General features: G+C 41.3%; 1 protein-coding gene across 2 annotated transcripts; it reads left to right on the top strand.

Annotated features, from left to right (window-relative positions):
• Positions 1 to 39,454: 39,454 nt before the first annotated feature.
• elovl5 (ELOVL fatty acid elongase 5) lies at positions 39,455 to 138,114 on the top strand. Of its 2 annotated transcripts, none has more exons than XM_043679614.2 (8): positions 39,455 to 39,609; positions 79,981 to 80,047; positions 106,232 to 106,419; positions 112,796 to 112,873; positions 119,239 to 119,410; positions 121,021 to 121,145; positions 129,884 to 130,018; positions 136,149 to 138,114. In XM_043679614.2, the coding sequence occupies exons 2-8, from the start codon at positions 79,990 to 79,992 to the stop codon at positions 136,272 to 136,274; spliced, it is 882 nt and encodes a 293-aa protein (XP_043535549.2). In that variant the 5' UTR covers positions 39,455 to 39,609; positions 79,981 to 79,989; the 3' UTR covers positions 136,275 to 138,114. The 2 variants fall into 2 exon arrangements, with proteins under 2 accessions (XP_043535549.2, XP_087834539.1); XM_087978413.1 differs by lacking the exon at positions 39,455 to 39,609 and adding an exon at positions 53,933 to 53,953.
• Positions 138,115 to 144,179: the final 6,065 nt, after the last annotated feature.

Raw genomic sequence — 144,179 nt, 5'->3', positions numbered from 1 at the left:
GTAACTGTGTTGTATTGTTTTTTGTTCTTTGTTCATTTTACTCTCTCCTGTACTTAGACTGACAGAAAGCACTTAACTAGATGCCATATCAAGTGTTAGTACATAAAATAAAAGGTCATGTTGTATGCCATACCATACTAGCATGGATAGAGGATTGATTAACAGGAAACAGAAGGCTTAACTAGATATTTTCAGGTTAGCAAGATGTAACCAGCAGACTGCCACAGGGATCAGTGCTGGAGAATAGAATGGAAATTTTTTGTGACATGTATTGTTACACAAAGAAACAAGGAAACGTTTTATCAGTCACCATAAGGTTTGCTTTTTAACTTCATAGGTTGTTCTGCTATAACAGCGTTTCATTAACACGAATTTGCTGCAACACGATCGATGAAGTGTTTCTAAAATGCAATCTTTTAAAACATGTGTTTGCCATAATGCGATTACATCACCAACACTTTAAGTGCTGTTTCTAAAATGTGACTTTTCTATAATGTGGGTTGCACAAGAATGCAACCATCACGATAGCAAAGAACTACCTGTATTTCTTTTAGTTTTCTACTTTTATACTAAGAATATTGTAGTGCTGAATAGTTTGACTTATTTCTTTATTTTTTGACTTCTCTAACTTTGGTTTTGTAGCTGGGTACTTGGTACCTAAGATGGCACCATGTGTGGCATTCTACATTTTTCACTGTAGTCCTGTGCTCTGTACTTCTAAAAATATAAATATCACATGCCTAAATTAATGACAGAAGTCATAAATTAAAAAAAAGTAAAAGTTCATCACAGTTCAATTAATGGCTCCTGGGTTCAGAGTATACTGGAATACTGGGCTGCGACTGCAGGGGTTGTTGGAAGACTCAGAAACCACTTCCGAACCACCTCCATGCCAAGGCAAAGCCTCCACACCAGGACTCGACCTTCAGGGCTGCTGGAATACATGGAGGCTGCCGAAGAACACATCCAGGATGGAATGAGACCTCAATACCAGGGCAAGAACACCACTGCAGGTCAGGACTGCCCAACCTGGACAAGATCGCCATACCAGGAGACCGCACAACATCCCCCCCCCCCCCACCCCCACCCCACCCCACCCAGTCACCAGGTTTATGCCACCATTCCAAGCTGTTGGAAGCCACCTTGTTGCTGGACCTGGGCCAGGAGAAGACGCCTTCTGCCGAAATCGTTAAAGGAAAGTACATGACTATAAAAAATGGAAACATTAAAAAAAGCATAGAAAGCAAAAAAAAAGTAAAGTGGACGGAATAGATGAGCTCTGGACTCTTGGGCTGAGGACGCTGAATGTTGTGCTGCTACTCCACTGCCATCTTGAAAAGAAAGTTGTGAAGAGAATGTCAGAAGTCTGCACAGTTTAGGTGAGTGAACCATAATGTGACGGATGGGAAATAATGTGGTAAAACGTGAACTTGACCATTTTGGCCAAAGAAACAAGAAAGCAGTGTCTTATTCAAATGGAGACTGCAGAACTCTGTGTAATGAAGAGATCTGGATGTCATGGTGCATGAATCACAGAAAGTTAGTATTCAGTTAGTAAGTTTGTTAGAATGTTAGTACAGTAAATGATTAGAAAAGGAAATGGAATGTTGCTGTTTATTGCTTGTGTAATATTGTAGAAAAAATAAGGGTGTCTTGCTACAGCTATACAGAGCATTGGTGAGACTATGTCTAGAATACTGTGTACAGTTTAAATGACCTGATATAAAAAAAAGATTACATGAGAATAGTTCAGAGAATGTTCAATTGACTGATTCTTGAGATGGAAGTGTTATCTTATGAGGAAGAGTTGGATCGCTGTCCTTGTATCTATTGGAATTTAGAAGAATGAGAGGCAATGTATAGAACTGTACTGCACAGGAACAGGCCCTTCAGCCCACAGTGAAACATAGAGGATCCTGAAGAGACATGACAGGATAGCTGTCAAGATGATAATTCCCTTTGTGGGCGAGACTAAAACTAAGGACACATTTTAAAACAGAGGACCTTCTAATTAAGACTGAGAGGAGGCAAAAGCTTTTCTTCAGATGTTTATGAACTTGTGGAACTTTTTTTACCAGAGAGTGGTATAGGCAATACCCTTGACTATTTTTATTGCAGAGTTAGAAGGATTCTTGATTAACAAGTGAATGAAAAAGTATTGGAGGAATCAATGAAAGTGGGATTGAGGCCACAAACAGATCAGTCTTGATCTTAAAGAACAGCAGAACTGCTTGAGAGTTCAGATGTCCTGCTTTTAAATTGCATGTTCGTATGCTTACAGGATGCAATGTCATTTTGGACTCTCTAGTTGTAGCTGCAAATGTTGTCTACCCACTAATTACAGAATCCCCCAAAGAAGCAGATGTCTTTTCATAAATTATGTCATTACTTTCATCAGAAGTAACTCCTAGTTCCATAGTGCAATCCTGTTGCTTATGTTGACTCTTCACTGTGCCTCCCCCCTTACTTCCCTCCAAGGCCCCAAGGGATCCTTCCATATCCGCCACAAATTCACCTGCACCTCCACACACATCATTTATTGCATCCGCTACACCTGATGTGGCCTCCCCTATATTGGGGAGACGGGCAGCCTATTTGCGGAACGTTTCAGAGAACACCTCTGGGACACCGGGACCAACCAACCTAACCACCCAGTGGCTCAACACTTCAACTCCTCCTCCCACTCCACCAAGGACATGCAGGTCCTTGGACTCCTCCATCACCAGACCATAGCAACACGACGGTTGGAGGAAGAGCACCTCATCTTCTGCCTCAGAACCCTCCAACCACAAGGGATGAACTCAGATTTCTCCAGTTTCCTCATTTCCCCTCCCCCCACCTTGTCTCAGTCAAATCTCTCGAACTCAGCACCACCTTCCTAACCTACAATCATCTTCCTGACCTCTCCGCCCCCACCCCCACTCCGGCCTATCACCCTCACCTTGACCTCCTTCCACCTATCGCATTTCCAACGCCCCTCCCCCAAGTCCCTCCTCCCTACCTTTTATCTTAGCCTGCTTGGCACACTTTCCTCATTCCTGAAGAAGGGCTCATGCCCGAAACATCGATTCTCCTGCTCCTTGGATGCTGCCTGACCTGCTGCGCTTTTCCAGCAACACATTTTCAGCTCTTCACTGTGCTTCCATTCTTCTACTGTAGATGCTGGGTACCATGCACATAGGTTTAGACCCTCAAATTGTCTGCCTTCGCTTTTACTGTGGATACATTCCCTTGTTCATTTCCCATAATTCACTGTTTCTATTTGTTATATGACCATTTCCCAAAATGTATCTTCCACAAATCTTTCCTCCTTATTCTTGCCAGAGTGCAGCCTACTGATGGTCAAGCTCAGAGTTCTTCAGCTTGACCTATACACTTCATCATCATATGTTTTACCTGGACAGTTTGCAAATAGATGCACACTGTACACAGCCTTGGTCTTTCAATTTCTTCACTTCCAAACACTGTGCTTGTAACACATTAACTCTAGAACAAATCTTTTCAGTTATCTAGTATCCTTGAGTATCATAACCTGAACAGCTGATAGTCAGGTACTGTTCCAGAGGAAGCTGCAATGACAAGAGATATTGCACAAGAACATTTCATTCCACAATCTTGTGCTAGCCAAGTCAAGATGTATTTGTGAGATAGTGTGTAGAAGGACAGCAAGATGCTCGTCTGTGAACTTCTCCAATGAAGACTGTAATCGTTGGTATGAAGCCATTATAATCTTGAAAATAGCTAACCATCAGTCAGAGTACTTGTCAGATGTGGGATTCTGTATCAGTACATTGCAGGGCACAGTACCGAACATGTTTTTTTTTGGATTGGATGTTGCTCTCTTACAATAATGTTTGCTTAATTCAAAGGTCCTGCAATTGCTGGAAAAATTATGGTAAGTACATAGCACCCAACATATTAATACTCTTAAAATAAAACACATGCCAATCTATGGTTAAGAGGTGATAAGTCATGAATTTACCACAAGTTGTTGGAAATTTTGCATCATTCTGTGGTTAGACATGTCAACGGATTCAATAAAATTGTAGATTAGCACTCTTGTAACTAGCTTAAAATTTTTAAACAGTTTAGTCTTTTTTTTACTGATTCTGTTCCTTGTTCTTTCTTAATCCACTCTCTTCAACCTTTTTTCTCTAAATTAGCATTAATTCAGCCTATTCCTTCAATTTTTTTTCCTGATCTTTCTTGTTCACATGCATGCTTCATATAAATATTAGTCCTCAAATGGACAAAGTTCCTACTATTTCAATTTCCCGCTCACTTAAAACTGTGACCTTGCATTTAAATGTCAGTGAGCGTGTTACTCAATCTTTTATTGTAAATCACATCAGTTTTTTCAAGCATTAACTGCCCATTGCACCTAGTAGGTATGAGTTATAGTTTCCAGAAGTGGCAAAGAATATTATTGAAGTGATTAATTGACCAGCTGCCATCAAGGCTAAGAAGATATGTCCATACTCAATGACCTTTACTTTCTTTCTTACAAATTCAGGTCTGCTGCGCAAACCATCTCCATCACACACTGTTAGTCACTCCTACGGGGTCAGTTTGAATATTTTACCTTTTAAGGGTGATGCACACTGTCCAATAATTACTCATAATTAGTGATTGAAAATGCTTATTTGATCCTTTGTAAATGTACATCTTCAGCATTTGCAAATGTAGACTTGGAAAACATTCAGTGAGACATTCCGATGAACAATTGACCTGCATCAGGGAAAGCACTGAGCAGCAATAATGATTATATTCATTCATTTCACTATAAGTTTGGATACAGCCACAAAATAATCAATCTTGTACACACTGCATGTCTTCTGGTGTTTGATCTTTAAATTGAGGCCAAATAACACCAACCCTTCTGCAATTTCAGGTCTCCTCTCCAATCTATTACCATCACCCCCCCACCTGCATCGACCTATCACCACTCTCAGCTACTTCCCCACAACCCCAGCCCCCTCCCATTTATCTCTCAGCCCCCTTGGACCACAAGCCTCATTCCTGCTGAAGGGCTTATGTTCAAAATGTTGACTCTCCTGCGCCTCGAATGCTGCCTGATTGGCTGTGCTTTGCCAGCACCACATTCTTTGACTCCAATTTCCAGCATCTGCACTCCTCTCTTTCTTTGCATTTGTACATAGACTGCTTCAGTACCCGAGGAGTTGTGAATAGTGCTGAACATTGTTCAATCATCAGCGAACATCTCCACTTCCACCCTTATGATGGAGGGAAGGTCATTGATGAAGCAGTTGAAGATAGTTGGGCCGAGAACATTATCATGTGGAAATCCTGCAGAGATGTCCTGAGGCTGAGGTGACTGACCTCCAACAACTACAACGATCTTCCTATGTACTGTTCATGACTGCAACCAGCAGAGGATTTGCCTCTTGATTCCCATTGGTTCCAGTTTTGCTAGGGCTCTCTGATGTCACACTTGTCAAATGTGACCTTGATGTCAGAGGCTGTCACTCTCATCCCAACTCTAAAATTCAGCTCATTTGTCCATGTTTGACCCAAGGCTGTATTGAGCTCAGGGGCTGGGTGTAACTGAGCAGGTTACACCTGAACAGGTATTACTTAATAGCACTATTGATCACACCCTGTATGACTTTAAAGATGATCTAGAGTAGGCTGACGGGGCAGTAATTGGCTGGGTTGATTTGATCCTACTTTTTGTTTATAAGACACTGCAATTTTCCACATTTTCGGGTTGATGCCTGTGTTGTAACTATACTGGAACAGTTTGGCTAGGAGTATGACAGGTTTTGGAGCTCATCTTCACTTCAATAGACTTCAATAGTTCAGAAAAGTGGTTCATAAACACTTTCTCAAAGCTGATTAGTGACAGGAAATAAATACTGACTTTGATGGCAATATACACATCTATAAATCAGAATTAGTAGAAAATGGTGGTATAATTTAGTGTTTTCCTATATGTTAGTTCAGACACCCTTTCTTAATTTCAATCTATATTGCCCAGCTGTATTGGCATTTGAATTTAACCTTTAAGTTTAGCCCAGTTGTTAAATTTTCAATATAAGCTACATACACAATGATCTCCCCATAGCAAGACAATCAAGAATCCTGCAAAATGTCATTCAGCTTGAGCAGACATTTGGAATGTTATGGAAAGGCAGTCCAAGGTGTGCTTTATAATTTTAGTATTACCCAGATCTTTGAAGAAAAACATTTCATGTTATAACTTTTACCTTGTGGTTTCTCTTGTATTCATTACTTTTCCATTTTATATCTTATTTGCAGTTTTGCTTGGCTTCCTGCTTCATGTACTGCACCTGTTATTGCATAGTACTTAATATCTTAAGAATAAAAGTTGAAATAAGCGTAACTCTACTAGAATTTCCAAGGACTGATTTGATTCTGTACTCTTAACTTCTCATGAAATAGAAAGTTAGCAGTGGTTTTGAGAAGTAAAAGTTCGTAATTCATAACTGCAAATGACAGAGGCCAAAATCCATTGGTTAATTCCAAAATGACGATCTTGTAGTTAATTCTGCCATCGTAAGCAAGTTAACGTTATAAGTGACCTTGATTTTGCGCAGCAAATTTGCTGCCTGACTTGTTTTTAAAAGCGACCTTTCCATAACCATACATCTTGAAATAGGGTGAAAGCTCTTTCTGCCATTGTCTGAATGTCTTAACGTAAACCATTACAGACATTTTACCATTCAATGATCTCCACTTCCTAGCTTTAATAATGAGTGAATCAGCAAAGCTTTGCTAAAGGCTTATTTAAATCATTGGAATAGCAGCAGAAGTATAAGTGCCTAGATGTTCTGACATTCAAAAGGTACCAGCAGATAGACCATTGGGTTGAGCATATTGAATACAGTGAAAAAAACAAAGTGTACTGCGGATGCTGGAGACCTGAAATGGAAACAGAAAGTAGTAGAGAAACTGAACGGGTCGGGCAGTATTTGTGGAGAGAAAAGCAGAGTTAATATGATGAGTCCAGTATTGACTCTTTGTTGGAACTGAAGGGGGTTGGAAAAGCGATTACTTTCATGCTGTTAATAAAGAGGGAAGAGGAAAAGCAAATGGAACAGATGATAAGGGTGCCCCGAACAAAAGGCAAAGGGAGTTCTAGTCGTGGTTGAGGAACTCTGTGGACAATGTGTAGGTGTTAAAAGCAGAAAATAGATTAGTCTGCTGAGAAAAAAAGCTAAAAGTCACACATCACCAGGTTATAGTCCAACAGGTTTAATTGGAAGCACACTAGCTTTCGGAGCGACGCTCCTTCATCAGATGATCAGGAGCGTCGCTCCGAAAGCTAGTGTGCTTCCAATTAAACCTGTTGGACTATAACCTGGTGTTGTGTGATTTTTAACTTTGTACACCCCAGTCCAACACCGGCAACTCCAAATCGAGAAAAAAAGCTCATGCAAACAAGATATGGGATAGTGGGAGTGGGGCTGGGGAACAAGTAGGAGTGGGGGTTGTGATCAAAAGGAAGGACAGAGTTCATGCTCTGAAGTTATTGAAATCAATGCTGAGTCTTGAAGGCTGTAAAATGCCTAAAATTAAAATGAGATGCTGTTCCTCCAGCTTGTGTTACAGGAAGTCATAATGTTCAAAATGTACCCGATCAAAATAAAGTTACCAAGAATGTAATGCTGATTCCAGATTTCAAAAGGACTAACTTAGAAAAAATTGGCTAAAAACCTGAATTGGGTATTACAGTATTTGGAAACATCAACAACAAAATGGAAAACCAGAATAACTTTATATCATCATAACATGAGAGGACTCCGTGTATACCTCTAGAGTAAAATGAAAGGTACATAGTAGAACAAATAAATAGTATCTAACTGATTTGTGCAAGGATAGATAAGATTTCTGTAAAGGCATTGTACATGCTAATAGAAAATAACTTTCAAGAGAAGACAGATGATAATAACAACAAATTGCATTTGTAGAGTGCCTTAAGCAGTAAAACATCTCAAGGTATTTCACAGGAGCTTAATCAAACAATATTTGACAATGGTGTTTCTCCAACACTATCTGTTTTCATTTCAGCTCTCTGCCCATCCAAAATACATCCTCCTCCCACTTCGAGTGTTGTCGTTGCTCCAGTGCCTTTGACTGTGTTTTCCATTCTATAATACAGTCTGATTCAGCTTCACTGTAAGAACTAATGTGTTTAACAGTCCATCTGTTACCCACATAGTTATTCTTATTCTTTCTCACCCACACCGTCATCCCTCTCAGCTACAAAACTTCCCTATTTCCACAAAGGCCATCAATATATACATTCACTGCCCCACTTTACCCACTGAGTCAAAACTATCCAGATCCCAATGCTCCTCCCTCTAATTCTCTTCCCCTGTTGAGGTCACCTGCACTCTCACTTTTGATGAACCTCCATCTACAAGATCATAGAATCCCCACCAATGACCCTGCAATTTCCACCCTACTCCAATTACGTTGGTCACCATTCCCCTACTGAATAGCAACAACATAGGTACCAGCTAGACAAAACTTTCTGCTAACAGGGACTAAAACTGGACACACAGATCCCTGAAACTCTTCCTTTCCAGCCGCCATTTCAAAAAGTAGAATAGGACTGAACCATGCAGCAATAGCTACTCTTCCAATGTGCCCAGACAATATACAGCTTTCCCCAGACAGTGTGCAATCTTCCCAGGCAGTGGCCAATCTTCCCTGACAGTGCCCTAGCCTGACATAGCTGATGGCCTAGCTTTACGAGATGGAGCACTTTCCTTTCCCAGATAGTGACCCAGCTTTCCCAGACAGTGCCCTAGCTTTCCCAGATGGTGCCCTTGCCTTCCCTAGATGGTGCCCTTGCATTTCCTAGATGGTGTCCTAGCATTCCCCAGACAGTACCCCAGCCTTTCCCAGACAGTACCCCAACCTTTCCCAAACAATACCCCAGCCTTTCCCAGACAGTACCCCAGCATTCCCCAGGCAGTACCCCAGCATCCCCCAGGCAGTACTCCAGCCTTTCCCAGACAGTACCCCAGCCTTTCCCAGACAGTGCCCCAGTCTTTCCCAGACAGTACCCCAGCATCCCCCAGACAGTACTCCAGCCTTTCTTAGACAGTACCACAGCCTTTCCCAGACAGTACCCCAGCATTCCTCAGACAATACTCCAGCCTTTCTCAGACAGTACTCCAGCCTTTCTCAAACAGTACACCAGCATTCCCCAGATAGTACCCCAGCGTTCCCCAGACAGTACCCTAGCATCCCCAAGACAGTACCCCAACCTTTCCCAGACAGTACTCCAGCCTTTCCCAGACATTACGCCAGCCTTTCCCAGACAGTACCCCAGCATTCCCCAGACAGTACCCCAGTATCCACCAGACAGTATCCTAGCCTTTCTCAGACAGTGCCCCAGCCTTTCCCAGACAGTACCCCAGCCTTTCCCAGACAATACCCCAGTATCCCCCAGACAGTAACCCAGCATTCCCCAGACAGTACCCCAGCCTTTCCCAGACAGTCCCCAGCCTTTCCCAGACAGTACCCCAGCCTTTCTCAGACAGTATCCCAGCCTTTCCCAGACAGTACCCCAGCATCCCCCAGACAGTACCCCAACATCCCCCAGACAGTACCCCAGCCTTTCCCAGACAGTCCCCAGCCTTTCCCAGACAGTATCCCAGCCTTTCCCAGACACAGTACCCCAACATCCCCCAGACAGTGCCCCAGCCTTTCCCAGACAGTACCCCAGCCTTTCTCAGACAGTGCCACAGCCTTTCCCAGACAGTACCCCAGCCTTTCCCAGACAGTACCCCAGCCTTTCCCAGACAGTACGGCAGCCTTTCCGAGACAGTGCCCCAGCATCCCCCATTCACTACCCTAGCCTTTCCTAGACAGTACCCCAGCATCCCATAGACAGTACCCCAGCCTTTTCCAGACAGTGCCCCAGCCTTTCCCAGACAGTATCCCAGTCTTTCCCAGACAGTCCACCAGCATTCCCCAGACAGTACCCCAGCCTTTCCCAGACAGTATCCCAGTCTTTCCCAGATAGTACCCCAGCGTTTCCCAGACATTACCCCAGCATCCCCCAGACAGTCCACCAGCATTCCCCAGACAATACCCCAGCCTTTCCCAGACAGTACCCCAGCATCCCCCAGACAGTACCCCAGCCTTTTCCAGACAGTGCCCCAGCCTTTCCCAGACAGTATCCCAGTCTTTCCCAGACAGTCCACCAGCATTCCCCAGACAGTACCCCAGCCTTTCCCAGACAGTGCCCCAGCATTCCACAGACAGCACCCCAGCCTTTCCCAGACAGTACCCCAGCCTTTCCCAGACACAGTACCCCAGTATCCCCCAGACAGTCCACCAACATTCCCCAGACAATACCCCAGCCTTTCCCAGACAGTACCCCAGCATTCCCCAGACAATACCCCAGCCTTTCCCAGACAGTACCCCAGTATTCCACAGACAGCACCCGAGCCTTTCCCAGACAGTTCCCCAGCATCCCCCAGATAGTACCCCAACATTCCACAGACAGTACCCCAGCCTTTCCCAGACAGTTCCCCAGCATCCCCCAGATAGTACCCCAGCCTTTCCGAGACAGTACGCCAGCCCTTCCCAGACAGTGCCCCATCCTTTCCCAGACAGTACGCCAGCCTTTCCCAGACTGTACCCCAGCATTCCCCAGACTGTACCCCAGTCATTCCCAGACAGTACCGCAGCCTTTCACAGACAGTGCCCCAGCCTTTCCCAGACAGTACCCCAGCCTTTCTCAGACAGTGCCACAGCCTTTCCCAGACAGTGCCCCAGCCTTTCCCAGGCAGTACCCCAGCCTTTTTCAGACAGTCCCCAGCCTTTCCCAGACAGTACCCCAGCCTTTCTCAGACAGTGCCACAGCCTTTCCCAGACAGTGGCCCAGCCTTTCTCAGACAATACCCCAGCATCCCCCAGACAGTACCACAGCCTTTCCCAGACAGTACCCCAGCCTTTCCCAGACAGTACGGCAGCCTTTCCGAGACAGTGCCCCAGCATCCCCCAGACAGTATGCCAGCATTCCCCATTCACTACCCTAGCCTTTCCCAGACAGTACCCCAGCATCCCACAGACAGTACCCCAGCCTTTCCCAGTCAGTATCCCAGTCTTTCCCAGACAGTACCCCAGCGTTTCCCAGACATTACCCCAGCATCCCCCAGACAGTCCACCAGCATTCCACAGACAATACCCCAGCCTTTCCCAGACAGTACCCCAGCATTCCCCAGACAGTACCCCAGCCTTTCCCAGACAGTTCCCCAGCATCCCCCAGATAGTACCCCTGCCTTTCCGAGACAGTACGCCAGCCTTTCCCAGACAGTGCCCCATCCTTTCCCAGACAGTACGCCAGCCTTTCCCAGACTGTACCCCAGTCATTCCCAGACAGTACCCCTGCCTTTCACAGACAGTCCCCAGCCTTTCCCAGACAGTGCCCCAGCCTTTCCCAGACAGTACCCCAGCCTTTCTCAGACAGTGCCAGAGCCTTTCCCAGACAGTACCCCAGCCTTTCCCAGGCAGTACCCCAGCCTTTTTCAGACAGTCCCCAGCCTTTCCCAGACAGTACCCCAGCCTTTCTCAGACAGTGCCACAGCCTTTCCCAGACAGTGGTCCAGCCTTTCTCAGACAATACCCCAGCATCCCCCAGACAGTACCCCAGCCTTTCCCAGACAGTACCCCAGCCTTTCCCAGACAGTACGGCAGCCTTTCCGAGACAGTGCCCCAGCATCCCCCAGACAGTACGCCAGCATCCCACAGACAGTGCCCCAGCCTTTCCCAGACAGTATCCCAGTCTTTCCCAGACAGTACCCCAGCGTTTCCCAGACATTACCCCAGCATCCCCCAGTCAGTCCACCAGCATTCCCCAGACAATACCCCAGCCTTTCCCAGACAGTACCCCAGCATCCCCCAGACAGTACCCCAGCCTTTTCCAGACAGTGCCCCCGCCTTTCCCAGACAGTATCTCAGTCTTTCCCAGACAGTATGCCAGCCTTTCTCAGACAGTACCCCAGCATTCCCCAGACAGTATCCCAGCCTTTCTCAGACAGTACCTCAGCATTCCCCAGACAGTATCCCAGCATTCCCCAGACAGTACCCTAGCCTTTCCCAGACAGTACCCCAGCCTTTTCCAGACAGTGCCCCAGCCTTTCCCAGACAATATCCCAGTCTTTCCCAGACAGTACACCAGCCTTTCTCAGACAGTACCCCAGCATTCCCCAGACAGTATCCCAGCCTTTCCCAGACAGTACCTCAGCATTCCCCAGACAGTACCCCAGCATTCCCCAGACAGTATCCCAGCCTTTCCCAGACAGTACCCCAGCATTCCCCAGATAGTACCCCAGCCTTTCCCAGACAGTACCCCAGCATCCCCCAGACAGTACCCCAGCCTTTCCCAGACAGTATCCCTGCCTTTCCCAGACAGTACTCCAGCCTTTCCCAGACAGTACCCCAGCCTTTCCCAGACAGTACCCCAGCCTTTCCCAGACAGTGCCCCAGCCTTTCCCAGACAGTACCCCAGCCTTTCCCAGACAGTGCCCCAGCCTTTCCCTGACTACCCCAGCATTCCAGAGACAATAACCCAGCCTTTCCCAAACAATAACCCAGCCTTTCCCCGATGGTGCCCCAGCATTCCCCAGACAATAACCCAGCCTTTCCCAGACTCTACCCCGGCCTTTCCCAGTCAGTATCACAGCAACCCCCAGATACTGGTTCAGCCTTTCCCAGACGGCGCACAGCCTTCCCATGACAGTGACCAGCCTTCCCAGACAGTATCCCAGTCTTTCCCAGACATTGCCCCAGCCTTTCTCAAACAGTACCCCAGCAGTCCCCAGACGTTGCCCCAGCCTTTCTCAGACAGTACCCCAGCATTCCCCAGACATTGCCCCAGCCTTTCTCAGACAATACCCCAGCCTTTCCCAGACAGTACCCCAGCTTTCTCTAGACATTGCCCCAGCCTTTCCCAGACAGTACCCCAGCCTTTCTCAGACAGTACCCCACCATTCCCCAGACAGTACCCCAGCCTTTCCCAGACAATACCCTAGTCTTTCCCAGAGAGTACCCCAGCCTTTCCCAGACACAGTACCCCAGCCTTTCCCAGACAGTACCCAGCCATTCCCAGACTGTATCCCAGCTTTTTCCTGTAATACCCTAGCCTTTCCCAGACAGTACCCCAGCCATTCCCAGACAGTACCCCAGCATTCCCCAGACAGTACCCCAGCCTTTCCCGGTAGTACCGTAGCCTTTCCCAGACAGTACCCCAGCCTTTCCCAGACAGTACCTCAGCATTCCCCAGACAGTCCCCAGCCTTTCCCAGTAGTACCCTAGCCTTTCCCAGACAGTACCCCAGCCATTCCCAGACAGTACCCCAGCCATTCCCAGACAGTACCCCAGCCTTTCTCGGACAGTACCCCAGCATCCCCCAGACATTGCCCCAGCATTCCCCAGACAATACCCCACACGTTCCCAGACATTGCCCCAGCATTTCCTAGACAGTACCCCAGCCTTTCCCAGACAGTGCCCTACCCTCCCCCAGGCATTGCCCTACCCCTCCCCAGACAGTACCCCAGGATTCCCTAGACAGTGTCGCAGCATTTCTGATGGTGCACTAGCCTTCCCAGATGGTACCTCATATTTCCCCAGGCAGTGGCCCAGCCTTCCCCAGACAGTGGCTCAGCCTTCCCCAGACGTGGCCCAGCCTTCCTCTGACAGTGCCCCAGCCTTCCCCAGATGTTGGCCCAGCTTTCCACAGACCAGCCTTGCCTCACTAGCCTTCTCTTTTCTCCATTTTCACTCCACCTTGGCTTGTAGATGCAGCCACCCTCCTTCCCATGTTGCTTTCACTCCACCTGGGAGACCTTACCATGCTATTCAAACTAACCTCATTTGATAGTTTTACACTTACAAGGACAGAGCAATAAGTACTTCCTCCATTGCCTGGAGAAAATCAAGCTCACCACATACTTCGATGCAGTTGGGAATCTGAATGTTTGTTTTCCTTAGCTGGGTAAACTGCATTGGGAGGCAGCACTTAATGGCAGCAAATTGTATTTTTAATGAGATGCATGCGGATAGGTTTCCTGATGGGAAGGTCAACCTGCCTTTTAAGGTCAGAGAACTTAATTTCAGAAGTTGATCATGCTGTTGACGTTCTGACTGCTGGACTGTCTCTCAATTAAGCTCCCTGACTGACATTCTTTCGATCTCCTCTAGGATCAAAGATCCCACGCACAGTCCTATCTTCAAACTTGCCGAATCGAAGCCAGATTTTCATATGTGACCATATAAGTTGAAGCTCTGTGAAGTTTGATAACCATTAAACAAGAGCCAACTAGTAAAAATGAGTGCGGAGCACTGCAAAAACCTTGTTTGACACTTTGACAGTCTTTAAATAGAACAAGTTTCCTTGGGACAATTATTTGAAATCTCCAGGTTTAAATCTTTCATACAGGGAAAAAAAGTAATCTAATTATAGCATACTTATCTTGGCAATAAAAGAACTCCTGCTCTATTTGATGTGTCCTGTCCATGTGTTTTTTTTTTGTCATGTGCTGGAGCAGTGGTGTATAATTCAGCTGTGGTGAGCTTTAATGAGCTGGACTGATACTGTTGCCAGTTGGAACTGACTTGCTATGAAGGGACATTTCACAGCTAACTCTGATGCAATGCAATATTCACTTGCTGGGCTCTTACGTCTAATTTCTTTATCATCTAGAGGATTGATATTATGGCTTAGAAATCTTGTTGTACCTGAATGCAGGCTCTCACCGTGAAGTACACACTAAATAGTTTGTGAATGGGATTTTGCGTGACATGGGGAGCCCATGCTGTGTATGTGGGCAGCATGGGGTTTGAATGGGGTGCTGAGGGGTAAGGGCTCTAGGCCCTAACATCTTCAAACAGGATGATGTCCTCAAGTATCCAGGTTGGTTTTCTAACCAATTGCACACCTCCCAGTGCTCTGCTTCTGGGCCTGTCAAGCCTAACTCTATCTCCAACTCAAGCACAAAACTTTCCCACCTGCCTCAGTAGTGAAAATCCAGACTGCAGTTACTACAGCAATACGCTAATGCTGACATTATTTTGTTTTTGGAATTTTCCTGTAATAATGGTTCATGATTCAATTCTATTGGTAGGGGGAAAGGGTGAGAATATTTCAGAAAAGTAAGTGCTTCCATCACAGTAAACATGAACTTCATAAAAGATATTCCAAAGCAATAACTTGATCATTTAAATTTGTGATTAATAGAATTTACCATTAGGAAGTGCCAACTCACAAAAACCCAGAAGCCAATTTTTGTTACTGTGATTAAGGAGCAGAGTTAGAGGGTGATAAAGAAACTCAGCCCTAGTTCATGATCACCAGTGAAGGAGGTGGTAACTAGGGATAAGCTAAGGAGTTAGGTTTAACTTACGCTGACCTGAGATCATCTCTGGTTAGGGCACACTCTGAATGGGAATTCACATCAAGGTGGGAGTTGGAAGTGAGTTGACTTTCAGCGTGGCACTTTTTCCTCTCACAACTTGTTCTCCCTCTCTCCTTTCCATCACCTACACTCTTATTCCTTCCCCTCTTTCTCTGTCAAACCTTCCTCTCTCTTTCTTACTCCTTTCCTGCTCTCCATACCCATCTCCTCCTTCTCTTATCCCTCTCCCTCTGTCAGTCTTACTCTGTTTCCTTTAACTTCAAGGAAGTAGTCCATGGTGCTTTACACTCTAAATATTTCCATTGTGCTATTACCTCACTGGCAAACGTTTCATGCTGAAATAAAAGAGGTCATGTTTATTTTCACTAAATGTAATTGGTAAAAGGCTATTTCTTTTATAAAATTGAACACTATAATGAGATTTATAGTGATTGGGACGAGGGTGACCAGCTGGATCTCAGTATGTGTTCCTTGACTGTGATTGTTAACCTGGGCCTGTCAGGGAGTCCTGTCTGACAGGTATAAACAGGACTCTCAGGGATTCCCCTCACTCCTAGGTAGCTGGTCAGAACCCATGCACTATGCATATGCAAAGGATAACTTGGTGATGGGATACCGGCCTCTGTCTAGTTATTTCAAGAGTGATTCAGCAGTCTGATAATCAATCCTCTCCTCACTGTCACTGTCACAGCTCAATTTGCTGCTTCCTACTGCCATCTTACTCTCATGACCTTCACCCTGTGGTAAAACTCTCATCCCCCTCCCCTTCCTCATCCAGCCTACTATTCCTGGACCCAGCTGCAGATTTATTGCTGTTCTGAGCCTCAGGCTCCTTGCAGCTCCAGGCCTCAGGCTGTTTCAGAGCTTAGGCTGCCCATGGCTCCAGGCTTTGGGCAGTTTCTGGCTCCAGACCTCGGGCAGCATGTGGATCCATGTTTCAGGTTGCTCTAGACCTTGAGCTGCTCCAGGTCTTGGGCTGCTTGTGGCTTCAGGCCTCAGTCTGCTCCAGGCCTCGGTCTGCTCCAAGCATCAGGCTGCTTGTAGCTCCTGGCCTCAGGCTGCTTCAGGCGTTGGGCTGCTCCAAGCGTCCGACTGCTCCAGGCCTCACGCTGCTCTTGGCTCCGGGCCTTGGGTTGCTCTCAGAGCCTCCAATCACAGACTGGTTCACTCCTCATTTGCTGCTGATATGTTCAGCAGTAAACCTGCAGCCTGACACATGAGAGTAAAAAAAAGGCCTATGATTGAAGAAGCTGGTATGGCTGGACCCTGTAAACCAAAAGACAACTGTGAACGTCTTCAAAGTCAACAGAATGTGCCAACCAGCAGGCTTCCTCCGCTCAGCTCCTGATACTGTGTCTGTACCAAGATATCATGGGAGCAAGAGGGCAAAAGCCTTCTAAGAGCGCGTAGATGATGCTGGCATTTACTCAATGTGTATGTGTGAGGTAAATCTCAATGCTCTAACATCTGTTATAGTCTTATTATACTGATAGGACCTGAGAAGGTTATCAGAAGGCAAAGCTGTGAAAAGTGGATGCTGTCTTACACCATCAAAATGATGTGCTTTGTTTTAATCTCTGTAATTTGAAACCTCACTCATGACCAACAAAGTGGATGGTTACAGAGTGCCTCATCTGTCAGGGAACTCCCCACCCACCAGCTGGGAATTGTAGTGAAGGTGCTCCAGGTTACTCCTGGAAACACGTGTGTCAATGATAAGGTTTAGAAGGGGAACCAGAGCCCAGGCTATTCAATTGCTCCACCCTGCACACACACCTCATTGGAGCAATGGCAGAATCTACTGTGTATTTACAGGTTGCTGGAGGGTAAGGACTATCCCCTCTCCCAAGCAACATTGTGTCTTTCAGCTACACCCTTTCACATTAATGTTTCACTGTGCTCTGCAGTGACAGGCTGCTGGTTGACCTTCTGCACTAAGCTGCCACCTTCAGACACAAGCTGCTACTTTGCCAGCCTCTATTCTGTGATGGCCGAGGGACACATTCTCCTTTGGTCCCCTGGATACTTATAATATTTCATGAGAGGCAGAAAAGGCCTTTAACTGCAGGTTGAAGACCAAATCACCAGGGACATGCTTGCTGTACATAGTTAAGTCTCAGAGTCGTCAAAGTAATTGGATTGGACAGAGGTTAAGGGGAAAGGCAAAGTTAATTCCAGCAAGTTGTGGCTGTGCAATTGATCAGATACAAATGAATGCATTTTAGGTTCTTGCCTCCTGATGTCAAGAAGGCTTACTTACTCATCTTCTGAGGGAGGACTTTGTTGCTATACAACTCCTGATGACTGTTTCTCCATTTTGTTTTTGCAAGTCGCTATCAAATCTGCCTCGATTATCCTTTCAATAATTGCATTCCAGCTCACATTAAATTTGTGAAAATAATTTCCTTATCTGCCTCTAAGTCCTTTGTTTATCATATTTAATTTATGTACTTTGTTTTCTGACTCTTCTGTCTCTGGGAATAGTTTCCCTGTCTTCACTCAAACAAAACAGTTCATGATATTGATTACATACCATCTTTTTTTATTGTCTTCTCAAAGGGGAACAAGCTGGGCCATTCCACAGCCTTCCTAAATTGAGGTGCACAAAATTGAACATAACACTAAAGGTGTCACATAATTTCCTTACACTTGTTTTCTGTGCCTCTGTTCATAAATCCAGGGATTAGATATTCTTTTTCTATCAGCCTTTTTAACTTTTCCTGCCAGTTTAAACATTTGCACACATATTCCTTAGGTTTTCCTGTTCCTGCATTATTTCATTCTTGCCACCAAAATAAACAACTTAACATTTCTCTGCATTAAACTTTTCCTGCCTTGCATCTGTCTACTTGACCAAGCCATATTGGGTAAAATCTTCTCCACGGCATGAATGGAGTTGTATAATGTATTGACTGTAAAGAACAAAGAATTATTTAGCCAGGAACCCGATTGCATTCAGAAGCCCACATTCAAGGCTGCACGAGACAGTCAGGTTATGATTATAATAGGACACTGGCCTAGTCAGACACCATTAATTTTGATTAAAGACGAAGTGCTTGCAACAATCTTCTTTGATCATTTCAAACATTTGGGAACTAAAACAGAAGATATAACAAGTGATTATCCTATTTGCATTTCCTAGCTTTTATTTGAGTAGGAAAATGCCAAGCTTGAGCTTATTTGAAATTGTGATGCCTATGTCCTAACTCACACCTAGTCCTGTTAATCCATCACATTGACTCAGAGTCTGGTGACATCTCATTTTTAGAATTCTCAGATTTATTTTCAAATCTTCTCTGGGTCTGTCCTCTATAACGTCCTGCAAGTTTCCTCGGCACTCCTTCAGTTTGCGTCTCTTGGTCTCATGCCCATGCCCTATTTTCACTGCCATTCCTTTGGAGGCTGTGTCTGTCGTTGTCTAGCCCCAGATCTCTGGAACTGCCAGCCTAAACCTCTCATCTCTCCATCTCTCTCTCCCTCTGGCCACTTTCAGCCTTTCTTGAAAACCTAGCCCTCTGAGTAATTTTCTCATTAGCCGTTCAAATATTTCTTTATGAAGCTTAATGCCAACTGCTGTTTTATCTCCTAAGAAGTGACTTTGTTTTCCTAAGTTAAAGGTGCTTTAACAATGTTGGTGCATGTGATTAGATACTGCAGCAGGCTTCAACAACATACTGCAGCCCAAATCCTAGTTGGTTTTTGTACCTTATGGCTGCTGCGCTAAACAGCGGCTGTGTTGTTTTAAGTCCTGCAGCCCCAAATGCTGAGCTACATCAGTCAAACATACCAGGGTCCAGTTCTGAAGAGATAGATAACCATCTCTTCTGCTGCTACATTTGGAATACTGCTAGAAATCTGGTCATCCTGCTATCGGAAGGATGCTATTAAACTGAAAAGGGTGCAGAAAAGACTTACAAGGTTGTTGTCGACACGGGAAGGTTTGAGTTATAAGGAGAGGCTGAGGCTTTTTCACCGCGAGCATAGGAGGCTGAGAGGTGACCCGATAGAGGTTTATAAAATCACGAAGGGCATGGCTAAGGTGAATAGCCAAGGTCTTTTCCCCAGGGAAGGGGAGTCCAAAACTAGAGGGCATAGGTTTAAGGTGAAGAGGGGAAAGATTTAAAAGGGACCTGAGGGGCAACATTTTCACACAGAGGTGGTGCATCTATGGAATGAGCTGCCAGAGGAAGTGGACGAGGCAGGTACAATTACAACATTTAAAAGGCATTTTAACAAGTACATGGACTCGAGCCAAATGTGGGCAAACGAGTTCAGTTTTGAAAACCTGATTGGCATGGATGAGTTGAGCTGAAGGACCTGTTTCTGTGCTGTATGATTCTAAGACTATCACACACTGAAAACACTGGCTGTAAACATTAATACCCACATTCTCTGGCAATCCTCTTTTTGTGCATCTACCAAGTTTTAACCCAGAAAAGAGGCAGAGGAAACATTTACATACAATTTTGATTGTGATTAAACTGCTGGCTTTCTGCCCATGCTAAAGGATATCCCAGAAAACATGCTACCAAGCAGGAAGGACTTGACTACTGGCACTAGGTATAATCTCCAGTAATAGTCTAACAATTATATTAATTTCTGAGGAATTAGAATCACATGGGATTCAAAATTATTTTCTCTGCAACCTGTTTTATGTCACAATGCTGTTAACTTATCATCCTATTGTCCCTGATTGGGCAATTTATTGTTTTAAACTAATTAAATTCCACCCTTTTTCATTCAAATGGACCCTGTCAGTTTATTTTTATATTACACCTTAACATGCAAATATCATACTTTCACAGATGAACACTGTTAGTCAAGGCAATCGCTTTAAGGCATGAAGCTTCTGGTTTTGATTGGGCCTCACCTAAGCCAGCTCTCAAATTAATTGAGGCCTAGTAATTCATTGGTTCAAGCAACAACCAGGCAATATTACTCCGTTTCTTCTCTTCTTTCCATTCTGATAGTAGAGATTCCTGTTACAGTGAATATCCATAGCTCTCCAACACCAATTGCCCACATTCTAAATGTGTAAGCCTAGAGTATCAGCAAGTCATTCAACCATGGAAGTCATCACAGTTAGACATTATTTCGTCTTCATCTGGTACTTCACTGGTCCCCTCTCCTGCCAAAACAATTGGACTTCTTTTTCCCACTGGTTTAAATACTTTAATATTTTCGAACTACTGGTAGATTCCTTTTTGAGTTATGTAATTAAGTTGATGAGCAGCAGCTGAAATAGTACCATAAGTTTATCATAAACTGTAGTCTGTCACTCAAACAATCACCATTAATAGTTCTGATAGGTCTACAAATGTTAACTACTCTTCAACACTACAGATTATGTCATCACACGCCCATCAAACCATTGTAATATAATACTGAGCAACAGCAGCATTTGGATCCATGGAATTCCCTAGCTACCAGACACAACGAAAAACAGCTTTGCAGACATTGCTGTGAAGACGAAAGATTTTTTACTATTATTTATGGAATGTGGGTACCACTTGGTATGCCAGCATTTACTCCCAATTCCTATATACCGTTGAAAAAGTGGAACTGAGTCATCTACCTAATTGCTGACGTCTATTGTATAGCTACACTCACAGTACTGTAAAGGATAGAGTTCCAAGCTTTTGACCCAATGACAGAGGAGGAATAGTACTATAGTTCCAAATCAGTATGGTATGTGACTTGATAGGGATCTTCCAGGTGACAATATTGTCATGGGTCTCCCTTTTTTGCTCTTCTACATGGTATAGGTTTGACGTTTGGAAGGTGCTGATGGGATGTCATTCAAGCAGGCTTCTTTTGCCAGGATGATGTTGGAATTATTGCATGTTGTTGGAATTGTGCTCATCCAGGTAAGTAGAGTGTATTCCATCTCACTCCTGACTTGCGACCTGTAGGATATGGGCCGGTTTTGGGGAAACAGGAAATGAGTTACTCAGCACAGTATTGCTCTTGTAGCCACAGCATTTACATGGTTGGGCCAGTTCAATTTCTGGTTAATGGTAACCCCCTGGAAGCTGATGGTGTGAGATTCTGAAATGGCAATGCAAATGTAAAATTATTGAGTTCTATCTAGCTGGATATGGTCTTGCCTGAAATACATGTGATGCAAATGTTTAGTTTAGTTGTTGTCCACATCTTGTTGCTTATTGGACATGGACTGTTTCAACATCCAAGAAGTTGAGAATAATGTTGATCATTTTGTAATCATCAACAAACATCCTCACCTTTGACATTATGTGGAAAGAAGATAATTCTTAAAGTAGCTGGAGATGTTTTTTTTCGAAGGATGCTCACTGATAAACTCTTGCAGAGATATCCTTGGACTGAAGTGAATGACCTCAAACACCCAAAACAATCTTTCTTTGTGCTAGTTATGATACTGACCAGCAGCAAGTTTTGAGAGCTTTTCTTTGATTTCTATTGATTTCAGTTTAATTGGGGTATCACAATTTGTCAAATATTGCCTTGATGGTATAGACAGTCACCCACACCTCATCTCTACAATCCAACTCTTTTACCTGAAGAGATTGCCAGTTCCTTCATTAAGCTATACAGAAAGCAAACATTTACTTAATTGTAAATAAAGAAAATTCTTCATTATGAGTTAAGAAAACTGTTAATTGTAAATGGCCATTTATCTTCTCTGCAACTACATTTTCGAGGGATTTATATTTGCTGAGAACTACATACAAATGTTGATGTCTGTTACTTGTAAACTGGTTAAAGTAAAACAGTAACAGCTGCATCTAGTTTTAAGAACAATGAGCAACTTACAGCATATTTGTTTAATCTTCCTTCAGGTTTATAAATTAAAATTACTTATTACCTAAATATTTTAGCAAATGCCATAACTGACAGTTAGTAGAGTATCAAAAAACTGTTCATGACACACAGTTGCGCAAAATTACATTTAATTCATCTATACATCTTCTTGGCAAACTCATTAAATTTTCAGTTGTTCTACACAGATCAGCAACCTGGAGAATTTGAAAACTGGTTTACACTGGATCAGCATTAACCAGGGAGCCAGTATGGGGCAGGCATACAGTTGACCTTGCAAGTTAGAAAGGGGTTAATCAGTCAGGCTTCCAACTCTGAATTACTGTCTAACAACCACTGATAGAAGTGTGCGCAGAGAGACTTTGGCAGATAAGTTATGATACTCCCATGGTCAAAAGTCCTGCCAACAATTTTTGGTAAATCTTATGTCTAAAGTAATTAGATATTTGTCAATTTGTTTGCAAAAGAACAATTGAGAGGTAAAGCATTGCCAAAATTACAATAAAGGGAAAAATGATATTGGACTATAATAAATATTTATGTTAATAAGTACACTTATGCCTGGAGAATAGATGTTCTTCCTCTGAGTGACACTTCATTATCTTTTCCCTTTCTAAATGGGCCTTCCAATTATGTTCAACATTTTTAGCATTTTTTTTTCTTTGTGTTGTGCTTTTACATTAATATTGTTGCTATCCTGGAAATAAAGCCAAGCTACAGCCTAGATATTATTTTAATTTAAGTTTGCCAATTGATTTAGAATAATATTTAAAATTTATTTAAATTTGTTACTTGGTAAATTCAAATGGAAATACCTTCAAGACTTCACACTTGTTTTATCTTAATGACAAATGCTTGTTTATCACCTGATACGTGCAGCTGGTACTTTCAGATCCATCCATTTGGATGTTTATTGTTTTCAGAAAAAACTAAAACATCATGGAAATTCTCAACTTTAATGACACACACCCAATTCTGTTGGGAGTCACACTGTCAGAGTCATTAAGGCAGAACAACAGCTCGACCAATATTTTTTGTGCTGACGTAAGTAATGAGGTATGACGGCTTTACTACATATCATTCTTTGCAAGTCTTAACGAATAAAAAAATTGGATCTGCATGTGGCTAAGATTTGACAGCATACGCAGCAGCAACAAAGATGAGCAATTGAAAGCTTCTGGCTTCAATAATTACTGTACAATCAATGCTCCAGTGATCTCAGGTATGCATCATTTGTTACTTTCTCTGATGGCAAATCATGCAGGATCAGTACATCATCGATGCCCTTCAGTAATTGCTGCTATTTATTCTAAGTGTCGGTAGAAACTGGAATAACCATTTCCTTTGCATCTGTTTTAAAGCATATATGATTCTGTTAGTTTGGTGGGTGCAGTCTGTTGTAGTGTCAGCACTTTGTATGATGAAGCTCCCCACAGTACCTTGTGTCTCATGTTTCCAGTGCAGGATAGAAGTGAGGGACAAATAACAGAGACAGGGACAAGTTAAGCAAGAAAATGCTGTGACATTATTACTATTATGGTTTGGCATCGGAAAAAGTCTGGCAGCAGTCATTTTTATCATCTTGCTACCTGAACTGGTGAAATGCGAAGAGACACAAAACAATGGGTGGAATCAGTTGCAAATATTTCTGCAGTGTGCTGCATGAGAATACTTAGAACAAAAATGAAAGAAGAAAGCTGGATTGCTGTCATTTTGGAATGTTTTGTAGTTCCAGTTGGAGCAGTTCTCCTCAAATGTTTTCCTTCTGTGACCTCACTTTGGGTTTTAAAAATTGTTGTGACTTCTATTAGTGCAAAGTGTTAGGGTAGGAGAATAGCTATACAGTTGTTATAAATTGCTCAGAGCACATCTCATTTTGAAATAGGACAATGAACAGCCAGTGATCCTGATACATGTTGGCACCAACAACATAGGGGGAATAAAGGGATGAGTCCTAAAAACAGAATGTAGTGAGTTAGGAAGTAAGTTGAAAAGTAGGATCTTAAGTGCCATGTGCAAGCTGGATTAGCATTAGGAAGATTTTAAAACAAATACATGGTTGGAGAGCTGGTGTGAGGAGGGTTTCAGATTCCTGAAGCAATGGGACTGGATCTCTCTGCAAGCTGGAAGAGTTACACTTGGAAGAATTGTACTTGTTCTAAGAGGAATATTTATGAGTGCAGTTGGGAAGGTTTAAGGTTAAACGATTTGGGGATAAGAAGCAGGGATGCAGGGCAAAACAAAAAGATATAATGGGAAATATGAGAAGTGACAGGCAGAGAAACCATGGGGCAAGAATCAAATAGGGCCACAAATAAGGCAAACAAGATTCAGAATATTAAAAAGACAAGCTTTGAGGCCTTTGTGTCTTAACATATGGAGCATTCACAATAAGGTGGATGAATTAATCTCGCAAATAGATGAAACAGGTATGATATGGTTGGGATTATGGAGATGTGGCTGCAGAGTGACCAGGGAAAGGACCAGTTTTATCAAGTATTTAGGAAAGACCAACAAAAAGGAAAAGGAGGTGGGGTGGCATTGTTAATTAAAGAGTGTTTCACACAAGAGTGAATAGAGCTTTTGGCTCTGGTGAAGTGGAATCTATATGAGTAGCAGTTAGACACATCAAAGACAGAAAACACCAGGGCTTGTATATAGACCCTCAAACTGCAGTGGTAATATTAGAGAAGGGATCAAGCAGGAATTTAAAGATGCTATCAATAAGGGTACAGCTGTAATTATGACCAACTTTACCTTGCATATAGATTGGGCAAATCTGCAACAATACAGAATAAGAATTCCTGGAGTGTGAACGGGATGGTTTTTCTGAATAAAAACATTGATGAACCATAGGCCATCCAATTCTCGATATTGTGTAGTGAGGAATGAATAATTGGCAAGCTAGTTGGGAAAGACCAAGCACAGTATGATTGAATTCTTCATGAAGAAAAAGACTGACATCGTTTATTCTGAAACTAGGGTCCTGAATCTAAATAAAGGAAGCTATGACAGTATGAGACACAAGTTGGCTGTGATAAATGGGGAATATTTCTTAAAGAGATAACAGTGAATAAGTAATGGAAAACATTTAAAGAGCACATGGTGGGAAATACAACAATTGTTCATTCCTGCCTGGCACAAAAATAAAATGAGAAAGATGTCCCAAATAATGCCAACCATGAAAATTAAGAATAGCATTAGATGCAAGGAAGGGGCATATAAATTGGCCAAAAAGAAGCAGCTGATGTGAGGATTGGGTACAGTTCAGATTTCAACAAACATGGACAAAAGGATTGATTCAGAGGGGAAGTGTAAAATATGAGAGGTATCTTGCGGGAAGGACAAACTATTGTAAAGCTTTTATAGGCATGAGAAGGGGGAAAGCAACCTGAAGACAAATGTTGATTCCTTTCAGTCAGAAACAGAGCAAGTTATAAAGGGAACAAAGATGGGGATCAATTAAATTCATATTTTGATACTGTATTAGTATTAGAAGAGAAATGGTGTTAATGAAATTAAAGAGATCAAAGGCCAACAGATTCCTAGGGTCTGATGATCTCCAATAAAACAAGGAATTGTGAATGCTGGTGATCTACCACAAAGACACAAAGTATGAGAGAAAGTCAGCAAGTCTGACAGCACCTAAGGAGAGAAAACAGAGTCAGAAGCTCCGATGAAAGATCACTGGACTTTAATTTCTCTCAACAGATGCTGCCAGACCTATAGAATTTTCTATATTTGTTCCCAATAATCTATATTCCACAGTACTTAAGAAAGTGTCCTTTGAAATAATAGATGCATTGGTGTTCATTCTTTCAAGATTCTATGGATTCTGGAACTTCCTCTGGATTAAAGGTTTGCTAATGTAACCTTAATGTTTAAAAAAAGATATAGAGCAAACAGAGAATTATAGATTGGTTAGCCTAACATCAATAGTGGGAAAATACTATTAGCCAATATGAAAGTTTTAATAGCAGAACTTTCAGAAAACAGTGACAGGACAGATTCAGCATGGATTTATGAAAGGGATATCATGCTTGACAAATCTACGGAAATTTGGCAAGGATGTAATTTGTAGATAAGGAAAACCAACACATGTGGTTTACTTATATTTTCAGAAGGGTATTGATGAGATCCAACATAAAAGAGATTAGCATATAAAATTAAAATGCATGGTATTGGGGTACTGACAAAGAACTAGTTGGTAGACAGGAAGCAAACGTAGGAGTTAATGGGTCTTTTTCTGACTAGCGGGGTGCGACAAGGATCAATTCTTGGACCTCGGATATTAATAATGTGTTAATGATTTAGGTACAGGAACTAAATGTAACATCTCCAAGCTTGCAGATCACACAATGCTGGGTGGGAGGGGGAACTGTGAGGAGGATACAAAGATGTTACACAGATGTTACATTTCACAAGTTGACTGAGTGGGCAAATGAGTGGCAGATGACGAATAATATGAATAAACGTGAGGTTATCCACTTTGGTAGCAAAAACAGTAAGGTAGATTATTATCCGAATGGCAATAGATTAAGAAAGAGGAAGGTACAAGCAGACCCAGATGCCCTTGCACACTGCTCACTGGAAGTAAGCGTACAGGTGTAACAGGTGGTGAAGAAGGCATAGCAAGAGGATTTGAGTACAGAGCAGGGATGTCTTGCTGCAGTTGTATAGTGCCTTAGTGAGACAAAACATAGAGTATTGTGTGCAGTTTTGGTCTCATTATCTGAGGAAGGATGTTCTGACGATGGAGGGAGTTTACAGTGCACAGGCGTATGCTAGGCGGGATCAACATCAGCAATATCAGTATTATTTAGACCAGAGAGTCCATTCATCAGTCTAGTAATAACTGGGATGAACTTGTTCTTGAACTTGCTGGTGTGTGTGTTCAAGCTTCTATCTGATGGAAGAGGTTATAGGAGATCTAAACAATCTAAACTAAACAATGATGTGTTCATTTTATCTGTACAGAAGTGGATCTGAATCTAATTTTGTTCCAACAAAAATGTTACTTCAGCCACTAAAATTTAATCATACCTCTCTGCCAATTTTAAGTGTGCAAATGTGACATTGGGCAGTCTTAATAATTTGTGGGTATTGTTTTGTATGGCACTGGGGAACAAATAAGGAAAAGTAGCAGCTGTTATTTGCAGTTTAATATTGCATGAACCTGTACATCTTACTGTAATGTTAGAGAGATGCAGAATGGACAGTTATACTTACCTTGTGATGGTGCTAATATTTCTAATTTTTGTTGGTGCTAATATTTGTTGAACAGTCTCTTTATGATGCCTTTTTCTCTACATACCACTCATAATCTTATATCCTATTATTGTCCTGCCATACGGTTTACCCCTGCTTGTTTAGAATCAAGGCCATCTGCTTCACAACTAGCCTGATCGGTCATCGTCAAATTTGTCTTGATCACTTTAGATGTTGGTACATTTATCTCTCAATACTCAAGTTTTCCTCTGACTCCAGTACCAGCCTTAGTGTTAAAGGTGTGTTTTCACAATTTCCTTTTCATAACTTCTTCCTCTGGCCCTCATCATCACATATATCAAGTGTTCCTCATTATGTTCTTCAGCTCCTTCTCCATCAAAGAGAAATTCTGTATCATTCCTCATCTTTTCATACTTTTGCCAACTCACTTCCTCTCCAGAGATCTAATTTTTCTTCTTCAAAAATTCTCCCTAACCAACTTAATTACTCTTTCCTTCTGCAGTCAAAACTGAGATCGCAAACAATTTGTCTGAACGGGCACTCTTTCCCCCTTCTTCAAATGTATTACCATGAATCCTTTCAAGTAAAATAGATCCCTCAATCTCTGTTCACTCTATAACTGTTGCATTGTATCTAATTGCTGTTTTCCTTCTAAATTCAATAGACAATAGACAATAGACAATAGGTGCAGGAGTAGGCCATTCAGCCCTTCGAGCCTGCACCGCCATTCAATATAATCATGGCTGATCATTCCTAATCAGTATCCTGTTCCTGCCTTATCTCCATAACCCTTGATTCCACTATCTTTGAGAGCTCTATCCAACTCCTTCTTAAATGAATCCAGAGAGTGGGCCTCCACTGCCCCCTGTGGCAGAGCATTCCACACAGCCACCACTCTCTGGGTGAAGAAGTTTCTCCTGAGCTCTGTCCTAAATGGTCTACCCCGTATTTTTAAGCTGTGTCCTCTGGTTCGGCACTCACCCATCAGTGGAAATATGTTTCCTACTGCCAGAGTGTTCAATCCTTTCATAATCTTATACGTCTCAATCAGATCCCCTCTCAGTCTTCTAAACTTAAGGGTATACAAGCCCAGTCACTTCAGTCTTTCAGTGTAAGGTAATCCTGCCATTCCAGGAATTGACCTTGTGAACCTACGCTGCACTCCCTCAATAGCCAGAATGTCTTTTCTCAAATTTGGAGACCAGAACTGCACACAGTACTCCAGGTGTGGTCTCACCAGGGCCTGTACAGCTGCAGTAGCACCTCTTTGCTTCTACACTCAATTCCTCTTGTTATGAAGGCCAGCATGCTATTAGCCTTCTTCACTACCTGCTGTATCTGCATGCTTGCCTTCATTGACTGGTGTACAAGAACACCCAGATCTCTCTGTACTGCCCCTTTACATAAATTGATTCCATTGAGGTAGTAGTCTGCCTTCCTGTTCTTGCTACCAAAGTGGATAACCATACATTTATCCACATTAAACTGCATCTGCCATGCATCTGCCCACTCACCTAACTTGTCCAGGTCACCCTGTAATCTCCTAACATCCTCATCACTTTTCACCCTGCCACCCAGCTTTGTATCATCAGCAAATTTGCTAATGTTATTGCTGATACCATCTTCTATATCATTAACACATATTGTAAAAAGCTGTGGTCCCAGCACGGATCCCTGCGGTACCCCACTGGTCACTGCCTGCCATTCCAAAATGGAGCCGTTTATCACTACCCTTTGTTTCCTATTAGCCAACCAATTTTCAATCCAATCTAGTACTTTGCCCCCAATACCATGCACCCTAATTTTACTCACTAACCTCCTGTGTGGGACTTTATCAAAAGCTTTCTGAAAGTCCAGGTACACTATATCTACTGGATTTCCCTCGTCCAACTTCATAGTTACATCCTCAAAAAATTCAAGAAGATTAGTCAAGCATGATTTCCCCTTCATAAATCCATGCTGACTCTGTCCTATCCTGTTACTACTATCCAAATGTGCAGTAATTTCATCCTTTATAATAGACTCCAGCATCTTTCCCACCACTGAGGTCAGACTAACTGGTCTATAATTACCTGCTTTCTCTCGCCCACCTTTCTTAAAAAGTGGTATAACATTTGCCACCCTCCAATCCTCAGGAACCGACCCCGAATCTATTGAACTCTGGAAAATAATCACCAACGCATCCACGATTTCCCGAGCCACCTCCTTCAGTACCCTGGGATGTAGACCATCAGGCCCCGGAGACTTATCAACCTTCAGACCCAACAGCTTCTCCAACACCAAATCCTGGCAAATATAAATTCCCTTAAGTTCAGGACCTTCAGCCACTGTTACCTCAGGGAGATTGCTTGTGTCTTCCCAAGTGAACACAGATCTGAAGTACCCATTTAATTCCTCTGCCATTTCTTTGTTCCTAGTAATATATTCCCCTGTTTCTGTCTTCAAGGGCCCAATTTTTGTCCTAACCATTTTTTTGCCTTGCACATACCTAAAAAAGCTTTTACTATCCTCCTTAATATTCTTGGCCAGTTGACCTTCGTACCTCATTTTTCCTCTGCGTATTTCTTTCTTAGTAATCCTCTGTTGCTCTTTAAAAGCTTCCCAGTCCTCAGTTTTCCAACTTATCTTAGCTATGTTATACTTTTTCTCTTTTAACTTTCTATGTTTCTTTACTTCCCTCGTCAGCCACGGCCACCCATGCCTCCTCCTGGGATCTTTCTTCCTTTTAGGAATGAACTGATCCTGCAACTTCTGCATTATACACAGAAATATCCGCCATTGTTCCTCCACGGTCATCCCTGCTAAGGTATTGCACCATTGAACTTTGGCCAGCTCCTCCCTCATAGCTCCATAATTTCCTTTATTCAACAGAAGTACTGTCACTTCCGACTGTACCCTCTCCCTCTCAAATTCCTCAAGTGTTTCAGTACCATTGAACTCTGCAATAACCAACCAAAGTCCATTTTCAAACTTTTCATATTGGCATGTTTTACAAACATTGAACCAAGACTGTCCCAGTTATATCCACTGTGCATTTTCTCTCCTGCCCCTCCATTCAATTCGACTCTTCAACCTTACACTGCTGCCTTTCTTCACTGGTGCATTTCCTTGAGACTGCCAACTCATAGCCAGTCTTATCCATCTCTGCATTACCAATCCATTCCCAGCAGCAGTTTCTCCTCTTGGTTTAATGCATTGAACCCTGCCGATTAAGAACAACCAGAGGAAAATGTTTGTTTTGATCAGTCAATCATTGGGATATAATGAGCACATACCTGGCATAGGCACTGGCATTGAGATTCATAGACAATGTTATGGATTTTGTAGAGGGCAGAATGTCTTTTTAGGCTAACAGAACATTGTTTTTGTCTTCTTTGCATTGTTGTGTAGTGAAATGGCTTTCTTCGTCTGTTGTTCAAATTGTTGAGATACTTTGCCCTTCCAAAATATGTTGAAGTCGACAGGTCTGAAATTTACAGCCTTTGGTTCATTTGCAAGATGTGCGGTGAACAATAATCTGCTCTGGATAGCCACTGTCCTGCAAAATTATTGTGATGTGTTTTTTTCTACATGGAATTTGCAAGGTGAACAAATGGTTAAAAAGACTAACTGTTGTCCAATGGAAATATCAAGCACTTTATAAGCCACAGGGTAGAGTTTCATTTTGGATGCAGTCAGGAATTGACAAACAGATTGCTTCCAAAATTGTCCTACTCTTGATGAAACCATTTTTCTGTCTTGAGTTTCCACTTAATTACACATCACAGGACACAATGGGACTGTAGGGTAGTATGGTGGCTCAGTGGTTAGCACTGCTGCCTCACAGCACCAGGGACCCAGGTTTGATTTCAGTCTCAGGTGACTGTCTGTGTGGAGTTTGCACATTCTCCCTGTGTCTTTGTGGGTTTCCTCCGGGTGCTCCGGTTTCTTTCTGCAGTCCAAAGATGTGCAGGTTTGGTGAATTGGCCATGCTAAATTGCCCTTTGTGTACAGGGATGTGTAGGCTAGGTGGGTTAAGGCTAGGGTAGGAAGGATGGGTCTGAATGGGATGCTCTTCAAAGGGTCAGTGTGAAGTCAATGGGCTGAATGGCTTGCTTCCACATTGTAGGGATTCAATGATTCTATTATATCAAGCAGGACAAAGAACAAGCAGGCAGGTTGACATGACCTGATTTGTGCCACCAATTAAATTTGTTTGAAGCCACAACACTTCAGAAATTTTCTGCTGTTAAATCTTAAAATATGTGGCTACAAATGACAAACAATATGCATGACACTTCCTTGTAAAGTTCATCTGCTTGTGACTTGACAGAGGTTAAAAAACACTAAGTAATCTGCTTGGCACTGACAACTCAATTGATCAAATTATTTAATGACTGCTAATGACCAATGGTGGACAATTAAAAATTATGGGTTTGCACATACGTTAACCTCATCCTGCAGAAGCACCAACTTGTGCAAACATTTTATAACTTATCCAGCATCAAATTTATTTAGCCCTTTATTTTCATACTTGCGGATAGTAATTGTAAATTTAATGTGTCAGCTGAAATGAGAAGAGAACTTGCCTTGTTGAAAGGTCGATAAGTGGGGTGGTGGACCTAATCATTAGAAGGTCACCGAGAGTTTTCTCTGTTTTCTGAAGGAACATGCATTCATATAAAGTGCTGTACCTCAGCAGGAGATGGACTAATTTGTCAAACAAAATGTTGTTGACCACAGCATTATACTCCATAAATATCATGCTTTGGAGGTGCCGGTGTTGGACTGGGGTAGACAAAGTTAAAAATCACATAATATCACAGGTTATGGTCCAGCAGGTTTATTTGGAAGCACTAGCTTTGGAGGCATTGCCTCTTCATCAGGTGACTGTGGAACAGAACCATAAGACACAGAATTTATACCGAAAGGGTTAGAGTGTCATGGAATTGTATGAAATATTAAACAACTTTAGTTAAAAATCACACAATACCAGGTTATAGTTCTTAAGGAAATTCAGATTAGGTCTTTCATGTTTGGATATGCTGGTTTAGGTTCTTTAATATGTAAATCCCAGAATTACATTCTCAAGTTGGCATCAGTTTATCTAATAATAGGTGTCATCTCAGCTCAGACAATGCATTAAGTGTGTGAATGCAAATATCATGTGGTTGATTAGACCATGTAAAGGCTGTAAAGAACTAGTGTATATGAATAGCCTAGTAGACTAGCCTGAGGTCTTTTTTTATAACCAAGAGACTAGCCTCCTTCCAGGGAAAACAGGGAAGATGTCCTCATGAGTGAAAGATCAACTGTGACATTCCTGTGATGTTTGCCAGTGGCCAACTGATCAATGGTGGAAGACTGGACAGTGTCAAGGATTGATCATGTAGGCTGTTTGAATCAAAAGGCACATAAGAGACTGTGCTTCAGACCATAGTTAGCCAGCTCAGGAACAGGATCAATCTTCTGATCAATGACTGGAGGTTATAGCAGAGCAGAATGATCACCCGTTTCAGTCTGATCCTTGCAGTATTTTATAGTGTACCTGGTTTCAATAAAAAATCAATTGGGTATAGCCTGTTCTTGGGACAGCCTTGGGTTATTGATATCCAAAGTAAATCCAGATCAGGGAAGGTAGGAATTAAAGCCTAAACCTTCCACAAACACCGCTGCCTCTGCACTCTTCCATGCACTGATTAGACTTGTCACCTTTGTTTGTGAATCTCCTCAAGGCCTGGATCCACCTCACTTGTGCAACCTCCTCCAGTATATCCCAGACATGTTCTTCTCCTTACCAGCATGGTCTTATGTATTTATCCACCGGCATAATCCCTTCTCTTTGCTGTATGCAAGTTGCTGTTGTATTTGCTTATAAAACAACAATGACAAAACTTCAAAAGAAATTATTTGATTTCAACATGTTTTGGGATGTTCAAAGGATGCCAAAATCCTGGATAAATACAAGGTATTTTATTCGAAGATGCTAGTACAGGTACTTGAATGGCTGAGAGATGTCCATCCTCCCTGCTGCCTTGCCAACCAGATAAAAACATCATTTGCTACTTTGAATCATGGGTATTTTATTCTCTTCCACTTTGCTGCAGTAACTGAAAGCAAGAGAATGTTATTTGAAGGTAAAGCAATCCTTTACTCTCTCTTGTCATTTTAAGAAAAAAGTTAAAAAGTTTAATTGATTCAGAAGACAAGGCAGAACTAAGAAAGAACAAAATACGATACAATACAAGAACAAGCTCTTCGGCTCTCTGAGCTGACAGATTTTGCCCTTTCTTATTAAAACTGTTGTCATTCACAGGGCGGCACGGTGGCCCTATGGTTAGCACTGCAGCCTCACAGTACCAGGGACTTGGTTCGATTCCAGCCTCGGGTGAGTGTGTGGAGTTTGCACATTCTCCCTGTATCTACGTGGATTTCCTCCGGGTGCTCTGGTTTCCTCCCACAGTCCAAAGATGTGCAGGTTAGGTGGATTGGCCATGCTAAATTGCTTGCAGTATTAGGTGCATTAGTCAGAGGTAAATGGGTCTGGGTGGGTTACTCTTTGGAGGGTCGGTGTGGACTTGTTGGGCCGAAGGGCCTGTTTCCGCACTGTAGGTAATCTAATCACAGGATCTGTATCCCTCTATTCCCTTCCTAATAATGTATTCATCCAGGTGCTATTTGAATGCTGCTGTTGTGTCTGCTTCTACCACCTCCTCTGGAAATGTGGCCCAGGCACTCAACACTCTTAGAGTGAAAGACTTGCCTTGCACATCACTTTTAATCTGCCCCTCCCCACACCTTGAACCTGTGTCACCTAGTAATTGACCCTCCACCCTGGGAAAAAAACCTCACACTTGCCACGCTATCCTGCCATTCACAATTTTATAAACTTCTATTAGGTCACCTCTCAACCTCCTGCGTTCCAGTGGAAACAAACCTAGTCATTCCAACATGTCTTCATAACTAAAATCCCCCATACTGGGCAGCATCCTGGTAAACTTTTTTCTGTACCTTCTCCAAAGCATCCACCTCCTTTGGTAGTGTGGTGACCAGAAGTGTACACAATATTCTGAGTATGGCCTGACTAAAGTTCTATAAAGCTGCAGCATAATTTGTCTATCCTTATACTCAATTTTTTTCAAAGTAATGTCTCTTCCAGTGAAGGCAAGCATGTCATAGGCCTTTTTTACTACCTTATCTGCTTGTGCTGTCACCTTCAGTGATCTGTGGACCTGCAACCCAGACCCCTCTGCATATCAATATTCCTAAGGGTTCTGCCATTCACTGTAATACCTTTTAGTCATCTTCTGTTGCTTACCTTTATTGGAGCTCAAATAGAATAATAAAAGAACCCCAGGTCTCAATCTTAATTATTCATACATGTGGGAAGAAGGTGAAAGGGGAGTTACATAAGGCCAGTGCTGTGTTAACCTACTGCCTTCTGACCTATCCTAATCTTGTTCAGCTGTTGTAAATCAGCAAATGGGAAACCTATGGAGGAGACAGGATCTGTTTCAAATATATATTTCAGGTCTGAAAATATCATTGGGGCCTAAACGGAAATGTCAAACACAAATATTAATGATATTGGGTGGGGTTGTGTGGAACCAATGCCTTTCACCCATTAAAGCTGTTAGAAGTCAGACCTTTTGCTCGAAAAGGTACAGGAGGTACATTTTGAAGTTTTAGCTTGGATTTCCCTATATGCCAGGAGGGCACCTCTGGGCTTCTCATGGAAGCTTTGGACCTAACTGTAAGGATCTTTAGCACAGGACTTTCTGAGTCAATCAACATCTCTTTGTGTTTGACAAGAGAGCAAGATTATCTCAGTTTATAAAGCATTGGCTTGTCCAGGCCTGACTCTCAGTCAGGAATGAATATGGCATTAGATGGTAAAAAGAGGAAGAAAACAATTTTATGACTATGGAGTAAGGGGAAAGTTCTGATCTGTGTAATTGGAAGTGGCACTATAAAGAGGTATGTCAAGGAGTTACAGTTACAACCTTCAGCACTAATTACTTTGCCCAGTAAGAAAGCATGAACTGATGATGTGCGATTGAGGAAAGCCAGGCACCTGGGACTCAACTGAATGAACAGGCCAACTAACAGGGTATCTTCTTGACCCATTGTGAAGTAAGGGTTAGAAAATACATAGTACAGGATGAAGGAAGACAGTGGAGAGGGCAAATTCAATGTCAATTCGATGCAGAATGAGAAATAATGATAAAGAAAGGTTAGATTAAAAGAAACAAAATGAAAATATTAAGACAGAAAGAAAATGCAGGAAAAGTATTGACTTAGATTTTTAAAAAATGACCTTAGAATCTACAAAAATAATTTGGAGCCTGAAGGTTTTCAGGGAAGGATTTTTAGACTAATCACTAGAATGAGGCTATTGTTCTATAAAGAAATGTTGGGCAGCCTAGACTTGTACTTTCTGTTGTTTAGAAGATTAAGAGGTGACATGATTGAAACATAAAAGATCCTGAGGGGTCTTGACGGAGTAAATATGGAGTATATAACTAAAGGCCACTGTTGAAAAATAAGAGGTCCTCATCTAAAACAGAGATTAGGTGAGGGATTTTCTCTCAGGAGTTGTGGGTCTTTGGAACTCTTTTCTGGTGGAAGCAGAGTCCATGAATGTTTTTAAGGCAAAGGTAGATTCTTATTAAGCCGGGGGTTGGGAGTGTGTTAGGGGTAAGTCAGAAATGCAGATTTGAGATTACAACCAGATCAGCTATGATCTTAACAGGCAGAGAAGGCTTGAAGGGGCAAATGGCCTAATTCTGCCTCAAATTAATTTATTCAGATATAACTTCAGAGTTAATACTTTAGTTAATTTTCATTCTCAGTTAGGGTGATTGGCAATCATTAAATTTATCACATAATTTGAAATGGTACTTGTAATTACTCACTCTAAATACCTGCAGTGAGTTCATATTTCATCAACTCTACAACATTCGGAGCATGCCAATGGTGTAGCTGTCAACAAGATGCTGTTTTTGCACAGACTGCAGCAGAGGGACACAACATGGACAGCACTTTCTTGATATTTGTATTGAACTGTGCGATATCCCCCTCATTTGAAGTTACTGTAATGTCCATACATAAGTAATGGCGAATATTGTCACTATTGGGCTGTTATTTTGTCTCCAGAAACTGGCCCAATCCCAATAGGCTGATTCCTGGGATGAAGGAAATGGATTATCAAGAATGTCTAAACAGGTTAAGCTCTTATTAAGCCACCTCAGGCGGCTGACTGTGTGGAGTTTGCACGTTCTCCCCGTGTCTGCGTGGGTTTCCTCCGGGTGCTCCGGTTTCCTCCCACAGTCACAAAGATGTGCGGGTCAGGTGAATTGGCCATGCTAAATTGCCCGTAGTGTTAGGTGAAGGGGTAAATGTAGGAGAATGGGTCTGGGTGGGTTACGCTTCGGCGGGTCGGTGTGGACTTGTTGGGCCGAAGGGCTGTTTCCACACTGTAAGTAATCTAATCTGTAAAAAGGTTAAGCTCTTATTTATTAGGAGTTTATTAAAAACTGAGGGGTGATCCATTGATCCTGAGGGAGTTTGACAGGGTACGTGTTGAGATGTTTCCACTAGTTGGGGGTCATAGCTACAGAATAAGGGGACTCTCATTTGAAACTGAGGTGTAAAGGGATTTCTTCTCCCAGTAGGCAGTAGATATCTGGAATTCTCCATGCTAGAAAGTTGTGGATGCTAGATCGCTGAAAGCATTTAAAAAGGAGGTAGATTTTTGAAGTATCAGGGATCAAAGTCTATGAGGAACTGGCACAAAAGATGAGTTGAGGCCTGGAGCAGATTGGCCATGATCTGATGGTACAGCACAATAGGCTGTAGGGGCTGAATGGCCTACTCTTGTTTCTACTTCTTATATTCTTATGTTTATAAAGTGGCCCTAATAGGAGTATCAAAATATCATGTATATTTATTGCCATATGATAGCAGAAGAGCAATTTCCTTAAAAGTTTTTGTCATACAAGTAGAGTGCCCAATTACCAGTTGAAAAGCTGAATTGGGGTTCTGATAATACCATATATAAGCCAGTGAAATCTCTTAGTTAGGGCCATGGTGTTTTGGTACAGGAACAGTAAATAACCACACAGGGACCTGGATCAAATAAAATGCACCAGATTAAGTTATGAGGAGAGGTTATACAAATTCTCTCGAATGTAGAAGTTTAAGAAGTGATCTGATTGAAGTTTGCAAGCTATTAACCGGAAAAGACATGGCAGCGATAAACAATTCCCATTGGTTAGGGCTTCTAGAATTAGGGGCATAGTCTGAGAATTAGGGCCAGACATTCAGGAGAAATGTTAAGAAGCACTTCTACATACAAAGGGTGGTAAATGTTTGAGCTATCATCCACAAATGGCAGTGATCAATTGTCAATTTTAAATTTGAGATAGATCATGTTTTGTTAAGCAAAGGTATTAAGGAATATGGGCCGAAGGCAGGTATAGGGAATTAGGCTATAATCAGCTATGGCCTTATTGAATGGTGCAACAGGCATAAGAGACTGAATGGTCTACTCCTGTTCCTATCTGATGTAAACAGTAGAGAGTTTTTTAAAAATAACTTTAACCCTGCAAAGTGCCTTGAGACCAGAGCAGAGCTTCCTCCCCAGCTGGTCCCTGTGCTGTAGCGATGCTGCTGTTCCCTCCCCTCTCTCGGTGCAGTTTCACCGAGAGCTGATTGGAGCCAGGAGCCGCCAGATGAGTGGCGTGAGCAGGGCTGAACTCCGGAGAGGAAGAGAGGGGAGGAGAGAGAGAGAGAGCGGAGCATCATATTGACAGCGACTTGCTAGGAGAGCTCAGTGTGCAACCGCTTGCCTGTTCGGAACATTGAGAGAATGCACACATGCATTAAAAAAAATAGATTAGAAGCATTAAGCGTTGGAAGCAGAACAAATAAAACACTGCATTTCGCAACCAGTCCGTGCATTTAGAGCTGAATTATATTGAAGTTGGATTTTTTTTTGTGTAACAATACAAACTCGGGGAATGACTGAAGATGCATTTGCAAATGGTCGGATGAAACGAGCTGTGCTCGGGTGCTAGTTGGGGAGGTTTTCCATGCACATTTATTCTGTGGGAAAGATGGAATTGCATCAGGTTTCTCTGAACTATTGAGAGTTCGGGTGCTCTTTCCTCCGCCCGCTTTTAGGGACCCCCTGTGTCCCTTCACCCCGGGAAAGAGAAGGGGAACAGCAAGGGGAGAGAGAAATGGAGAGTAAGGATTAGAAAGAGTAAGGGAGAAGTTGAGGAACATTCAGAGGTAGGAGAGCAATTGCGAGAGGAGAAAGGGAGAGGGCAATGGAGAGGGAGTCAAAACAGGGTAGGGGGAAATTAACTGCTGGGGAGTGAGGGTGAATGAGAGAAGGGATGAATGAGAGAAGGGATGAGCCAGGGAGTAATGTGGGGAAGGAGGGGGAAAGGAGTGAGGGAGGACCAGGGGGTTTGGGGGAGTGAGGGAGGAGGTGAGTTAGGGGTTGGGGGTGACTGGGGGAGGAGTGAGGGAAAGGGGGCGAAGAGGGGTGTGTGATAGGGAAGGCAGTGAGGGAGAAGTAATGAGAGGGTGAGTGGAGGGAAGGGATATGAGAGGGTGAGTGGAGGGAAGGGATATGAGAGGGTGAGTGGAGGGAAGGGATATAAGGGGGTGAAATAGGAAGGGAGGGTGTGAAGAAGAGAAGGGGAAATTTGAGGGGGTGGGGAGGGGATGTAAAGGGAAGGATGTGAGGGGAAGGAGGGTAGGGGAAAGGGAGTGTGGGGAGGGAGGTGAGTGAGGGGGTGGGGGATGTGTGGGGAGGGAGGTGAGTGAGGGGGTGGGGGAGTGTGGGGAGGGAGGTGAGTGAGGGGGTGGGGGAGTGTGGGGAGGGAGGTGAGTGAGGGGGTGGGGGGAGATGTGAGTGCCTCTTCTGCTGGTTATCTGTTGTGTGTGTGTGAGTGACGTTGCCTGGAATATAAAGGTTTCTTTCCCCGCGTCTGGTCCAGTCTCTCCCTCTCCCTCTCCCTGTCGCTTTGTCTTTTTGTCTGTGTAGCTTTAGCCTGCCTGCAGTGGATTGTCAGACTGTGAGAGGGAGCTAACTCCACTCTGAGAGCAGCAGCAGGAGGAGGAGCCTTTGCTTTTTCTCCACTTCGACTGTCAGGATCTTTATTTTCACGAGGTGAGTGAGGAGGCATTGCTGCATTAACCGTTCTGTGAGTTCAGCCGCTGAATACCATATATCTGTTAGAAATGTGCGTGAAATGTTATGTGCTGTTCTACAAAAAGTGGGAGCAGTGCAAATTGCAGTTTGGCAATGACTGTCTGGGCGAAGTGTGTGTGTAATGATCCCGGGTAGCCTGCAATCTCCGGCAGGGCACAAATGCTTCATGTATTTTGCATTTCAATCGTAGAAGCAAGACGATGTGGTTTTAGACCTGCACTTTGTTTTGCGCCGAGAGCAAGCGGAGGCTTTCTCTTAAGCCTTGCTTGCACTGATCGAGCACAAAGCAGTACTTCTGTAATATATATCTTTTTCTTTGTTACTCTGCTGGAGAGGAGCACTTTGCATCTTTCCTCTCTCAGGGCGTGCTCTCCCACTTCAGTCACAGTCCTTTTGATGACTGCTGTTGGTTTTGTGATTGAATATTGAGGTAACACCTAAACCTTAGCTTGGCACCAATTAATGTTTCTGAGGTTGCTACATGCTACGCGGGGGGAGGGGAGCAGCTGCACAAAATAGTAAATTAAAGGCAAGGAAACGGCATATGAAGAGTTTGAAAATGAAATGCAACAGTGTGTGAGTGCTGTGCAGAGATTTTGTTCTCACATGATGCGAAGAGTAGCAAACGTTCAACTCTTTTCGCAAGGACACCCCAGAGCATTGGCACTCCTCCCACTGAAACTAGACATTCCCCATCCAAATACATGGTCAAGATGTCTCTCAGAATGTAGGTGAAACTTTCTGTGCCAAGGTTGGTCTCTTTCTGGGATGAAACTTTGTTTTGGCACAGGCATGGTGTATTTTAAAAATCATTACAGTACTGGCATTAATCATTGAAGCAAGTCTGGTTTGATCTAAGGTATTAAGGAAATTCTGGGATTGTCAGGGACTGTTAAATACTGATTATTGTTATTTACAATACAACACAAGTGTCAAAAAGTTTTAGTTCTGGCAACCAGTTGAATACAAATAACAAGCAACTAGTCCTGAGCTCAGCTACGAATGAGAAACAATTTTTCTTTGTAGTTTTCTGAATATTTGTGTAGCTCTCAAAAATGACTTTTTATTAAGTTTCCGTGTTCATTTTCTGCTACTGTTCTCGTTCAACTTTCAGTCTGTTTCTTTGCATTAGTATCCTGGAACACAGTTGAAATTGTAAATATTGCCAGATGAACATTTAATGTAGTCAAAGCTTTCTCAGCTGGTTCTTAGAGTCAGTTAAATGCTATTTATTGCAGGACCTGATCAAAAAAGTTATCAGATGATAGAACAAATGGAAATATTGATTTTTCCAATATGTACTTGTAATCCAAAGACTAATTATAGATCATAGAATCCTGACAGTGCAGAAAGAGGCCACTCAGCCCATCGAGTGTGCACTGATTCTCCAAAGAGCATCTGACCCCCAACCAACTCTTCTCACCCCCAACCCATACCCGTAACTCTACATGGGATTTTTACCCATGGCTAATCTACCTAATTTGCACATTCCTGTTCCCTACTGGCAATTTGGCATGTCCAGTCCACCGAACTTGCGTGTCTTTGGAGGAAACTGGAGCACCTGGCAGAAATCCATGCACACTTTCAATTCTTCTAAGAGCTTGTTGAGTTTGCAATGTGTTTTTTAGCATAGATTTTATCATGTAGAGAACAGTCTTGGGTACCAAAACTCAGAAAATATATTTTTCATTAAGAAATCTTTATGCATGTACACAGTTACTGAAGCAGTTCAGTTCTGTACAGTCTTTGCTTATTGAGAGCAAACATGCATTGGGGTTTGACTTTATGTATAGGCATTTCTTAATTATGCAAGGTACTGCTAATATGTGCGTGAGGCACCTGGAGGGCCCGATAACTGAATGGACCTTCATTAACTTCGGCAAGAAGACCTCAGATAGTGGTCTTTTCCCACTGTGCCTTGGCAGCAGTTACCTCAAGCTTTAGTGTGTCCTTCAGTAGATAGTCTTGGACCTTGGAATGTGACAGTTGGCAACACTCAGTCGAGGTCAACTCCTTGCTCTGGAAGACCAACAAGTTTTGGGCACACCAAAGAACGTCCTTCACCGAGTTGATGGCCCTCCAGGCACAGTCAATGGTTGTCTCAGTGTGCGTCCCAGGCAACAGCCTATAGAACACAAAGTCCTGCTTCACGGGGCTGCTTGGGATGAACCTTGACTAATACCACTGTGTCTCTCTCCAGACTTCTTTGGCAAAGGCACATTCCAGAAGGAGATGTGTGACAGTCTCAACCCCTCCCACAGCTGCTTCAAGGGCAGTGTAGGTAGTGCAGAGAGTCCAGGTGTACATTAAGGTTCTGACAGGTAGTGCCCTTCTCACCACTAACAAACTGACGCCTTGAATGCTTGTTAGAAAGGTCTGGTGATGAAGCATTTTGCCAAATATATTGATGAAGGAAATGGTGCAGTGCAGATATGTTAGCCCTCTCAGTTTAACACCAGCCTTGGTGAAGTTACTGGAATGCTGCCGTCATGATGACTGATGACTGAGTACAGGATGACTGAGTACATAGATGACGATGAGATAGCCAAAAACGGTTAGTGAAGAGTAGATCGTGTAGCACTAATCCTGGATCTTTTGAAGAGGTCATCATTTTGGTGGATGGGGTAACACCTATGAATATAATCTGTGCTAGAATTTATCAGGCATGTTTTTCACTGGAGATTGATGCTGGAACTAGAAGCAAGGAACTAGAGGAATGAGAGGTACCTCTTTGGCAGGAGTTAGTAGTTTGTCAGGATGGCCAGGAGCAAGCTAGTATTATTCCCCAGTGACCTGTACTGAAGCATCAGATAATAATGAGGTGGGTGAAGAAGTAGAATTGAAATTTAGCATTAGATTTTATTGTCATGTGTGCTCAAGTATAGGAATACAAGAATTCGGTGAAAACTGTGCAAAGTCAAAATAGTTGCATATCCAAGCTTTCTGAGTTAGGAGACCCATTAAATTGTGTTGACAGGAGCAGAAAGTTGCAAAGGAACATAGCTATGATAATTTGTTCGGAAAAGACTGTGCTGGTGAAGTTCAATGTGGGGAATGTAAGATTTAATCCATACTTTGGATCCAGTAAACACAAGTCAGAATATTTCCTAGAGGGAAGTAGACTAGGAGATGTGGAGGAGGAAAGGGATTTGGTAACTAACTCTGTGAATCACAGTAGACTATTGGATTAGTCTAAAAATACTGGACAGTAGTGGGCACAAATATTGGACAGGTTCGCAAATATTGGACCCAAGTTCGCAAATATTGGACAAGTTCGCAAATATAGTCCTGGTTCACAAATATGAGACAGGTTCACAAATACTGGTCAGGTACACAGAATCATCAAAAAAGGTTGAACATTGCTCTTTATCTTAATGGGTTACAATGGTTTGGAAGCTATGTTGCAATTAAATTGACCTTGGAGATTTCACTTGGTGTACTGTATTCGTAATTGGTTGCTGTACCTCAGGAGGGATATTTAAGCCTTAAGAGTGCATGCACCATAGACTCAGCAGAATGTTACTAAACTGAAGGGGTTAGTAACATTTCAGTATTGTAGAATTCAGTACTGTAAATCCTGAGAAGGGGCAATTCAAAACAAGGGGCACAAATTAAAATGTAGATCCAGCTCATATTGGAGTGAAATTGAGGAAGCATTTGTCATGCACAGTAGAGAAGGAAGTGACAACTCTCTCCCCAGAAGAAACAAACTTCTGGGTTAATTTAACATTTCAATTATAAATTTTAAAATTTATAAGGGATAAATTCAAGGGATAAGTAGCAAAAATTAAAAAGCTGGAGTTGAAGTACAGATTAACTATGTTTTTTTTAAAAAAAGGCTTGAAGTGGCTTTTTCCTGCTGCTATCTTTCTCCATCCACAACGACAAATCATGTCCTGAACCCTACTTTGCCAACATGAAGTTGGTATGGGAGTATGTAAAACAATGAGAGCTTATTCACTATTGACCATCATTTGTATAGATTCATTTTCTAACTATGAATTGATTAACAAAATATTTCAGTAGGCTGCAGCAATGGAGATTTCTGTATTGGACTTTCATTTCCATTCCTTACCTTCTATACTTCAAGATATATAATGTACCAAAATTCATAGAGCACTACTCCCAAGTAAGGGGCAATGATCTCTTGATTCTGGTTGAAATTGCTATAGCTTTGATGGTTATTTTAACTGTTTTGTTTATTTTGGCATCAGGCTTTTGTTCAATACTGAATGTACCAAATCACCAACAGAATGGGACATTTTTACTGAGGTTTAATAAGTAAATAAATACATAAGGACACTGTGATCTAGTGATTTTTGCACCTCATTTACCACTCTCTTACACTTGGCATAAAGTTAAAGAAAGAAAGTTCTCATAACAGCATCAGTGATATCTGACTTCGTTGTCTCTAATACTGAAAATTCATCCTTATTAAGTCATTTACAAATTTACTAATCGTTGCTTATGGGTACTACTTGGCTAAAACAAATTACAGACATTGTTAATTGATTCATCCACTCACCCATGTAATTTATGTTATGTATCTGTGGTAATTGTATTTCACTGACATGAAAACTAAATATTTGATGTTCAGTACATTGTAAAATGTGGGACTGGACATATTGCACATAAAACGTTTTAAACATGCAACAATATAGAGAAAACCTTTGTACTATTGGAAAACAAAGCTTAAGAGATCTTTGTTATTTGGTACCAATTGTGAGATTAATTCTTGTCTTGTGATCCAGCTGCCTATTTGCTAAATAATGTTCAATTGTGCTGAAGTCAAGGTTATCCCTTGTTGGGGAAGGCTGCTTGTTTCTGCTTAAGCATCACTTTATTGCGTGAAACTTTTGCTATCTCGGAACTTGGAATCATTAATGTTTGTAAGGCGAGAGGTAATGAATCTCTGTGGTATTTGTTACTGTTGACTACTCCATCTTGCTTCAATACAGAATTGATAGGCTGAAATATGTGTAATATGACTCTATGATTTATTGCATCTAATTCACCTTTGTGATGCCGCTCCTGCATGGTTTGATCCCTATCTGTCAATTGTATAGAACTCATCTTTTAAAGTGATTTCTTCTCCCATCTAATGTGGCCACTTTAAGAGCACCTCATAGGCTATATTTATCCTTTCCAGGCTTTATCTACAGTTGATATTCATTAATGTGGGTTTGGTTGCTACCTGTGTGCTGATGACACTCATCCTTACATCTCCATGAGCTTATACAAATCCATACCATCAATTTATGGTCATATTCCTCATCTAACATAAATGGTAGATGAATTAGACCTATGCAACACCATATTGCCAATACAAAACTATCCTACTTGATCCTGTCAATAATCCTAGCCTCCAATTCAAACTCCTTATTGAGCAGTTCATTTTTGCTAAACTCAGGTCCTTATCTGGCTGAGCTGGGGGGTCCTTTTTTTTTTATCCAAACAGATCAATTTCCAGTTCTGCCATATTGCAAATCATAGTCCCTCCACTGATGAAATTCATATATCTTACTATATTCTTACTGATTTTCCAAGCATGCTGTATTTAAATCCAGTCTCAACCAAAACTGTCTTGACTAGGATAAATAGGCAAAGTCTTTTCCCTGAGGTTGGGGAGTCCAGAACTAGAGGGCATAGGTTTAGGGTGAGAGGGGAAAGATATAAAAGAGACCTAAGGGGCAACTTTTTCTTGCAGAGGGTGGTACGTGTATGGAATGAGCTGCCAGAGGATGTAGTGGAGGCTGGTACAATTGCAACATTTAAGAGACATTTGGATAGGTATATGAATAGGAAGGGTTTGGAGGGATATGGGCTGGGTGCTGGCAGATGGGACTAGATTGGGTTGGGATATCTGGTCGGCATGGACGGGTTGGACCGAAGGGTCTGTTTCCATGCTGTACATGTCTATGACTGTTGGCTGCTCAAGAGTTCAGTGATTCCACCTGTCTTCTCACATTCAGCAACCCCTGCACCTTAGACAAAGGGAAGCCAAGAAGGAAAGAAACATCTTGAGAGGCAGGGACAAAAAAAACCAGAAACAAAGAAATAAGGAAATGTCATGAGACCCCAGGGGCTATACAAAACAGCAGATTACTGTTCAACTGAGTGTCTAGGAAATAATATATTTGCCACTTTACTGTATTTTCTTCTGTTTGTTTGCTGACTAATGCAGCATTTCTGTAGCTGTAGACTAACAAAGATCTTCTGTAATAAGATGGTTAGCACTGCTGCCTCACAGCGCCAGAGACCTGGGTTCAATTCCCGCCTCAGGTGACTGTCTGTGTGGAGTTTGCACGTTCTCCCCGTGTCTGCATGGGTTTCCTCCGGGTGCTCCGGTTTCCTCCCACAGTCCAAAGATGTGCAGGTCAGGTGAATTGGCCATACTAAAATTGCCTGTAGTGTTAGGTAAAGGGTAAATGTAAATGTAGGAGTAGGGGTATGAATGGGTTGCACTTCAGTGGGTCGGTGTGGACTTGTTGGGCCGAAGGGCCTGTTTCCACACTGTAATGTAATCTAATCTAAAAGCAAAAACAGGAAAACAAAAGAAAATATCATTTAAAAAAAAAGTGGGCGGCACGGTGGCACAGTGGTTAGCACTGCTGCCTCACAGCGCCGGAGACCCGGGTTCAATTCCCGCCTCAGGCGACTGACTGTGTGGAGTTTGCACGTTCTCCCCATGTCTGTGTGGGTTTCCTCCGGGTGCTCCGGTTTCCTCCCACAGTCCAAAGATGTGCAGGTCAGGTGAATTGGCCATGCTAAATTGCCCATAATGTTAGGTAAGTGGTAAATGTAGGGGTATGGGTGGGTTGCGCTTCGGTGGGTCGGTGTGGACTTGTTGGGCCGAAGGGCCTGTTTCCACACTGTAATGTAATCTAATCTAAATCTAAAATCTAATCTAAAAGAGCACTGTTTTCTTTTGGGTATCTAATGCTTTCTTTCAGCTGTTTGGACGGGGCGGGGGGAGGGGGGGGGAATGGTGCCTGGAAACTGCATTGCACTCAGATTCAGGAGCTATGCTAGCAGTGACAAAACCACACCACAAATACAGTTCAGAAGGAATGTATACAATTGGTGACATTTTCCACCTGCTCTTGAGAGAATCTAGTGGAGGGGGCAGTTGCTGGGAATGGGCAGCCACCCGGAATTTCAGTGCTCAGCTAGGAAGAGCACTCCTGCTGTTCAGATTCCGGCAAGTAAAATATTTTTGGTGGCACTTTCCTGTTGGCCCATTAAGGACCTCTGCTTTGCTTTTAGATCTTAAGTATAGTGCTCTAATGAGTTTGTAATGGGCATTAAGAGAAGCCTTGGGCCTACACTATATTCGGACAATTGCCCTCATCAGCCATTGTTGGAATCAACCTATTTGGCATGTGATGGGCTACCACTAAGGTTTGAGTGTGTGCACACCACGATCTATTCAGGTCTTCACTGTCCATTTTAAAGGCTGGGCATTTTTATATCTTCACAGAGAAAAATAGAAAATCGTTGGCCTATTTTTGTGCGCACGTATCTTTATGTTCTCTCTCTTCCTTTGGTTTTCTTTTTGTTCCATCATTTTTCTTCATTCCTGTTTTTCTCTCTCTCTCTCACACACAGTTTTCCTTTTTGTTAATTCACATCCCTATTCATGACAATCCTAATCTTTTTCCACTTGTTCTCTCTTTCAGTCCTTATCTCCTGTTTTGTCTTCATTTTCTGTTATTATCTCACACTGTTCAGTTTTCACCTTCCTCTTGGCCTTTGTTTAAACTCTGCTTTTTGATCTCTTTCTCAACGTTTCCGACTCTCGTTTGTCACTGGTATTTCTTGCCTTTTTTCTCTTTGTCATGCTTTTTCCTGTATCCATTCGCAGTTCTTTTTCAATCCTTTTTCTTCCAACTCCTACTTCATGTACCTTTTGCTCCACCTCAGTGTTTGTTTAAATTTCTGTCTGCTTTTCTCTCTTTTGTGTTTTTCATCTCTGCATTCTCTCTGTTCTCTTTGATTCCTTTTTACCATATACTTTCTTTCTCTCAACCTCCATATTTCTCTTTCTTTCCTCCTTGTTTTCTACGCTCTAACGTAAACTATCGTTCTATATTTCTCTGATCCTAATTTGGTGTTTTTGTTTTGGTTTCCCAGCTTTTCTGAGACATTTGGGCTGGATTTGCTCTTCGCTGTAACTGATGCAAATCAAAAACCAATTTAGTACTCGAGTTGCTTGTCCCTTGTGGAAAGATTTTACGCTCATATTGAGCTGGATTACTGGAGCACGATTCAGGCTACAGTTATGCATTGCATTGTCAGCCTCCAGTACAAGTGCTTTGTGGAATGTTTTGCTCTCGCTGTTGGCAGTGGTCAGATTTGTGAGACATCAATCTTTGTAACAGTGCATTTGGACTTGTCAGTGACTCCAATGGTAATTATGTAATCCTTTTAACTGGGTAAATCACCCCAAAGTGATCCATAGAAACATCAAACAACAGAAAAAAAGCATGGAGCCACAAAAGGAGACATTGAGGTTGGTGTCTAATAGCTTGGTTAAAGAGGTAGATTTTAAGGAGCAGCTTGAAGGAAGGAAATGGAGGCAGTGAGGTTTAGGGAGGGTATTCTAGAGCTGAATGTCTAGCCATTTCATTGTATTGTTCCCAGTGGTGGAGTAATTATATTCAGCGATGCTCAAGGGGCCAAAGTTAGATGAGTACAGACATCTTGAAGAATCGGGATCCTGTCAGGGATTCAAAAGACAGGGAATAGGTGAAAGGTTTGAAATCAGAGTAATTTGTTCCAGTCAGAGTCATAGAGTCAAACAGCACTGAACCAGACTCTTCAGTCCAACCAGTCCATGCCAACCATGTTCCCAAACTGAACAAGCCCCACCAGCCTGCGCCGGTTCCATGTCCCTCCAAATCTTTCCTATTCATGTACTTCTAAATGTAAGTCTACCTCCATCCACCACTTCATCTGGAAGTTCATTCCACACACAAACCACTTTGTGTAAAAGAAGTTGCCTTTATGCCCTTTTTAAATCTTTCTCCTCTCACCTTAAAAATACACCATCTAGTCTTGAAATCCTCCATCCTAGGGAGAAGTCACCTGCCTTTCACCTTATCTGTACTCATAATGGCTTTATAAATCTCAATAAGGTCACCTCTCAACGTGTGATGATCCAGTGAAAAAGGTCCCAGCCTATCCAACCTCCTCATGAATAATACAGTGAAGTAGGCACAATTGAGTATATTTTGAATATGTTGCAATTGGTGGGCTCAATACAGAAAATTGAGCCTGACAGTGATCTAATGACCCTAATGTTTGTTGTAGGGTCATAAAGACTACAAGTCATACCTCTCCCTGGGCCCTGAATTCAAGTAAGCATCTTTAAATCTGTGTTACAGAATTGTCTGAGTTCAAAACTGAATTATGGGCTCATCTCCATCTACTAGTTTAATCATTAATTTTACAGACGTTTTTGGGTAAAGCAAATGTTACCTTTTCCCCTCAGATTGTGACACAAGATCGAGTGTCTGGTTTAGGTATGTAAGGTTATAAAGCACCTAGAGTGCTGGGAACGCATCCAAAATTCTCTGACAAAACAGCAGACCGACTGGTGATTTATAGCATTTCTGCAGATACTGGAGCAGTCTGGAATTGCATTTGCCGGGTGGCATGATGGCACAGTGGTTAGCACTGCTGCCTCACAAGTGCCAGAGACCCGGGTTCAATTCCCGCCTCAGGCAACTGTCTGTGTTGAGTTTGTACATTCTCCCCGTGTCTGCATGGGTTTCCTCCGGGTGCTCCGGTTTCTCCCCACAGTCCAAAAATGTGCAGGTTAGGTGAATTGGCTGTGCTAAATTGCCCGTAGTGTTAGGTGTAGGGGTAAATGTAGGGGAAAGGGTCTGATGGGTTCCTCTTCAGAGGGTCGGTGTGGACTTGTTGGGCCGAAGGGCCTGTTTCCACACTGTAAGTAATCTAATCTAATCAGAAATATTATCTCAAGGCTTTTCACAAAAAGGATGAGGCATGAACCCAGAAGTAAAAGTTTCTTTTTAAATATAGTCATTCTATGACTCTATATGGGCATCTCTGTCACATCAATGCCAAGATCACTGGCAAGCCCAGCTTTTGTTGTCCATTCTTAATTGTCCTTGCAGAGGTCATGGTGAGTCGCCATTTTGAATCGCTGCAGTCTTTCTAGTCTTGATTCATCCTACAGAAAAGAGCGGCACTGAAAGAACAGCAGTGTAGTTCCACATCTGGATGGTGTGTGACTTGGGGGGAAATCGCATGTGATGATTTGTTCCGTGCTGCTTTTGTCCTTCGATGTGGTGGAGGTCATGGGTTTGGGAAGTACTGTCGCAGGAGGAGCCTTGGTGTTTACTGCAGTGCAATTATTAGATGTTTCATACTGCTCATCAGAAGTGGTAGGGTGAACGGAATGCATAAGGTAGTGGATGTGGTGCTGATTGAGCAGCTGCCTTGTTCTGGATTGTGTCAAATTTTTTGAGTATTGTTGGAGCTGCTGTCATCCTGCCAAGTAGGGAGTATTTCATTAAAATTCCTGATTTTAGCTTTTTAGATGGAAGATATAGGAACGTGGGAGTAGGGGAAGTCCACTCTCTCTCTGATTGAACAATCCTTTTTGTCCCCATCATCTTCATAACCCTGTACACCACAGGCAAATGGAAATATATCAATGTTAAACATACTCAAAAACTGAGACTCCACAGCCTCCTGTAGTGGAGAATTCCAAAGATTCAAAACCCTCTGAATAAAATTTCTTCTCAACATGAACTTGTGTAGCATCTCATTTGTTTTTAAAGTTGTGTTCCTGGCTCTGGACTCCCCAACCAGGGGAAGCATTACCTGAATCTATCCTGTCTCTCCCTTTTGTAGGTTTCCCTTAAGCATTTTGTGGGTTTCAGTTAGATGACCTCTCATTCTTCAAAACTGTCGACAATACAGGCCTAGTTTGTTCAATCTCTCTTTTTAAGGGACAATGTCAGTATCCCAGGAACCAGTCTGATGAGCCATCACTGAACCAGCTTTGGGTTGTCATCACATGAGAGGTTCATTGCTCACGTATCCACAATATTATTATGGTTGATCCAGTTCAGTTCCTGGTCAATGCGAACCCCAAGGATGTTGGTGGTTTGAGACTGAGCGACAGCTGTGGAGATTACAGGATGATTTGACAGAGTTGTTCAAAATGAAGAAGGGAGTGGACACAAAAGAGAGAAGGGACATAAATATAAAATTAGAGATTTTGGACGTAGCAGAAATGTTTTGAGATCGGGTCTATAAGGCTGTGGAATAACTGTTGGATTAAGAAGATGAACAGATGCATGTTTGTACTTAAGAATGGGTGGCTAAGTGTTTGAAAGAAGATGAAGGGATATAGGAAAGGTTTGGAAATTTTGGATTCAGGCTTTCATTTGTGTGGAGAGTAGGCATGAGCAACATTCACTCAAATTTACTTTTAGTGTTTGTGGTAGATTTATTTAAGTGCATGGTTCCTTCAAAGTTTTGTGTGGTTACACATCTGAAAGGACCAACTTTCCTGTGGGTGAGGAATATAAGAATCACTGGAGCACCATCATAAACTCCAAACGATTTAATTCCATGGAGTAACTTTCACATAATTCCATATGATCCTGGCAGAAAGATAATACAGTATTTCTGAAATTGTTGCATTCCGTCAGTACTGCATTGAAATATAAAGCAGATCATATGCTTAAACTCTGGAGTGGTACTTAGAATTTATGTAAATTAGGACCCAATATCACTGAGCCTCACTTATAGTGTGAGAATTCAAATAGAAATGATTTACATTTCTGTAGCACTTTTAGTACTGTTAAATATCCACAAGGTGCTTAAAAGAAATGTATTCAAAGAAAATTCAACATTGAGCCACTCAGGATATATTCGGGACAGGTGGCCAAAAATGCAGTCAAAGGAGTAGGTTTTAAGGAGGATCTTAAAGCAGGAGAGAGGGAGAGATTCATCAGAATTGTCCTGGAGTGACAAATATCAGTTACAAATTGGAGAGGTTCAGGCTGTCTTCTTTGGAGAAGAGCAGCTTGAGAGGAGACTTGATAGATAAATTGCAACGAGTCAAATTTAAGTAACTCAAAACTCTAATTTTGACAAAGTTGTCAGTTGCTCCCAGTCTGATGCCTGTGATAAGGAAAAGATACCTCTGGTACCTATGAATTAGCTGACCTTGTTGACAACCAACTGGATTGGAGTTACGCTGTGCTAGAGAGTGAAATCACGGTCAAGGTTGTACCATTTGGCTCCAAATAACGTTATTAATCCATATGAAACCGGACTTGTTCATGCCGTTTTACTAGATTGCTCTTTAATATTTGTAGATGAAAGCATACAATGGTGTACAGTGAAGGTAGGACTGTATCATTGCTGTGTTCTGCACCGACCTGGATGGCACTTAAAAGTTGCTGAAGAGATGCTCCTGGATTTTGTACTGCAGCACAAAAACACAAGAAACATGGATGACACAGCGACTTGTCTGAAGACAGCATGCAAAGCAGAATAAGATTCTGTTTTCCTGCTAACTCCTAACCTTTTTTAATGCCTTTTACTAGACAAGGTCAGGTGATGTTAAGGCGTAGTTCATATACCCACAGCATCAATGTATCTTTTGGTTTTCTTTTTGACATAGAGCACACTTGAAGGCTATTCAAGCCATGCAGGGGCTTTCCTGTGATCTCAAAGTTCCGTTCCTCATGGAATTTTGGGAAGTTAGGGAGGAAGTTCCTGGATTTTGATCCCGTAACATTGAAGGGACAGTAATATATTTCCAAGTCAGGACAGTGAGTGGGTTGGAAGAGAACTTGTGAGTGGGCGATGTCCCCATGTATCTGCTACCTTTGCCCTTGTGATTGTTAGAGGTCATGGGTTTGGAAGGTGCTACCTGAGGACTCTTAGGTGAATTTCTGCAGAAACACATACATTGTACACACCCCTGCTACTGTGTGTTGGTAGTGAAGAGAATGAATGTTGAAGGTGCTAGATGGGGTGCCCATTAAGTGGACTGCTTTGTTCTGGATAGTGTTAAGCTTTATGAGTGTTCTTGGAGCTGCACCCAACCAGACAAGTGGGTAACATTTCATCACACTCCTTACTTGTACCTTGTTGATGGGGGACAGACTTAGGGGAGTCAGGAAGTGAGATACCCGCTGCAGTATTGCTAGCCTCTGACCTTCTGTTGTGGGTATATGATTGGTTCAGTTCAGTTTCTGGGTAATGGTAACCCACAGGATGTTGGTAGTATGGGATTCAGCAATGGTATTACGACACAGTGGTGAACCCTTCTGTTAATTAAACCAAATATCGCCTTGTAATCTGTTAAAATATGAATGACAGAGAACTCCCAAATTCCTCTATTTAAAGAAAATAATACCAATTTATTCTTTAACTCTAAAAGTGAACATTAAATAACAATTATTCACAACTCTAAGGGCCCCCTTTCTCTTAACTGTTTATTATCTGCCTCCAACACTATGACAGTATACAGTTCCAATAAAACACTAACTAAAATTACATCAACTTAATTTCAAAACCATACAGCGTCTGTTGTCTTTGGTGTCTTTCTTCTTTCGGCTAAAGATCTCCCTGGGTCGTCGTCTTTCTTTTACCGCGAATATGTTTCGTATGAAAAGGTACCTTTGATAGAGAGTGTTTCAATATCTTGGGTCTTTCTCAATCTCAGTTACTCTGTCTGATTTTTAAAATGCCTGTCTTTTTTTATACCCCCAACATCGGATCGTCTCATTGGTTTGAGGTTGACAAAACAATAAATTCAAACTTGGTTGGGTTTTAGTGTCCTGAGGCATAATTTAAACTGGTTAAATTCGAATTGTTGTCAAAACAGAAACCAACTCAGGTATCCATTTCACAGCCAAATGTTACACATTTTCAATTTTCCAATACAATCTGAGTCTGCTAGCTACTCATATACACAGGTGCTTGTAATCTCTCAGTGCAGAACAGCATTCACCATCTCTTAAGAGGTACAGTACATGCCTTCAAATTTATAACAAATGGTAATGCCATTGACTGTCAAGGGGCGATGGTTGAATTCTCTCTTGAAGGTGGTTATTGATTGGCACTTTCATGGTGTGAATATTATTTGTCACTTGCCAGCACAATCCAAGATGGAGTATACATCTTGCTGCATTTGGATGTGGACTGCTAATTGTGCAATCATCAGCAAACATTTCCACTTCTGACCTTATGATGGAGGAGCAATCATTGAAGCAAACTATTGATGTTTTGAGATCTCGGAACAGAGGTAGGCCATTCGTTCACCCCGAGTTTTCTTTCCCTTTATATTGTAAATGATCTACATATTTATCCACCTATGAGCCATGTCCCTTAATATTCCTGATCAATAAAAACTTATTGATTTAAATTTTGATAATTTAGTTGACCCACAGCATTCACAACGTTCTGTCTGATTGAGTTTCAGATTTGAGCCACACCTTGTGTAAATATGTACTTCTTGATTTCACTATTGAATTACTTAACTCATGTTACAACTCCAGGAGTCTACAATTTAGGAACACTCATAACGTGTCAACATGATCCCATCCAGGGATGTGATTTTAAATATCCGACATTTGAACATTTCCTGTATTAATGAATAACTACTTTATGTTGCATTGTGTTCCGACTTAGGTGCAAATAGACTTGCGGATGAACTCCAGAATGAAACCCATTTGTAACCTGTGGACCTATGTATTTTGATCTCTTGCGCTCATGGAAGTGGTTTCTCAGTCTCTACCCTGTTGAATCGATTTATTATTTTGAAGTTTCCTAATCGAAGGGCTCATGCTCGAAACGTCGATTCTCCTGCTCCTTGGATGCTGCCTGACCTGCTGCGCTTTTCCAGCAACACATTTTCAGCTCTAATCTAAGAACATGACTACCATAAATATTTTTTTCTCTTTTCTGGGTGTTATTGCAATCCAGTTACAAACACCACTTTTTAAAAATTTACTTTGTGTTTTCTCCTACTCCTGGGTAATTGGCTTTCCCTGGTGACCTGGTACCTTCCAACATTGCTGGGAATTACAAGGTATATTGTTACTTACTGTTTTTTTTGATGGTTGCAGTCTTTCATGCTGTTACAACTGTCATAGGTCTTTGGTGAATATTCTCAAGGGCGTTACGCCACCAGTCACTCCTTTAATTTGACCTTGCATTTTGTGAAATTGTTTGTGTAATGTGATCTTGCAACTCCTGAATTTGCTTGAGTTTTGCAACCATGCTTCCCTTTCAGCAGTCAGTCCTGTAATGTGACATTACAATCCCTATAATTAGTACTATAATGTGACCTTGTAACCCCAGCAGTCAGTCTTGTAATATGACCTTGTACTCCCCTACAATCATTGCTGTAGTGTAGCATTGCATCCCTGGAGTCAGGCCTTCATGTAATCACACACTCCTGCTGTCAGTCTGTAATGTGACCTTGCACCCTTGTAGTCAGAGTCATAAAGACGTACAGCACGGAAACAAACCTTTTGGTCTGACTCGTCCATGCCAACCAGATATCCTAAATTTATCTAGTCCCATTTGCCAGCACTTGGCCCATGTCCCTTCCTATTCATATATCCATCCAGATATCTTTTAAATGTTGTAATTGTAGCAGCCTCCACAATTTATCTGGCAGCTCATTCCAGACATGCACCACCCTGTGCGTGAAACGGTTGCCCCTTAGGTGCCTTTTATATCTTCCCCCTCTCACCTTAAACCTATGCCCTCTAGTTCTGGACTCCCTCACCCCAGGGAACAGATCTTGTCTATTTCCCCTATCCAGACACCTCATGATTTTATAAACCTCTATAAAGATCACCCCAACGCTCCAGGAAAACAGCTCTAGCCTGTTCAGCCTCTCCCCATAGCTCAAACCTTCCAACCCTAGCAACATCCTTGTAAATCTTTTCTGAACCCTTTCTAGTTTCATAATGTCCTTTCTATAACCAGGGGACCAGAGTTGCACAAAATATTCCAAAAGTCAGTTCTGTAGTACAGCATTGCAACCCTTGCAGTCAGTCTTGTGACATTTTAACCCTGGTAGTCTGTCCTGTAATGTGATTTCACATTCGTGCAGTCAGTCTTGTAATGTAACATTGAGACCCCAAAACAGGACCTAATAGGCAATCTGTCCTTTGAGTCAACTAGTTCCTGCTTGGGGAAGGAAGATAGAAGATAGTTGGCATTTCTATCTGGATTTCTATGTTAGAAAGTTAGCTCATGGAGATGAGCTTTGGGAAGGGAGAAGATGGTAGAAAACCATTTTAGTATTAGTTTACATGGTTCCCAAGGTAACCCTGAAATTCTAGACAAAGATCAGGTGCAGCCCTGTGAGAGGCAGAGAGCAGGAGATAGAGGCAGCCAGTCCTAGCCCTGAAGCAGAGAGAGAATGTTGGTTTTATTGTTCGTTGTGCAGACTGTGGCTGTGAGCTAATGCTCAGGTGGAAGGGACAGAATCTGTGAGGATTCTGGAATTAGAAGTTAACCAACTGGCAAAGGAAAAAGGAAGTAGGCCATTGGGGATAGAGAATTAATTTGGACAGGATCTGGGAAAATAAAATGTAAAGTTAAGGGATGGTGTAAAATATAATGGTGGCGTGTGATTGTTAGTCATTTTAAAGGTCCTATAGGGAATCTTTCCTCCGTTTAAAGTATAAAATTCCTATTAACGAGTGTTACTTTTGATTTGTTTGTTGTAGTAAAAGTCTTAAAACTTGAACTCTTGTTCTGTGATCCTTTAAGTCATTGGAAATTCAAATATATTGTTGTGGTTCTGTTCGCCGAGCTGGGAATTTGTGTTGCAGATGTTTCATCCCCTGTCTAGGTGACATTCTCGGTGCTTGGGAGCCTCCTGTGAAGCGCTTCTGTGATCTTTCCTCAGGCATTTATAGTGATTACTATAGTGATCACTATAAATGCCGGAGGAAACATCACAGAAGCGCTTCACAGGAGGCTCCCAAGCACTGAGAATGTCACCTAGACAGGGGACGAAACGTCTGCAACACAAATTCCCAGCTCGGCGAACAGAACCACAACAACGAGCACCCGAGCTACAAATCTTCTCACAAACTTTGAATTCAAATATATTTTTTAAAGTTATTGGTATTTCAGGGATCGTACAATGATCAATGAATGTTGAACACAATAACAAAAAAAAACATTTTAACATGTATTTCATTTACAATGACTTCTAACATCAGTTTTTGAATAATTCCAGAATAAATCTGAAGCCTGATTCACTATCAGCAGCTTTGGGCACTGCATTTATAATTTATTTAGGCCAACAATGTAAAGCTGCTCACTTTCTGTTAACAGTTCACTTTGAACATGGCAATGCATGTTGTCTGTACATTTGCTGGATCTGTGAACAGGGCTGAGGAATGTGTAAGGATCAGAGAGGAATGGCATTTTGGGTTGATTCCTTTATGATGATGATTGCCGGCAGTTTCTATGGTAACGGAGGTTGGTTGCATTCTCTTGCTCCTGAGATGATGCACGGTTTTAAAAGTTAAGATATGCCTCACAGCTTTTGTCCTGTCCTCTTGGAAATAAAATCCCAAATGAAGCAGTTTAGTCTCATGGGTGATTTCTTTCACCTTTTTTTTTGTTGTGTGTCCCTTTCCGATTACTTTGGGAACAACAGATTAGAGATGATTTAGAATAGATGTGCACTACTGGGGAGGTGGACCGACTCTGTCTCTGAGCTGCAGCTTCAGACCTCCACCCTCAGACTCCATGGCTGGGTTCATAACGCAGTCAAACAAGGGTGACTATCGACCTGTAAAAGTCCTTCTAGTACATATCAATGGCAGATAAGAACAGAGCAGAGTATTTCCTGGTCAGCAGTATGTTGGAAACAAACTTGGAGCCTCTGTCATCACTATCCATAGCTCCAGACTACTACATGCATGTAAAAGAATATGTTGCCAAGCAACCACAGACTCCCTGAAGTGAACTGCAACACACCACCACAGCTCAGAGGGTGGGTGGCCACTTAACTGTTTATATATTTACGTCCAGCTGCCAATAGGGAGTATGGTTAGACATTTTCTTACGTAACCACTTCAGACTCCCTTCCTTAGAGCCCGGCTCCACTCCATTCCCTGGTTGCACTACTTTATTCGTCTTCTTGCCTGTTGTATTTGAATTTCATGATGACCATCTGACCAGAAGACTGCATCACTTAGGCTGTCTATTTCCACCTCGATGAGGTTGGTTGCAGTACCCTGCCACAGCTCATCTGCTGTTGCACCCCCCCATCCCCACCTTTATGACCACAGATTGACTATTCTGACTGCACCCTTAGCTGCATGTCTTCCACATCCTATCCTCTTTAAGGTAAACCTGAGGTCACCTGTGCCGCCCGTGTACTGAATCATTCCCAAACCCATTCATCCCTTTGCTTTCTGACCAAATTTGCTTCCAGTTAAGCAATGCCCTGATTTTAGAATTATAGAATTCCTACGTGCCACAAGAAGTCATTTGCCCATCGAGGCTACACCCACCATCCATATAGCATCCATACCAACCCCTCTGTAACCTGGCATTTACCATGACTAATCCACCTAACTTGTATATCCTTGGACACTACAGGACAATTTAGTCTGGCCAGTTCACCTAACCTGCACATCTTTGGCCTGTGGGTGGAAAGTGGAGCAGACACAGGGTGATTTTGCAGACTCCCACAGACAGTCTCCTGAGGTTGGAATCGAACCCGAGTGCCTGATGCTGTGAGGTAGTTATGCTAACTCTGCCACCGTGCTGGCCGTAAAAAAAAAAACAACCTGCTTAGACATGTTGTAGCATACATCTGGAGGAGGTGGAACTTGAACCCAGACCTCTTAGTCAAGAGGTACCAACATTACCACTGCACTATTAGATCTTATTTTCCAACTTGTCAACCTTGTTTTCAAATCCCTCAATGGCATCATCCTTCCCTCCCTCTGTAACCACTGCAGCCCTAGAGTCATCTAACATATCCACACTCCTCTAATTCTGGACTCTTATCATTGCTTATGTTGGCCAACCATTGCAACGGACGTCCAAACCAGTGTTACCAATTTGATTGCATTATAGTTCACGTGATGTGTCAGAAGGCACAGTTCATGCTGTGCTCAAATGGATAATTATGCAGATGTTACTTTGTGTTGTACATACAGTGCTTTCAATTAAGTAACTTGCTATGCTTGTCTTTGTTGCATTGTACAAGACAGTAGTTATCAACAGTTTTTTATTCTGTTCAAAATTTGTGCCATTTTGTCTCTTAGATACATTTAAAATGTAACTTTATAATACATAAATTTTGTGTGGTGTCCAAAAGGCATCTAATACCTCTTGATTTGCTAAAGTAATTTGCAATGAACTCCTGTAAACCTAGAGCCCTCCTGTAAACCTAGAGCCTTCAAAGATTTGATAAAATCTTCTAAAGAAGAGTCTTGATGGACTTGAAATGTTAACTCTGTTTCCCTCCGTCCACACACACTGCCAGAGCTGCTGAGTTTCTCCAGCACTTTTTGGTTTTAGTTTATATCTCCAGCATCTGCAATATTTTGCTTTTACATCATTGGATTAGGGTTTGGTAACTCTATAAAGCATGCCACAATTTTAAAAAAAACTTTTCATGGGGAGCGTTGTGGGCAAGGCCAGGATTTATACATAAACTCCAATTGTCCATGACCCAGTGGTATAAGTTTGAACTCCAAATGATGTAGGTACTCTCACAGTCCTGACAGGGACAAGGATCCTGACAAAGATAGACAGCTGAGAATGGAAATGGAACTTGAGTGTGGCTTAGTGTCTAGGGTTATACATGACTGTTTGGGGGTAAGAGGGTGTGCTGAAGTGTACCTGACGGGGAGTCTCAGTTTTCAAGCAGGTAGGCAAGAGAGGAATTTGGTGGATAATGAAGGAAGGAATTAATATCCAGAAAAGTATAAGCCCTAATTGTCATCAGAATTTTGGCTGCTGTGCAGCTGTAATTCTGCTGTGTTGGAATACACAGATTATGGACCAGTAGAAAATATAACTATAAAGCACTAATGGAATAATGGTCTTTATGTCTAGATTATAAATAAAAGTGAGTAGAAGGCATGATTCAGCTGCACAACGCCTTGCTTATAAACCTTACTGGGCGTACTATGAATTGTTCTCGGTATCAGATCTTAACCAAGAATATATTGACCTTGGGAGAGAGTGTGGTGGTGGTTTGTCACAGTGCCAACTAGATCCCAAGAATTATGCTATTGGGTGCAAATAAATAAATTTAGTCTGTGTTGCCAACCTGTTTTTTTTTCTGATCCACCTGTTCAGAAATATTACACACTGCTGGAGCAGGTGGGACATGAACCTGGGCCTCCAGGTCTAGGGGTAGGTACATTACCAATGCACCCAAAGAGGGCTCATGGTCACTGTACCATTGAGAGCTAATGATATTATCACTGTATCAGAGCAAACGATTTGATGGTTTAAAAGATCTCCAACTCCATCTTAACTAGTATCACTTGAGGCATGAAAGCTTCTATAAAGCCTAAGAGCTTAATTTTGGCCCAGACATTAATATGTCTGTTATTGAAATATTTGAACATAATAATCATCTGTAATAAATGTCTGACTGATTCTTCAATACCACAATATCATGTCTAGTTTATTATTTTACAAGAGATAACGGAAGTGTTGTCACATCGTGTAAAATATCTTCTGGGGGCAAAATCTCAAATCAAGCTGTACTCCCCAGGATTTGATACTGAAGATATTAAGGGAAGAGACAGGATGGATTGGAAAAAGTTATATTGGCTAGTTGTAGAATCTAGGACTGGGGGCAATGCCTGATAATTAGAGCCAAACCCTTCAGCAATGAGCAAGCTAACACTGTCTAATTCAAAGGGCTCTAGCGATTTGGAACTAACTCAGTTCTGCAAACTGCAGTTGGCTCAAATTCAGTTGTTAATTTTAAAACTCAGGTAATCAGATTTTCGTCAACCAAAGATACGAGTGACAGAAGTAGTTATATGGAATTAGGTTGCACATTGTTCAGGATTTCATTGAATGGCCGAATAGTCTTGAGGAGCTAAATGGCTTACCTTTGTTCCTATACTTTATCGTGAATTTCAATTTTACTCACTCTTTTGATATGCACTTGCTGTTTGAGCAAAGTTCTGAAAGGAAGTTCTCCTGTGAAAGAAAAGAACTCCTATTGTATTGGTAACCAAAAGATGAAGGCAAAAATCACTTTCCAACTAGATTTTACTCCCTGTGTCGTAAAGGTGAAATCTAGCAGGACCTTAGTTTAGATCACAGAGTAAACTTCTACCAGACTACATAAGCACATTAGAAAATAAATGCAGAGATAGGTCTCTTGAGTCTGCTCCGCCATTCAATAAGATCGTGGCTGGTGTTAAGTGCACCACTTTCCTATGTGCTACCCATAACCTTTGACTGCCTTGATGATTAAAAAATATCTAACTCCTCTGTGAATATATTCAATGTCGCATCCTCCATTGCTCTGTGTGAAAGACCATTCCAATGATTAATGACCATCTGAGAGGAATCTCCCCATTATTCACATCTTAAAGAGGAGAGCCTATATTTTGAAGTTGTGGCTTCCTACTTCTAGATTCCTCCATATGAAGAAATATTCTCTCAGCATCCACCCTGTCAAGCTCCATGGTGTTTTGATCAGATCATCTCAATAAGATCATCTCTTATACTCCTCTCTTAGGATGGCACGGTGGCTCAGTGGTTAGCACTGCTGCCTCACAGCCCCAGGGTCCCAGGTTCAATTCCAGCCTTGGGGCGAATGTCTGTGCAGAGTTTGCACTACGTCAGCGTGGGTTTGCTTCAGTTTCCTCCCGCAGGCCAGGTGAATTGGCCATGCTAAATTGGCCATAATGCTAGGTGCATTAGAGGGAAATGGGTTACTCTTCAGAGGGGTGGTGTGGACTGGTTGGGCCGAAGGACCTGTTTCCACACTGTAGGGAATCCAGTCTAAACTGCAACTAGTATAGCTCCAACCTGCTCAACCTGTCTTTGACAGACAATTCTTTCATCGCAGGAATCTCACTAGTGCTTCCAATACAAGTACATCCATGTTAAATAAGATGACCAAAGCTGCACACAGTACTGTACTCCAGGACCTGTACCATTATAAGAAGACCTCCTGATCTTCCTTCACCAAATAAGGATTTGACTGTTAGAATCTGAGTCGAAGAGTGTGTCGCTGGAAAAGCACAGCAGGTCAGGCAGCATCTGAGGAGCAGGAGAGTCGACATTTCGGGCATATCAGAAATCTGAGCTTGATTGTTATTAAATACTTTGAAAACTTTAAAATTCAAAATAGCTATGTTCGATGAACTCACTCTGCTGTTCAGGATTGGCATACTCCATGTTGCATGCTAGTTTATCTTTGGACCAGCTTTCATCTGTGTTGACATGAATTACCCTTCAAATGCACTCATCGTCAGGATAATTATTAAGAACGACAATATAAACCACTTTACCGGTTTCCCAATTCTTAACAATAATGTTAATTCGAGAACCCTTACTGTTGCTTCTTCTAATATTTTCTAACTTGGCTCAGACCAGGAATCAGTCTTTAAGTCTGGGTGTCTGAATCATCCATTATGTTTATTGTTTCATGCTGTGTCTCATTATTTATTTTGTTGTTTTGGAATTCATAAGTTTCATTGAGTTTTTGTGAAAGTAAAATCTATGCAAAGGCCTTAACAGTACGCACTTTACAGGTACTGACATTAATACCTACAGACGAAAGTGGGTACTGCAAATGCTGGAGGTTAGAGTCAAGATTAGAGTAGTGCTGGAAAAGCACAGCAGGGCAGGCAGTATACGAGGAGCAGGAGAATCAACGTTTCGGGCAAAAGCCCTTCGTCAGGAATGAGGAATTAATACCTGCAAACAACTCTTCCAGCAAGAAAGTGTGCATTTAAGTTTATAGCCCATTTAGCTGATCCTCTCTTTTTACAACATTCAGTTTAGGTCTATGAACAGCTTTGCATGATCGTTTTAGTTTAGAATCAGACAAGCCAATCCTAAAATCTGATCCCTAAATTTGTGAGATCCTGTTTTTGACAATGTGTGAGAAGTCTCGCTTTAGAACAGCCTGCTTTTAATTTGTAGGTGATGGTCATTCCACTTTGACTGCCAAGCATTGTTACAATTTGGGCTTCCTCACTGCACTTTGTTGATGCTTGCAACAGAATGGCAAAGGGACCCATATCTCCTGTGAACTGAAACTTACTGTGTTTCATATTGTGCACTTCACTAGGATTGACAGTTCTGATAGATAGAAAAGCAGCATGCTGTCAAATTATATATTTCAAGCCAAGCTGTAAATATTGTTGACTGTATGGGATAGGTTTAGACAGAAGTAGTACAAAGTAATGAAGTTTCTAAGAGAAGTCTTTGCTGGCCTCTGCAATGAATACCAAATCACTTTGTATCTTCCAGTGAGAACTGGCTCAGCTTCTGGTTGGGAAGGAGATCAGTTTGTCCAGGAATAGATTCTGTGTCTTAAATATCTGAGATAGTGCAGCTTTCTGGGATTACATTGAGTCACAAAAGGGAAATTTTCCAAATTTTGCTCCCTAATCACATGACTGTGGGTGGGTAGATAGCATTATGATTGTAAATGACAGCTTTTTCCTGTTCAACACTTACATAATGATACTTGTTGTTCAGATTCATTAGACTGAACCTCCATACAGCACTCCTTACTACATCAGTGTAACATTTCGTACATGGCCTACATCAGTCAGCTTGAGTTTGTATAAGATTGTCATTTATGGTTGAATTAAACTAGTGTTGTGCAGTAGATCCGTGGCCACTCAAACAAAGTAAAATTGTCAAGCTAATTTTTGAAGCTATTGCCTGAATTTATTTAACTCCTTTGGCATAGATAACATCTGGGTACTTCACAGAAGCATAATGAATAATAGGTAAGTTATGTTAGGAGAGCTTAGTCAAAGGTGTGCACAAGAGACTGGAATTAGAGAAACAGACTTCAAGGGACGCTTGTATAGTTTGAGAGATAAGGAGAAGAATATAGAATGATTTGACACGAAGGAAGAGGATTTTAGGATTTAAGTGGCTTCCAATACCCCCAACAGTGCAGGTCACCAAGTTGTTTAGATGGACTTCAGTAAAGCCTTTGAGAAGGTTCCGCATGGTTGACTAATTAGTAAAGTTAGATCGCATGGGATTTCGGGGAGATTGTCAACTGGATACAACATTGGCTTGATGGTAGGAGACAGAAGGTGGTGGGTGGAGTTTTGTTTTTCGGACTGGAGTCCTGTGATCAGTGGTATTCCACCAGAATGGGTACTGGATCCACTCTTGTTTATCATTTATGTAAACGACTTGGATGAGAATATGGGAGATATGGTTAGTACATTTGCAGATGACACCAAAAGATAGCGAAGAAGGTTATTTAAGTTTGCAAAGAGATCTTGATCACTTGGGTCAATGGGCTAAGGAGTGGCAGAAGAAGTTTAATTTGGGTAATATGAGGTATTGCATTTTGGTAATACAAACAAGGACAGGAGTTATTCAATTGATGGTAGAGCCCAGGGTAGTGCTGTAGAACAGAGACATCTAGGGGTTCAGGTACATAATTCTTCGAAATTTATTACACAGGTAGACAGGATGGTTAAGAAAGTGTTTGGCACGCTTACCTACATTGCTCAGATCTTTGAGTATAAGGGTTAGGATGTCATGTTGAGGTTATACAGGACATTGGTGAGGCCTGTCCTGGAATACTGTGTGCAGTCTGGTCACCCTGCTATAGGAAGGATATTGTTAAACTGGTGAGTGTTTGGGAAAGACCAGAATGTACCTGGGAATGTAGGGTTTGAGTTATAAACATAAGCTGGGAATTTTTTACTGAAGGAGGTTGAAAGCGGCATAGATAAAGTGAATAGCAAGGGTTTTTTTCTCTAGGTTGGGGGAGTTTAAAATTAGGTGAAAAGCAAAAGTTTTGAAAAGGACATGAGGAGCAACTTTTTTACACAGAGTTCATGTGTGGAATGAACTGCCAAGGAAGTGGTGGATGCGAGTACAGTTACAACATTTAAAAGACATTTGGATAAGTGCGTGAATAGGAACAATTTGGAGGGATATGGTCCAAATGCATATAAGTGGGACTGGTTTAGTTTGGGAACATGTTTGGCATGGACTAGTTAGACTGAAGGGTCTGTTTCCATGCTTTACGACTCTATAAGTGAATTTTAACTCACCTTTTCTCGCTATGCTAACATTTAATGTTTCTCTCACACCCAAAACTATTGTCATGTTCATTTGCTCTGAATGTCAATAATAGAGCCATACAGGTCTACAACACAGGAAAAGGCCCTTTGGCCCATCCAACCTGCATTATCATAAACAAGTACTTGTCTGACTATTAATATTTTCATGATTATTTCACCTCTGGCCGTTCATTTTCTTATTCCTTAATGTCAGTTATGTCATTCTGAGCACTAATTTCCTCACGTTTCTATTATTAGTCATACAGATGTCATAGAGATCATTCTGAAGATTAAAAAGCCATTTATGACCTCTCCTAATTTCTTCAACCTCTATGGGCTGTAGACATCTACACTGTGGATATTTCAAAAAAAGCCAGTAATCAATCTTTCCCTCTGGACTTTCAGCATTTCTGTAATTGTTTCAATTATCTAGTCTTCTCTCACATAGAAGGCTCCAACATGTCCCATATGAGAAGCATTATAAAGTGTAAGATGCTGTTGTCAAGCTGTGAAGAGAAATTCAGAATATTAGCCAAGTGCTGAGTGGATGGTACAATGCTGCACTATTAACTTTTAATAAATAGGATCATATGTTCTTGGGGAAGCACTTTCTACTGTCTCAGAGGTCCGACTTGCATCCAAGTTCAAGAGCTGACTTTCTGCTCATATACAGGCAATTGACAAGTGAGTATTAAAAAGGATATAAATCTGCTTTTACATAATAGAACAAATTTGCTGTAAATTACTGGAAGAACAGAGTGAAACCTTTCTCTAGCATTTCTTTATTACAATGAAAAGATTATTTTCACCTTATCCAATTTCAAAGGTCACTCCATTTTCTGGGCTGTTACCCACTGTAGGCAGAAATCTGTGACCAGCTATAGCTTTAATGATGATTAAACAAAATCTTCTCGGCACTCTGACCTGTTTCAATCAAATCATTTGTTCTAAACTCCAGTGGATATAAGTCGAGTGTTTTCCAATCCAGGTATTAGTCTGGTAAACCTCTGAAATGCCTTCAGCACATTACATTTGCCCTTAAATAAGGTGACCAATATTATAAATAGTATCCTAGAACACAGAAATGCATCAATTGAATTGGTGGAATAGTCTACTTTGTAATTCACTCATTACAGAAAAAGGTTTCTTCCTTGCGTCACCATTTTATTTTGCTATTCACTTTCAGTCTGTACCCTCTGGTTATCAACTCTTCAGATTACAAACAGTTCCTTCTCATTTACTCTATCTAAACCTCATTACTTTAGACATCTCTGTCAAATATCCTCTTAGCCTTTCTTTCTGTTAGGAGAACAATCCCATCATCTCCACTCTTATCTGCACTACAGCAATCCCTCATCCCAGGAGCCTCCCCGAAACCTAAAGTGTCATGCCCAGAATTGGACACAGTACTCTAACTAGTTTTAATTAGCATAACGTCCTGGCTTTTGTAATTTGTACTGTTTATTTATGAAGGTGGGAATCCCTATATCTGTTTTGCTAACCTGTCCTAACCTCTTGAGAGATTTTTACACAAGCACTCCAGATTTCCGTTTTTGCAACTCCTTTACAATTGTAGCATTTAGGGTGCATGGTCTCTCTCTCTGTTCTTCCCACCCTAAGGACTCACCTCATACTTCTCTGCCATTGCTCTGTTCCACTAGCCTGTCTGTATCCATTTGGATGAGGCAAGATTAGAGTGGTGCTGGAAAAGCACAGCCAGTCAGGCAGCATCTGAGGAGCAGGAAAATCAATGTTTTGGGCAAAAGCCCTTCATTTGGAGTCTGTTAAGATCAGATAGGATGATTTAGCCTGGGTCCTTTTTAAAACTTGATGCCAGCTGCAAGTTAAAAATTCCATGCAAGCAAAGAGACCACTAAACATTTTTTTGTATAAGTATACGAAATCTGTGCACAATTAATTGAAAATGACATTTTGAATGTCCACATGCCCATGGGGAAAAGATATATGGGCACTGTCACGGGAAAAATTATACACATAAGGCAGGCATCTTTATATGTTCAGGTAATTTTGTTTTGGCTGGTCAAAATAAGCAACCTGTTAGATTAATGTTCTGTTGACATGAGGGCAAAGATTAAAGTTGGAGTAAATTGTTTTTAGGGAACTATCATTGAAAATATTCCAGTCATGGCTGTCATACAAATTCAGTTTGTATGCAACTTGTTTTATGCTTTGTCAAAATAATGTACTGAAGGTGGAGTCACAGGTAAGCAGGATAGTCAAAAAGGCATTTGTTACGCTTGCCTTTATAGACCAGTGCATTGTGTATAGGACTTGGAAGGTCATGTTGCAGCTGTACAGGACATTGGTTATGCCACTTTCGAAATTCTGGTCTCCCAGCTATAAGAAGGATGTTATTAAATTTGGAAGGGTGCAGTAAAGATTTACAAGAGTATTGCTGGGATTGGAGGGTTTGGCTATAGGGAGAGAATGAATAGGCTGCAGCTGTTTTCCCTGGAGCTTCGGAGTTTGAGGGATGGCCTTATAGAGGTTTATAATGTCATGAGGGGCATGGATAGGATAAATAGCCAAGGTGCTTTTCCCAGCGTAAGGGGGTCCAAAGCTAGAGGGCATATATTTAAGGTGAGAGGGGGAAGATCTAACAGGGACCTAAGGGGGCAACCTTTTCACTCAGAGTATGGTGCATGTATGCAGTGAGCTGCCTGAGGAAGTGGTGGAGGCTGGTACAATAACAACATTTAAAAGGCATCTGGATGGTTACATGAATAGGAAGGATTTAGAGGGATATGGGCCAAAATGCTGGCAAATGGGACTAGATTAATTTTGGATATCTGGTTAGCATGGACGAGCTAGACCAAAGGATCTATTTCGATGCCATACAGCTCTATGGCACAGCTTTTATCAGTAATGCAGTGTTGCTGATGAATATCACAAAAGAATGCTGCCTCTGTAATCTGTATCAAGCCTGATGCAGCTGTTTATACCAGAGATTCTGGTCTCAGCCTGGAATCTATATAATGTGATGGTTATGCTGCTATGGAGGATCAGGCTGAGATAAGCGATAAAGTCATACACACTTAGATGTGTGAACAGAATTCTCTTGTAACAAAGCATCACAGAATGTTACACAACAGAATCGTAACTGCCTGACTGGACTGTGCCTCATCTGAAAATTACCTGATTATTGCATGACACAGAGTTATGGACTGCCCTAGATATCTTTTGGACTCAATGCTAACACTCTCTCCTGTATCTAGAGGATCCCTTTATTACCAAGTAATTATATATCCTGATATTGGATAGTGGGCTCCAGAACCATAACAATGAAGCTCATTGTAAAGTGCACTGGACATATTTCCTAGATTTCTTGTCCTAGCTGAGAATCAGTATTATGACATGAGGCCAATTATTCAACAACACGCTGATTGCTTTTAACATTACACTTCATGTTTGAAAGGATCACACTTTCCAGTGATATTAAATCTTCTTCCTGTCACGCATGTAACACCAGAAAAAAAACCTCATTTGCACAAGCTTGGTCCATTGTAACCTTTAGACTGCAGTACCAACCGCTCAGATAGTTTCACCAAGCAGTTGCTATTAGCTGAGATTAAGGAATTTATTTGTGCAATATTATAGTCACTGCATTTAGTTCCATCCTCAGAGATGAGCTGGGAAGCCAGAGGCTGGGCCTGTTTAATTTGCTGGGAGCAATGGGGTGCAGATCCTATCACCTTTTCTGCAGGATATCTATGAAAGCATCTATGCTTTTGTGTCCAAAACTTATAATGGCATCTAAGTTGAGGTTTTTCCTTCTTGTGGCTGCTGCATATGTGGAGCAACAGCTATGACTTTACATTCTGTGGTTAAAACTGATCATTTTATCTGAAATAAAAAAAATCATTGAACGGTTGACACTAGGCCCATCATACCCATACTGACCCTCTATAAATCAACTCGCCCCACTCCCCCCACCTTTTCCCCAGAGCCCTGCAAATCTTTCCTTTTCATATAATGATCCTTTTGAAAGCCATGATTGAATCTTCCTCAACCACATTCTCAGGCAGCACATTTCCAGATCCTGGACCAGTCGCTGCATAAAAAGGTTTTCCACGCTTTCCCTGTGGTTCTTTTGCCATTCAGCATAAACCAGTGTTCTCTGCTTTTTGACCCTCCCTCCAGTGGGAACGTTTTCTTCCCTACCTCTTCTGTCCAGACACCCTGTTCCTGAGTAGTGGAATCCATCGCTGTGATACCACATTCTTACTTGTGAATCGGCCATTGAGTTGTTGTATGTTTTGTTGATGTTCTGGGTGACTTCTGTTTTGTTGTTTGTGCATCAGATATTTGTATCCACCGTGGTTTGTGCAAATGCAGCGAAAAGTTTTCAGGAGCTGCATGTAAGTTTGAAGCCTGGGATGCTCTAAGTTCTAACTTTTACATAGTGTTTGTGAGTCTTTGTGAACGTTCAAGCTCCATTGACAATTAGGGTGTACTGTCAAAGTTTAAGCGTGTGGCTCTGAAGGGGTTGCATGATTCCCAGTTAGTATTTGGACACATTTGTTGAGGCCATAATGAATGGGGAGGCCGCACTGACTTGTTTCTATACAACAGTTTGTAGCCTTGCAAGGTGTTAGACTCCCTGCTCGATTGCTGGACCCATTGCGTTTCTGAGGACGTTGAAACCAATCTTAATCAATGGACATCAGCATCCATAGGAAGGTGCCTGAGAAATGTTGATACCATCTGAGCTTTTCCCACTAGTGCTATACAGCAGAATGAAGAATGGAAGCAGATCCTGTTGCATGAACATGCCCTAGTGCTTATTAGGATTCAGCACTTTATCCGGACAACATTGCATAGTGCAGCAAGGAAAGTTATTTGCTGTTTTTATGAAAGATCCTCATCAGTGCCCACAAGAGGCCAGAAGTGTGGTTCAACTGGACCTGTATTCACTTAGCACTGTAGCAACTCACCCAGGCTCTGATAACAGCACCTTCCAAACCCCTGACCACTACCATCAGAAGAACAAGCACAGCAGATAGATGAGAGCACCACCACCTGCAAATTCCCCTGCAAGTCACCCTGGCTTGGAAATATCTCACAGTTCCTTCACTGTTACTGGAACTGCCTTCCTACCAGCACTGTGAAGTTATATAAACCACAAGGTTTAAGATGGTGCTCACCACTACCTTGCCACAGACAGCTGTGGGAGCAGAGTTTTTGTCTATATTTTTTATCAGTAGGGGAATCGAGGGTTATGGGGAAAGCGCAGGAAAGTGGACACGATGAATGTTGGATCAGCTATGATTCTATTGACTGGCAGACCAGGCTCACTTAGCCGAACAGCCTTATCCTGTTTCTATACCATCTGTTCTTCTCAAGAACAATTTAGGACAGAGGCAATAAATGCACTTACAAATCATGAAAGAATGCGAAATGAACTTGCTTATGCCCACTGAAGTGTTTGTGTTTGAATTGACGAATGCTTCAAATGACTTAATTATCCTGGGATTGTACCTTTTCTGAAGGACATGATGGTACAAGGTCAGCACATTGGTGTTGGCTGTAATGTTATTAGCATACAGTACTTTCTCAGTGGTTCAAATAAACAAATAGCCATAGTGAGCAGTTGTGGTTATAATCATGCATCCAGGAACGTTGTGGACACTGCAATGGTTAGCACCTCGTGCTGTTTATGACCTCCTTATCTGTAACATCCATAAGTGCCCATGTGAAGTGCATTGGAGGTTTATTTGTTACTATCATAACCCATCTCACCAGGGTGAAGTCTCTGTTCATGCTGGTGAGACAGGTTATGATAGTAACAAATAAATTACTATCGGAGAATAGTACGCTTTGCTTCAGATGTATTTTTTCCATGAGAAACAAATTCTAAACAGTAAAATATATTACCAGATCCAGTAAATCTGACCCAGGTAAGCATGGAAGGGACAACTTGAACATAGTTCTGTTTCTTCCTCAGAATAGCCTGTGAGTAATCCTTCTCATCTGTAGATATAACCAGAGTAAATTAACCTGCCATAATAGCTGAGGGAGATCTTCATTCTCTTCCTCTCGCTGCCATTTCAGCAAAGTGCTGGCTAAATTCAGGCTAGCTGTTATCTTCCTATGTTTTCAGTGAACCGACATTAGCTGACTCCCATTAATTCTCTCTGATAGCAACTTCAACTAATGTGAGGCAGCTGACACAAACACTCATGTATAAATATAAGGTCATAAGGTCATTTATAGCTGTACCCGTGTAATACAGCGTCAGAGAACTGATAGTTGTTTTTGCTTCACTGGGCTCTTTTATTTGAAATTGGACACCTTCTTCCTCCTGTCGCTCCAAATAAGGCAGTTTGTGGAGACTGTGCTGATCTCCCATGTGGTTACCTCCTCCGCAGCAGAACTCTGTGTATGTGTGAGTGTGTATACTTATTGGTGTGAGTGTGTATACGTATTGGTGTGTGTGCTTGTATATGTGGTGGATATACCTTTCCCCTCAGTGAAGGGCCTTTCTCTGTTTTCTCCTGCTGTCTGTAGTAGCTTCGAGGGCCAGTACCGGCAGTCAAACAGCCATTCTCGTGCTCCAGATGGCATGTTCTGCACCTTGGTTCATGCATGCACTGAGAATTATTTCTATAATGTGTGTTAATTAAAAGACTTAACAGGTGATTTCAGCACCATTATTGCAGGTTTCTTTTTTTTCAAATTAGTTGCTTAGCGACTCGTTGCTTATAACACTCCCTAGCTCCACGAACATATTCCCTCGTGGTGCAAGCCTAGAACCCATTTTAAAACCTTTTCTTGTCCCTCACGATAAGTTATACTCACTCTGACCTGAACCGATTTCTGCCTTAGTTAGGTTTCTCTTGGCTATTCTTCATCGTTATTGAAACGGTAGCTGTTGTCCTGTTTTGTGTTGTTTATGCTGAATCTTGTCTCAGGTGTGTTGGCTGTTATGATCTTGTACATAAATTTGTTATTGTTGGAATATTGCTTTCCAGCTGTATGTAGTATGATGATCTCTTTCTTGCTTTATCTTTTTCCTGAGATGTTTCTCATGCCTGTTATAGCCACTGCTATTGTTAAGGCACAATGCCAAAAGCATGTTTAAAATAGCAAATTATAAATACTGTAAGGAGGGAGAACACTTGAAACATTTTGACCCAAATAGAGTCATAGAGTTGTACAGCATGGAAACAGACCCTTCGGTCCAACCTGTCCATACTGACCAGATATCCCAACCCAATCTAGTCCCACCTGCCAGCACCCAGCCCATATCCCTCCAAACCCTTCCTATTCATATACCCATCCAAATGCCTCTTAAATGTTACAATTGTACCAGCCTCCACCACATCCTCTGGCAGCTCATTCCGTACACGTACTACCCTCTGCGTGAAAACGTTGCCCCTTAGGTCTCTTTTATATCTTTCCCCTCTCACCCTAAACCTATGCCCTCTAGTTCTGGACTCCCCGACTATTTATCCTATCCATGCCCCTCATAATTTTGTAAACGTTTATAAGGTCACCCCTCAGCCTCCGACGCTCCAGGGAAAACAGCCTCAGCCTGTTCAGCTTCTCCCTGTAGCTCAAATCCTCCAACCCTGGCAACATCCTTGTAAATCTTTTCTGAACTCCTTTCAAGTTTCACAACATCTTTCCGATAGGAAGGAGACCTTCTTCACTATCCTATCTACCTGTGACTCCACTTTCAAGGAGCTATGAACCTGCACTCCAAGGTCTCTTTGTTCAGCAACACTCCCTAGGACCTTACCATTAAGTGTATAAGTCCTGCTAAGATTTATTTTCCCAAAATGCAGCACCTCGCCTTTTTCTGAATTAAACTCCATCTGCCACTCCTCGGCACATTGGCCCATCTGGTCAAGGTCCTGCTGTAATCTGAGGTAACCCTCTTCGCTGTCCACTACACCTCCAATTTTGGTGTCATCTGCAAACTTATTAACTGTACCTCTTATGCTCGCATCCAAATCATTTATGTAAATGACAAAACGTAGAGGACCCAGCACCGATCCTTGTGGCACTCCACTGGTCACAGGCCTCCAGTCTGAAAAACAACCCTCTACCACCACCCTCTGGCTTCTACCTTTGAGCCAGTTCTGTATCCAAATGGCTAGTTCCCCCTGCAACCTTGCTAATCAGTCTCCCATGGGGAACCTTGTCGAAACGCCTTACTGAAGTCCATATAGATCACATCTACTGCTCTGCCCTCATCAATCTTCTTTGTTACTTCTTCCCAAATCTCAATCAAGTTTGTGAGACATGATTTCCCACGCACAAAGCCATGTTGACTATCCCTAATCAGTCCTTGCCTTTCCAAATACATGTACATCCTGTCCCTCAGGATTCCCTCCAACAACTTGCCCACCACTGACATCAGGCTCACTGGCCTATAGTTCCCTGGCTTGTCTTTACCGCCCTTCTTAAACAGTGGCACCACGTTTGCCAACCTCCAGTCTTCCGGCACCTCACCTGTGACTATCGATGATACAAATATCTCAGCTAGAGGCCCAGCAATCACTTTTGTAGTTTCCCACAGAGTTCTCGGGTACACCCGATCAGGTCCTGGGGATTTATCCACATTTAACCGTTTCAAGACATCCAGCACTTCCTCCTCTGTAATCTGGACATTTTGCAAGATATCACCATCTACTTCCCTACAGTCTATGTCTTCCATATCCTTTTCCACAGTAAATACTGATGCAAAATATTCATCTAGTATCTCCTTCATTTTCTGTGGCTCCACACAAAGGCCGCCTTGCTGATCTTTGAGGGGCCCTATTTTCTCCCTAGTTACCCTTTTGTCCTTAATACATTTGTAAACACCCTTTGGATTCTCCTTAATTCTATTTGCCAAAGCTATCTCATGTCCCCGTTTTGCCCTCCTGATTTCCCTCTTAAGTATAGTCCTACTTTCTTTGTACTCTTCTAAGGATTCACTCGATCTATCCTTTCTGTACCTGACATATGCTTCCTTCTTTTTCTTAACCAAAACCTCAATTTCGATAGTCATCCAGCATTCCCTACACCTACCAGCCTTCCCTTTCACCCTGACAGGAATATACTTTCTCTGGATTCTTGTTATCTCATTTCTGAAGGCTTCCCATTTTCCAGCTGTCACTTTACCTGAGAACATCTGCCTCCAATCAGCTTTCAAAAGTTCTTGCCTAATAACGTCAAAATTGGCCTTTCTCCAATTTAGAACTTCAACTTTTAGATCTGGTCTATCCTTTTCCAACATGATTTTAAAACGAATAGAATTATGGTCACTGGCCTCAAAGTGCTCCCCCACTGACACCTCAGTCACCTGCCCTGCCTTATTTCCCAAGAGTAGGTCAAGTTTTGCACCTTCTCTAATATACTGAATCCGAAAATTGTCTTGTACACACTTAAGAAATTCCTCTCATCTAAACCTTTATCACTATGGCATTCCCAGTCGTTGTTTGGAAAGTTAAAATCTCCTACCATAACTACCCTATTATTCTTACAGATAGCTGAGATCTCCTTACAAGCTTGGTTCTCAATTTCCCTCTGACTATTGGGGGGTCTATAATACAATCCCAATAAGATGATCATCCCTTTCTTATTTCTCAGTTCCACCCAAATAACTTCCCTGGATATATTTCTGGGAATACCCTCCCTCAGCACAGCTGTAATGCTATCCCTTATCAAAAATGCCACTCCCCCTCCTCACTTGCCTCCCTTTCTATCCTTCCTGCAGCATTTGTATCCTGGAACATTAAGCTGCTAGTCCTGCCCATCCCTGAGCCATGTTTCTGTAATTGCTATGATATCCCAGTCCCATGTTCCTAACCATGCCCTGAGTTCATCTGCCTTCCCTGTTAGGCCCCTTGCATTGAAATAAATGCAGTTTAATTTATTAATCCTACCTTGTCCCTGCCTGCCCTGACTGTTTGACTCACTTCTGTTCTCAGCTGTACCCGTCTCAGATTGATCTCTTTCCTCACTATCTCCCTGGGTCCCACCCACCCCCACCTTACTAGTTTAAGTTCTCCCAAGCAGTTCTAGCAAATCTCCCTGCCAGTATATTAGTTCCCTTCCAATTTAGGTGCAATCCGTCCTTCTTGTACAGGTCACTTCTACCCCAAAAGAGATTCCAATGATCCAAAAATGTGAATCTTTCTTCCATACACCAGTTCCTCAGCTATGCATTCATCTGCTCTATCCCCCTATTCCTGCCCTCACTAGCTCGTAGCACTGGGAGTAATCCAGATATTACTACCCTTGAGGACCTTTTTAAATTTCTGCCTAACTCTCTGTAATCTCCCTTCAGAATCTCAACCTTTTCCCTTCTTATGTCGTTGGTTCCAATGTGGACAATGACCTCTTGCTGACTCCTCTTCCCCGTGAGAACATTCTGCACCCTCTCTGAGACATCCTTGATCCTGGCACCAGGGAAATAACACACCATCCTGCTTTTTCTCTGCTGGCCACAGAAACGTCTGTCTGTACCTCGGACTACAGAATCCCCTAACACAATTGATCTCTTGGAAGCCGACGTACCCCTTGTTGCATTAGAGCATGTTTTAGATTAGACTAGATAAAGTGTGAAAACAGGCTCTTCTGCCCAACAAATTCACACCGACCCACCGAAGCGCAACCCACCCAGACCCCATTCTCCTACATTTACCCCTTCACCTAACACGATGCGCAATTTAGCTCGGCTAATTCATCTAACCTGCACATTTTTGGATTGTGGGAGGAAACCAGAGCACCCGGAGGAAACCCACGCAGACACGGGGAGAATGTGCAAACTCCACACAGTCAGTCGCCTGAGGCAGGAACTGAACCCGGGTCTCTGGCACTGTGAGGCAGCAGTGCTAACCACTGTGCCACCGTGCTGCCCTTGTGACTCTATTGAACAGATAATGCCATAGCTGGCTTGTAAATCAAAGCAATCCAGCAGAGTTTTGTTTTAGCAATCACTAATAGTTGTGGCTAATACACTGTAATTCTTCAGTTTAGAGAGGAGCAGATTTGGACATCTTAAGATCATTACAGTTATTTGCCCTTTGGGAACTTTTGTGACTATTCTATTGGTTTGTGAGACCCATACTGCAAGTTAAATTTCTTGGGATAGCCAGGATGGGGTCAGTTTGACCTCAGCAGTAAGTTCTAGGGGCCCCTCTTGCATGATTCTCACACCCATACCCTGCTGACAGAATTGGGGTCTTTCAGAAATAGCAGGTGGGTCTATGAAGTAGGCTTGACTCCATGAAAATCCAACCAATGGTTTCCAACAAATCCAGTCTGAAATTTCGGAACAACATTTCTTATTTGGATCAATTAGAATGTGATATTTGGAGTAGTTGAGACACCTAACAAAGATGAGATGAATCTTTACCTTAGATACCGATCCATGAAATATCCACATCTCTTGTTTATAAGTTCAAAATGGGGAAAGAAATAGTAGGTAAAAAATAGGAATGTTTTGATGTAGAGTGGGAAGTGGCTCCCATGCGCTGTGATTACTGACATGGAGTCGTTTTCCGAATGCTTGTTGCTGTCCTGTAAAATTCCTTGATGTGTTTTGAGAAGAGAAGGAATTCAAGTTTAAGAAGTTTCATCCTTGAAAAGAAACGTTTTCCCAAAAGATCTCTTTTAGCTGTTTTTCTTTACATCAGTTACTTGATTGCGATTGTCTTATTAAAAAAGGTAAAAGTGTCCGTGGTCTTACTAGACAATAGGGTTGATATCTCAGAGAGAGAGAGATAACTTGTGGTGGTTTAATCTGAGGGTCAGCACACATCAAGTGATGGAAAAAGTTGAGAAGGAGAGTCCTTCATGGTAACCTTAGCCTGTGTGAGAATTAAACCCTCGTGTTAGCGTTACTCTGCGTCACAAATCAGCCATTCTATCAACTGCAGTCAAAAATTAAATGCATTTCAATTATCATTTGTTTATAGTCAAATTTGTTAAAGGGTTCCAGTTCCAAATGGTTGCTCCCAATGTGGAGTTACCAGGTGAGATCTTTGCAGAGTTAGGTTGGCTTTGAGTTTTGTTTCCAGATTTATGTGGCTTCTGAGGTGTGTCCACCGTAGTTATGGGTTAAATGGCTGTGGGATTTGCGGATGGGTACGAGGGGAGATGGCAGAGGTCTAGAGTGCCTAACAGTCTGTTATAAAACCGAGCTGAAGTCTCAGAGAACTGGGGAAGACCTTTTAACGGCCAACTTTGGCACTCACTGGCCTCTGGGGCCACTCTAAACCTTGCGGTGGCGACAGACACTTTGCCTCAGAGCGAAAATTTTGTGCAAAGAGATCATTTCCATGTAGGTGGATCCTTACTCGAACCTCCCACCTTGTGGGGTATATTAGGAAGCATTTATTTGGTAAGTGGAGAATGATAGAGACCCCGTGCTATACCTATCCTGGGAGAGTTTGATGGAGACAGCATCGAGAGCAATTTATTTTTCAGTTTAAAAGTGTAGAGTGGTAAACTTATATGTGTGTGTGTGTTGCGGGGTGGTGGGGGGGGGAGTGTATGAGTGTCTGTGAGAGTGTGTGAGAGTGTAAAGAGGTATAAGTCTGTGGGAGGGTAGGTGTGTGGGTGTGTATGTGTGAGCATATGAGAGAGAGCTTGTGTATGAGAGTGTGTATGTGTGTCTGTCTGTTTGTCTGTCTGTCTCACACAGGGCACCTCACACCTTCAGTGCATTATCAGAGCTGATATGGCACGTATTGTTAAAGTTCACTTGAGAATGTAACTTTTTAAAAAAAGTTTTGGGATTTACATATGAAAAAACTGAAACCAACATGGTCATTCTAAAAGATGAGAGACCTAACAAACAATCCAGGTCTTTTCAATATATAATTTCAGTTGCATCACACTGTAAACCTCTGCTGTAAATTTTGTGGTCTTAAGATCTTATACTCCACAACCACCTGATGAAGGAGCAGCACTCCAAAAACTAGTGCTTCCAAATAAACCTGTTGGACTATTAGCTGGTGTTGTGATTTTTAACTTTGGACATTTTATTTCTCATTTGCTTTCTCATTTGGACAGTGCTCAGTGGTGATAACCTTGAAGTTACTGGTGGTGAATGACAAACCCCAGTTCCTTGTTTTAATGGAAGAGTTAACCCTTTATAAAATAAATAAGATAATGCCAGCATCAACCTATGAGATAGTGCAACATTATGGACATGGCATCATCAATCCTTCTTCTGTGCCGCTTGAATTAGACAAAGTCTGAACTGTAGATTTTATCCTTGTTTTATCAGACTCTGACAGATGGTTTATTTCAAATCAGAATGTGTGGGGCAGGGGGTGGGGAGTGGAATGGATGGGTGTGCATCTCTTTCCCAAGATAGATGATGTTCCTTCCATGTGATAGTTTATCTTATGATCCAGCCAAGACCTAAAGGAGTCGAGCAAGTGTATTTGTGGCATAGTTGACCCTGCAGTTTGAAACCACTCAATGTCTGGTTGGAAGTCAAGTATTAGCAGCTTGCACTACTGGATTTTGACCATCGTTATTGTTTTGGTTTCATTTCCTTTTTCATTGAAATAATTAACAGCAAAACTGCTATTTGTTAGAACAATGCTTTTACATTCACTGTTTGGCCGGTAACTTGATACAGTGGACATCTGACTGTTATGAATCCATTGAAAACAGTGGGGTGAAGACTGAGTACTGTGTATAATGGGGAGCTGGTTCACTCTGCCAGATTACTGTCATGTGCATGAACGTTTTCCACAGATGTCGGCAGTATTTGGCAGTTAGCAAATGAAAGCCAAAGATTTTAGGTTGCTGTTTACATATCTAAATCAATCTTTCTTTCAAAACTTAGTTGTGTTCTTTATTTTCATTTAATGTTCCCACATTCACAGTTTTTTTTAATATTCACACTTAGTGGTTTTCCACTATTGTTATAGTTGAGAGATTTTTTTACTCACAGATTGTTCCTTCTGTTCAACTGGAGCCTTTGTGAGTGTAATCATCGAATGCTTCTCATTAAACACCATGAATCTCTTAACCCACACTGTACAAGGTTGGTCTGTCCAGCCTGTGGGTAGATCTGAATGCCCAATTTGAAAACAAAGATCTCGATGTAATTATTCATAATTCGTAATTGAAAGCTGAAAACCTTTACTAATCTGTTAATCAAATATTTGATATCAAAACGTCAACTGATTGATGCCCCATGGCATTGTTTGAAACACAGAGGATGCTTCCATGATCTGTAGGCCCTGGCAGTGCAGAAAGCAGAACTGGCCAATTGTCACTACGCAGCTGTGAATCTCCACTCAATAACTTAGGTCTGCAAAACGCTAAACTGTGCAGCCTCAACCTCCTGAGGTGGACTCCCTTGAAGAGGTGCTTCCTAGTCCATGCACTAGATAATGGAATTTCCCCCCCCCCCCCTTACTATGTATAGGGCTATGTTGGATAATCCTTGGAAACAGGTGTGGGATCACAATATGCTACCATCCTGCTCCCACATAATGTCATGCAGACAGCATGGCAACTTGATTCCAGCAGTTGCTGTGGCAGGTAATGTTGACCATATTGTTCATTGGCAGAGGGACCGAGAATTGAGTCTTGTTAGCACCACTCAAAGGTAACCCGCGCAACCTGCTAATTTGCACCTTGCAAGGTGCTTTGGGGTTGGTAGTGATGTGAGAAGAGAATCTAACTTAGGAAATAGTTATAGCGTGGGATGGAATTGGCTCCAAGTTTACACTAATAGCTCTGGATGCTTCAGTGGAAGAGAAGAGAAGTTGAAGAGTTGCACACACACGTGCATATATATATAGATTATTAGGTGCAGTTCTGTGCTGACAAGGTCAAGGTGAGTGACTGCACCCTTCAGTGACAAATGCAACAAGCTGCAGCAGATCCCTTTTCCAGTCACCCTATTGCTCACTAACCAATGTGTATGTTCTGGAGATGGTGCAGAAAATGAGCAATTCTATTACATGTACTGAGCAATATTGAAACATCTCTGAGTTGCCTTGTTTGTTCCATTCTATTAATTTTTTTTATTTATTTACTATAGATTTTAAAAATGGAAGCTGTGGACCGGATGCTAAATTACTATTTTGTATCATGGTTTGGACCAAGAGGTAAGTGAGCATTTTGATAAATGATGAAGTATTGAAAGTGTTTCCGCAGGCATATGATTAATATTTGACTGTACATTACAAGATGTAAACAATGATTATGCAAGTAGTAATCCAGTTGGTGGCACAACTGATAGCAGTAAAATGCATCTTATTATGAGTGCAGCTATTTTAATGTGTCCAGGCATTTAACTGTACTTTATTTATCCTCTAAACTCAAATATTGAGCAAATGCTGGCTGAGAAGAATTGTGCTGGGCATACTAATCAGCTTGACCCGAGGATGTTATTAATAATGGCAGAAATTTGAGAAAAGCTTTTTTCTTAAAGATGGATAATGTTTCTTTTTTGTAATGAACCAGTTTATATAATTGTATTGTGAACATGCTTTTCATTTGCAGATGGACCTCTGGGAGTTATTATCTGTAGAGATGACGTCACAGTAACCCCAGAATGTAGTGTCTTGCAAGCCATGGTATAATAATGTTGCGCCCTACACCTCACTAATGATCGTCTGAATGTCAATATCTAAGGGTGCTACTGGGCAGAACTGCACCTTCATTATTGTAGGCTGCATTTCAACAAGTGGGGTGGGCTGTACCCAGCTATAGTGTGAAATATTGTGCAGTGTACTCTCAGCACTGTGTGGCTAGTAGAGCCTGCAAGCTATATCTAAACACGAGTGTGTGAGGCTGAACATTAGAACATAATGTAAGAACATAAAGCACTAGGAGCAGGAGTTGGCCATCTGGTCCTTCAAGCCTGTTCTGCTATTCAGTTTGATCATGGCTGATCTTTACGTGGCGTCAGTTACTCTTAGCTGCCCTCTCACCAGAACCCTTAATTCCTTTATTGTTCACAAAATTATCTATCTTCGGTTTAAAAACATTTACTGAGGAAGCCTCAACTACTTCACTGGGCAGGAAATTCCATAGATTCAGGAATCCTAAATCTGCTCTTCTTAATTTTAAGGCTATGCCCTCTTGTCCTAACTTCACCTGCCAGTGGAAACATCCTCTCTACTTCTATCTTATCTATTCTCTTTGTAATTTTATATATTTCTATAAGATCTTCCCCCCCCCCCCATCCCCCCATTCTTCTAAATTCCAATGAATATAATCTCAGTCTATGCAGTTTCTCCTCATAAGCCAACCCCCTCAACTCCGGAATCAACCTAGTGAACCTCCTCTGCACCCCCTCCAGTGCCAGTACATCCTTTCTCAAATAAGGAGACCAAAACTGCACACAGTACTCCAACCGTGCCCTCACCAGCACCCTATACAACTGCAACATAACGTCTCTGCTTTTAAACTCAATCCCTTTTGCAGTGAAGGACAAAATTTCATTTGCATTCTTAATAACCTGTTGCACCTGCAGACCAACATATTGTGATTCATGCACAAGGACACCCAGGTCCCTCTGCAAACCAGCATGCTCGATTTCTTACCATTCAAGCAATAGTCCTTTTTACTGTTAGTCCTACCAAAACAGATGACTTCACGTCTATTAACATTGTACTCCATCTACCACACCTTCGCTCACTCACTTAAACTATCTGTGTCCCTTTGCACACTTTGCTCTACCACTCATTTTAGTGTCATCTGCAAACTTTTACACACTACATCTTGTCCCCAACACCAAATCTATGTCTCTTAAGAACATTACCTCTCAAGGACAATGAGAACACCAGTCAATGATGTCCTCAGTACAAGAAATGTCTTGAAGGGCTGTCACTCTGTGGATCTTGTTGTTGGTCTTTGGTCTCTGGTCCAATGGAACTTCATGACAATGAACTGCTGTCTCCTTCTCTGGCATGTTCGAATCATGACATAAAGAAATCATTTTGCTTAACTTTGGGGTTTGCAGAAAACTGCCATGGTACCACATTAAGCCGTTTTTGAACATCAAACAAGGCTGTTGAGATTATATACAGAAAAGTTAATGATCTTGGAGTAGGAACAAGGACTCGATGAGACATGTGTGATATTTTGTCGCCTTATACATTAGGAATTGAAGAACGATGACAGTTAAGACTAATGAACAAAGTGAAAGAGGATTGTTGGATAAATTAGTAAAGCTGTCATGAGTGTCAGTTCAGATGTTCCACGAGGTGATTCTCAAAGCTCTGTTTCCTCTGCCCATGCTATTTCACTTGTGACACCTCATGCCTTCCAATTTGCTGAGTTGTTAAATGGGACTTTTTTCTGTTGCATTATATTAGACGCATATCCAATTTCAACAATCTTCAACTCTGAATGAGATTTCTGAAACTCTTCTTTTTCGACAATAACTTGCTGACCATTTTAATTGCCCCCATGTGGCTGGAATTTCATTTGTGGCTTTTAAAAATAAATCTTGTAATTTGAAGGTTTGTTCCACAAGATCTCTTTCAAAGCTGCGGCAGAGTATTTAGTTTGCAGCCTTGCGTTTTGTGTGTCATTTTATGTTGTTTACCTCTTTTGTCAGATGGGAAAAAATATCACATGCACTGATCAGGTGCTGACTTATGGATATCTTATTTTCTCACCAACAGAAACAAATTGTCACCCAGAGAATCTCTAAACTCCTCATTGTTAAGATCTGAACAGATTCTGTAAATCACAAGTTGTCTAGAGTGGCCAAAATGGCTGTCTGCTGTACATTTTACAACTCCTCAGCAGCTTTGGATCGGTTTTTATTCATTTAGTAGTTTTGTGCAAGCTCTTGTTCAGATCTACCAAGAGAATTAAAAGGACAATTGAACCTGTAGGATCCTTTTGTTATTGCTGTTAAACAATGCTGAAAGCATCCAGGTTTACATTTTCATGAATATTTCACATCGTACCATATTTTCGCTAGTCTTGCTTCGCACATTTTGATTTCATTTTTCAGACTCTGCCTTGATTTTTTCCAGTGTTTAGATTTTGTCTCATTTCTAACCACTTCTGTTTCCTTTGGTCCTGCTGTCATTCGTCTTCATACTTGAAAAGAAGAAAAATCATAAGTCACCCGTTTATAACAATTAATACCAGTCGCAGAAAGAAATGTCTACACAAGAGAGTTGGAGACATATTCAGAGAGTTTCAGAAAGCTTCTCCCCATTGTGTGATTTTGGTTTTCTGAACACTGGGAAGAGAGTCAAATCCAGTAAACATCGGATAAAACTCTACTGTAAGGCAAAACTGCAGTAAATTGGCTGCTTAAGAAAGCGATGACACTTTGGGAGCAAGTGAAAGTAAACTGCCTGGTATCCAGTAGACGTAGGGAATGAGATATGCTGATTGCTCTGAGGATTACTCATACATATTGTCAGCGAGTTTTGATCAAAAGGAGAGAGAGAGACACACAGGAGATCAAACCATAAGTTCCCATAGCAAGAAATCATGTCCCCATTGATTGCTGGTTGAATGAGAATTCTGGGTAATAGATTATGAGATTATGGGGTAACACCTTCTCAAAACAAAATAATAGCTGCTGATTCATGGCATACATTATGACACCCACTGAAGTAGGTTAGGCTTCGTTTTGTTTTGCTCACTGTCTTGAACTATTGTAGCCATAAAGAAGCTGAATTATCAGTGTTGTTTGTGTGTGCTATTGATACTGTTTCTCTGGTTGGCATTTCTGTCCAATTACTAGATTTAAAAAAAAGTAAAACCGCAAACCATAATGCCATGTATTTACAGGACTCTCTTGTTGTTTTCTGAAATTGGCAATCTACCATCTGCTCAATCTTCCTCCTTGTCTTCAGTTTTTTGTTTCTCCCAGCATGATTGTCTTGTCTAGCTGATCTTCAATCCGTCTGTCTCTTAAAGCACAAAAAATTGAAGTTCCCATTTGAGATCTTGTTGTGCTCTTATTCTTTCAAGTATTAATTCCTTACTCCTATTGGTTGTTTGGGGGCATTGAGAATCTCCATACAATCTCACACATCGAAGGGCTTACAACTTTTAATGTGGCTGCCTGTGTTTCATATCCATCAAGAGATTTCAATCCAATCACTCTTCCCAGCAATGTCAAACTCATTCTGTGAGATATGTGTCTGCCATTCCATTTCTTGCTTCACTATCTATTTGCCATTCTTGCTCAGGGTAGTCTACGTTTCCACCTCAAAGCACTGGCAGTTAGCATCCCAATTAGTAGAAATGTTCAAATCTTTGTCCGTTTGAATGTCCACTTCTGTTTCTCTCTGGCAGCATTTGATTTTGTGGATATATTTAGGCTTCAAAAGGGTTGTTTATAGAGGACAGTGTAAGATCTTGCCCCTGCTTTCCCCGCGGCCCTCAAAACGCTCCTTCCTGAATTGAACGGCTAGGCCCAACCTCCCTCCAGGGCCAGAGATCGGATTTTCTCCATCATCTGTGCTCTCATTAGCAATGGGTAACCAAACTGAAGCTACGGACACTCTCTGGAGTGTCTCACACTTGACTAGAAGTGGATATCATTCACACTAATATCCAGACAGGGATCATGTCTCAGAATTGTACTGTGCACCTTGTGAAGCCAAAACCTCTATGGCTTTGCATGGAAAATCGAACTTCTAGGTTTCTGAGCAAAGATTCTGCACCCCTTCCCCCAACCTGGAATGTGCAGCTTCACCCTGGTCAGGTTGGGCGTCTTCATTTTCGTTCCTCCTTGGAGGTCAGTGAAATCTACCATCGCAGTTTATTTTCCAATAATTCCCACCTTCACTATTTGGGTCGTAAGTTAGTATGACAAAATGGCCTCCCTCTATAGAAATGAAATCTATAATTGATAGGTGGTCCAGTTCAGTGCCAAAGCTTTGAAGCTTCTTCACCCGCTGCGTGGTGTGCCTGTGCAATTCTCCGCCACAGAAAGCAATTGAAGCTAAAACACTGAATGTTTTCAAGAAGGAGTTAGTTATAGTTTTTAGGGCCATAGGGATCAAAGGGTCCGGGGAGAAAGTGGGAACGGGGTCTGAGTTGGATGATTAGCCATGTCCAAACTGAATGGAGAAGCAGGCTCAAAGGGCTGAAGGGCTTACTCCTGATCCTCTTTTCTATACACTTCTAAGAAGCGAAAAGTTGCCTAGCCTCTCTCTGCTTACCCTCCCATCCCCTCCCCCCCCACCCCACCAATTGATTTTAATCCTAAAGACATGTTGTTACTGCTTTCCTGAAAGCAGGAAAGTCTTCAACACAGTCATAGAGCACAGAAAAAAAACTCTACAGCCCACTGTGGTCACACTGACCTGGTTCTGTTTTATTTTATAACCTCTTCATTTGGCAGTTTATGAACTCCACTGCAGGCTTAGTTTTATCAACTTCATATTGAAACCGATAATTCAGAATGATTTAGTTATTGGCTCAAAGAACTGATGCTGACTTACAGAAGTGTGGTCTCTTTTTGTGTCATTAGAAAGTCAAAATTGCCTCAGGTCAAAGGGAGAAATGGATGTTGATGACTGAGCTGATTGGAAGCTGAGCAGAGTGGGAACCTCACTCCTCTTTGTTTTGGAGTCTCTTTGAACCGTGATCATTTTTCCAGTTGCTTTACATGCATTAAAAACGTGCTGTTCTTGCATATTTTATGCTGAAAAATGCCACAAGGCACTCCACAAGAATAGATGCCAAGTCAGACAAGGAAGTATTAAGAGGAGTGACCAAGAACATAATCAAAGTGCAAGATTTTAAAGAAGCTTTGAAAATTGGCTGGAATGGTGTAGAAAATGGTGTGGTTTTAGGCATGAATAGAAATGTAGAAAATTGTAACAGGAGTAGGCCATTCAGCCCGTCAGGACTGCTCCACCTTTCAGTATGATCATGGCTGATCATCCAACTCAATGCTCGTTTCCCACTTTCTCCCTGTACCCTTTGATTCATTTAGTTTTAAGAACTGTACCTGGTAGGTGAGTGCAAAAGGGCCCAAGAATCAGGGATGTGATGGCCTAGTGGTATTATTACTGCCCTGTTATTTCAGAGCTCCCCACAATGTTCTGTGGACCCAGGTTTGAATCCTGCCGTGGAAGATGGTGAATTTTGAATTCATTTTAATAAAAACCAATTGGGAGTTAAGAATCTAATGAAATGCATGAAACCATTGCCAATTGTCAGAAAAAGCCATCTAATTCCCTAATGTAGGGACTTGCTATGTTCTACATGTGATTCCAGATGAACAGTGATGGGGATGTTTCTTAACCTTCTGGGCAATTAAGGATAAGCAATAAATGCTAACCTAGCCAGTGACACCCTTATCCCATGAATAAATTAAAACAAATCTGGAACTGGAGAGTTTGTGAAGGGAGCTATTGGGCTGGTGGATATTAGAGGTAAGAAGGGGAAAGGTCGTGAAGCAGTGATTGAATTTACACATGTTGAATTAACACATGTTGAATACAGTTGATTCTGATATAACGCAATAGTTCTGTTCTTGCATGATTTTGGATTATAAGAAAATTGCGCAGTCGCCACGTCATTTAACCAATGGGGGCTGGAATCACGTTGTAGTCAATACAGGTAAGGAAAGTCATTCTATAAATAATGGGCTAAATTCTTCAACTCTGTTAAAATCAATTCACGTTGAAGGAACACGCGTTATAGCAGAACTGGCTGTATTGAATTTGAGGCGCCAGAGGACCAGGCACTGGTGTGAGTTGGTTAACAAGTGCTGAGTGTGTGGGACTTCATGCGGGAACAACAGCAGTATTTCAGCTGTGTTGATATTTACAGTTTGGAGGAAGAGATTCCAGCAATACCCCAGGAACTCTGATTCGATTTCACCCTTGGGTGACTATGTAGAGTTTGCAGATTCTCACTGTGCCTGCGTGGGTTTCCTCCACATACTCTGGTTTCCTCCCACAATCGAAAGATGTTTAGGTTAGGTGAATTGGCCATGCTAAATTGCCCATAGTGTCCAGAGATGTGCAGGCTAGGTGGGTTAGCCATGGGAAATGCAGGGTTACAGAGATAGGGTAGTGGGGTGGGTTTGGGTAGGATGCTCTTTGAAGGGTCAATGTAGGCTTGATTGGCTGAATGGCCTGCTCCCACACTAGAGATTCAATGAGTATGAGCAATGGAATAGTTGAATCCAGATGATGACAACCTCAGCAGCAGATGGGTTGGCATAAAAGCGAAGGCAGGTGATGTTATGGAGGTGAGAGGCGGTGGTCTTTCTGATGCCAAAAATCAGGACTAAAAATAGAAGGTGCTAGTACAAACATTTAGCACATCAGCTGTCATCTGTGGAGTGCAAAGCCGATTAAAAGTTTCAGGTCGAAGCCCTTGTGTCAATACTTATTAATGAGATGGATTTAATTTTAAAACTAAATATAACTCGTAACTTCTAATTTAACTTTTTGACATTCTGGATTCTAGGCTTATCAAATGGTGGGTTTTATTTCATTAGCTTGGGCTATAGCTACAATGCTTTCAGCATGATGTGATTTTAAAAAAAGGCTACCCTGATACATGGAAGGGAATTTGCTGTTTTTGGCTCACATTTGGGCTCTCAATAAGTTCACAAAGAGATAGTTGTGCTCACTATGGGTTTTGTTTTTATTAATTTGTTGGGATATATGGGAGTCACTGCCCAAGAAATGAGTGGTTTGGTCTGCCATTTCCGAGGACCAAAAGGAGTCAACCATATTCGTGGCTCTGAAGTCACATGTAGGCCAGATCAGGTAAGGATGGCAGTTTTTCTTCCTTTAAAAACTTTAGTGAGCCAGATAGGTCTTAAAATCATGGAATTCCCTACAGTATTAAAGCAGGCCATCGGCCCGTCAAGTCCACACTGACCCTCTGAAGAGCATCCCACCAAGACCCACTCTGCTACCCTATCCCTGCATTTTGCCATGGCGAACTCACCTAGCCTGCACATTATGGTCAATTTAGCATGGCCAATCCACCTAACCTGCACTATGGGAGGAAGCTGGAGCACCCTGAGGAAATCCACGCAGACAGAGGGAGAATTTGCAAACTCCACAAATCCAATGTTAAGTCTCACAACACCAGGTTATAATCCAACAGGTTTATTCGAAATCACAAGCTTTAGAAGTGCTGCTCCTTCATCAAGTGAAGTGTATTCGTGATTTAAAATAAACCTGTTGGACCTCTAACCACCATAGATGGAAATGTGTTGCTGGAAAAGCGCAGCAGGTCAGGCAGCATCTAGGGAACAGGAGAATCGACGTTTCGGGCATTAGCCCTTCTTCAGGCTAATGCCCGAAACGTCGATTCTCCTGTTCCCTAGATGCTGCCTGACCTGCTGCGCTTTTCCAGCAACACATTTCCATCTCTGATCTCCAGCATCTGCAGACCTCACTTTCTCCTCTGACCACCATAGTCCAACATAGGCAAGCATGCAGGTACAGCAGGTAGTGAAGAAGGCTAATAGCATGCTGGCCTTCATAACAAGAGGAATTGAGTATAGAAGCAAAGAGGTGCTTCTGCAGCTGTACAGGGCCCTGGTGAGACCACACCTGGAGTACTGTGTGCAGTTCTGGTCTCCAAATTTGAGGAAAGACATTCTGGCTATTGAGGGAGTGCAACGTAGGTTCACGAGGTCAATTCCTGAAATGGCAGGATTACCTTACACTGAAAGACTGAAGCGACTGGGCTTTTATACCCTTGAGTTTAGAAGACTGAGAGGGGATCTGATTGAGACATATAAGATTATTAAAGGATTGGGCACTCTGGCAGCAGGAAACATGTTTCCGCTGATGGGTGAATGCCGAACCAGAGGACACAGCTTAAAGATACGGGGTAGACCATTTCGGACAGAGATGAGGAGAAACTTCTTCACCCAGAGAGTGGTGGCTGTGTGGAATGCTCTGCCCCAGAGGGCAGTGGAGGCCCAGTCTCTGGATTCATTTAAGAAAGAGTTGGATAGAGCTGTCAAGGATAGTGGAATCAAGGGTTATGGAGATAAGGCAGGAACAGGATTCTGATTAGGAATGATCAGCCATGATCATATTGAATGGCGGTGCAGGCTCAAAGGGCTGAATGGCCTACTCCTGCACCTATTGTCTATTGTGTCTTGTAATGGCACTTCCACATCTTGGCTACAATCCACACAGACAGTCACCTGAGGGTGGAATCAAATCCCCAACCCTGGCGCTTTGAGGCAGCAGTGCTAACCACTGAGTGATTCATCCATGTCACCCATCCGCTGTCTTCACTGAGAACTACAATATGCAGTTGTGAAAACCCCTGTGTTTACTCCAATGGACAGAGAGGCTATGTACTGTCCATTTCCTGAGAGAAACTCAGTGGAAACTTTGATTGTTTCTAGGATGACCAGAGCACAGAATGATGCATCAATAAATGAATCCTCTGATGCTCCTTGGATAGGTTTTTGGACGACCTGGGATGGTACTGAGCCTTATAGATTAAATAAAGCTGAGGTTTGACTCTATTTCTGTACTGTGTGAAGTTTATGTTTCTACATCCAGGAAAGAAAACGTTACCCACCTCAAACTTCATCCTCGCCCCACAATCTACCAATCCTCAGCTCTAGGCAAAGTTGAAAGAAATTGAGACATACAGCATGGTTTATTTAAAACCAATTCAGGCCCTCTTTAGACAGTAATGCAAGCCTCATTGGCTATTTTCCAAATGCCTAGATCACCATTTTTCTCAAAATTTATCCAGGGTTTTCTTGAAGACTGAAGGGAAACAACTTTCACTACCTTCTACCAAGTTCCCTTCCATTCTTAAATTCAAATATCCCACTTCAGTTGGATTTGTGACATTTCATTCTTCCTGACCTCAATACCTCATGTTCACTATCTCCTTGCATGATGTCCATGCCCTCGATATTCTATAGATGCCTGTATAACATCCCCTCAAAGCTGTCTCTTCTTTATATTTCTGAGACAATAAATACACGTTTCCCTTCTCTGTACCTTTTCTACAGTTACGAAATCCATCCAGAGGGAAGAGAAACTGCTTCCAGACATAGCAAGCCAAAGATTGGATCGAATCCTTATACAACCCTTTGAACTGTTTGTTAGTGCGGTTCAGGGACCTTTTGTCTGCAGCTTGTTGACAGTTGGTAGAATCGTATGGTCTTCATCTTGTATATTTGGGGGAAGGGGGGCAAAGGACATCTAATTTCCCAGTAGCCTTACTGCCTCCCTCCCAAACTCCTCCCCAGCCCATACGTGATTAATCACTGACTTAGGCTAACTATGCAAAAGCACAAAGAACATTGCTGAGTAAACATTAGCTGGGAGATGCCAACTTGGATATGTTAATTACAGAGCTGGACCAGAGTTATAGGTTGGCGGGCAGAATAGTAACTAAATAATGGGCTACATTTTGAAGATCAGACAGTTTGGAAACAGTCAACCTGGCCCAAATAGGTGTAAGGGAGGAGTACAGATGCTGGAGAGTCAGAATCAAAATGTGTGGTGCTGGAAAAGCACAGCAGGTCAGGCAGCATCTGAGGAGCAGGTGAGTCAGCGTTTTGAGCATAAGCCCTTCACCAACCTGACCTGCAGTGCTTTTTCCAACAGCACACTTTTCGACTTGGCCAAATAGATACTTACAAGTTAGCCAGGAAAGACCTAAAGAGAAAGCTGAGAAGAGCCAGGACGGGACATAAGAAGTTATTGGCGGATAGATCAAGGAAAACCCAAAGGTTGTCTATAGGTATATCAGAAATAAAAGAATAACTTGGAGATGCTGGTGTTGGACTGGGATGTAGAAAGTTAAAAATCGCGCAACACCAGGTTATAGTCCAACAGGTTTATTTGGAAGCACTAGCTTTTAGAGTGCTGCTCCTTCATCAGGTGGTTGTGGAGTAGAAGATCGTAAGACACAGAATTTATAGCAAACGTTTGCAATGTGATGTAACTGAAATTATATATTGAAAACACCTGATGAAGGAGCAGCACTCTAAAAGCTAGTGCTTCCAAATAAACCTGTTGTGTGATTTTTAACTAAAAGAATGACGAGATTAAGATTAGGGCCAATCAAGGATAAGTAGTGGGAAGTTGTGTGTGGAGTTTGAGGAGATAGGGAAAGCGCTAAATGAATACTTTTCGTCAGTATTCACACTAGAAAAAGATAATGTTGCTGAGGAGAATTCTGAGATACAGGCTACTAGACTAGATGGGATTGAAGTTCCCAAGGAGGAGGTGGTGTTAGCAATTCTGGAAAGTGTAAAATTAGATAAGCCCCCGGCCGGATGGGATTTATCCTAGGATTCTCTAGGACGCCAGAGAGGAGATTGCTGAGCTTTTGGCTTTGATCTTTTATGTTGTCGTCGTCTACAGGAATAGTGCCAGAAGATTGGATGATAGCAAATGTTATTCCCTTGTTCAAGAAGGGGCGTAGACATAATTATAGACCAGTGAGTCTTACTTCGATTGTGGGTGAAGTGTTGGAAAGGGTTATAAAAGATAGGATTTAAAATCATCTAGGAAGGAATAGGTTGATTCGGGATAGTCAGCAAGGCTTTGTGAAGTGTAGGACGTGCCTCATAAACCTTACTTAGTTCTTTGAGAAGGTGACCAAACAGGTGGATGAGGGTAAAGTGGTTGATATGGTGTATATAGATTTCAGTAAGGTGTTTGATAAGGTTCCCCACGGTAGGCTATTGCAGAAAATATGGAAGCGTGGGATTGAGGGTGATTTAGCGTTTGCATCAGAAATTGGCTAGCTGAAAGAAGATAGAGGGTGGTGGTTGATGGGAAATATTCATCCTGGGGTTTAGTTACTAGTGGTGTACCACAAGGATCTGTTTTGGGTCCACTGCTGTTTATCATTTTTATAAATGACCTGGATGAGGGCATAGAAGGGTGGGTTAGTAAATTTGCAGATGACAGTAAGGTCAATAGAGTTGTGGACAGTGACGAAGGATGTTGTAGGTTACAGAGGGACATAGATAAGCTGCAGAGCTGGGCTGAGAAGTGGCAAATGGAGTTTAATGTGGAAACGTGTGAGGTGATTAACTTGGAAGGAGTAACAGGAATACAGAGTACTGGCTCATGGTAAGATTCTTGGTAGTGTGGATGAGCAGTGAGATCTCTGTGTCCAGGTATATAGATCCTTGAAAGTTGCCACCCAGGTTGATACGGTTGTTAAGAAGGCATATGGTGCATTAGCTTTTATTGGTAGATGATTGAGTTTCAGAACCATAATGTCATGTTGCAGCTATGAAAAACTTGCATACAGTTCTGTCACCGCATTGTACAAAGGATGTGGAAACTTTGGAGAGGGTTCATAGGAGATTTACCAGGATATTGCCTGGTATAGAAGGAAGGTTTTACAAGGAAAGGCTGAGGGACTTGAGGCTGTTTTCGTTAGAGAGAAGAAGGTTGAGAGGAGACTTAATTGAGACATATAATATAATCAGAGGCTTAGATAGGGTGGACAGTGAGGGCCTTTTGACTTGGACAGCGATGGCTAGCATGAGGGGATAAAGCTTTAAATTGGAGTGATAGGTATAGGTCAGATGCCAGAGGTAGGTTCTTTACTCAGAGAGTAGTCAGGGTATGGAACACCCTGTCTGCAACAGTTGTAGACTTGCCAACTTTAAGGACATTTAAATGGTCATTGGATAGGCATATGGACGAGAATGGAATAGTCTAGGTTAGATGGGCTTCAGGTTAGTTTCACAGGTCAGCACAACATCAAGGGCCGAAAGGCCTCTACTGCGCTGTACTGTTCCGTGTTCTAAAATGTGGGCTCACACATCGAGGCAGGAATCAAGGTTGCGATTTTAAATTAATACTTTGCATTCTCTTTCCCAAGGAAGATATTGCCCAGATCATGGTGAGAGAGAAGATAATTCAGACACTTGAAGAGTCTACCATAAAGAAAAAGGAGTTATTGGATAGGATGTCTCTTGTACTTGGACACATCTCAACCAGCTCAGTAACTGAGGAATCTGATGGAACTGAAAGTGGTAATTCGAGAGGTCCTGACCATAGTCTCAGTCTTTCTTAGACTCAGGGCTGGTCAGAGGGGCTTGGAGGATTGCTATTACACCCTTGTTTAACAAAATGTGTAAAGAAAAGCCCAGCAATCATGGCCCAGACAGTTTAACTTCAGTGGTGAGAAGCCCCTAGCAGTCATTTGCGCAAATACAAGTTAATTAAAGTAAGCCAGTATGGATTTCTTAAAGGCGAGTCACCTTGAACTAATTTGTTAGTGCTTTTGAAGAGCTATCAGAGAGGATAGATGAGGGCAATGCTGTCGACGTGATGTACTTGGGATTCCAAAAGGCCACATGACAGACTTGTGAGCAAAACTATAGCATATGGAACTTAAAAGATAGTAGCAACAGGGACATGAATTTGGCTGAGTGACAGAAAACAGAGAATAGTGGTTAATGGATTATTATTGGGCTGGAGGATGGTTTGTAGTGGTGTTCTCCAGGGGTTAGTCTTGGGATACTTGATTTTCCCTATGTATCCATTAATGACTTAGACCTTGGTATACAAGGTACAATTTCAAAATTTACAGATGATGCAAAACTCAGAAATATTATGAACTACAAGAAGGACAGTGTAGAACTTCAAAAAGTCATGGACAGATGAAGGTAGGCAGACAAATGCCAGATGAAATTTAATGCTGTGAGTTATGAATTGATTCATTTTGGTCGGAAGAGCACAGGAAGACAATATAAAATATTGGGCTTAATTCTAAAGGTGGCGCAGGATGAGAGGGACCTTGGTGTAAATGTACATTTGTAATTTCAGGTAGCAAGACAGGTCGAGAACAGTTAATTAAAAAATGCAGTACAGTACAATAAAGGAATAGCTTGTAAGAGGAAGAAAACATAAGTCCGTTTGGCCTTAATTGGAGTGTTGCATCCAGTTCTGGGAAGGGTTGTGAAGAAGTTAGAGAAGGTGCAGAAAAGATTCATGAGAATGATTCAGGGATGAGGAACTTCAGTTGCATAGATAAGTTAAAGAGGTAGGTAATATTTACCTTGGAGAAGACAAGGTTCAGAAAGTTGATAAAGGTATTCAAAATCATGGGGTGTCAGAATAGCATAGATGGGGAAAAGTTGTTCTAACTGGTGGAAGAATTGAGAACAGGAGGGCACAGATTTAAGATAATTGACAAAAGAACAAGTGGTAATGTGAGGAGATTATTATTCACTTAAGAAGTGGTAATAATCTGGAATGCGCTACGTGAGATGTGCTGGTGGCAGATTCTGTTATGCATTCAGAATGGAATTAGATTCATATCTGCAAAGCTAGAATGCATTTGATTGCAAAGTCAAGGTGGGAGGATGGTACACAGTGGTGTGCATATTTTAAGAGCTAGCACAAATGCGATGGGCCAAATGGCTTTGTCCTACATTTTAACAATTCACTGACTGTGCAAGCTCCACATGCTTGCTTGTTATTCAGTGACCTGTGTGTAGATAGTATATTTGTGTGGATGTCAAGGAGTTTGTCAATAGTTTGTGCCGTGACATGCAACTCGGGCTACATGTCAGTAATACTCACTGCAGGTTCATACTTAACCACTTTTGTTTTTGCAGCTTACGATATAATTTCTTAGAGATCTGATAATACTGTTCTTGGTACCATGATGTGAGGCTTTAGCTCTCCTCTGTATTGTCCTTGCAGCTGTATTATGGATTTCTCATTCATTTAAAGTCTTATGAGATATTAACTGCCATCAGCTACATTGTTTGGAATACAACTCAGGATAGATCAGAAATGTTTAACTCTATTATTGGTTACTATAGGCTGCCATGGTTAGAATCCTTGGGTACATCCTTGGATATAGTGGGCAGCACAGTGGCTCAGTGGTTAGCACTGCTGCCTCACAGCCCCAGGGACCTGGGTTCGATTCCACCCTTGGCTGACTCTCTGTGAAAGTTTGCACGTTCTCCCGTGTCTGTTTAGGTTTCCTCTGGGTGCTCTGCTTTCCTTCCACAGTCCAAAGATGTGCAGGTTAGTTGGATTGACCATGCTAAATCACACATAATATCCAGGGAGTGTGGATTAGCAGTGGGGAATGTAGGATTACAGGGATGGTGTGGGTTTGGGTGGGGTGCTCTTCAGAGAGTCAGTGTAAGACTCAGGGGGCTGAATGACCTGATTCCATGATTCTGTTCTACATTCGGCTGGCCCTGGTAACTTATCAACTTTAAGTTCAGAGGACAGTCTATTTAGTACCAAAACACAAAATTGCCAGAAAAGCTCAGCAGATCTGGCAGCATCGATGGAGAGAAATCAATTTAATGTTTCAGGTCAAGCCACTCAATCCGAAACATTAACTCTGATTCCTCTCCGCAGATGCTGCCAGATTTGCTGACCTTTTCCAGCAATTTCTGTTTTTGTTTCTGATATACAGCATCTGTGGTTCTTTTGGTTTTTGTTTAGCCTATCCAGTACCTCCTTATCAATTTTAGACTCTCTGATTTCCAGCATTTGCAGTTCGTTTGGTTTTATATCTGAATTTTCTCCTCTGGTACCATGAAGTTGGGCAGCATTTTCTTTCGTGGGGAAAGACAGAGTTATATTGAACTTAGCATGACAAAGAAAACAGAAAGTGTTGGAAGTACATACTATGTCATATTAATACTCTCACTCCTTATTGTCCAATGACTTACCAGCCACACACTTGTGTGGTCAGTTCCAAATGCCATCTTGAAATTTTTCAGAGGTGTTGAGCTGCACTGAAAAGGTTGGAAATGCCTCCAAAAGGACAAGAATGTTCATAGATGTATACCTCTGCACATGAGTATATTCCTGTACACACATCTCCTGTGACATCTGAGCGTGAGCATCTTTGTTGTACATAGGAAAGGCACTTAGTGGTATCTGCACTTTTTTTATCCACATACCTATCAATCACACATAACGAGACTGAATATCTGAAGCAGAGCCATAAAACACTGAAAGATTGATTGTTCAACATTTATTCCATATTTCTAGTACTTGCAATTTTAAAATATTTTGTCAGTACAACTTGAGCTCTTAATTCTTGTGGTTTATGACCTTGAAAGCTTCAGATTTAATCTTTAGCCTCATAATTGTTGGGCATGTACACTTCAAAAATTACCTGCTATCTTCAATTATCTTTCCAATGAAAATGCTCAGTACTTTAAAATGCCTACGGTTTGAGTACAGTATAGATTTGAGTCATGAGAGGATGTTTTGTTCAGTAGGCATGTGCCGAATAAGCTAAAAGGGGCAAAAACTGCAAAGCAAGTGACAAGAAAGAAACATTTGTGTTTAGTTACCAGAGTGTAACAGCTGTACAAATCTGCTGAAACCACAGATTAAAGAGTTGAATAGTTGCAGTATAAATCCTGCTGAAACAAATGACCTCAAAGCTATCTATGTCTTTCTTAACTTAAACAATACTCATTGTCTTAGGGATTTTTTTTCAAATGAGAAAAAGCTATAGGTGAAAAAAAACTTTAGTGAAATGTTACAAAGGCAACAGCTTAAGAGGTCAGAGAGCAGCTTTGCCTATTGTAATGTTAGAAAGAAAGTGCTGCAAAGAAATATGTTGACATAATTTACAATAATCCTTCTGTGTTTTAAACACTGCCTCCTTTATAGTATTATCTCCATTTATGGAAACGTTACTTCAGTGTTGCATTTTTCTGGGTGACCTGTCATGCTGCAAATGCAAAAAATCATTAAAGTAGCTGCCAAACGAAGAGATTTCAACACCCTTTGCTCTTTTAATTGTCTATTGATTTATATCAAAAAATTGAATATGCTAATTTATTTTAAATTACTAGAGCTATATTTTTATTGAGTTAATTGTCTCAATCTGGTTGCAATTTTGTGAATAATGAGAGGAACCCACTCTCTGGCTGCCATCTCTCATGACTGTACCTTTGCTCTATGTTACACCAGTTCTCTTTCCATTTCCATTAGCAGTGGTTTAGTATTGCTGCTCAGTCAGTTGGAATGAACTGTGCTCTGTAGGTAAACAACCCCTTCTTTTGCTGCCTGCTTATTTATTGTTTTATAATGTACCTGGGAAACAGTATGCTATGAGATCGGTGGTGTTTCTCTGCCTTACATACTGCCCCCAAACATGGCTTTGATCTTTTTGGATGCAATGGCTTGCTTTACTCAGAAGAAGCTAGTGAAAAAAAGAATTGAAATGACTATTCAGATTCTTTGAAAGAGCAAAATGGGTGTAGACTGCTGAATCTAACATGCAAGAATTATGCAGAAATTGGAATGACAGCCTAACAACCACTGAACCTAACAACCCTCTCCTGCAGCTTTTACCAAAGAAGGTGGTGTCACCTAGTTTCTATTTATAGTTTTGCAGTGAAGGATCGGGGAGGTTAGATTCAGGTCAGATTTTGACAACATGATCATGAGGCTCCTGAACTCATACTTCCAGTCCACTTGTTCCAATAAGCAGCCTCCTATTCTTCCAGTATAACCGCACAGAAATAAATAATTGATGTCATGATTAAAAATAACCCTCTTGCTGTGGCTATTTCTTGCTTCTCACTCCGGAATTTTTGTTTCCTTTGTGTCAGTGTTTGTTCCCACTCATTCCATCTCCTCATCCTTTCTCCCTCCCTCCCCCACCCCCCACTACCTCTGGCTTTGCTAATTATCTATAGCCATTTGGTGCAAATTCATTTACCGTACTATCCCTAATGACTTTAAGTTTTTTTTTGTCCGTATCTCTTTCCCTTTATCTCCTCACACCTCTATAAGTTTTCTACCTGCACCGTTTTGTTTTCTCTCTCTCTCATACATGGTTTTAAGCAACATAGGTTATAATGTCTCAATATTGTACTGGACTCTGATCGTCAGAAATTGGGCTTTGATTCAGTTTTACTTCAGTCAGAAGTTCCTCTGGTCAGGAAAGTGCAGAAGTGAAAAAGATTCAATTGTTCACCTGACCTTCCCCAAACACTAATACCTCTCAATCACCCACACACATATCTATCAAATTCTTTCTTAAAATGTTTCCATGCTGTTTGTCTCCCTTGTGCCTTCATTCCACATATTTAGTACCCTTTGCACAAAGTTGTTCAGTCTAATGGTATTAGTTTGAGCCATAATCCACGAGTTCCAGAGTTCATGACAACTTAAAATATATTGGCTTCAAGTTCCTTGTCCTTTGTTAAGTGGACCCAAGCCATTCTTTGAAGTCTTTTCCTTTCCCTTTCAAAAACCTTCACACCCTTCCTAAAACTCAACTGGTGAAGTGTGAAACGGCAAAAGTATTTGCAGAACACAGTCTTACATACCTCTTTTTCTTGCCTCGCAACAGCCCAGTGTTCCAGCTGTTTGTTTTTACACCCTGTTTATTAAGTCATCTAAAGAAATAAATTTGTTAACAAATTGACAGCCCCATAAAGGGGACTGTAGTATAAACCATATCTTCAAAGGAAATTTATCAAGTTAAGCTTCTTAAATTAATACACTCCATCCCCTGTGGCACTGCCTTTTTATATGTGTTGATGGTATTTGATCAGTCAATACCATCCACTTATTGTCCTTAATCTTACCAATACAAGTAACAGAACATTAACAAATTCTATCAATTCAGTTGTTCATTTTGCATTTCCTTCATTTCTCTTACTTCTGTACAGCAACTAGAATTGACACAATATTCTAGGTGTGGCCACATTAGATACTGGCATGGATTCATTATCACCTCCTGGGATTTGTGCTCTATCACTGTGATTATATATCCTCAGATCACAAAGTATAGTTGAACCCAAAATTCCATCTTATAGTTTGTAAATTGCACTGCACTGCTTTCTGAAATGGCATAGCTCCTCCTTCCTTGTAACTGCGGTTCCTTTCTCCTTCTCCAAACCCTAAATTTCTCCGAAAGAGCAGAAACACTTTGCAATGTTCTTCACACATGCTTTCCAAAAGAACTCAGCAGCAGCTATACTTCGGTTGGATTCTATCCACCTCGCAGAATGGAGATCCCTTGAATGAATGTCATGTGTTAGTGACTAATATAGATGTTTTACCAAAGCCTGGTTTAAGAGGAGATTGATTTGGGACACTTGATAAATAATTTGGGTAGAGGCCAACATTTTTTTTTGTGTACAGGCAATTTCTTTGTGTGTGTAGCCTTTCTGAATGTTTTATGTCTGGCCACAAATGTGGGGCAATCGGCAGGCATGGTACATCTGCTACAGAATCTAGAGTCAAGATTAGAGTGGTGCTGGAAAAGCACAGCAGGTCAGGCAGCATCCGAGGAGCAGGAAAATCGACGTTTCGGGCAAAAACCCTTCATCAGGAATCTGATGAAGAGCTTATGCCCGAAAGGTCAATTTTCCTGCTCCTTGGATGCTGCCTGATCTGCTGTGCTTTTCCAGCACCACTCTAATCTTGACTCTGATCTCCAGCATCTGCAGTCCTCACTTTCGCCTGGTACAGAATCTATCCTGGTTTAAGCATATAAATCTAGCACCAAATTATGTTACGATAGGTTGCAGTAGGTCACCACTGTTCCCCACCTTGCACTCTCTATAACTTCACGTCAGGATTTCTCTTCTCCCTGGAGTTGGTGAGTAGGGGAAATAATGGGGCAAGTTGACCCTTGGGAGGAACTCACCCCTCTACAAATAAATGCTGTTAGAAAGCCCTTAACCATCTTTCTTGACATGCCAGCAATTATGGCCCTTAGATACTCAATTTATTTACTTTTGTTCTTAGAAGATGTGGAGGTTTCTGACTAAGCCAGCATTTATTACTAATTACCTAGAAAGCAGTTAAGAGTCAACCACATTGCTGTGGATCTGGAGTCACATGTAGACGAGATCATGTATTAGTGAGCTAGATGTGTTTTATCCCACTGACAATGAAGGAATGGCGATATATTTCCAAGTCAGGATGGTGAGTGGCTTGGAGGGGAACTTGATGGTGGTGTTGCTCCCACGCATCTGCTTGTTGTTGTCCTCCTTGTCCTTCTAGACGGTACTGTTTGTGGGTTTGGAAGACGTTGTCGAAGAAGCATTAATGAATTTCTGCAGTGCACCTCGTTGATGGTACACACTCCTGCTACTGTGTGTTGGCACTGAACATTCGGAAATATTTGTGGATCTGTTGCTAGTCAAATGGGCTGCTTTGACCTTGATGATGTAAAGCTTCTTGAGTGTTGTTGGAGTTACATTCTTCTGGGCAACGTAGTGTTCATTTCCATTACCGGTCTCATTTTCAGTGTGAGCCTGAAAGAGATGCCTCAACGTGTTTTGCTCAGCATAATAGCTTACATTTATGCACTGCTTTTAACATAGTAAAATGTCCAAAGTTCTTCACGTTAGTGACAACAACCAAATTTTGACACAAAGTTACAAAAGGAGATATTAGGAGGTATCATAGCAAATGATGAAGGATGTTCTCTAAGTCACCTTTGTTTCTTTTGCAAATCACTTTAAATTAGTGATATATTCTTCTTTCAAAGAAACCGAGTGTCTCTCTCTCTCTCTCCACTCTATCTAGAATCCTTATGATTTTAGACACCTGTATAAAATCTTCTCTCATTCCTCTTTTCTTGAAGGACAACAATCTTATCCCATCTATCCAAGCAAGGGAAACCTCTCCTGCAATTCTTAGAGCCATCTTTACCTTTCCCTTTCAAAAGCCGTTATCTTTCACTAAAATGTGGCACTCAGAACTAGACATAAAGCACTAGATAAGGCCAAACTAGTATTTTGCAAATATTTGTCATAAGTTCTTTGTTTTTGTACTCTGCGCCTCAGTACAGCACTATGCTTTTTTTTTAATTCGAAGAAGTCATTGGATTCAAAAATTTAACTTTGTTTCCTTTCTCCACAGATACCGCCAGACCTGTTGAATTTCTCCAGCATCTTTGTTGTTGTTTCAGATTTCCAGCGTCCACTGTATTTTGCGTTCATTATTATGTCTTTTTAAACAACTTTGTCAACCTCATCTGCCACATTCAAAGATTTGTGCACAGATGCCCCCAAGGACTCTCTGGGTTTCTGCACCCAGTTTAGATTAATGCCCTTGCTTTATATTGCCTTTCTTCCGTCTTCCTAACCAGATATATTATTTTGCACTCCTCTGCATTAAATTGCATTTGCCACTTCTGTGCCCATTCCACCCACCCATGTCCTCTTTAAGTCAATCATTGTTCTCTTTGCAGTTCACAATATTTGCAGGTTTTGCACCATCTGTAAATTTTGGCGTTGTGCCCAGTAAAACCACGTTTAGGTCCTCACTGTATAATCAAGTAAAGCAATGGTCCTAGTACCAACTGTTGGGAAACCCCACTCTATACCTTCCTTCAGTCTGAAAAGCAGGCTTTGCGATGCTGTTTCTTGTCACAGACCTTTTTATTCCCTCGGTTTTGTGATTACAATGGTTGAATTGAAATAGGGAAAGCAAGCTTATGATAAGCGCCAGGCTCAGAGACAAACTGAATATAGGAAGTGCAAAGGAGAACTGAAAACAAAAATATGAGGAACAGAGAAGGTATTTAATAGATTTAGCATGTTGTATAAAAAGGAACTCAAACATATTTTATAATGTATAAATAGTCCAAGGAAGGATGGGATTTGATATGGGCCTAAAAGAGAGATTGTTCCATCATTCACTCGGTCAATCTCATCTAGAGTGTGGTGTTTTTTTTACCTGAATGCCATACTTTGGGAACAAACATCGAGAGGGTGCAAATAAGTTTTATCAAAATGGTACCACAGATGGTCAGACTTCAGGTATGTGGAGACACCGGAGTAGGTGGTGTCATTCCTCTCAGAGCTGAGCCATGTGAAGAGATTTACTGCAAGTCTACAAAATCACAAAGTGAGTTTATTGGTTGCTAAGTGCAAGAAGAATTAATCACTCAATACGCTTTCACCACGTTATCAGTAAGAAGCTTATCCGGAAAAGGTAAACATGAAAAAATGTTGCTGGTCAATTTTTGCATTCCCTGAAGAATAGATGATGGGACATAGTGGCTGTTAAGTTGAATGATTCAGTTAGCAATGATGTTGGTAGATGAACAATTGATTTTGAAGTGGCTGACTTTACAGGTCAACTGAAAAGCCTTTGTTGTTGTTTCTTTTGACTGCGATTTTGATTACCTTCTGGCTACTAACAAAGAGTGAGGGACTTCCTGCAGCACAGGGATAACTAGATTTTCTCTGTTGTGACCCTTAGCAGATATCTTCATTCACTATAATATACAGATCCGAATTGTCTTTTAAACTCCTTTTCTTATCAATTCTTAAAAGGGAAAAACATACCTGCAGTTTGGGACTTAATCTGTGAGAGCTTTTGCAGAGATGGATGATAGTCTGCCTCCTTAGTTATCTCTGTAGCCATCGGATGTGACATTTAGTTTGATGTAACTTGCCTGTCTCCCTTTGATGGATTGCCCTTTGAAGTTCTCTTGGCACTTTCAAATATGATAGTCTGGGGTTCCTCTCCAGACAGCCACTGAATTTACAGCTACAGACAATTTCAGTGTGTACTCTTTTTGAAAGAAAACACATGTTGCAATTAGAAATTCAATGTGTCTGTAAGTACCTTGGGTTGTCAGGGTAACTTGAAGGGGAATTATTTGCGCATCTGTGAGCAAAGGATGACAGGAATAGGATTAATTGAATGGATCGCTGAAAGATTGACTGGGGCAGGAATGGTTCAATGGCTTAATTTTGTGCAGTGTCATTCCATGATTCCATTGCCACCTTTTGCTCCTCTGGCCCCTCATCTTGTCTCTAGAGGAGATTATAACAAGACCTATCACTACCTCCCCTCCACTTCATTTCAAAATGGGAATGCAAGCCATTGGGGCCATCAGCCATTCGGGTATGTTAGCAACATTTAAAAGGCATTTGGACAAATACATGAGTAGGAGTGGTTTAGAGGAGTATGGGCCAAGTGCAGGGAAATGGTGTTAGTGTTGGTGGACAGTTTGGTCTGCATGGACCAGTTTGGGCCAAAGGGCCTGTCTCCATGCTGTAGGACTCTATGACTTTATGACCAGACATTTTTCACACCAAGTATAGCAAGTGCATCCTTCCAAAAAATATTTTCACCACATACATTGCCTCTTCTGTCTTTGCTTCAACTGATATTTTATTAGTATCTCTTTGTGTAGTAGATCTGTCAGAAGTAGAATTCAAAGCCAGCCCTCCAGACCATAAGATATAGAAACAGAATTAGACCATTCAGCCCATCCAGTCTGCTCTCCCATTTGACCCCGGTTGACATGGTTCTCAACTCCATTCTCCCACGGATTCACTGGCTCAAAATATCCCTCCGCATCTCAATTCTAAAAAGTCATCCATTTGTTCTGAGGCTATGCTCCTGTGGCCTAGTCTCTCCTCCTGGTAGAAACATTGTCTCTATGTGCACTCTATCCAAATCTCTTATACTCTTCTAAACTGCATTGAATACAGACCCAGAGGCCTTAACTGCTCCTCATATGAATTGATCTTCATTTCTGGGATCATTCTTGCAAACTTCCTCTGTATCCCTTCCAACACCAGCAACCCTACATCAGATATAGGGCCCAAACCTGCCTACAATATTCCAGATGCGGTCTGACCAGAGTCTTACACAACCACAGCAGTACATCCCTGCTCTTGTATTCTAACCTTCTTGAAATTAATGCTAACATTACTACCAACTGAACGTACATGTTAACTTAAGAAAATCCTAAAGTAGGATTACTACGTCCCTTTGTGCTTCAGATTTCTGAAGCTTTTCCCCATTTAGAAAACATTAGCTGTCTCACCTCTTAACTCTGTGTCATTGCAACTTAATGCCGCCAGTTCCCTCATCCACATTGTTAATGTAAAATGTGAATACTTATGGTCCCAACATTGAGTCCTGTGGAACTCCATTAGTCACTGGATGTTATCGCATAAAAGACCTCTTATTCCCCACTGTACCGTTTGTCAGTCAGCCAATCCTCTCTCCATACCAGTGCCTTGCCCCTAACACGATGGGCTCTAATCTAATTTAGCAATCTTGCGTAGCATTTTGTCAAAATAGGTCATATCCACTGGCTCTCCTTTGTCTAACTTGCTCAGTATCTCCTTAGAGGGTTCCATCAGATTTGTTAGGCGTGACCTTCCCTTGACAAAGCTGTGCAGACTTAGACGTATGTTACCATGCCTTCCAAGTACTTAAAGTCTTATCAACGACCGAGGTCAAGCGAACTGGCCTATAATTTCCTGTCTTCGGCCTCCCTCCCTTTTTAAATAGGGGTGTCACATTAGCAATTTCCTGTTCTGATTCCTGAAAGATCACCACCAATGCCCCCACAACCTCCTCAGCTATCTCCTTCAGAGCCCTGCGGTTCTGCAACCTGAATGCACAAAGCTGAGACACTCAACAGTTCTTACCTGATCCTGGTTCTGCTGACTGTCACTTGGGCAATTCGAATATTTGGAGTTTCTCTTTTGGACTTGTCCTGCTAATAGAATTAGATACTTCTGTTTCATAGCAGTGATTGTGGTTCCGAGTTATTTGTTTGTCTGTCAGGTACTTTGGGATGCCCTGAGGCTGTGAAAGATGATACGTAAATTATAGATTTGTTTTCTTTGTGCTGTTGTATAGTTTGGTCTCTGGCAGCCCCACAGTCTTTTAATATTTCACTGTGTTCTCTACTATTTTGTCGCACACAGGCAAACAGACCACCATAACCCTAGGTTTTTCTTCTAAGTAGGACGTAACTCATAAATTCAAAATTATTGAAGTGACAAAAGGCAACTGACTCTGAAAAAGGCAGCTCATTGAATATAATAAAGAAAGGGAGGTACAGGATAAAGGAACATAACAAGATACGTAGTCTGTTAACATACAATCCTCAGTGTTATGTGAAATGGACATGGCTAAAATGGGGCTGTACAGTGTTTCAGTGGTTAGCACTGCTGCCTCACAGAGCCAGGGACCTGGGTTTGACTCCACATCTCAGGCTGTGTGCAGTTTGCACATTCTGTGTGGGAATTTCCTCCAGATGCTCCAGTTTCTTCCCACATTCCAGAGACGTGCAGATTAAGTGGATTGGCCATGCTGAAATTGCCCGTAGTGTCCAGGGATGTGCAGGCTAGGTAGATTAGTCATGGGAAATGCAGGGTTACAGGAATAGGCTAGGGGTTTGGGTCTGCATGGGATGCTTCTGGGAAGGTTGGTGTGGATCTGATGATCTGAATGGCCTACTTCCACGCTGTAGGGATTCTAAGACAAGATTCTTTTAGTTTACAATCTGTCCTTGTAAAATGTTTCAAACAGGTAAAAATAGAGTCAAATTAAACAAAATGAGTGAATTGCAGAACAGGACAGATTGTGAAAGATATTTTATTGCCACCAGTTATTTAAGCCTCCTTATATCTATTAAAGACTAACATTGCTGTCCAGTTTCACCCACGAGAACTGGATGCAATTGGGGAGGTCTGAACTCTGTACAGAGAAAGCATTGTATTATCTTCCCACATCCTGTAAGGAATCTTTGCCACCTGTATTAAATGAGAGCTCACTTTGCAACCAAAACAATTATTTATGCTTCCCCTTTACCTATAGTAAGCAACATGACATGTATGAAATGACAGAGTGATGAGGAGAAAAGGACAGACTGTTCCCAATTTGACAGAATGTCATTCAGCCTTCGTTCAACTTCATTCAGCCTTGCTGCTAAAGTACTTACATTGAAACCTTTTGGATTATTGAAGGCTGCTTATCGGAAAAGGTTGCCTAACAGTTTGTGTACTGCTTCATTTATTTGCGATACTCTATCAATGTAGCATTCTGTTTCTTATCTGAAAGCTTCCTCTTCTGTTGTCTGTCCGGTGAATGTGAACAAGCTCTGTGTTTTGCAGAGCGCTGAACCGTAGCAATTTGCTTAATGCTGAGGAATTAGGGTTTATTCAGTTTCTAGCTTAGATAATGACAGTTTTTCTGTCCATTATGAACATAATACAAAAAAGCAATTTAAAAAATGTAATTTCATTCATGGTTCTCTCATTTGCATTGTTTAGTTTGGTGACACAGTCAGCAGTTGCGGTGGTTGGGGGTGTGGGGGGGGGGAAGAAAATGTACCTTGTATTAATTTGATATGTACATTTTTCCACACGATTTCACAATTCGTGTAAAAGATCACAACTTTATAAGTTATTTTGTGCAAATCACATACATGTGAAGCTGTGTCTTATGCATTATGCATCAGTTCAAAATTGACTGGAACTAAAGCTTGCTTTTCCGAAACATTAATTTATTATTTAATGTATAGTTGCAGATTGAATTGCTTTTTGTTCTACAGGAGTCATTCTCACACCCATTTCTCTCTTATTCCAGATTCCAGAGTTGAAGGTTTTTTCCTTCTAGATAAGTATCTTCCTACTTTTATACTTAGTCTCCTGTACCTCTTTGTGGTCTGGGCTGGACCGAAGTACATGCAGAACAAAGCACCTCTATCTTCTAGGGGAATACTAGTGGTCTATAACATTGGATTAACGCTCCTTTCCTTATATATGTTTTGTGAGGTGAGAAATCTAAATATTTTGTCAACATTTATGAATTAATCTGTTCCCCCAACCACCACAGATATTTACCCCATGAATTGCTTTCTCTACCTTGTGGTCCAGCAGTTTCTCATGATTATCTGTTTTTGATAAAAACAACTTGGAGACAACTGAGGCAGTTGGCCTGGTGCTGAGCCATCGGATCAAGTCCTCAGGGTTAGTGCTGTCTTGGTGTTACCATTGATTGATCGTACACTCTGGGAAAGTTCTGCAGCTTCTGAGGATGGCTAACCCATTACACTCATTGTTCAGGCTATGCTACAAAAAATGAGCCCCCATGTAAGATAACACACTGGTGTGAGTTGCTACTTTCAGAAACAAAGTGAGGAGGAGGGAGAATTCGATAAGTGCAAACAACCAAAGGATAGATTACCTTCTAATACTATATTTCTCTCTGCTAATGCACATTATGTAGATGTGAAATATGCTTTTAACATGAGTTGATTATCATTGGTCAGACCTTTGAGTATAGGAATTGGGGTTATACAGGACATGGTGAGCCCTCTTCTGTAGTATTATGTGCAGTTCTGGTCACCCTGTTATAGGAAGGATATTATTAAACTGGGGAGGGTTCAGAAAAGAATTATCGGGATGTTGCCAGGAATGGGGAGTTTGAGTTATAAAAGTAGGCTGGATAGACTTGGACTTTTTTCTTTGGAGTGTAGGAGTTTGAGGGGTGCCTTATTGAAGTTTATAAAATAATGAGGTTTATGGATAAGGTGAATAGCAAGGGTCTTTTCCCTAGGGTGGGTGAGTTCAAAACTCAGAGACATGTTTTTAAAATGAGAGCAGAAAGATTTAAAAACGACACGAGGGGCAACTTGTTTTACACAGATTGGTTCATGTGTGGAATGAAGTAGTGGAAAGTAGTGGATGCAGGTACAGTTACAATGTTTAAAAGACATTTGGATAAGTTCATGAACAGGAAAGGTTTGGAGGGATATGGGCCGAGTGCAGGCAGGTGGGACTAGTGTAGTTTGGAAACATGGCCGGTGTGGACTTGTTGGACCTAAGAGTCTGTTTCTGTGATGTATGACTGTACTGGGTAAGATTATACGGAGAACTAATCATGCTTACACTGGGTCATTTGCTTGTCTTGTTTCAGTGTGTTCAAGGTATTTTTTTTTCAATTAATCATTTTTAAAATTCTTTTTGCGGATGCAACTTAATTTCCCTTCTTCAAATGGTCTGTGAGTGGTTCAGCAGTTACATTACCCCGATTCAGCTGAAAGAGTACTGACCTTCTGTGATGCTACATCTGTGCACTGGCTGGTTTTTAAAAAAAGTCCCGTGTACTCATTTGAATTCCTCTTGATTTATTATTGTATACTGTATTCAGCTGCTGAAGAAATAAATGAAACTGAATAGTCAGAGAGAGAATGCAAGAAAACCGAAAAGAAGAGATTATTTCCTCCAAGTCTGTCTTTATAGATTGCGTACAAAAATAAATTTTTTGCAGTTTGCCACATTTTCTGATAACTAACTCAAAACTCGCGGCATGTAGTGAATGATTTTGAGGACCCTTATTCTTACAGTGTTTGCAAGTATGATAGCCATTTTAGTTGCAGCAAGATCCTGCAGACAATAAAGAATTGTTGCCTTTTTGTTTTGATGGTGAAGGAAGAAAAGGCTATCAGGACATCTGCAATTATTTTCTTTTCTTTTGAGTTGTCCTCATGTGGCCATGCAGATCTCCCAAGTTGCAGAGTTAATCTAGATTGTGTGCTCAAATGCTTGAACCTACAACTTTTTTTGTGTCTCAGACAGTTTTAATTGCGATGCATTTTTCCAGCTTCCTCAGAAATGGCTCTTTATTACTGTTCTAGTCCATACAAAAGAATAATGTTCCAAGGCATCCAACTATCTTTCCAGTTCTTCAACACATTGGTTTCCTTTTGAAGAGAGGGGTTTCTAGATATCTTACTGTCATCAGGAACATGATTTGATCCAAATAATCACTTGTCCCCTTGAGATGAATTCCAATAAATGATTCATAAGAATTTTTAGAATCAGATTTTAATGAGGACTTAAAGCCCTGGTTTTTCTGATGTTTTCCAGCGTCAGAGAGACACGAAAATGAAAAATAACTCAACAAAAACAGAGCAATTTTGGAGAAAGTTTATGAAAGTCTGTTTTGTTTTATGTTGAACTAATGTAAAGGAAGCAAGCAAGGGAATAACAGACACCAATAAGCTAAGACAACTTGTCAATATTTATAGGGTTTGTGCAAGCAATTGATCCAAATTAAAAATATCAGTGAGACAGCAATTCAGGGCATTTTGCATTCTGTATTGATTAGTCAATTTTCTGAAGTGATAGGATGAGATAAAATGTCTTTACCTCTGCAATTTGGCACTGAAGCCATTCTGGAATGCACATGCGTTACACCCAGGATATCATCACGAACCTCACAAGTATGTTGCTGTTACTAATCATACGCCAGTGCTAACACACAGCAGTGATAACGTATGCACTGGTGTGAGATGGTGTTCATCGTATCACTGATGCCCCATGATCATTACACCATGACATCCCGTGATCATCATTCTAGTGATAGTCTCCGTTCGTTAAACTAGTGATATCCATGTTCTTTGTGCCGGTGGTATCAAGCGCACATTGTATCGGTGGTATACATTAATCACACCAGTAACAAGTTGCCCATTTTATACCAGTGATGTTTTAGTGTAATTAAAGCTGTTGCTAATTAGTCTGTGATTTCATGGTATCAGTGATGTTATCATGTACACCACTTGCTGATGTCATGAGAATGCTGTCTGTGCATCTTCAGATCCATCAGGAAGTAGATGCTGATCAAAGGTCAAAATTGGTTAAAAATACTTTTTACTAACCCACTAGCTTGAAGCAATCTGGTAACTTATTGATGGAAATGTTGATGGGATCGGTTTTTAGTGATTTCCAGTGATCAGTATTGTTGACACCAGCTTCATATTGACTGGAATCTTCTAGTAAACACATTCAGCGCTGACCTGATTGATCTTGATGATTCTGTGCTGAAAGGCCAAGCATCGTATTACCCTGACCGTTTATTAATTACATCCCTCAGCTCAAAGAATGACCAAAGAAGCCACCGTGGCCCGTGTGCAAATACGGGAAACAATAAGAACAGGTTAAATTGATTATAAATTAATAATTATCAATACAAAAAAACATTTGTTAAACTTGCATTATTGTTTGATTAATGATTCACTTAGAACTAAGCTCATACATTGGACACGTGGTGGAGGTTTTGAAATTCCTTAGCTTCCTTTATACCTATGAGCAGTGTACGTGGAAATTGCTTTTGAATTTTGGTAAGTTCTTTAAATCATTGGGAGTAATGTGATCCTAATTTCTCCAGATGTTTTCACATTCAGTTGATAAGTATCATTAATGAAAGCAATGGTAAGATATTAAAACACAACCTGGAACTTGTTTGTTGCGCATATTCATGAATTTTCAGGTATAAATTGAAATAAAGCAATGTAGCTGTCAAGTGACTGGAGCAATTTGTATCACATTAGGTTCCTTTCATTAAATATGAATTCCCCGCCCAGCTGAGTGTCACTCAGTCTTTCTGAATGATCATGGAAGTCTTGTAACCACTTCCTTGTTACAATGGGTGGTAGAGGTGCAGTGAATTTCCACTTAACTCCGTCCATAGCTAGAAGAATACAAGTTACCACTTGTCCCTCACTATTGGAAGAGCTGAACTGGAGTATCACTTCCTTATGCATGCTCGAATGCTTTGTTGCCCATCCTTTTTTAAAATTCCTTGTCACATTCTGTCTAAAGTTGCCAATTATGAGCTATTACGGTGACCAGGTGAGCCACCTGAATTGTCACTGCTGTTGTTCATACTGTGAACCATGTCATCACCTCACTGTCTAGCTCCGAGGGAGCTGCCTTTAGGAGGTTACACGCCTGCTTGGTTTTCTCAGTGAATGCATTTCCAGTGGCACGTTGCCTCTCTGGCTCCACTTCTACCCCCATACAATTCTCCCCATGGTCTGATACCCAGATATGCTCAAGATTTTAAAATTAATTCCTTCCCCTTCATCACTGGCATACTGTTTTTTTGTTAACCTCATTAGTTTCCACACATGCGCTGACATTTACCACATCTTTGTCTGCCCCTCCCATCATTCTCAATGGACGAGGGACTGCATTTATTAGTGAGAGACTGGAAAGTTGACGTTGTCGTCCTTACAATTTAGGAGTTTCACTGGAGATTTAATATGTTAAAATTAAGAAAGGGCCTTGATAGAGTAGATACGAAGACCCGCCTTTAAGTGGATGGACAAAAAGGTCAGAAAGAGATGAGGATTTCATTTTCACGAAGCTAACACAGTCATGATGGGATGAATGACCTCTATGGAATGATTCAATGGCGGGAATCTTGGTGGTGGTTTCGAGGCTGTTGCTTGGTGCCAGGGAAAGCCTGCCAAATGACTTGTAGAACAAGCATTGACAAACCTGTGCCCAGAATGAAGACATTGCGTGGAATGGGGGTTGGGATGGGGGTCCAAGCCAGCGAGAGCTGCTGACCCATTAGTGACTAGTAGATCTGGCATTCAGTAGCACCATGGAGAAGGCCCAGAACATCCCTCGACTCCCAGGATCATGGGAACAAATTAGGATGCAGGAGTGTGCTTTGTGGGGGTAAGGCTAGAACGATTCAGTGGTTGGGCTCACAGTGGAGGGGACGAGGGGAGGTGACATAGGAGCTAGAAGCAAGAGCAGGAAAACTACTCCCAAGAGGCATTTCAGTCTGCCGCAAATTACCTTTGATCAAAGGATTCTCACCTTAAGCAGCCCACATTAGATAACCTGTAGATCACGCCAGATGGCAACAGACCCTCTTATAGAATCATAGAATTATATAGCATGGCAACAGACCCTTCGGTCCAATTGCGTCCACGCTGACCAGGTAATCCTAATCTAACCTAATCCTATTTGCCAACACTTGACCCATATCCCAATAAACCCTTCCTATTTACATACCCATCATGGTGCCTTTTGAATGTTGTAATTGTACCATCCCCACCACTTCTTCTGGCAGCTCATTCCATACACACACTCCAGGTGAAAAGGTTACCCTTTAGGTCCTTGTTAAATCTTTCCCCTCTCACTTAAACCTGTGCCTTCTAGTTTTGGACTCCCCACCCTAAAAAAAAGGACCTTGGCTATTCACCATATCCATTCCCCTCCTGAGTTTATAATGTAGCTTAATCCTCCTGGAAGGAGGTTGAAACCCTTAATTGGCCACTCTCAGAGTAGCTTACCAACATCAAGTTATAATTGAGTTGCATCATCTTCAGGAAGACTGAAGTGAACAGGCCCCATTATGAGTTCAGCTCCTTGGCGATGAATCCATCACTCTCTCCAACTCACATCTTACCATCTGCTTTCATTTGTGAACCTTCTTTATGAGATATGTTCACTGAAAGCTGTGCACAGGTGCAAGTTGTTGTTCACTAGGACCTGGTGGGGAAGAAGATTTTAATTGCTAAGGGGAAGTCCGAAAAATTTCTTTAATGGCTGGGAAGAGCGAGTTGTTAAGAACGGACATCCGTGCTTCATCTGGTCCACTGGCCCATTTGTAGAACATATCTGCTCCAAATTCCCTCCATGGCCCACAACTTTGAGGCCAGTGCGTGATCTCTTACTGGGGCCAAACCCAATCAGCTTTTTCCAACATGTGGTCAAGTTGACAGGATGTAGTGTAGATTTGGGAGTTAAATAACCTAAATGCATGATCGATTCATTCAAAATCCATTCCCTTCTAGGTAAACATAGCAGAGTCTGGCCTGTTCTTTATTTATCTGACTTGGGATTCAAACATTTGTTCATCATTCTTCATATACAAACAAGATTTTTTACCATCTTCAGGGCAGAACTACATACAATTGCTTTTCCATTAAGAATTTCATGCCAGTTTTTAGGTACCTCTCTCACTCGTAGATGCAATAATTCATTCTGGTGGGTTTTTTTCTAGCACATCACTAGGAAGTGTTCCCACTACAGTGAGTAATGCAGGCACCATTCTGGTTGTTGTCCCCACACTGAGATTTCAAAATCTGATTTGAATGTCATGGAAAGACTTTTAACTGTTCACCAGGAAATTGAAATGAGTTGGCAGTGTCCATGGGAGATTGGATTGCCCCTGGGCCCCATTAAGACACAAGGTTGCTGGAACAAGTTGCCTTTCCTTGTTCATGTATTTCTTTTGTATGGAGTGGATTGTTTCCTTTGCAACCTTTCGAAATAAACCCTTTCCTTTGTTAATCCTGTGAGATAAACTATCAGTAACTACAAAAAAGTCTGTTTGTTTTCTCAGTTGCTCAGAGGTGTTTGGGATGGAGGATACAGTATTTACTGTCAGAACACACACAATGCTGGTGAAGCTGACCTGAAGGTAAAATTCCATGTGTTCGTACTGTGCAAGGACAGAATTGTTGCTGGATTGACATCTTGGTAAAATCCTCAGCCAGATATTATGACCGTGACCACTGTTTCTATGATGTTTTCTGATGTCTTTTTCTTTAACTTTCAAATTTGCCACAATTGCCTTGGAATGTCATTCACACTAAACAGTGATGTAAGGAGGTTTGCCAGTAATTTTTTTTTCCCAATCATTTTCTGTCCTTGATACTCTGTGACAAAACATCTAGATGTAACTGTTAAATTTAGTCTGCATTTGCCTGATAACAAGAGAATTATGAATGCCTAGAGTCAAGCCCAGGATTGTAACCTTTTTGAAAGGATGTTAATGTCTCAATTTTGTAATCTCAGAGAAAGCAGGATTTCATTGATGTCCTTGGGTAGACCATGTCAAGGACGTAACCAACTGCCAAGACAGCATAAGCAGTTACTGATTTTTATTACAATAGCTAAATTGTGATGATGCTTCTCTGTTTAAGGTTTCGTATTCACGGAGAAGGTTAAAAAAGCATGAATTTAATCTGAACCCGATATGAAATTGTGTTGAAATTTTATCTACTCATTTTCATTTTACTCTGATATGATTCATTGTGAAAGTGAAGTCTTCATCTTTGCCCACAAAAATCTAATGCCTTCCAATTGAACTCCCCATCTCTGTAACTTAGCAATGGGTTTCTCTTATTTGTTGCAGAACCCAATCCAGCCTTAAAAAAACTTGCCAAGAGATTCACATTATATATGGCACAATTTCTTTAAAAAGTTCTGCCTGTTGGTTTGATTAATTGAAAGCAGAAATAAATATTTTTGTACGTGATGGGGTTTTCAGTCTGTTTCTTTGCTTGAATTCCCACAAAAGACTAGACATTACTCTAGTCATTAAACCTAACTTGTGCATTAAGATTCTGTCATGCAGAGCAATTTAAGTCGAGTCATGTAATAATGAATTCCCTTCCCCTCCCCGCCTTTATCACTGTTTCCAAAAGTTCTCCTTGTATCAAATCAATGCTCAGTTTTCAAGCAGAATAACCATTAATCTGATTGCTAAAACTTTGATAAATGCCTTTGTTTTAAAGCACTTTAAGCATAATTGCCTACTGTGTAGGTGAGATGTTCATAGATTGTGTATCTATGCACTTGGGAATATTACTTTCATGTGACTAAGTGGATAAAGTAATTGAAAGTTTATTTTAGTTGATTTTGTAATGGTGTTTGGACTAACAGGCCATAAGAATTAGGAGCAGATTGGCCCATCAAGTCTGCCCCACCATTCATTGGGAACATGGCTGATTTGATAATGCGGAATTCCACTTGACTGCCTTTGTCTCAGAACCCTTGGTTTGTTTTACTGTTCAAAAATTTGTCTACCTCAGCCTTGAATATACTTAACAGCCCAGTCTTAATAGCCTTCTATGATAAGGAACTCCACAGTTTCACTCTCCTCTGAGAGAATAAATTCCTCCTCATCTCTCTTCTAACAGTACAATCCTTATTCTGAGATAATACTCTCTGGTTCTAGACTCTCTTACAAAGGGAGACAATCTGTCTACATCTATCTGTCAAGCCCACTAAGAATTTTGTATATTTCAATAAAGTTGGCTCTCATTCCCCTAAACTCCAGTGAGTAAAGGCCCAGCCTACACAACCTCCCCTCATTAAAAAATCCCTTCACACCCAGGATCAACCAAGCGAACCTTTTCTGCACTGCCTCCAATGCCAGTATATTTTCCTGTAGATAAGAGAATCAAAACTATTTTCAATATTCCAGCTTTGGCCTGACGAGTGTTTTGTACAGTTTCAGAAAGACTTCACTTTTTTATACTCCATTCCCTTTGAAATAAACATTGATATTCCATTTGTCTTCCCTGTAACCTGCTGAATTTGTTTGCTAGCTTCTTGTCATTTACGCACAAGGACTCCTGAATCCCTCTGTGCTGCAGCTTTCTGCAGTCTTTCTCTATTTAAATAATATACAGCTCCTGCATTCTTCCTGTCAAATTTTCCCATGTCATTCCACTTGCAAGTTTTTGCTCATTCAGTTAGCCTGTCTGTATCCCTATGCCGACTCTTTTCATGCCACCTTGACCATTTGCCTTGCAACCTATTTTTACGTCATTCACAAACTTGGTGATAATATGTTCATTTTCCTCATCCACGTCATTAATATATATCATAAATAATTGTAGCCCAGCACTGATCCTTGTGCATTCTACTAGTTATAGTTGCCATTCTAAATATGCTCATCTTATCCTCACTCCCTGCCTTGTGTTAGTTAGTCAATTCTCCATCCATGCTACTACCTCCAACACCATGGGCTCTAACCTTATTAAGCAGCTTAATGAATGGCACCGTATCAGACACCTTCTTAATATCCACGTTTATTACATCCAATGCTTCCCTTTAACAAAACAGCTTGTTATCTCCTCAAAAAATTCTAATAAATCTGTCAGGCATGATTACCCTTCATGAAGCTGTGCTGACTCTTGATCAGATGTATTTCTAAATGCTTGGCTATTACATCCTTGGAAATAGACTCTAACATTTGCCCAATGACAGAAGCTAAGCTAACTGGCCTGTTTTGAACCCCTCCCTTTTGAATGAGGGTGTTTAATTGGCAGCTTTCCAATCCTCTAGACGTTTTCAGATTCTAATAATTATTGCAAATTAATACCAGTGCATCCACTATCTCTGTAGCTACTTCCTTTAATATATTAGGATGATTCCCATCAGGTCCAGGGGACTTGGAATCAAAGAATTCCGACTGTGTGGAAGCAGGCCATTTGCCCCAGCAAGTCCACACTAACCCTCTGAAGAGGGTCCCATCTTTTCCCTGTAACCCTGCATTTCCCATAGCTAATCCACCTAACCTGAACATCCCTGGACACTATGGGCAATTTAACATGACCAATCCACCTGATGTGCACATCTTTGGACTGAGAGGAAATCCAAGCAGACACTGGGAGAATGTGCAAAGTCCGCACAGGCATTCACCCAAAGCTAGAATCAAACCCTGGTCCCTGGCGCTGTAAGGCAGCAGTTCTAACTACTGTGCCACCCTGCCTTATTGGTCGCTAGCCCCATTATTTTCCCTAGCATATTTTCTCAAGCAATAGTCATTGTACTTATTATAGAAGAAATTGAGAGGGCACAAGATTGAGATGTATAAAATTATGAACGGCATAGGTCAGGTAGATAAAAATAAAAAACTTTTCCCTTTTGATGTAATGATCAATGACCAGAATGCATTGACTTAAGATAAGGGACAGAAAGCTTAGTTAGAGGAGATATGAGAAAAACTTGTTCACCCACGGTGTCACTGTAATCCAGAATTCAAGGCTGGTCGAGGCAGAAACTTTATAACATATAAGACGTATTTAGATGTACAGTTGAGATACAAGGCTATCGGTCAAGTGTTGGAAAATGTGATTAGAATAGTTAGATGGTTGTGTTTGATCGGCACAGACTCAGTGGACCAAAGGGCTTTTTTCTGCGCTGTAAGTCCCTGAAACTCTATGATGACTTGTTCTCTTCATTTTGCTCCTTGATTATTATGATAATCCATTATATGAGTGAAGATATCTCTGAGGGTTGTCAGGCTGGAGGTAATTGAAGAGGTAGGAGGGGATGAGAATTTCAAAATCAGGCTATTTCTTCACTGGAAGTGTTGCAGGATATGCAAGAGGTGAACAGGACTTGGGCCAAGTTACGACATTGGCAAAAGGTTTTGGATAGCTTGAGTATTAGATTTTGTGGACTGTTTGAGAAAGATGAAAAGTGATAGTTTACTATGGTGAAAGTCATATAGGTTGTTACTTGAAACTTTAATAAGAGCCAATATGGAACTCATGATGTGGAGGAGCCGGTGTTGGACTGGGGTGTACAAAGTTTAAAATCATATAGGATCTTATACTCCACAACTCCCACATGATGAATGAGCAGTGCTCTGAAAGCTAGAGCCTCGAAATAAATCTGTTGGACTATAACCTGGTGTTGTGTGATTTTTAACATGGAGCTGTAATGGTATTGGATGCTTAATGAGGCATTCAGACATGGTATTGAATTGAATTAAATTGAATTGAATTGAGGGCACAGATTTGGGAGGTGACAGTGTCTTCAAGGACTTTGGCAAGGAAGTAGAGTCGCTCATCTGAGTTGGGTTTTTTGATGTTTTTGATTATTGATAACAATGAATGTCTGGATGAAACCTCTGAATAGTTCAGTTAACAGTGGGAATTACTGGAAAACAGTTGAAACACATACTCTCTTAATTACATCCTGGTCATCCCTTGGTCCGAGTCTTTACAATTATATGGGAACTAGAATGGAGATGTTAATTGCATTATTATTGAGAAGAATCAGTTCTTTCATGCAATTTCCTTTTTTAACATGTTGACCTGTTCTTTACTAGCTTCTACATGTTTGAACAGAGAGAAGATATCCGCAGTCAGTTTAAATGATCCAGTTTTACATTTGACATGGGCACACCCAAACCAGTTAACTTGACAAAGGCTTCCTCAATAAAGTTGGGGACAAATTTTGAAATTGGGAGAAGTGTCCCACACATTTGTCAGTTAACAGTCTTATAGCCATAATCAGTAATGAAACAAAAAACAAGTTTCATTTGTTGTTTAGGTTGGTGATTGTACATTACCTTCTTCAAGCAATGCAGTCCCAATAATGCAGGTACACCAACAGTGCTGTTCGGGCCTGCTGTTCCAGGTTATTGAGACAGCAAGCTTGGAAGAATGTTAGTATATTTCCAAGCCAGGATAGTGTGTGACTTTGGGGTGAATGTGCAGATGGTGGTGTTCCTGTGGATCTGCTGTCCTTGTCCTTCTAGATTGGAGAAGTTGCAGGTTCAATTCAGATAACAGCAGCAGATTGTCCTCCCTGAACAGCATTTGTGAATCAAACGGTTTTCCTCTCAGTCCATTAGTTTCATGGCCACTGTTACTGGGATTAGTTATTCATTCCAGATTTAGGTACATAGGTTTCTACAAAGTTGATAGCATAACCCACTTCAAGACCAGCTCTTTCGTTTATTTATCCTTCCCATTTACCTTATTGACTTGCATTTCTCTGCTGTAACACCAATGCACTTGTTAACGTCCTCATAATTATTTGTCACAAATAAGCTGTTCTGCATAATCAGTTTGTCAGAGTGGAGTTCTTTTCATTTCCATTTATGGCCAGTGCCCACCTGTTTTTGACAGCTGCCTCTGCAGTGTATTAGCTACCTTGGTAGATTATTTTCAAGCCTGATCTCTTCTTGCAGAGACCCTCCCAGGCTCAGAAGGCTTGCTGTCACCATCTTTCCACTCTCAACCACACCCTACCATGTGAAATCAGTCAGTTGTTCAGGCAGGGGTATGAGTGACCTTTGTCACAACCTGCTTCTGCCAGCTAGTCAGAGAGGGGTCTGAAAATTAAATTCCTTCACCCTAAGCTGCTCCCTTAGGTTATTGGCACAGTTTGACAGATTGGTTTGTGCTGTAGAAATACTCTGCCCAGTACTTGCTCCTCCATCATGCAGGTATCACATTGTACAATATGACATATTCGTATGAGAACTTTATTATCCAGATAAAACATAGATGATGCTTATTTGGATTTATGTAAAGTAATTTCTAGGCTTCTGTGAATATATAATAACCTGGATTAAAATTAACTTGGGTTGTAAAACCTGGTTTAATTACTGGGAAATTGTCTAAGTAGCTTTTGGCTTTATTGCCATTTAAATATAACAGTGTATAAACCACATGTTGGTGCAATCATTTGATAGCATGAGATATTGACAAGTTTACAGCACAGAAAGGCTGTGTTTGAATACCTGTAGTGGCACAAAACTACACCTTTTGATGATTTCAACGCTAGCTTTTGATTTGATGCTGAGGGCCACAAAAACCTCTTGTGGATTTTTGCACATTGCTGTGGGGTCCATATCAGTTCCACATTCCAAAATCTGGAGCTTCCAAAGTGAAAAAGGACAGTTGTGCCTCTCTTGTTTTTTCTTCAAAATGTATATCCACTGTAATCTGTTTGTAATCAAAATCTTTTTGATCTCACTTGAAATTCTTGAGCAGTCAAGTTGACCTAACCTAACCCGGTAAAGAATAGAAGAAAATTTTGTTTGGAACCACTACTGAAGCCTTCACTTACTGTCCTCTGTGAAACACAGAAATTGCCAGATGGCACAATGACATTTGTCCCATCATGCTTTACTGCCTACTTCATCAAATGAATGGATGCACTTATAGACCTTGTGCAGATGGTTTTTGCAGATGGTTTTTATGATGCATCAATAATAAACTACATTTCAGCATTATTCCCTCTTTTTCACAGATTATCCGTGTGCTATGGTGGTACTACTTCTCTAAAGTCATAGAGTTCATGGACACATTTTTCTTCATTTTACGAAAGAACTACCATCAGATCACTGTTCTGCATGTCTATCACCACGCCACCATGTTCAACATCTGGTGGTTTGTTATGAACTGGGTGCCCTGTGGTCACTGTAAGAAAGATAACAGTCTTTCTTTTTTTAGGAGATTTGTTTTTTTCTCAAAGGGCAACTAAACCTAGACTTGTTTGGATCTTTGATTCTATTCCTGTCCTTGGTGCATTAAGTCAACACTTTGGCACTGAGTATATTTGGAACTTTTTCCAACTATATTGTGTGAAGCAGAAATTCAGTGGCTTTGGCTGGAGTTGGTGCATGAGCACAGTGCCTCTTTACAGGAGGTAATAAAGCTTATTTAGTTATGTCTGGTGCTCAGTGTTGGGCAACCTGTACATCTTCTGTGAACCCTCCTACAATTGGCTATGAACTGAATGTTTATGACCACCTTCAGTATCAAACAGTGACTGGGCTTGTCCCCTGTCCTGTTGAAAGGCAAATCACTGATAGATGACTGTTGCTGGGAAATTGAAACCAAAAAAAAATTCTAAGCATTTTAGATTTAGTTGCTCTTTAAAGCTGCAGTGTTCCTTTTCAAATTGACAGTTTTACAAACTTAACAACCAGGCATCTGTGCTTCGAAATGGTTTACTTGAAAATTCCTGTTAGATAAAATTTTAATATTCTTTTGAATTGAAAACACGCCTGCTTGAAAATGGTATAGTTCTGTCCATTTAAACATAAAACACTACTTCACAATTACTTTTGCTTAATCCACTGATCAAATAGAGGTTACTAAATTTTCATTGCCTCTTTATGCACTTGAGGTAATTCTCGTTAAGTGAATAAAAGTCCTTTTAAAAGTATTTAAGATGATCAGTGAACTAATTTTGCACAATTCTGACTGGTTTTGATTTAGGTCTGCCTAGTTCTTTGAAAAAAACAATAGAGTACAAAAGTAGACATACGAAATATCCTATTCAGTCATTGTTGATTGCAAATGAGAAGTCATTTTTCATGCCTAGTCACATTTATTGCTTTTTCTGTTAATTGAGAGGAGTTTGCAGACACAGACAGTCATGACAGTATTGTGGGGCCTGTCACATTCTTGACAGTCAGCCAGCAAAATATTCATCTTGAATATGCTTGCAATCTTTTATGTTCCTGTCATGAAAGCAATCTGGTTAGTGGTAGTACGTATGTCAACCTGAGAAATTAAAACAGGCTTGAAGATTGACTCAGCTTCATAAAGACCAGATCTTTGGGAAGCCAAAGCTAATTCTGAAGCCTTATACTGAGCATTTGGACTATTTTGACGTTTTCTGCCATGTACATATAAACTTTAAATTCTAGTTTATCCAACATCCAATTCTACAAGTTGGTTGTACACATGCGAACACAACTAGGAGAAAACCCATTTTGCAGCTATGTAACCTCCAAACTGAAGGTGATTGTACATTTTTAGAGCTTAATCAGGGAAATAGAATGCCTCCTAAAATTTCTCAATGTGACTTACAAAATGTAAGCGCTATCTTTTTCAAAATTGGTAATAGTAACTCTTATCTATTAAATGCAGGAGGTTGAGGTTGGATTCCTTTGAAACGATTATGTCACGACAAACAAAAATAGTGTTTCTCAATTTTTGTATTTTTCCAGATTTTAACATTAATGTGTTTTCTTGCATACATTTCTGTTGTGTTCAACTGATACTCTGTCTTGGTTTGCAGCTTTCTTTGGGGCCACTCTCAATAGTTTCATTCACGTTCTGATGTATTCCTATTATGGTCTTTCTGCTATCCCAGCCATGCGACCTTATCTTTGGTGGAAAAAATACATTACTCAAGGACAATTGGTGAGTGCAACGTCATTTTATTCAAATGCCAGAAATTTGTGAATAATCTCAAATTTGCCGCAGAAACATGTAAAATTATGAAGGGAATAGTTAAGATAGAAGCAGGGAGGTTGTTTCCACTGGCAGGTGAAAATAGAATTAGGAGCGTAGCCTCAAAATAAGGGGGAAGCAGCTTTAGTACTGAGTCGAGGAGGAACTTCTTCACCCAAAGCACTGTTAATCTGTGGATGTCCCTGCCCAGTGAGGCTACCTTGTTGAATGCATTGAAGGCAAAGATAGATTTTTGAACAATAAAGGAATTAAGGGTTATGGTGAGCAGGTGGGGTAAGTGGAGCTAAGACCATGAAAAGATCAGCCATGATCTTGTTAAATGACAGAGCATATTTGACAGGCCAGCTGGCCTACTCCTGCTCCTATTTCCTATATTCTTACTGTATTTTATCTTGTGCATGTCTTGTTTGCAGACAGTTGAATTTGTTATTTTGCACAAAAGTCTTCAGTTTTATTTAGTGCAATACAGGTCATTCTGCTATAAAACAACAGTTACGTTCCTCTTCAACCCTGTGCTGTAGAAAATCGCGCTGTGAAAAACTGCTGTAGAAAATCACACTGTACAAGATTGCCATAGAAAATTGCTATACCCAATCAGTAGAAAGTTTGCATTATCCAAACAATTTGTCAATTGTGTTATAGCCAATTAGTGTTAACGAAATGCACGTTATACCTGTATTTATCTGTGGTTTTCTTCCTCCTCAAATGGTATCTGATCTCCATGCTATTATTTATGACATAGCATGCTTTCCAATTGGTAGCTGATATGTCCTTGACTGACTTTTACAAAATCTGTTTTATCTATGTACCAGCCCATAAAAAGATGGCAAATAACTTCAATGTGTATATAGGAAAGAGGGAAAAAAAGAGAGTTCTAACAGTGCAATAATCCTAAAAAGGAAATAATGAGGAAAAACATTCTGTCAAGACCAGCCGGTTCAGTGGGGAAGACTGTCCAGAATAAGAGAAAACTGGGACATCTTTGATTGTCAAAATCGAAAAGTGAAATTCTGATGTTGGATATAATCTTTCGGGGGAAAGGAGGTTTTCTGAACTGTCTACATTTCTCTATATTTCTGCAGCCCATGGAGTTTGAAGAAAATAGGAATGGTCATAAATGGTCTTGTAAAGCTTGCACATCCTAGGAGCTACTAATGACAGAGGCGTGGAAATTAATGCTTCGAATGGAATAGTTGATGTAAGGGTATAAGAAGAAATGAATGTGCAGAGAAGTAATGATCATGCTAATTTCAATATAATCATGAAATAAGCTTACAATGGAGAGAGGAAGATTGGGGCTTATCTTGTGTTGTGTCCAGAGACTGGAAGAGATTTTAAAAAGACTTTCCCTAGAAATGCAGATGTATTCATAAAGTCTTGGAGTTTGCCAAACACTGAGATTTATTGAGGGGGAAAGATCTAGCTGACAGAAATGAATACAGTTGAATCAATTTGTAAAAATTAAATGGATTGGAATTTCCATTTTAAATGATTGGAAATTGTGTGTCGAGCAATGATTGACCAAAGGCGGGGCAGTCAAGGGTGACAAAGACTGGCAAACTAAAATTTTAAAAATTGAAAGAAAGCAAATTCTTCATTGCGCCTGCAGTAAGAATGCTATGAAGGCTGTGTGTAGTCTAAATAAGTTGTTAAATACAGAGCGGCATAACCATTAAAGGTTTGTGTAGGCTTGAATGATTAGTGAGCCAAGGCTATTGCTGGAGAGGAAGGGCAGCATGGGAAAGAGAAGAGAATCTCAAGGGATGCCTGAGCTAACAGAGAAAATCACGAAGCATTAACTTCAGGCCAAATGAAGGGTTTGAAAGATGCAGGATAGCAACGATCGTAGCCTAAGTAGACCACATTGTTGTAGCTGAATGGGTAAAGAGATGCTGAGTTGGAAAAAGGCTAAAATCTTACTGGTGATTGAGATGTTTTTGGGACAATGCTTTTGTAACAGCAATTGAAATAAGTATATTAATACAAAAATGATGAGCGAAATACATTAAACAAAATGAACAAAGAATGCACGAGAGGGCGGTCATGTAGAAAAATTATATACTGGTACCTAAAGAAGGGCTAAAGTAAATAACAGCATTACCATTATTATACAGTAAATTGGACATAATATTCCAGAGTATGTATCCATCAAAATCCGGAATTTACTGTCAGAGTTGCCCTGCCTTTTCAGATTTAAGATGAGGACTTTTCTTTGACCTCGAGAACGTATTTTAGCAATCTGCTGTTCTTTATCTGCATGGTATTCCCTATTGTAACCTCCTGCAAACATAGCAGGCAGGATCTAGATCTACATCTCATCTGACTCCCTTTGCCCTTCCTAAATTATCACACAACTTGTCAGATTTCCAGCACTGGAATAGTACAAATGGTCTCCTGTAAAATATGAGGCAGAAGCCCTTAGCAAACTGTTGTTCCCCAGCCAACCGGTTCATCCCTCTCGCAGGAGACTGTGTAAGGCTGACCAGACTGTCCAGAATCTTGGTGCCATATTTGAGCTCAAGATGAGTTTTTGACCATGTTCCTGCACTGCACTAACACCATTTATTTCCACCACTGTAACATTGCTTGACACTGTACCTTGCTTCAGCTCATCTGTTGCTGAAACTCTCATCCATTGTTTGTTATCTCTACACTTGAATATTCCAATGCACTGCTGACCCATCTCCCAGTTTCTACTCTTTGTGAATTTGAGGTATTGTACACCTCTGTTGTCCATGTGCTGACTTCACCTAATACCCCTGTGACTTACATTACCTCATGTTAAGCAACACATCGATTTTAAAATTCTCATCTTTATTTTCACTTCCCGCCATGGGTTTACCTCTGTCTATTTCTGTAATCTCCACTGGCCCTGCTATTCTGACCTCTTGAGGAACGGCAAACTTCTGATTTTTATATCAGATGTGGAACTGAAAAACTATTTGTTGAGCTGGTAGACTCTGTGTTGGATGAATAGTAGCGGTCCTCCATGCATTTGGAAAAGGGAGGCCTTGAGCGGAGGGAGGGATGTGGAGAGATGGAGTGGAGGTGCCTCCACATAGCCGAGAGGATAGAGTGAAGAATCCGAAGAGAGAATTGTTTATGGAGGTGTTGGAGGTATTGCAAGTGTAAAGTGTCAAAGATAGGTCCAAATTTGGATGGTTTAAACTATACTTGTAGCCCTTGAGGAATGTCTTTTATATCAGATATGAAACCGTGTAACTGTTTGTTGAGCTGGTGGATTCTGACCTCTTCAGCATCCGTAGTTTAAATCATTGAACTCGGTTAAAGTTTATTCAGCTGTCCAGGAACTGAAACTTTGGAATTTACTTTCTGAATGTCTCCAACTCTTCCTTTCATTCCTCCTCTAAGATGCTGCTTAACACCTAACCTTTGACCAAGATTTTGGTCAGCTGTCTCAATCATGCCCTGTCTAGCTCCATGACAAAGTTTGCTTAGCAATGTTCCTGTGAAATGCCTCAGACCATAAAATATGTTACGTAAATATAAGTAGCCACAAGAACTTAGTAGCAGGAGTAGGCCATTCACACCCTGGGCCTGCCGTACTATTCTAGATCATGACTGATCATCTATTTAAAAACCATTTCCACACATCAAATAATTGCTTGCCAGTGCAGAACTTAAACATTGCTAGAAAGAGACACAAAATGGAAGCTCTATATTTTACACTCATTCCATCATGGATGAAGAAACCAAACTTTGAAAGTTGAACACCAATTTATCCTGCATGACAAAAGGCTAGATGCTGATTGGTTGCAGCATGAAGATCTGTGTAATGTCAATCTTTGTGTGCTGATTAACTTCCTGAACAGGCAGCCAGACACTGATTGGCCACAGCATTGCCATGGCAACTGCAACAGAGATTGGCATCCTCCGTGTTTTTACTAACATACACAACTCCTGTACAGGGTTGTGTATATTAGTAAATGCAGATTCTAACACATACAAATGAAACATATTGTGACCCCAACTGATAATCTAACATTGGTTTCCAATGTAATCCTTAGCACAGTCTGGATTATTTAATAAATGTCATCTAATAGAATTACATTCAGTATTGGATGCTATGGGTTGTATTTTCCACTTTCATTTACAGAGGGAAATGTAAGAAAGTTAAGCTAGTATCAAATTGAAAAACACACGATGTGGCAAAGGATTGCGGATAAACCAGAAGATTGGCAATGGTTTAAAATACAACAAAAGATTACCAAAAAATCTAAAGCAGGACCTTGTAAACTCTGAGAGTAAAGTAGAAAGTTATATAAAATGGACAGTAAGAGCTTCTGCAAATATCTAAAAAGGAAGAGAGACAAAAGTGAGCATAGGCCGCTTAGGAAATGAGGCTGGGGAAATAATAATGGCAACCAATAAATGGCAAAGCATTCAATTAAATGCATTGTATCTGTTAGAACACACTAGTAACATGCAAAAATTACTAAATAATCAATGTGAAAAAGTTGTGGAGGAAATAGATATGATAAATATTACTAAAGAAAGTGCCTTTAGGAAACCAATGGGGTTAAAGGCTGATTAGGTTCACTGGACTTGATGGTCTGCATCCTAGGATACTAAAAGAAGTATCGACAAAGATAATGGATGCACTGAGAGTCATCTTATAGGAATTTTTAGATTCTGGAAAAGTCCCAGAGGATTGGAAAATTGCCAGTTTTCAAAATGTGAGGGAGAAAAATAGTGAACAATGGGCCAGTTAGCTTAAAGTGTGTCATTATGCAAACATTGATAAGACTTTCTTGTGAGAAATGGTTGAATAGATTGTGCCTGCACTCATTGACACACACAGCATTGCTGTCAGTTTGGAGGCAGTAATAATCCTTTAATTGGTTAATTAACAAGTCTCACTGCCTCATGTCTGCTCACAAATGTCACAGTTCCCCAATAGTGTTGCACCAGATCAGGATGCTAGCTCACAACAGAACTCCCCTCCAAAAACCAGCAGAAAAGTGAGTGACAATAGACAATAGACAGTAGGTGCAGGAGTAGGCCATTCTGCCCTTCGAGCCTGCACCACCATTCAATATGATCATGGCTGATCATCCTTAATCAGTATCCTGTTCCTGCCTTATCTCCATAACCCTTGATTCCACTATCCTTGAGAGCTCTATCCAACTCTTTCTTAAATAAATCCAGAGACTGGGTCTCCACTGCCCTCTGGGGCAGAGCATTCCACATAGCCACCACTCTCTGGGTGAAGAAGTTTCTCCTCATCTCTGTCCTAAATGGTCTACCCCGTATTTTTAAGCCGTTTCCTCTGGTTCAGCACTCACCTATCAGCGGAAACATGTTTCCTGCCTCCAGAATGTCCAATCCTTTAATAATCTTATATGTCTCAATCAGATCCCCTCTCAGTCTTCTAAACTCAAGAGTATACAAGCCCAGTCGCTCCAGTCTTTCAGCGTAAGGTAGTCACGCCATTTCAGGAATTGATCTCGTGAACCTACGCTGCATTCCCTCAATAGCCAGAATGTCTGTCCTCAAATTTGGAGATCAGAACTGCACTCAATATTCCAGGTGCGGTCTCACCAGGGCCCTGTACAGCTGCAGAAGAACCTCTTTGCTTCTATACTCAATCCCTCATGTTATGAAGGCCAGCATGCTATTAGCCTTCTTCACTACCTGCTGTACCTGCATGCTTACCTTCATTGACTGGTGTACAAGAACACCCAGATTTCTTTGTACTGCCCCTTTACCTAAATTGATTCCATTTAGGTAGTAATCTGCCTTCCTGTTCTTGCCACCAAAGTGGATAACCATACATTTATCCAAATTAAACTGCATCTGCCATGCATCTGACCACTCACCTAACCAGGTCACCCTGTAATCTCCTAACATCCTCCTCACATTTCATCCTGCCACCTAGCTTAGTATCATCAGCAAATTTGCTAATGTTATTACTAATACCATCTTCTATATCATTAATATATATTGTAAAAAGCTGCGGTCCCAGCACTGATCCCTGAGGTATCCCACTGGTCACTGCCTGTCAGCCAACCAACTTTCAATCCAAGTTAGTACTTTGTCCCCAATACCATGCACCCTAATTTTGCTCACTAACCTCCTATGTGGGACTTTATCAAAAGCTTTCTGAAAGTCCAGGTGCACTACATCTACTGGATCTCCCTCATCCATCTTCAGAGTTACATCCTCAAAAAATTCCAGAAAATTAGTCAAGCATGATTTCTCCTTCATAAATCCATGCTGACTCGGACCTATCCTGTTACTACTATCCTGATGTCGTAATTTCATCCTTTATAATAGACTCCAGCATCTTTCCCACCACTGAGGTCAGACTAACTGGTCAATAATTTCCTGCTTTCTCTCTCCCACCTTTCTTAACAAGTGGTACAACATTAGCCACCCTTCAATCCGCAGGAACTGATTGGAATCTATCGAACTCTGGAAAATAATCACCAACGCATCCATGATTTCTCAAGCCACGTCCTTCAGTACCCTGGGATGTAGACCATCTGGCCCCGGGGACTTATCAACCTTCAGACCTAACAGTCTCTCCAACACCAATTCCTGGCAAATATAAATTCCCTTCAGTTCAGGTCCTTCAGCCTCTCTTACCTCAGGGAGATTGCTTGTGTCTTCCCCAGTGAACACAGATCTGAAGTACCAATTCAATTCTTCTGCCATTTCTTTGTTCCCCGTAATATATTCCCCAGTTTCTGTCTTCAAGGGCCCAATTTTAGTCTTAACCATTTTTTTGCCTTTCACATACCTAAAAAAGCTTTTACTATCCTCCTTTATATTTTTGGCCAGTTTACCTTCGTACCTCATTTTTCCTCTGCGCATTTCCTTCTTAGTAATCCTCTGTTGTTCTTTAAAAGCTTCCCAGTCCTCCGTTTTCCCACTTATCTTTGCTATGTTATACTTTTTCTCTTTTAACTTTATATGTTTCTTAACTTCCCTTGTCAGCTACAGTCACCCATGCCTCCTCCTAAGATCTTTCTTCCTTTTTGGAATGAACTGATCCTGCATCTTCTGCATTATGCACAGAAATATCTGCCGTTGTTCCTCCACTGTCATCCCTGCTAAGGTATTGCACCATTGAACTTTGGCCAGCTCCTCCCTCATAGCTCCATAGTTCCCTTTATTCAACTGAAATATTGTCACTTCCAATTGTACCCTCTCCCTCTCAAATTGTAGATTGAAACTTATTGTATTATGGTCACTACTTCCCAGTGGCTCCTTCACTTTGAGGTCCCTGATCAATTCTGGTTCTGCACAAAACCAGATCCAGAATTGCCTTCTCCCTGGTAGGCTCCAGCACCAGCTGTTCTAAGAATCCATCTCGGAGGCACCCTTTCTTGAGTGGATAGCTTTCAGCAAAGTAAGAAGCAAGGGCTGACTGCAACATTGAGACTATCATTTCCAATCAGATATTGTTTGAGCGCATTCTCAGAAATTAGAGAGAGGGAGAAATTTATTTCGTTAGTTGAAAGCAAGATGTTTGAGAATTAATATAAAGGTGGGCTGGGAAGAGAAGGAATCAAATGGAAGAGTTTTATACCAATCAATGAAATAAATGAAGCAGTGGAATGAAATATTAAGCATGCGGGGTTATTTTATGTGGTTCACACATCGAGAAAAGCAATATACTGAGTATATTAGATGTTTTAAGGAAGGCAAAAGCATTTAAGGGGTGGGAAAGAGAGAGAGATGAGGCAGGCAATTTTAACTTCTCCACTTTGGGGCTTGTCTATTGGAAATTGCCTGGTTTTCATGCTGCTAAAAATGCATTTGTCCTCTGCCACATTATTGTGCCAAGCCTGAGAAGTGGAATAATAGCTCAGAGGTTTCACTTTATTTCAGACCAAAGTGATCTTTGAGAAGGATCTATTTTGTGAGTTGGGGTGAGGCAAGGGTTAAAATGGGGTCACCTGGGTGTGGAAAGTGGGATGGCGAGAAGATTTCTGGTGCTCATTATGTGTTAATGCCATCATAAACATGCCATAAATGTGCTCTTTAATTTCTGTTTCTGGCAAATTACAAACAGATTCTTAAAGAATGCATTTTCAATTTGGCTGGGAATAACCATCAAAGAACAGAGATCTCTGTCTAAGATGTCATTAGGGTACTGAAGGCTGTGCAATTTTCCTTTCACCCTTTCATGACCAAGTATGGGCAGCAGTGGAAGTATTTTTGCATTGTCATAGCTGTTTGGTAAAGGGTCAGTGAAAGATCTACTTTATGGTATTCAACCAAGAACTACATTGTGACTCTAAATTGCTGTTAAAGAAGGAATCTGGAGCTGGTACTGAGCTTAATTTAGAGACTTAAAAAACATACTGATAAAATTACAGTCTGACATTTGGTGTGCGAACATCGTAAAAGGAGTTGTCAACTGTGCTAATAAGTAGCAATAACTGATTACTGTTACTTTCCTATAAGCTCAGCAGAATTTCAGTTTCCAGGTGTAAATAAGCCAAAGCAGTTATAACAGAGCCTGTGAGAAGTTCTCTCTCTGTCTTGTACTTTCTCTCTCTCTCTCTCTCTCTCACTCACACTAACACACACACACAGAGCTGTGATTAGTTCAGTAGTATTAGTTTTAGTATGGTGTTCTAAAGCTGTATTTACTTTGTTGTTTTATATATATATTTAGATTCAAAAATTCTGATTTTAGTTTGCAATTTTTCCAGCTCCAGTTTGTTCTAACGATAATTCAGACCAGTTTCGGTGTAGTCTGGCCGTGTGGATTTCCAAGTGGCTGGCTGTACTTCCAGATTGGCTACATGATCTCTCTGATTATACTCTTCACTAATTTCTATATTCAGGTAAGCTATTATGTTCGGCATCTGTTTCATCTGCACCCATACACTATGTACCACTTAATATTTTCAATTATATATGAAAATCCTGATCAGTGGCGAGTGAGTCAAAGTGGTTTTGCGTGGTTTAGGGCATAAGAACAAGGAGCTGGAGGAGGCAATTCATTTACCATCTAATAAAATCATAGTTGATCTCAGCTCAGCCTCAATTCCACTTTCCTGCTCGCTCCCCATAACTCTTTAATCTGTTACTAATTATTAAAATGTCAATTTCGTCCTTAAATTTACTCAATCTTCCACTCTGGGGTAGTGAATTCCACAGATTTGTGACCCTTTGAGAGAAGTAATTGCTCCATGTCTCTATCTTAAATCTGCTACCCTTCAGACTAAAACTGTGACCTCTCGTTCCAGATTGTCCCATAAGGGGAAACATTTGTTCAGTGTCTATTTTGTCAATCCCTTTAGCATCTTATCTGTCTCAATCAAATCAATTTTCATTCTTTTCAATTCCAGTGAGTATAGGCTTAAACGGTTCAATCTCTCTTCAAAAGACAAAATTTTCATCTGAGTGATGCGAATTTGGAATGAGCTGTCATTGGAAATGGTAGAGGCGGATAAAATTACAATATTCAAAAATCATTTGGACAGGTGCATGGACCGGAAAGGTTTAGAGGGATAAGTGTAGGCAAATGGAACTAGTTCAATTAGGAAACCTGGTCGGCATGGCTGAGTTGGGCTGAAAGGTCTGTTTCTGTGTGCTATGACTCTGGAATAACCTATGCACTTCCTCTAAACTGCTTCAAATGCAGTTGCATCCTTCCTCAAGTAATGAGCCAAAACTCCAGTAGTACTCCAGGAGTAGTCTCACCTATGCCTTATACAGTTTCAAAAGTGCTCCTCTACTCCATACTCCATACCTTCAGCAATAAATGCCAAAATTCCATCTGCCATCCTTATACCTCCTGTACCTGCATGCTTCGCTTTCTGTGATTCCTGAACAAAAACATCCAGATTCCTCTGCACTAAAGCATTTTGAGGTTTCTGTCCATTTAGATAATAAGTTACCTTTTACTTTTATCTGTCAACCTTTGGCCTATTCACCAAATCAATCCATATCCATTTGTAAATTTCTTGTTTCTTCATTGCAACTTTCTTTCCCACTTATTTTAGTGTCATCTGCAAATTTGGCTATAGTGCCTCCCATCCCTGACCCAAGTCGTTCATTTAGATTGTAAGTAGTGCGGCCTGAGAAATGAATCCTGTGGCACCCCACTAGTTATAGTTTGCCAACAAAAAGAGACCCCTTTATCCTGGTTCTCTTTCTGTTGGCTAGCCAGTTCTCTATCCAAGCTAATAAATTACCCCTAACCCCTTGTGATCTTGTGTGTTAAGATCATAAGATCAGCACCATATCAAAATATCTTCTGGACGTCCAGGTATATTACATCTACAAGACCCTCCTTTGCTTGTTACATCTTTGAAGGACTCTAGCAAATTAGTCAAGCATGTTTTACCCTTCATAAAACCAAGCTACTGAATTACTGAATTGCGTTTTGACTTTCCTGTTACCACTTCCTTAATAATAGATTCCAACAATTTCCCTTTGAGACATTAAACTATCTAGTCTATAGTTCCTACTTTGTGCTTCCCTTTATTGAATAAGGACCTTATATTAGTTTTTATCCAATCCACTGATACCTTTTCAGAATACAGGGAGTTTTTGGAATATTACAACCGCTATCTATGCTGCGAGTTCCTTTAAAGTAAGTACTCTCCTGGAATACTGTGTCCCGTTCTTGTCGCTCAGTTATAGAAAGGATATTATCAAGCTGGAGAGGGTTCAGAAGAGATTTACCAGGAAGTTGCCAGATACGGAAGGTTTGAGTTACAAAGAAAGGCTGGATAGCCTGGCGCTTTTTATTCACTGGAGCATAGAATGTTGAGAGGCAACCTGATAGAAGTTTATAAAATAATGAGAGGGAGAGATAGAGTTAAAGGTAGTTGTCTTTTCCCTAGAATGGGGGATTTCAAGACTAGGAGGCACATTTGTAAGGTGAGAGGAGAGAGATTTAAAAAGATTTAAAAGGCAAATTTTTTACACAGAGGATGGTTCATGTGTGGAATGAACTTCCTGAGGAAGTGGTGGGTGCCGTTTCAATTACAACTTTTAAAAGACATTTGGATAGACACATGAATAGGAAAGGTTTAGAGGGATATGGCCGGAAGCAGGCAGGTGGGACTAGATTATTTTGGGATTATGTTCGGCATGGGATTATGGTTAGACCGAAGGGTCTGTTTCCATACTGTATGATTCTATGTAAACAAGTGCAGTCTTTTAAGGATCAAAGAGGTACATTACCTGATGCTTGAGAGATATTGGGCTGTTTTGACAGACAGATTCCGCACAGGCTTTCTTTATTCTACCATCATTAACACATACTAATTTTTATTAACTGGGTAATAAGATATCTAATCATCTGTATTCATTCCAACTAGTCGTCTTACCAATTGTAAGTAAATCACTTAAAATCATCAAGTATTGAAGACAAGAAAGCTATTTAACCCATTGTAGAAAGACTCTGTTAAAGCACCTAATGCTTTTGTGGTTTGCAGCTGCAATGCACTTTTACATGCCCTGTTAGGCTTTGTATTGAGAAGAATTCCCTGATATCAATCTTAAAGTTGCCTTTTATTAGCTTTAATGTATGCTCACTTGTGTTATGCAATTGAATTTAAAATAATTTTATGGATTTATCTTTAGTGTTCTGTTAACCATTTCATTTACCTCCTCTGGATCAACTCTAAAAGCACATTCTTTTAACTCTAACACACAGACACACACATACACACACATATACACACACACACAAACACAGACACAGACACACACACACAGACACACTCACGCTCACTCTCACTCTCTGTCCATGGTAGGAAGCAGTCTTGTGAGGCTTTGACCAGAGTCTGTTCTGACTTCTAGTCTGTTGCTCTGGCCATGTAAATCCTTTGGGCTTTGCTAAGTGTTGCTCTTCATTGATTGAAATTTTGAACATTAACTGTACTAAACAACCTCTTTCAAATTAACCTTCAACATCATCCATGGAATACTTAACTTGACCATTTCCTTTTTTCAAGCAGTCCTCCACAGTTGTTTAAATTTTATTCAGTCGTTCTTCCAATTAAATATTTTCTGATTTGCCTCCCTTGATTCCACTGCCCATGGTATTTTGATACCATCTATAAATTTGACCAATTTGTATTGGTTTTCTGAATGTAAACCATTGTAAATCAGAAACTGTTATGGTCCCTAACACTGACCCCAGCGAGTACTCATAATCTCTACACTGACATAGTAACTTTTAAAACAAATGCGTTTTCTTCACAGCTTTCATCTCACCTGACAGCCTTTGATGCAGAATTTTGCCCAAGTCTGTTTTGAAAGTCAAGGGACATCACATCGTAGGCTGTCAGCTCATGGAGCATAACATTTGGTCAAAAGGAATTTGGTCTCTCATTTAGAATCCTTCCCAGTAGAAATTATCCAGGAGATCCACTTTGAAAGCCAGGCAAGAGGAAAGACAGACAGACTTCTAGATCTTACAAAAAACGTTTCTACCAAACTGGCCCATTGACCAGGCAAGCGATAGTTACAAATTCACAAGTACCAGTTAGAATTAGTAAAAACACATTGGCACTAACCCAGCTCTTGATGAAATCTGCTGAGAGACAAGTGAAACCACTAAAAACAATGTGGCTTAGTTATTCTGGTCTCTACTGCATTTGGGGTTGTTTAAACATTTTTGACAGTAGGAGAGCAAAGGATCTCCTCAACAATTTCATCACAATAATGACATGCTATGTATAGTCTAGCAAAGAAATACTGGCATCAAAATAATGAAGTTTAATTTAAATAATGCATGACCATATCCCAGGTAAACTCAGAGCATGTCACATCGACATTGTGAGGAAAGGTTTCAGATTACTGGTCTCAAACCTTTTTAAAGAAAGCCTTTCATTCTGTTGTTTTCCAAACAGTTTTGGCACTTTCATATTCGATATCAGTAATGTGAGGTCTTGACCAGGGCACCAAAATGATTTTCTTCTTGAAGCATTCTTCTTGAGATTTTTCTTGAGGGCTACTCTTTGGTTTAGAGGAGCTTTATTTTGGTTTTCAGGGCCTCCTCTTCATTATCAGTAAATCATTTATTAGAGGATACAGTCATGAAGTAACAAAAGTTTCTGAATTTATGTTGACATTTGGAGTATTGGGGCATGCACAAAAACAAAATTAGAAGAATTCATCAATATTTTATTAATCCTCCATTAAAGGCCACAACAAGCAAAGAAAGCATTATCAGACACCTCAGTGTTTAAACTGACACGAGACAACAGGCATAAATTAGCAACAGTTATTTTTCAAAATAACTGGCACACACTTCTTCACACACAAAAAAAAGCACCCTAAACACATCTCCCACAAAGGGGGGTGAAGTCGCAGCTAATGTGTTTCCTTTGCATATGCATAAAACTGGAAGAGTTTAACAAGACAGTTACCATCCTTTTTACTGCCCCTCAGATTTCAGTCAGAGATTTAAATGTAACAGTTCACACAGTGTTCTATTAGTATCCTCAACATTTCCTCTCACATGGCTGCTCCTGAGCTAATAAGGTCTTAAGCCAAAGATTCCACATTCATTTGGATAGAATTCATTACCTCGGTGATTTCAGATTTCCCTGGCTTCTCACGAGTTGAGTGGTCTTTCGTTGACAAGTTCAAACAATATGCATCCTTTGCAGCTTCCATCCTAACCCTGTGGTTTGCCTTCTCCCTCCTGTCCCTTCTCTTGCCAACCTCACTTACAGCCTCTATATCTTCTGCCTCGACCTGTGTATTCCCAGCCGCAGTAGTCCCATTTTCCAGCCTCATCCTCAGATCCTGCTTCTCCAGATTCCTTAGCCCCTTGTTCACTCACTTTCCGTCCTTTCTTTCTTATTCTCTGTCTGATCACATGGTGTTTTCTTTCTCCAATTTGTTGCTGGTAGTGAGCCTATCAGCAGTAAATGGGAGAGAGAATCAGTCTGTGATTGCACAGAGATAACTTTCCATTCCATGTACAGAGCAATGTTTCTTCCATTGGTTGGCCCCATGATTGAATTTTTCCATATGTCCTGAGAGTTTCATGTACGAATTGACCTGCGTTGCTGTATTCTGAGCACTGCTCCTGATGGAGAGGGTGCTGTCCATGTGGTTAGGCTAGATTGTTGGTGACTCTGACTTACAAAAATACAAGCATGATTGACTCATCTGATATAATATCTGTATAATACCTCACCAATTCATGGTTAGACCTTTGCAGAGAATTAGGCCCTAATTTTAACTGCCTGACAGAAACAAGGCAGAGGGGGTGGGAGAGGCTGTTAGAATAACTTACTGATCTATCTTCCTGTCATATCCTGATATTCAGTTTCCAAACTTCTTCTTTTGATCAATAGTATTAATTGAAGGCTGGGGTTGGAATTAATTGAGGGCTTGGGTAGTGGTGATGCAGAGAGGTGCCTCTATGATCAAACCATCAAGAGCCAGACATGGGAGAAGCCCAGAAGGTGAATTTAAAGTTTTACTCTAGGTTTCCCTGTGGAATAGGAGTGTTTCTCAGAGCCTCATGCTGGAGATTTGGGCTTTGGTTTCTTCACTCCCTTCCAAACCTGGTGTCTCCTTTTAGGGCATGTTGGCCGAGAGTCATGTGCTGTCTCAGGTCTCCACTCTGCCCCTCAGTCAGTTAGTGAGTCTGTCGGGGACTGGGACTTTGCAAACCAAGCGCTGCAGGTAAATACAATTCCTGTTAAAATAGAAATCTTAAATGTCATTATCTGGGGCTGCAATCATTTTGTCAAACCTATGTATAAATGTATGCATTTCTGTATAAAATGTAAGACACTGGTGAGAGGTTGTAATTGTTCTTTATTTTTTATGGGATCACATTTAAAAAAAAACTGTTATCTATGCCTTTAAGAAAAATTGCTTGTATACAAGATACGTATTCATTAGAATTGCCTACAAGTGGGCTCACTGTGCAATGCTTTGCAAAAGAAACTCCATTTATTTCTTTGCTCTTTTGTGTTTGAACAATTTCAGACCTACAAGAAAAAGAGTGCTTTCAAAAGCAAAGACTGTCTAAATGGTTCTACAATAGCTGCGAATGGACACACAAATGGCCTTTCTACACAGATGGATCATTATTCAGAAAAGAAAACTCACTAAGATCGATCCCTGGGCTAGAACCGCGTTTTGTCAGCACACTAAGAGTTTTGTGATGTCTTGAGGCAATTTCAAAAGTTACCAATGTGTTAACTATATCCAGTCTGCATTATATAGCCATATAGGGTAGGGATTTGGAACTGAATATTGTTGTGATCAATAGAAAAATGAATTTAGAGAAACTTCCATTTGTGAAAGTGTACCTAAGTGATAGAAAGGTATGGAAAATAATATCAGCCCTATATAGTTTCAAAAATGATAGGATATTTCCTACACTAGAGCAATGGACCCCAGTGTGAATCAGGTAAAATGTGGTCGATTTTAGTTTACAACACTGTTGTTGCCTTACTGCGTTTTGTGTGTTAGGTACTGTCTTGTATTTACTTTAATCTTAAACCATATTTATATGTTTCAACTGAAATGTAATTTGGCACAGGGTGTTGACCCACATGCCTTAGTTTTAGCTAAAGTTGCAATGCTGCATAATTATTATGTTTTAAATGTTTCAATAATCCATACCTCTTTGTTGACTATAAATAATTGACTTGCTTGTTTTAACAACATAAGGTGTGTTGAGTTGCTGCCACAGTGTAGGAGCAGATAACTGAGTACTGCATAGGTATGTTTTACACGGTCAAATTCTCTTAAGTGCAAATGACTATCCAACAATGGACAACTGCTGAGCATATCCAGCTTATGCATCCAGTTCGACTGAATGGTCGACAATTGAGTGAAAGTCTACTCTTGTCACTGTTGCTCCTGGACCAAGTTCCAAGTTAACAGCCCTTCATCATGTACGCCTTGTTACTGGCCTAAAATTCCAGTCGTTCTTCTCAGGTATTTCCACAATTGTTTGTTCATTGTGACAGTTTGCACTGGTAGTGCAGAATTAAGGCTGTAGTTTATTAGCTCCCGAGTCCTTCCGCTTTTGTGTAAATGCTGAAAGCCTTGTGTGCTGCTGAGATCTTTTTTTTTAAAAAAGTTGGAAATGCAGAGTAAGTCTGATAAAGATCTGAGAGAGAAAAATCTGTTTTTGTTTCAGTTGCTGACTGAGCTACTTTGTATCCTTAAGATTTGCTACTTTTATTTCAGATTTCCGGCATTCTTTTTCGTAAACAAAAACCATTCTGTGCTGTTGACCTAAGCTGAGACACACTTTTATTTCAAGGGTACACTCCTATTTTGAAGGGTTGGCTGTTTGGCTAAAGCCTATTTGTGGCACATCATGCAAAAATAAAGGTTATGAAGTAACTGAATTATATTGTTATACTTACCTGTGTCTTGTGAATGAGGTGAATTAACTGTCGGGACTGTACCTTAATTGCTGTGGCCAGGTTGTGTGATGTACATGTGGTCATGGTCTCATTACATCCAAAATGCAAAACATTTCTGTGTGTATACTGATGTTTGTGTGGCGTATTGTTGTGTAGGTGCAGCAGCACTGTTAGGTTATGAGGAATTTGAGACCCTAGAAGTAAATGTGACATTTTTCACTCAGTACATGTTCAAAATATTTGATGGGGTATAGTCCTTCAGCCTTCTTGTGATGGGTGAACTTGTATTGATAGGTAAATAGAGAGTTTTCACTCTATGAGAATGTCTTGATTGTCTCTTGATTCTGGGGCAGCACATTATGTCTTTAATCAGGCAGTAAATGCCATGGATGAGTAGCTAAAAGAAGTGCAAAGATTCCATATCTTCCAGAGGTGCACTGAAAAGCCTGCTGTAATTGAAACAGATTTAAGCCGTAGCACACACTGGAAAGTTGATTTTTTTTTCTGTCTAAATAATTTTATTTTAAAGTTGCAGTGAATATCACTATTTATTAAAATGAACTAATGTTTCTGAGGTATCAAATTATTTAAAGTATAACATTTATGCAGCAGTGTCACTTTAAATAACTTTTGCAGTTACACATATGCCTTAAAAATAAATTGCAGGGTCCAAGGTTTTGCTGCAGGCTTACCCAATGGTTTAAGTGAGGTCTGTGCAAAAACAAAGTTCATGCAGTTTCTAATTTACATTAATCAGCAGTATGATGACCCTAATTCTCTTACCCATATTTGAATTAAATGTTCATTAATAACCAGTAGGTCTCAAATGCTTCAATGTTACATTAACAGATTTTGTGATATACTCTCAAACAAGCCACATATTGGTCTTTATTACTAATGAGTCAGTGTCATAGCTAATGAAATATTATCCCTAAATATTAAAAAAAAACCTGATCCTTTTAATTGGATGTCTTATTTTTGGTGTTATATACTGAGTGAGTCTTTGGTCATGGTGATTCTATTTATGAACATTTCAGTAAAATTGCCATGCTTTGTATAGCCCATACAGGGGATATAATGTGAAGCAACTTCCTTTCCCATCCTACCCGGAACAGAGTTTGCACACTTTACCTGTAAGTTCTGGGCTCGTAAGCATTAGCTGAAGCTAAGGCGGAAGTTACAGCTGTCAGTCATTATCCAAAGTGTAGCAGACAATTTCAGACTTTTAAAAAAAAACCCAACTTACAGGTAAAGTGTGCAAACCCTGTTCCGGGTAGGATGGGAAAAGAAGTTGCTTCACATTATATCCCCTTCATCGTATGAAGCAGCAATCAATTTATGGAAAGGTTTAACCAATATTCTACTTGAATTTTACTAATTTGGATAAAAGTTACTGAAACTGTACCTGAAAATACAATTTGAGTCTTTCTAGTCAGTCAAACAATTATTCACTTTGTGAAAATATCCTGAAAGGCACTTGTTTCATCAAATGACAACATGTTTTACAAGAGAATAATCAGTGTACATTTTGTGGTTCCACATATAACATTTATAATGAGAGTAAAAGCTTTGAATATAGAGTTATCAATGGTCAACTTTCTAAAGAGCCAGGGTCTACCGATTGCATATAAGGTTTGAGGTTGTTTTAAATGCTGCAAAGACAAGAATCAAAGCCCGACTGTGAATGCTTATACAATGCAATGTAGGATAAGCACGCACATACATACAAACTAAACCATGGGATATCAAAGAGCAGTATCTTCAGATGGGCCAGAATATGCAGCCAATGTTGAGACTTGCTTGAATTGCTGAAGCAGTTCTTTCCATTTCAAATGTTGGTGCAGAGTAACAGTCTTGGGTTCTTCAGAGTTTTGCATTAGATTCCCCCTATATCTCAAAAGAAAGTAACCACTTGGTGTGTGGGGCTTAATTGAAGACTGCATTACAACCTATAAGCAATGCCGTTCTTACTGAAGTACAACATTCTGTATCCCTTTTCTCATACAGGCACTGAATATTTCGGGTAATGCTGCTCTCAAATCTCAAATTACATTTTAAAAAAAAACTTTAATCATGAGTGTGCTGGTTTAACCTGTGTCTGAGTAACTTGTACATTCACCAGTTGTAACCTCTGCAAATGGATTCAAAGTTCACAAAATTAAAATCTTTACTCAACTTGAAATGTGGTCCCAGTCCATTTATAACTTGGTGATATGAAAATGTGTTGCTGGAAAAGCACAGCAGGTCAGGCAGCATCCGAGGAGCAGGAGAATTGACGTTTCGGGCATGAGCCCTTCTTCAGGAATGAGGAAAGTGTGCCCAGCAGGCTAAGATAAAAGGTAGGGAGGAGGGACTTGGGGGGAAGGGGCGTTGGAAATGCGATAGGTGGAAGGAAGTTAAGGTGAGGGTGATAGGCCGGAGTGGGGGTGGGGGCGGAGAGGTCAGGAAGAAGATTGCAGCTTAGGAAGGTGATGCTGAGTGCGAGGGTTGGGACTGAGATAAGGTGGGGGGGGAGGGGAAATGAGGAAACTGGAGTACATCCCTTGTGGTTGGAGGGTTCCTAGGCGGAAGATGAGGCACTCTTCCTCCAGCCGTCGTGTTGCTATGGTCTGGCTATAACTTGGTGATATGAGTAACACATGCACATGGGCAGTTTGCTCCCACTTAAAAGTATTTCTGCTAACACATGCTGAAGATGGTGTTTACTTATTGGTCTCTACTGGTGTAGAAATCCTGATTTAAGTGCTGACAGTGTTGTACAATAAGTCTATTTCCAGGGATTCTGTGAGCCAACTGAAGATGGTAGATCTCTGTAACCATTTGCAGAGGCAGCATTGTTGTCTGGAAGCTGAATAATCCAACTGCTGTTTGTTGATAACATGTTCTTCAGCTTTGGGAGTGAACTGGCAACTGCATAAAAAATGGCAAATCACAATATTTGGACAACAGTTAATGTAGAGGTTTCATTAAGATGATCACTACTGGTCTTTATAAAGGGAAGTTGTTTTACTCAGGACCAATAGTTGCACAGACTCAGTAGTTAAATTAGATATCCCTGACCATGTCTAGGTTGGGATGCACAGTTAATCAGCACTCCTTCATCGTAAATGAGGCCGTAAACCACTGACATGCTGTTTATTGTTTTAAATGCTTTCAGTGGCATTATCTCCTCTGCTGATTGGCTGGTGAATCAGTACATAGAGTCATAGAGATGTACATCATGGAAACAGACCCGTCCATGCCGACCAGCTATCCCAACCCAATCTAGTCCCACCTGCCAGCACCCAGCCCATATCCCTCCAAACCCTTCCTATTCATATACCCATCCAAATGCCTCTTAAATGTTGCAATTGTAACAGCCTCCACCATATCCTCTGGCAGCTCATTCCATACACATACCACCCTCTGCGTGAAAAAGTTGCCCCTTAGGTCTCTTTTATATCTTTCCCCTCTCACCCTAAACCTATGCCATTCTAATTCTGGACTCCCCGACCCCAGGAAAAAGACTTTGTCTATTTATCCTATCCATGTCCCTCATAATTTTGTAAACCTCTATAAGGTCACCCCTCAGCCTCCGACGCTCCAGGGAAAACAGCCCCAGCCTGTTCAGCCTCTCCCCGTAGCTCAAATCCTCCAACCCTGGCAACATCCTTGTAGATCTTTTCTGAACCCTATCTTTCCGATAGGAAGGAGACCAGAATTGCACGCAATATTCCAACAGTGGCCTAACCAATGTCCTGTACAGCCGCAACATGACCTCCCAACTCCTGTACTCAATACTCTGATCAATAAAGGAAAGCATACCAAGCGCCTTCTTCACTATCCTATCTACCTGCGATTCCACTTTCAAGGAGCTATGAACCTACACTCCAAGGTCTCTTTGTTCAGCAACACTCCCTATGATCTTTCCATTAAAGTGTATAAGTCCTGCTAAGATTTGCTTTCCCAAAATGCAGCACCTCGCATTTATCTGAATTAAACTCCATCTGCCACTTCTCAGTCCATTGGCCCATCCAGATCCTGTTGTAATCTGAGGTAACCCTCTTCGCTGTCCACTACACCTCCAATTTTGGTATCATCTGCAAATTTACTAACTGTACCTCTTATGCTCGCATCCAAATCATTTATGTAAATGACAAAAGGTAGAGGGCCCAGCACCGGTCCTTGTGGCACTCCACTAGTCACTGGCCTCCAGTCTGAAAAACAACCCTCCACCACCACCCTATGTCTTCTACTTTTGAGCCAGTTCTGTATCCAAATGGCTAGTTCTCCCTGTATTCCATGAGATCTAACCTTGCTAATCAGTCTCCCATGTGGAACCTTGTCGAACGCCTTACCTAAGTCCATATAGATCACATCTATTGCTCTGCCCTCATCAATCTTCTTTGTTACTTCTTCAGAAAACACAATCAAGTTTGTGAGACATGATTTCCCACGCACAAAGCCATGTTGACTATCCCTAATCAGTCTTTGCCTTTCCAAATACATATACATCCTGCCCCTCAGGATTCCCTCCAACAACTTGCCCACCACTGTCATCAGGCTCACCGGTCTATAGTTCCCTGGGTTGTCTTTACCGCCCTTCCTAAACAATGGCACTACGTTTGCCAACCTCCAGTCTTCCGGCACCTCACCTGTGACTATCGATGATACAAATATCTCAGCAAGAGGCCCAGTAATCACTTCTCTAGCTTCCCACAGAGTTCTCAGGTACACCTGATCAGGTCCTGGGGATTTATCCACTTTTAACCATTTCAAGACATCTAGCACTTCCTCCATATTCATTTAGTATCTCCCATTTTCTGTGGCTCCACACAAAGGCCGCCTTGCTGATCTTTGAGGGGCCCCATTCTCTCCATAGTTACCCTTTTGTCCTTTAATATATTTGTAAAAACTCTTTGGATTCTCCTTAATTCTATTTGCCAGAGCTATCTCATGTCCCCGTTTTGCCCTCCTGATTTCCCTCTTAAGTATACTCCTACTTTCTTTATACTCTTCTAAGGATTCACTCGATCTATCCTGTCTATACCTGACATATGCTTCCTTCTTTTTCTTAACCAAACCCTCAATTTCTTTAGTCATCCAGCATTCCCTATACCTACTAGCCTTCCCTTTCACCCTGACAGGAATATACTTTTTCTGGATTCTCGTTATCTCATTTCTGAAGGCTTTCCCATTTTCCAGCCATCCCTTTACCTGCGAACATCTGCCTCCAATCAGCTTTCGAAAGTTCTTGCCTAATACTGTCAAAATTGGCCTTTCTCCAATTTAGAACTTCAACTTTTAGATCTGGTCTATCCTTTTCCATCACTATTTTAAAACGAATAGAATTATGGTCGCTGGCCCCAAAGTGCTCCCCCACTGACACCTCAGTCACCTGCCCTGCCTTATTTCCCAAGAGTAGGTCTAGTTTTGCACCTTCTCTAGTAGGTACATCCACATACTGAATCAGAAAATTGTCTTGTACATACTTAAGAAATTCCTCTCCATCTAAACCTTCAACACTATGGCAGTCCCAGTCGATGTTTGGAAAGTTAAAATCCCCTACCATAACTACTCTATTATTCTTACAGATAGCTGAGATATTCTTATAGTGTATGGCAGGCAGATCCGGTTGCTTAAAGCTAGCACCTTTTAAAGGGGCGATGTATTATGGCTGGAAGTGAGTCTAGTCTGTGAAGTGAGCTGCAAGATTTTGAGATCCCAATGGAGGCATTTATAAATGAGAGAAAACAGGAGAAATGTTATGTTTCTGTAGGGGCCAAGACAGAGAGTGGGGGTAACATCTTTCAGACACTTGCTCCAAAATCAAAGGGAGCAGACGCTCAATGCTCAGGTCCTAGGTATAGTTGAATTAACCTCACGTGTACTGAAATCATAGTGAGAGAAAAGCATCTTTAGATGCCACAACTTACAAATAACCTCAGCCAACTCCTGAATGCTGCTATCACTGTCAGGTCCGGATTCTTAACTGACATTCACATGTCTCATACCGCTTTAAAAGGCACCCACATCTCTCAGCTTTGACATGATGTCAGCTATTCAACCACAAAAGCCTCATCACTCAACGGATTTCACAACACTCAGTAACGCAGTCTATAATGCAGGATGAAGTGGTGCACAAGTGGATGCGTCAGGGACTCACCAGAGAGAGGCAGGTGCAACTATACATTCGGGCCCACGTTTTTGGGGCCGTCCATTGGTAAGGCTGCTATTGAAGGCCACAGTCATCCTCATTACTAATCCTCATATTCTGCCTGCCCCCACTTCCCACATTGGTTTGTTTCTCATGCCATAAGCATACGGCTCATTTCAACGCCCTCCCTGCACCACAACCAGGTCCTTAGGTCTTGCCCCTTCCAGGTACCCAACCTGGCTAGGTAGTAGAGAAACATAAATGAGGCAGTTATGGTTAAGATACATTTACTTAGATGTGGTCACCAGTAGTGGCTCAGTTAATAACACTCTTGCCTCTGGGTTCAATTCCTACTGCAGGGGAGCACACAAGAGGACTTACCAGTGCAATGCTGAAGAAATGCTGCTGTGTCAGAGGTGCTATCTTTTGCATCAGATGTTAAATGGAAATGTTCATTTGTCCTTTCGTATGAATGTAAAAGATCTCATGGCACCATTT

The sequence above is a fragment of the Chiloscyllium plagiosum genome, unplaced genomic scaffold, assembly GCF_037043375.1.
Source record: "Chiloscyllium plagiosum isolate Xiang-an unplaced genomic scaffold, Cpla_swu_hap1 HiC_scaffold_3, whole genome shotgun sequence".
NCBI lineage: Eukaryota > Metazoa > Chordata > Chondrichthyes > Orectolobiformes > Hemiscylliidae > Chiloscyllium > Chiloscyllium plagiosum.
Note: the sequence above shows the minus strand (reverse complement) of the source record. Positions and strands in the feature narration are given on the sequence as shown.

What these genes read in the sequence shown, in the direction of transcription:
- elovl5 (XM_043679614.2), top strand. Translation starts at nt 79,990, where the DNA reads ATGGAAGCTGTGGACCGGATGCTAAATTACTATTTTGTATCATGGTTT. An exon ending in ACATTACTCAAGGACAATTG is followed by an intron (nt 121,146 to 129,883) that starts GTGAGTGCAACG and finishes CAATTTTTCCAG; the next exon opens with CTCCAGTTTGTTCTAACGAT. An exon ending in TCACTAATTTCTATATTCAG is followed by an intron (nt 130,019 to 136,148) that starts GTAAGCTATTAT and finishes GAACAATTTCAG; the next exon opens with ACCTACAAGAAAAAGAGTGC.